Raw genomic sequence first — 144,179 nt, 5'->3', positions numbered from 1 at the left:
TCCCATGATGGTAACTGGTAAGTGATCTCCCTGTCCTTATTTCAACCCATGAGCTTTTCAATCCTATTTTCTCCCCCTATGCTGTTAAGGAGGGGGAGCCAGTGATGCCCACCTGGGTGGGCATCAGGCCACTGTCCAAGGTCAAACCACAGCAATGTTGTATATCTTGAATTTAGCAAGGCCTTTAACATGGTCTCCCCATAGTGCTCTTATAGCCAAATAGATAAGCTATGGACTGGATAAGTGGATGGTAAGGTGGGCAGAAAATTGGCAGGACCTTCCGCCTAAAACAGTGGTGATCACTGGTACAATGTCCAACTGGCAGCCAGTTAGTACTGGCTTTCTTCAGGGATCAATACAGTTAGACTATCTAATCAAAATCTAATCACTTGTATTGTATTGTATTGTATTGTATTGTATCCTATTCTATCCTAATCACTATATACATAATTCTCCTTGAAGGACTGGAATTTCTGTTTAGCAGCAGATGTCAAAGTAAAACTCAGACTAGACATCACAGCACTGTAAACACCATCAGCTTTAGGATGCATGTCGAGCAACAAGAGCTCAAAACTTGATGTCCTTCCATTGCTTTCAGTTTTTTACCGGCTTCAGGGCTTCTTTAGACCTCTTTTGATCTATTTACCAGAGTTATCCAATGCATTTTGGACTGTCTCTGCTTTTGTTTTGTTTTGCTTTTTACTTTTATCTTTATAGCATTGAGGATATTATTTCCAGGTTTATTCTTGACATATACCCAAACGATTAGAGCCATCACTCTATAACACCATTATGTCTTATCCTAGCGTTTTCCTTATTACTTTTTTCTCTGCAGTCTTGAAATTCTCTATATACCTTCAGCCAACTCATTTTTAAGTCAATATGCTTTATCATCAAGTTTTGCTGTTCTCCAGCACTGCTATCCATATACCAATATAACATACTAGTTAGCCTATATATGCTGTTCTCATGGTTATTCTTGCAGATACAACGAAGCAGTGTTCAGAAAAGGGGAAAAGAAATTTCTTGATGCAGTAGATTCAGGGGTGCAGTAGGTTCAAGGTACTATGGGGGCTTAGTTCCCAAGAAAAACAACCTGGGATCAAGAACCTACAGAAGAGGATGCTTTCATATTTTACACAGCAAAAATTTACCAGAAAAGAAAAATTGCAAATTAGACTACATCCCTCTCTCTCTCCATTTCCCCACTAGTGAGTTCTCCACCCCTTTGATGGCAAAGGCGTTCTCTACCTATATGCTCCCTGTCTCAAAAAATGACTCTTGAACTCTGTATAGTTGTTCAACAAGGGACTGGAGTTTGTCATTACCATATTCCCTTCTCTGCCCTTCCAACACAGACAGGACAGATCATACCTGGAGACAGGGACTGGATACTTGAACCCCAGGCTAAGATCTTCCAAGTACTGGGGGGGGGGGGGCGTTTATATTATATAAAACATGTATTATTTTATTATATAAATATTGTTATTTTTATACAATTACACCGTTTATTTGTTATACACAATTTGTTATGAATGCCTCACATGTATTTTGTTCTATGTATATGATATATGCGTTACATGAAATTCATAGCAATTAATACACAGACACTACAGAAAATGCTTTTTATAGGTATCCATAAATGTGTTTATGAAGTTGGCTATTACATAAACCCACCAGCAACAGCTTCTTGAGGAACCCAGTTCTGTCACTGTATGTTAGGTAAGATCTGAAACACTGTACGGAGCTCCTCAGGAGACATTGGCCTCATGCTGCCTCATTCCTGCTTCCTGATTACATTTAGACAAGAGGCAGGGGCTCAGAGCAGGCAGTTCTGAGCCCAAGGAAATTTGAAGAGACAGGAGAGTTCAAATGTCACCAGCCTTGAACGGTGCCTGAAAAAGAGTCATGGGAATGTGATTTTGGAGCTAGACACATCAGTCTCACTTAGACCTGGGCTAGTTGTCTGTATCTGTGCCCAGATCAAGCCCTCAGGCTGGGAAGCTGACTGATAGTTTTATTCCTAAATCTTTCACTGATATACTGTTCCCAGGATCAGTCCCATGATTTCTTTCTGGGCTGCACTTTTCCAGCCACTCAAATATTACTTAACAGGCATGTTTTGAGTCAAATCTCAGATAGCAGCTGCTTATGTGTCTTGGTGACATCATTGGTTCAAGTATCTATCTCCAGAAAGAAAGTACTATTGGTTTGTACCAAACCTCTTTGTAATCACTGGAATCTATCCCACTTGCTAATGCAGAACAGGGAGGGCTGAGTAACAGGAAAATACTCTTAATAGATTATTGCTCCATGGGGCAATTTGTCAGAGGGAGTTGGGAAGGTTGTGATCCACATTCACTCCTGCAAGATCACAGCAAGGGAGGGGATAAGAGACAGCGATTTCTAGAATGAGGAGCAGTGAAAGGGTGCAAAGAGCAGGATAAGCAAGTCTCAGAAGCTCTTTGGAAAAATATAAACAATCTGGTAAGGGGGAGGAAGTGTGGGAGCTGAGCAGAAGCAAATTAAAAGGATAATTAGAAGAGAAAAAAAAAGAGTTGCTGATACACTTTAGCTGGTGAAGTCAGGGATTTCAGATGTATTCACAGCAAACAGATGGTGAAAAAAGGGGAAAAAAACCAAAACCAACAGCACACCCTATAATCAATTCCTTAGCATGAATATTAGGGGAATTTAGTTAGGGATAGGGAATAAGGAGTTGGCAGCCTTAATACAAAATTATTTTGTTTTGTATCTTTGCAACAGTGGAAGAGGGATTAGAGCAACCAGAGACAAAAGCCACAGCCCTGGTTTGTTGTGGGGTGTGAGGTGGAACAGTCAAATAATCCTCACCATCCACCTAGACTGATATTTTAACTGTAGTTTTCACATTTCCCTGTGTAAGTGGTTGGGACTCCCTTTTTTCTCAGACACAAATGTCTCTGGACACCTGGAAGTTTAATTAATTAACATATGGGTTAAGTAGATAAGTCATTTTGCCATATCAATCAATGCATCCTAAAGAAAAAAGAGTGGAAATAAAGAACAAATGAAAAAGAATGCAAATAAATACCCCATTCCCCAATCTCTGATAACATCAAATAACAGAAGCTGCAATAAACAAAACAGGAAAGAAGGGAAACCATCTCCACAACGTGATGAAGAAAGCACATGTCTTCCCAATGCAACAGGATGAAAGGCAGAGATTTGCAAAGCAGCTCTGACCACAGTGCACCCTTATGGCATGGGGCAGAGACCAACGCAGTGAATTGCTTTTGCTCAGCACCACAAATGCTGTTGTCTTACTCTGGATGCAAAAATGGCCCATACAAACGAGGCTGGAGATCTCTACACAGTAAGCTCCAGAGCCTTAGACCTGCGTCTCAACCCTTTGGGGCCCGGTGGGGTGTCCCTGTGACATACTCTATGGCAGAGATGCTTCAGTTTGGGTTGCTTCTCTTTTTTAGTGGCTAATCAGAGATACTTTATACAGTATCAGCTTTCTTGAGGGATGTACTTCAAGAGATTACATGTTTCACCTGCCTAGTCTAAAGCTGGGCTCAACCTATAGCCAAGATGAAAAGAGTCCTCCCGCAGAATTGGAGGTACCCTAAAATTATGAAAAATTTCATAAAAAAATCCAATTCCCACTGAAATTACTAGCAGAACTCCCATTGCTTCAATTAAGAGAAGAATCACGGCATTTATAGCCCCCAAACCTGCTAATACATAAGGACATCTGACTCATGAGGCCAGTAACCAGAGGCAAGCTATTCACACACTTTATTATTCATGGACTCATGAGTCTGGACAGCATAGATGAGACCAAACTGATTTTAAATAGAGAAGCATTTTTACGGAAGGCCAAACCTTTCAGATAATTTTGCTGATTTCAACAATATTTTAAATTTGCACTGTCTTGCTAATTGGGGAGATTTACAACAGAGGAATTACTTAAAAACAAAAAAAAAAAGAGTAAAGGTTTGGGCTTTTTGATGTTTGCTTTCAAAATTAAATGGAAATTAAATGGGAATGAAAGGAAAAAACCACACAACCTTTGTGATTCCTCTAGTGTAGTCTCTCCTATGAAGATGATTTTATTTTGTAGTGTTGCAATATGCACATTATTGGTTCACGTCTGTTTGGAAACACATTGCGTTTTCTGTGGTTTGGTTTGGTTTCTTTTGTTGCTGCTGAGGTACTGCAATCTGTATAAAAAAAGAAAAAAGGATTTTCATAAATGTGTATGTCAGAGAGGTGTGAGATCAGGAGGGAGAGTTACCCACCCTAACCATGGATCTCCCATATTTCCCCTCACTCCATGTTGTGCTGCTCATGAGCGGTGAGTCTCTGGACGTGGTCATGGCTACAAGGACCACCAGCTCCAGGAGAGGGCTGCAGCCTTCCCGGCCCTGGCCAGGTGGGCATGTAGAGACCGGGCAGTCTCTTCTTCCACGGTCTTTGCAGACAAAGTCCATGCTGTGCCACAGCTTTCCCAGAAACCCTCAGAGGCAGCTCCCCAGCCTCCCCGCTCACTCCAGGCCAGCAGTACCAGTCATACAATGAGCTGCACTGAACATCAGCAGCTAGGGGAATTTCCTGAAACAGCTCTGATGCAGATCACATTTCCTCAAAGCCTCTTCGTCTCCCAGCTGATGGATGCCCCAAGTCCCTTTTTGCGCTGCCCGAAGTAGGGAATAAACCAGCCTGGAGGACCTGACGCAGAAAGAAATGTAAGAATATGGTGGATAACACTGTATTCACTGGAGGTACAACCTTCCTTTCAGAAGAATTTCTGAAGAATAAAAGCCTCCATTCCCCCCCTGGCACTAGACCTGGCTTTGCAACAGCTATTTCCATATTCCACTTGTTTCATCCTGGAGGCTGTGATTCCTTGATAGATCAGAACTTGCATCACTTCATCTCTCACTTAACTAATTTGATGAGGAAAATGGAACTGCTATGGTGGCAATTTAAGTGTATTAAAGAAAAAAGTAAATGCAAAATTTTGATTCACCAAATTTAAAGTCCATTTCCATTACATTTAATAAGTTCAGCCTCTCTTAGTTCATCTGTACTTATCTTTAAGTCTGCATGGCTGGGTGGCATTAGAAATAAGAAGATTATTCATAGTAGGGTGCTCTGCCTATGAACTTTTTCTTAGCTCTCAGTAGAGATAAAGAATCTTTGCTCAACTGTATATCATTTTATAATCACATGAGTGGTCGGCTTTTCTTTTCTTATAAAATCAAATCTCACACCATTGGCCACAAACCTTTCAAAAAATACCAAAAGGGGTATAATTAATTCACACAGAGTAATCATTAAAGTATGAGGATAGTCTGACACATGCTTTTTTATTTCTCTCCAAGCATACATGAATTATAAGATCCAAATCACAGCTCTTGTAAGGGACTAGTTCATGCATTTGTGTAGTGAAAGGGGAAGGAACTTGCTACATGAATTCTCACCCTTTCACTGTAAATCCATGCACAAACCGTTTGGGTCCGAAGGCCTGAGCCGTGACGTAGTAAACCGTATCAAGGAAAAGTAGACGAGGAAGTGAGCCCAAGGAAAAAGCTCCATAACGATTGACATTAACATGGTGGGGAGGGAACATGCTAAAAGGCTGCCCCTGGGGTGGCAGCAGCAGGTGCTTAAATTCTGAAGGATTTAAGGAGTGATTGGAGGAAAGGGGAAAGCGAGAGAAAAACTTCCACACAACCTCGCAGCAGCAGCAGCTGGCGTTTCCCTGTCTGTGGAGTCAAGGAGAGGGAGTGAAGCCCTTGGAGCCGGCGTGGGAGCAGGTGGGGGAAGGCGCTGCTGTTATTTGCAGCAGACGTTCCTTAGCAACAACCTTGAGCAGATGGGAGCCCGGGTACCACTGCGCAGAGGCTCAGTCAGCAGCCCCTCGTCCCCCTCAGCCTCTGCCCTGGGCAGGGGGAGGCAAGACAAGACAGCAAAGTCTACCAGAGAGCTTTTCTCCAGATAAAAAGGGAGAAGGAGATCATCTTTGCCTGCACGAAGTTGAAGCCCAAAGGGACATGAATAAATTTCATTAAACAAGTCTGATAAATACCAACAACACTGTTGTAATCAGATATATAGTAGTGATAAGTAATTACAGAAGTGTTACACATACACATACATACAGACAGACATATTCTTTTATTATGGCTGAGTAACCTGGATTTCTAGGGATGCTGAGAAATCCTGGAAACTTAAAGAATGTATATGTGACCACGAGTACCTTCAGGCTATCCTGAACCACACTTGGGGGGGAAAAAAAAAAAAAAAAGAAAAGAAAAGAAAAGAAAAAGGAAGATACCAGGTCTCAATCTGCAGCTGAAGTAAAATATAAGGTGATGGATGATACACAGTTAAAAAGGTTATTTGAAAATGGACAGTTCACAGATGCAGAGGATTTCAGAGAAAGTCTGCACTGACAGATGGATGTATTAACAAATTAAAGAAAACAAGAACCTTCTGTGGGATAACTAATTAATCTTGTACATGGAGAATGTGGAGAATCATCAAAGTTGAACATAGCTAACAGCACAGGTGGAGCTGCCTGTAGACAGTGTCCATAAGACTGTAACAAATACCACTAAGTTGCACAGGCACCCCTTTTTTCTTCAAAATCAGGTATGCAGAATTGAGCACTCTGATATCCTGTATTATGTTATTGTATATGTAAATATTGTCTTATTATCGTTCAAGGAAAAGAAATCCTACTGCCTCCATTTGATCTGGCAACATGCCCTTGAGACTTGGTTGTAATCTGCATGTAAAAGCAAGATGGAATAAAAGTACAAAGGCCATAAAACTTTGTGGTCAATAAAGAGCCATAATTGTCTCTAGGGGGAAGGACAAAAGACCTCTTCCGAGAGTTTGTACATAATAAGAAGTGGTGGGATTTCTTGCACCTTGTCAGGGGCAGGATGTTGTTTGAAACACATCTTTGGCCAAATTAGGATTATATCAACCGGATTTGTGCCCTCAGTGCCTTTTTTCTATTAATATCACCATTGACGAAAATCTGATAGATTAATTGATTTATCTTGGTTGATTACCTTGATTAGTCAGGACCTAGGTGAACACCTTAAAGGTTTAGGAATAGCTCCGTAGCCAGCAAAAGCAGATAAACACTTGATTATGTATTCTGGTGAGTCAAGCTCACCCATATGGGATTTCATCTCCTGTGTCTCCATTTCCCTTCTGCTAATTTAACCTCTTAGCAACATTTTAGCAATTCCTGTGGGTGATACGAGCAGTGAATAGAAATTGGAAAACTACAGATGAGTCTGAACTTACTTCCATTAAAGCGAATGGATGCTTTGTTCCATTAACATCAAGGACACTGGTCTGAGCAATAATGGTATTTAATGTTATTTCTTTGGCAATGTCTGGAAAAAGGATAAGAACTCCTTTTTTTGTTTCTGTAGAGGTATAGACCAAAAAGAGTGTAACCAGAGTAAAGCTGAAGTTTTCTTTCTTACCAGAATTTGCTGATTAGCCAGAAATGTGCAATTTTGAGGAGATGGTTAGTTTTACAGGCTTGTCATGTGTATCTTACCAGTTTGCATGTTTCAAATCTTTCAGTCCACTTGCTTGTCCACCAGCTTACTGAAGTTTCTGATGATTCCGTTTCTAGGCAGCTCACCTGCCAGATAGGGCAAGATCAGAGCATAGAGCTGCTTCATGGGTCCTCAAAAGCCAAAACTCCCTGACTGCTAGCTAGCAGACCACCGTGCTCTCAGGGTCTCCAGGGTTTCCACAGCTCCTGTTTATCAGCTCCAGAGTCAGGGCTCAATACCCTTTCGCAGATAATTTTCAATTGTTACTCTTCCTCTGAGAAGCAGTAAAACAAAATTTCAAAATATCAGATTTTATGTGAAAGATTTCCCTACCCAGATTCCTTAATCCAAAACCTGGGAGCAGGCTGAACCAGCTTTGGTACACAGGCAAAGCGGTATCATTTTGTTAAGGATGTAGCCAGACGATTGTCATCGCATGGTCTCAGATGTGGCCATTTCTTAATTTCCAATTACTGTACTATCAGGTCCATTTCTATGCAATATGAAGTGGACTGGACTAAACCGTGTGTGTGTGTGTGTGTGCACGTGCGCACATTTAGTTAGTTATTTAGTTATTCTGCACTATAACAGTCAAGGAGGTTTCACAGAATGAATTACATAGCTAAAAGGGCAGCAACCTTTAGTCGAAAGGCACTACCATCTTACACTGCTCAGATGTGAGCCCACGTACAGATCTGGCAACACCTATAAACTGATTGTGCTGAATTCATGTTGACACCTGCATTGACTTCTCTACTATACTGCAAAACAGCAGTGTTAGCATTTCAACAGGTACTATTCCTAGCTGCCTTAATGTGAAATAAGTTTGATTTAAACTGATGCAGGAGTGTCCAGGCAGGAATTTGCAGTACTTCTATTATGTTGATTGATATCACTTCTTCACTTAAACAACAGTTACATATAGTGCAAGCAGGCAGGTAAGGGTAAGATAAGGCAAAAAAGTAATATCATTATTGTTGCTGTTATTTTAACACAAACAAATTGTGGCTGCAATCTTTGTCCAATCAGTAGCAGCAATTACAACTTACCATCTTCTCAGCCATTATCAGGCAACAGTTCTCAAAATATAGTATGGGCAGGAACTGAGGTTAGCAGGCAATGCCCATGTACAACACCCTTGCCTCACAGCTGCTGCCAGCATATCCATTATCCTTTTGTTTAATTAGGTAATTTAAAATAGCTTCTCCCACCCCTCTTCACACCCACAAAGCAAAAGCCACTACTGACATTTCCAAGACAAGAATGTGTAGTTTTGTATTCTTTATCATTTTATCCTCCATCAGGGCTGATTCTTTTAACTGGTAGGAAAACCAACTTCATGTTTCATAGAATATGCCCTTTTTTATGCAAAGCATTAGCTAGAATGACATTTCAGCACTGATCCTGAGAAAAGGACATTGCAAAGTGTCTTTATGGTGAGATAAATCCAGTGTAGCATGAATAAAAAAATTTCCAGTGCATTTCCATTCTGATTACGTATCTACTTGGAAATCCAGATAGCTTGTTTAAATCATCAATCTACTGGGTTCAATGCCATGGAAATTGCAAAGAAGTTCTGCTTTGCAGGACCTCCTGTGCTGTATCTTGTTGAACAAATTTGAATGTGCCTATGTACAGAGCAGAGAAATTTGATTGTGACACTTCTCTGTATGGATTGTGTCACTTCTCTGTATGGATTGTGTCACTTTTCATACTAAACTGACTTTTTCAGGCTTCAGTTCAGCAGGTTATGTCACTTGGCTCCAGAATAATTATTTTGAAAAAGATTGTTTTTTTCTTTACTTCCATAGTAAATCTATTCTGTTTGGGTTTGGTTTTTTAAAGGGTTCATAGGATCCTTTTTATAAAGGATTGACATCTTGTATAATTTACTATAGTCTTATTGCGCAAGTATTATTATTACTTCCATTTTCCACTCATAAAAGTAATAACATGGGAAACAACTCCTTACTTAATTTTGTGAAGATTCATCCTTTTCTAGAAATTCCACTATGCTGGCTAATCCCTAAAGATAAAGAGGAAATCTCCCTGCCAATGATGCAGGCACCAAATAACAAATGATATGTTTCTGGTGCAATCATTGTATTTGTCACGAAGCATACAGATGGTGACCTGTGGGACAGGGAAGAATCTCGGGGCAGATTTCTCTAACCAACCCTTTGGCTTGCAGGTTACTTTGCTTTCAATGTACTTCACATATTACACAATGTCATAGTCATTACAGGATACACAGATACAATGCTGAGGCTGAAATGAACAATTGCAAAACACACTTTTATATTTAGCTCTGACTTAGAAGGAGGAAGAAATATGATCTCAAAACTGCTATTTAAAAAAAGGCTTTCAAAGAAAAGTAAAACCCAAGATGGAAGAAGTCATTCTTGGACACCTTTTCTTTCTTTTTTTTTTTTTTCCAATTCTGACATTACATAGTTATTTCATTCCTTTTCGGTTTTGACACTGAAAAATCCATTATAGGAAACTCCCTGTATTTCACTTGCCCCTAAGGATACTTAAAAATAGCAGTCTTTTTGTGTGTCTTCATGGCATTTCTTTTAATGTACCTTTTACCTTATTTTTAATTTTAAAAGTTGTCTAGTGTTAAATGGTTCAGATGTTCTGGCACACTCTTATTTCAAGCCTCCTGGCACTTCTACAGAACCACCACCTGCAAGAGTGAGATGCAGCTTTCATGCCAGCTTGCCTTACAATTTCCCAGTGATAGTGACCCCTCTCCTTGTTTACCTTTCTGAGATAAGTATAATGCCACCTGCGTGGTACAGGGACAGATTAGCAGCTGTCTCCTAAGTCCTTGTGTAACATCATCATCTCTTGTGCAAGGTAGAGACAAGGACCACCATAAAGCCAGGACACAGAGGGTGGGGGATAAACCACCTTAATCTCCCCAGTCAGCTTGTGGCATGGCCTGGAAGAAGGTTGCACATAAACAAGGCCTTCTCAGATCTGGCTCGTCTGGGTACCACCATAGCTGTTGGTCTATTCTGAGCCCTGTTCTGGACAATTTACACATGTAAGAGGAGTCAACCCTCCATATTGTACACCCAAGTATTAGTACACCCTCACTCCCTTTCCTTAGAGCAAAACTCTGTGCCTGTGTCCAAGATTCCCACCATCTACCACCCAGAGCTATGTCCTCATGAACATATACCTGCAGTCATCACTTCTGTCCCAATACTTTCACCATCTGCACTTTCATCACCAATTCAACGATTCCTGCCTCATCATTCTTTATGAGTTGTTTCTCCCCAAACCTCTCATGTTAATGGCCAAGCAGGCATTTAGACCGAAGCGCGTGTGTTCGTACCCCTCAGCTCAGATATATCTCTTTGAAGAAACCAGGCACCAGGAGCAGCTGCCTTGTTCCTTTTGCCTTTGCGTGTGCACTATCAATAGCATGCTCACCGTCCTTGATAAACTCTGGAATAAACTATTCCAGACTCCTGAGCTGCCTGTCTATCTGTCTTTTCACTAGCAATAAGGTCACTCTTAAAAATAAAGCAATAAAAATTCTTCTAAGTAGAAGGAAATGACCTTTATTTGTTGCATGTCTAAGTAAACTGCATAAAAATAACATGAAGACTGTGTCATGAGATAACCAAAGATGGTAAATTTAGGCTGACACTTTGTCCTTAACTTGAACTGTGCAACAAGAAAGTATACAGTAAAAACAAAGATTTGGTCTTAAATCAGATTCTCTTGGGATATTTCATTGTACTATATGCTTAATATATTTTCAGGTACTTCCTGAGCTGCCTTTTATGTGAGACAGAATCACTGGGAGAGCAGAAATGCTGAAAGACCATCACTGGGGATCAGAGTCCCTTAGGACCAGACGCTATAAAGCTAAATTACAACAACAGAGTCCCTGCCCAGACAACTCAGAAGTTAAATGCCAGAAGGGATACAACAGATGAGCCATTCAGACATACAGCAGGAGGAAAAAGAAGAACAAGCACTGGCGGAATGGATCGGATAATAAAAAGAATGAAGGTCAAAAGAAAAAGACTTATGAATCTTGACACAGCGGTTTTTCGCACATGTGGGAATTATGGTGGGGAAAGCATCAGTAAGCTTGAGGAAGAATTCAAGAGAAACACCCATGTGGGGCTATCTTCTATTAGTCATCTAGAGCAGTCTTTTGGGTGACTGTGGGTTTTTATAGTGTGTTCAGTTTGAAGCTGAGTGTTCTGAGATTAAAACCATACAACAAAACATCTTAAAATATAAAATGCAACCCCATACCAAGTTAGACTTGAGACACTTGGGGAAAAAATTCTCACACTCTGAGAAGTCAGACTGCTTTCCAACCAGGTAGCTAACATAGGTGTTTTGGTTCATAGTTGAACCCAGGTGAATCCTCATTTCATTTCTCTTTATATTTAATGGCTACAAATAGTCTATGAAGTTCAAGGAAAAAAAAAAAATTAAATTAATCCTTCTAAACCTGATCCCCTTCACTTAACACGAATTTAAAGCACTAAACTGGGATTAACTGGACACCACAGTTTTTATTTATAATCTATGTGAAAATATACTCAAGATATGAATCATGATGTGTTGTTAGCTACAGGGTTGTCCCTTGTAATCAATCCTCCAATAAGGCTCAGTGCCCTCCAGAAACACTGTCTTCCTAACCCTAATAATTGTATACCTAACTGCTGGCACACTGCTATTTCTTGGATCATTTTGTTACTGGAACTGATGCTTTTATTCCTGGCCCTGGGAAACAAATGGAAGATTCATGGATGATTTCTCAAAAGGCAAAGTCTCACACTGATCACCAGTGAACCAGTCATTTGTCATCTGATAGTTCCCATCCACCTTGGCAGAAGAAGCTGGGGTAGAAATGACCCATGCAGGCTGATCCAGCTATCTGCCCACCTCGGAGACAAATTATTGCGGGTTAACCCTGGTGTGCAGCTCAGCACCACAGAGCCGCTCGCTCACACCCCCAGTGGGATGGGGAAGAGAATCAGAAGGGCAAAAGTCAGAAAAGCCCTGGCAAACTTCCAACCCCCCCACCCCCTCCTTTTATTGCTGAGCATGATACCATATGGTATGGAATATTCTTGGATCAGCTGGGGTCAGCTGTGTCCCTTCCCAAATTCTTGTGAACTCCCAGCCTACTTGCTGCCAGTGCAGTGTGAGAAGCAGAAAAGCCCTTGACACTGTGTAAGCACTGCTCAGCAATAACTAAAATATCAGTGTGTTATCAACACTGTTTTCGGCACAAATCCAAAACACAGCACCATACAAGCTACTATAAAAAAAATTAACTTGATCCCAGACAAAACCAGTACACAGATCAAGACCCATATCAGTGTAGAATTTTAAATATGCTCTTTAGCCAAGTTTTTGAAATTCAAATGTTGATAGTAGTACTAGGAACTGAACTCAAGAGCTGAATGTCAGGAGGTAGTATACTTACCAGAGATAGTCTTTCTCACGTAGCAGAAAAAAGCACAGCAGAAAATGTAAACCAGAAAAAAAAGTGCTAAATTTTAATGTAAGAGGTAGTGAAACATTAGCATATTTTACCAAGTGAAAACTTTTAGTCAAAATGGGAATTTTTTTGTTGGTGTTATACTGTAGATTTGTAGTTTTGCACCTCAAGATACAACACATGGATCATGAAAGTAGTTCTTTCTGGCCTCAAAGCATATATATATATATATATGTGTAAATATATATATAAAAGAAGTCATTGATCCCAGGTGAAAATATGAATAAAGTTCAAAACATTTTTTCTACTTGCTTTTTTTGTAGTATCTACTTTTCTCAGTTATTGTCTTTTCTTCATTGCTATCTTTGTTATTCCTTGGAAACCCTCACCAGAGTGATAGGCCAGTATCCTGTTGTTTCACATACTGCACAGAGAGAGAACAAAAAGGCATCCTCTACCCCAAAACTGCTCACAGTACAGCTGAAACTGAACATCTGGGTAGAGGTGGGGAAACCAAGAAAACAAAGGCAAAAATTCAGGCTGCAGAGGGTGTGGCTGCCTAACGTTATGTTCTTTGTAGGGATCGTGTTGAGTATGGATTTTAAGGGTATTTTGGAGGGATGAGGCTAGGAATTTTGCCATTTGTTATGGGAAATGCATGGCAGTAAAGGAGAGGGCAACAAGTAGAAGCTGGCAGATCATGGGTGGAGTGGAGACAGAAGTTGACATTGTGATACTGATTGAAAGAAGCTAGGTGGATAGTTCAGTTAAGTTCAGTTAGTTCAGTTAAGGCAAATAGGTGCTTTGTTTTGGTTTTCTTGTAATAAGAAAAGAAAATCATGAGGGAAGTACAAAAAGATGTCATGAGAGGGACAACGTGGTCAAAGTAGCAGCCTGGGAGAGCATTATTGACAGCAGTGTCTTACACAGATATGAAGAAGGCAAGCTTGTATATGACGGGGTGACAGAGAAATATCTTGCTTATCAGAACCTGGGCAGGAATGTCAGAATGGCTGCAAAAACCTGTAGTTTAGGAAAGATGAGGACCTAAGTTTGAACCTAGCTAAGGACTTGCAAGCCCAACAGAACAGTAGGATGATCTGTAGTAAACCATTTCAGACAGTGATTGTAGACAGTGCCTTTAAAAAGAGCAGGAGACAGACATGGGACAGAAGTTCAAAAGGCAATTGTGGTTTTTTTTCAGGTTTGTCTTTTTTTCCCCTTTTTTTTAAAGATATGTGAGATAAAGAAGCAGATAGGTCAAGGGGTAAATGCTTGCAATATGGGAGAGTCACTGGGGCAAGAAGAGAGAGTAGAGAAGGGAAGTGGATGAAGTTCTTCTGCCTCTCAGATTGGGGGAAGGAACCTAAACTACCAAATTTCTTCATGTTTTGTGTAAATACATAAAGGAAGACCCAAATTAGTGTTCTCCCCAAGGAATAGTGAACCCCAAACTCAACTATACTTTAAGCACCAGAGAATACACACGGGAGGGGAATGTTATGAATTCTTCATCCATAGAAACATGCTTAATGAGAACAATTATCTTGACATGAGAGTCCACAACAGTAGGGGCTCCACCATGCGTGTTTCACTGTTTACAGAAGGACTTACTAAAACAATAGAGTCAATTACTTAAAATATTCCTCAGTTCCATTTTTGTATTGGTGCCTTTCTGATGTGCATTTTATTCTTGTTAAAGCAAAAAAGAGAGATAACAGAAACAAACAAACAAAAAAGTCGTTCAAGTGATGTTTTTAATCACAGTTCTCTGGGAGGGATGACCAGTGATCATGAGTTATTTTGGGTTTGCGTTGTGATTCATGACTGCATCACAGTGTCACTGATATGTTACTTAATTGTGCTCACTTCCTTCAGCAGAATGAGTCTTGACTGAAGAGCCAAACACGTCTGGTGAGAATTCACAAAACACATCACAACTTCCTCTCAGCGTCAGTAAGAAAAAATAATACAGAATGGTCTTTTAGATTGACTGAATTTCTTTCCAATCCTATTTGGAACACAGTAGAAACTTTACTATACTGAGAAGATGGCTTATTGAAATAATTTTGGTGAGTAACGTTGTACATTTTGACAGTGTGAAAAGCTACCATCAGCTTAAATTTATGAGTTTAAAACCAAACCATGCTGTAGATAAATTCCCTTATGAGTACTAAAACATAAAGGCTTATTCATTTTTTATTTTTATTTATTTTTCCATTTTAACAAGAAAGTTTTAACAACGTTTTTTCCATCCATTTAGGCCCAGGTCCAATTTCAAGGTAAGAGCTTGGGAAATATTGTGTCACTGTGTAAAAAATATCAAAACAAAGTGGTAGTTCAGCATGACAAGACAACATATCACTGCCCAGCTGGGATGCCAAGAGGAAAATCAAAGCAAGCACTGGTGTTTGTAGGCTCCTGTAGAACATGACAAATGTACATTGTGATCTCAAGAGGAAGGAAGATGAGCTCAGGAAGTGTGTAATGAACGGTGCTCTGTCTTTGAGAGTCAGCAGCACCAGGAGCAACTGCGGTTCCAGTAAAGCTCTGCTACCTAAAACACTTTTATATTGAGCTGTTGCTAATCAATAGCAGGAAGAGCTCCTGTTCCTGTATATTCTACAGGAAAGACTCCATGCAGACCTCCTACAGCAGGTTCATGGCTGATGGAGTCCCTTCTGAGAACCAGCAAGGAAGGGCAGAACTCACGGGTTGGGATCTATCTTGCCTCACCTGCCAAGGAGAAGCAGTGTCTTCTGCAGGCTCGTGATAAAAGATCCCCCATTTCCGGTGGAGGCAGGCAAGAGATATTTGGCAAGTGGCTAGTCCCATCCTAAGGTGAGTCCTAAGGGAGTTGATTAGAGTCCTTCTGCACTGGTGGGGCATGATTTTTATTAAAAAGGGAAAGAAGAAGGAAAGGAGAGGAGAGAGGGATAGGGATAGAGTGACATGGTTCACTTGTACCCTTCCTCCCAGGCTACGCTGATGCCATGAGGTCCCTGCCTGACACAGCCTCCTAGTGCAAACAAGAGACAGAGGAACTGTCATGCATTCACCACACTGCCCTGTAAAAAGTGTTTCTGATCCACTCAGAGGAAAATATGTACCATGTTACTCAGCTGATCACCAAAAGAGAGAGGTGCCTGAGGAGACCAGTGCTGAGACTGACCCTGGAAAGGGGCAGCGGAAGTGGGGAAGGAGGTTGTACCTGGCAGATAGCTGAGTTTCTCATCCCCGTTCTGTGCAGTAGGATGACATTTGCTCTTGTTATTGATGAGGGCCTACACACAGGTATAAATAAATAAATAAATCAAAATCCATTACACAAACATGGAAGCTGAGAGTGTTTAATTCAGACTTGACTGTTACTTTCTTCTCTGCATCAGGACTGGACCACTGTGAGATATAAAGAGGCATTGACTCTATTAGGTTTTAGCTATTTATCATATTACCACTTTAGGTTTTAGCTATTTACCACATTTACCAAATTACCATACCGATATCACATCCTTGTCTCTAAATTGGAGAGACATGGATTTGATGGATGGTCCACTCAGTGGATAAGGAATTGGCTGGATGGTCGCACTCAAAGAGTTGCAGTCAACACCTCGATGTCCAGGTGGAGACCAGTGACAAGTGGCATTCCTCAGGGGTCAGTACTGGGACCTGCACTGTACAACATCTTTGTCAGTAACAAGGACAGTGGGATTGAGTGCACCCTCAGAAAGTTTGCCAATAACACCAAGCTGTGTGGTGTGGTCAACGCACTGGAGGGAAGGGATGGCATCCAGAGGGACCTTGACAGGCTTGAGAGGTGGGCCTGTGAGAACCTCATTAAGTTCAACAAGGCCAAATGCAAGGTCCTGCACATAGGGCAGGGTAATCTCAAGCTCAAATACAGGCTGAGAGGAGAATGGATTGAGAGCAGCTCTGCAGAGAAGGACTTGGGGGTGTTGGTTGATGAGAAGCTCAACATGACCTGGCAGTGTGCATTTGCAGCCCAGAAAGCCAACCGTATCATGGGCTGCATCAAGAGAAGCGTGACCAGCAGGTCAAGGGAGGTGATTCTCCCCCTCTGCTCTGCTCTTATGAGACCCTACCTGGAGTACTGCATTCAGCTCTGGGGCCCCCAACATAAGAAGGACATGGACCTGTTGGAGTGAGTCCAGAGGAGGGCCACAAAGATATCAGAGGGCTGGAGCACCTCTCCTGTGAAGACGGGCTGAGAGAGTTGGGGTTGTTCAGCCTGAAGAAGAGAAGGCTCCGGGGGGGACCTTCTAGCAGCTTTCCAGTACCTAAAGGGGGCCTACAACAAAGCTGAAGAGGGACTTTTTACAAGGGCATGTAGTGATAGGACAAGGGGTAATGGTTTTAAACTGAAAGAGGGTAAATTTAGACTAGATGTAAGGAAGAAGTTCTTTATTGGGAGGGTGGTGAGGCACTGGACCAGGTTGCCCTGAGAGGTTGTGGATGCCCCATCCCTGGAATTGTGCAAGGCCAGGTTGGATGGGGCTTTGAGCAGCCTGGTCTAGTGGAAGGTGTCCCTGCCCATGGCAGGGGGGTTGGAACTATGTGATCTTTAAGGTCTTTTCCAACCTAAACCATTATGTGATGATTCTATGATATTAATCATAATCCAGCTCACCTTTCAAAAAGTAAATAACATCTTTAAGATTATCAGACTCAGTTTCGAGCAACATTTTTCTTATTAAACAAGCACACAGGAATGGGAAAAATCAATAGGAGAGTTAGACTAACCTCCAAGTAGAGCATGTTTGTTATCACCCATAAGCCACTGTAAAAGATGACAAAGCTGCCACATCATGGAGAAAAGTAATTTTACAGGGCTCAGGTGGGTTGAAGTTTCCATCTTGTCCCCTCCTGTAATTCAGTGCATCATGTGTTTCCACCAGCTAAATGAATCTGCTAGCCTGCCAGACACAGATGGTCACCACAGTGACATAGTTCAGTGTTCTAATTTCCATTTTATAGGCCATGTTACCTTACTTTTTCTCTTTAACAATAAATAAAGGAATTCTATTTCTTCATAGACAGTGCAAGTTGGTGTGATTGAGTGGGTGTAACAGCCCACAGTTGCGGGTGGCTGGCTGACCACATCCATCTGTGGAAAGGAGGTGATTCTTATTTCAGCTGGCGGGAGGAAACTTGAGTGACCTCCACCACATTCATCACCTGGGTGATATGGTCTGCCTCCCTTACTGTCCCAGTCACCTCAAGTAACTGCAAACACCAATGTAAATTCAGTGAAATCGGTATAGTTTAGGCTAAAGTTATCATGTATAAAAAATGTTTTAATTTCCAGGCGGTCTGATTTTTCTGTGCAGTTTCATAAATATGTAACTTTAAAAATTAATTACTGAAGCTAATTTTTGGGGGGAAGGGATGTTTTTGTTGTTTGATTAGTTGTTTGTTGTTAGGGGAGGAGATTGTTTTTTACCAAAATGGAGGTTCATCTTAAATTCTTTCTTGGTGTGTAAGAGCTATTATTCATTTGTATTACAATAAGGCATTAGAGCTTGCAGCTGTAGTGGGAAGATCAGCTGGAACAAGATGAGGTAAGTAGCCATTCCAGAAAAAAGTTTCTAATGCAAAGGAAAGATGATAAAAGGAAAAACAGAAGCAGAGAAGGATTAATCAAACAGCCTGTGGTTTTAGAGCACCTTTGTGTCAGACACAGAATCCTCATATTTGCCTTCCGTTCAGTAAACTGCTTGTACTGGAAGTTACTGTACATTGGTGAAAGCAAACATATATGTGTTAGATGTTAAGGACACTGAGAAAAATAATAAAAGCATTAAAAAGAAAATATGTGGGTTTGCAGTAGTACCCATTGAGATGCCAATCTCAGACATGTAAGAAAGATACTGCTTTTTCTTCTCCTCTGCTCTGTAGCTACTACATGGGTGGAATAAAACTCCATTCTGCCAGTGACTTTCAAATGGGCACTAAGCTTCGCAGTTCACTTCTGTTACCTAGATTAATGGGCTATTATTTTCTGTGTTTGTCTTACTACCTTTGTTAATTCTGACTTGAAATGTAGCCAGTGATGATCAATAGGGCCTCTAATATGCACATATTTACATTATTAGAAGTAATAAGTCATGCACAGAACTCATAGCTGAGAGTTTACTTTGTTAGCTGTGTTCTCCAGACAGTTTCATAACCTTCAGCTGTCCTCTGCATATATTTTGATAACTAGTATTGAGTGACTCTCTAAAGTGAATCCTGGAACCTGTATCATGAAATTAATCAATAATACTTGTTATCCTTGATATTACATTCTAGGGACATTTAATTGTACATTGTTGGAACACAGGGTTGTTTTAACAATGTTTTAATATTAATAGCTGGTTAAAATGAACAACAAAAAATTTGTTCTGTTTTTAATGATATAAAAATTGGTGCTCATTTGATGTAATAGAACTTTCTATCCAGAACTACACATTGCATGAAAATGGAATTATTTGCAGAATCTTCCTAATTTTGAACTGAAATTCTATGTATTGCTGCAAATTTCCTGCCAGTGCACTGAAATCAGGATAGCTTGCAATCAGATTAAGATCATTTTAAGCCAACATCTGCATTTGGTGTCAAGGCCACAATATCTGCATGGAAGTATCACTGATGCACACTACAGGCAGGCAATCACTATTCAAGGGTGAACATGTGGTCACCTAGAAAAGCAATATGTGGAGCTGTAAGCATGGGAAGAGGACTGCCTCTCTAGCTCTTCTGAGAGAAGGAAAGGTCTCTGCGTGAAAATATCTGCCATATGAATAGACAGAAAAACCTACAGAATACAGTCTACTTGAATACCCAGAAAATCAATCTAGGTACAGCCATATATGAAAGTTTCACAAAGACATAATTTCTGTCTCTTTCTCCTCCACAGCTTTTTGTTAAAGAAGAGAATGAGTCATGGTTGCCTCTTTGTAACCCAACCTGCAGATACAGACAACAGGCACTTTTCTGAGGTGTCAGAATAACTTAGTAAAAGTTTCCACCTTAGGCTAACCTACTGGCTCTGAGTCTTTTGTGGAGCATCTCTTGGGAGCTCTGCACTGGGTGGAGGGATAGTATCCAGTTCTTCAGTTTAGTATTCAACCATGATAGGCAAGAGATCCTCACTTCCCTCCCCCTATTCTCTTTCTTATTGATCATATACCTCCTTATTGCCTCAACAAGCAATTTGTCTAGGCAGTGGAGCACTTTCACTACACAGTCCTGATTCATCTGTGGAGCAGGTCCAACATATACATGCAATGTGTGCATGTATTTGCATAATCAGTGGTTGGAAGGTAATGTATATTTATGAACAGCACCAATTCAGCTGTCACAGATCATGATAGTTCTAGTGATTCTCAAGCTGTGTGTTATACATGTTAAAAAACATGTAAGTTTTTTTAAGAACTAACAGTAATCAGGTTTCTTTTTAGGTAAAGAGGGAAAGGGAGACACTACTTTTGGGTTACAATATGGTTAGATAGTTATGCTACATGTGTCTGGGATCATTCTTTGGCACAGATTTGCTTATATCTGTACTGTTAAACTCTCCCAGCCTGTGAAACAGGGTGGGCACATCCAAACTGCTAACTGGGAATGGTCCCTGTCTGTGCTGATTCCCGAACTGTGTCCAGGATGCACTTGGGAGAGTGCCAGCTGGCTGGGGCCAAAATCATAACAGGAACCATTTAACAGGACAGGCGATCAAGTTCCTGTCCCCAGGAACAGTCCCTGGTGCCATTCAATTAGCTAGGATAGATGTAGTCCAAAATTCTAAACTAATTACCATGAAAAGAGACGGTGGCAGCATTTCATTGCCATATGCTGGCATCTTTGGGGTCTGGAGAGAAAATAAAATCGTCTTAAGGAAAGCTTTGCCAAAGGAAAGCTCTAAAAGACAATTGCAAAGAGAATAAATTTCAGGCATCACTCGTGGCACTGCGAGCAGAATGAAGATGAGCAAGGGAAGATGAGCCCATAGGAATGGGGCATGATAAAACAGCACTTCTCTTACTTCCTTCCAGACTATTTCAATAGAAGGGAAATATAGTGAAAAGCTGAAGAAGCAAAATACTCAACTACTTACAAAGATGTGCTGTTTGATTTCAAAAATACCCTTAGAATGCTGTGTTTGCATTACTGGACTACAGAGTTAACCACAGCCTGTTCCACAGGGACAACTCAAACCAGCTTTCATTTAAACCAGATTTCAAGATCTGGTATCCTGAGACTGTGTTCTGGACACAGGTATTGTGAGGAACACTTACAAGAAACAGAAACACTTTGTTAAAAAGTCTTACCAGGAAAGGCAAGTGTGCTACATACATGTTGAGGTCTTGTAAAATTCAAACTTTTCCAGTGAAATGGCAATTGTAAATGAAAAATCCCTCAATCCCTCTTCAGGTGGAACTGAAGAGGTTGAACAATTATAAATATATGTGTTTTAGAAAGAAATATCAACTAGTCCTCCCCCTGGCATGGATGTACCAATGGGGTAAATGACCTAAAGTAATCTACTTGTCAGTACTATTTGGGGTAGCACATACAGTGGGTCATGGGAGAAGGAAAAGACTGTACCGTGACACTTCATTTTACTACTGACCTTGGATCCATATCTACCAGACCTCTAGGGCCAGCAAATGTCTAGACCATGGGAAGCCACTGCATCAGCAAGGAGGTAAACAACTAATGCAAAGGCCATTTCTTGCACTATGGCTCTGCACAGTATCAACTACTGGATGTCCTTTGAATAAAGACTGATCTCCAAAGGTGGAGAAGGAGGGTAAATTCCCTCCATGTTTACTGGGGTATGACAAATGTCTCATCCTACTCTTGTTAAATAGAAAATATTTATCTACTGAACACCTCCAACACAGCGTGACAGTGAAAAGAGGACTAGTTATAAACACTGTCTTGCTGAATGGAAAATGTACATGTAGGACATCATGGACACAAAAGTAACTTGGTTGTATCCAACAAGTTCTCCTTTATCTGGACAAATACAAAATTTGCTTGAAATGACTGCATCTCAGATGTGCCTCGCTGCCTACTTGTACCTTGTTATAAGAAGTTGTCACAACATGATGCATATACCCTGTTAGCTTTTACCAACTTCCATTCACTAAATTGCGGGAGATGGATAAAGGTCAATTGATGGCTGAGAAAATTTAGTTTAATCACAAGCCACCTAAGTGAGGAAAGACATTACCATCTGGCATTATATAGTACATTAAACTGACTCTTCTCTGGCCTGTAAAGGTCATTGTACATTGTATGGCAAAGGTTGCACTGTGGAAATGCTAATTGATTTTTAATATTGGCTGCTGGTTTTCCTGTAGAGGGTGTCAAGTGCCTCTTGGGAATACTTACTGACACTCATTCCCAATTCAATCATAACCGCCACCCCATACCAGCAAAACCAGATGGATTTTTGTCGTCCAGTCCAGCAAAGCTGGAAAATGACGAGGGATCCAGGTAATAATCATGACTCTGCCACCGAATGACTAGACCACCACGGCCCAAGTTGGGTAATACGTTTGCATCTCTCATTTAGAAAGCAGGATAATCCCATCCTCTTTCCCGTGGAATTCAGAGATGGAAAGGGCAAGCTATTGTCATTCACAGAACTGGTCTGAGCACTTGATGCCAGGTCCACAGGGTTTTAAGTTGTTAGCTCATACTGTATTTCAACTGACTTAGATGTGAATTAAATATCTCAATACAGAAAATACATCAACAAACTAGAACAAGTTCAGTGGAGGCCACTGAGATGATCAGGGCTGGAATGCCCTTGTGGTGAGGCTGAGGGATGAGCATTGTTTGGCATAGTGAAGAGGTGGCTTTTGGGGGATCTTACAGCAGCCCTCACTATCCATGGGAAGGTCATCAAGAAGACAGAGCAAGGTTTTTCACAGTGGTGCACTGTGGGAGGGTGAGAGACAACAAGCTCAGAGAGTCTCAGACTGGATATATGGAGAAACTTTTTTCCCCATGAGGGCAGCCAGGCAGTGGAGCAGATTGCCTGGGTACATTGTGCCGTCTTCATCCTTGGAGGATTTCAAGATCCAAATAGATAAAGCTCTGAGCAACATTATAGGAATCCATAGCTGACCTAGTTTTGAGAAGGAGGTTGGAATAGAGTTCTCCTGAGGTCCCATTTGACCTGAATACCTGATGACCCTATGAAATGGGTACATCGGTGCTGGATACTCCCTTTGTGTGAGCCATCTGGGAGAATGGACAGATGGGAAGATCTGTCATTCTACACATCCAGAATCTCAGATGGTTTTCCAGAAGCTTCCTCAAATGCCTTTGAAGGGGAATACTAGATGGTGATACTTTCCCTTCTGAAAAGAAGCCAGTTGATAATTTTTTTTGCCATTTGCATACATGTCCAATAGCTTGCTTCTGATTGTCATCTTCAATGGCATGAAATGCATTTGGATCATATACAGTTACAAAATGTATACAAAGTCCAAATCTTCCTAGTATCTGTTAGTTAAGAGTCAGATGTATTTCTAGGAAATCCCAAAAGAAAGAAAAGTCTAAGATTTGGAAGGGTGAGGTTGAGAGGGCTTTAGTGAGACAGACTGTCTGGCTCACAATGGTGGGCTGCAATGACAGAGGAAATCCCTGGCATGCCATTGGCAAATTTCTCTGTTCATAACTCCCTGAGCCCTAAAATGAATTCTGGAAGGCTAATCATCATTTGTATAAGATCACTAGTATGTAGGAAAAGCCACAATCTCTGACAGCAGGTAGACAGAAGTTAGTGATGAAGGCACTTTAAAAAAAAAAAAAAAACCACACCAAAACCCAAGCCTTTACTATTTCAGAACTGTGTATTTCTAGAAAAAACTCTGGGACTTCTTTAAATGGCACTTCCAGTAGTTTAGACAACATTACCGTTTATGTTCAACTTGTCACAGCTTTGCACAAATGCTCAAAATGAGAAAAAAAAAACAAAAAGGAGACGAAAAAGCACTACCAGCGCTTAAAAGGAACAGAGGAAAACAAAAGACAACTAATTCGCAGTGCACTCCAAGCTCCTTTTTGTCAGATTTAAAGAATTTCATCCAATTTCTCCATTAATCAGCTAATAAAGCGGACCCACATTCTGACATGAAGCATAAGATAATGTCAACATTATTTGCAAACTGCTACATTACAGTGACAGCCTAATGTTTATTACTGTCAAATTACTGTCATTTTATTAAAAGGACCAAAAGAGCTGGCTTTGCTAAGCACAGCTCTCAGTCCCACTAGACTAGTGAGGCTGCTCCCTCTTCCCCTGTGCTGTTCTCTGTGATGGAGCACAGTATATCCATTTGTCTGCACAGACAGCTCCATGAACATGCTAGCTAATGAACAATGCACGGAATTTTAAATACCAGGACATCTTTTTATCTGAATCACCTTTTAGTTTTCGATAGGTTTGGGGTTTGGGTTTTTTTGTTTGTTTATTTGTTTGGGTTTTTTTCTCCCCTTGAAGCCTTCATATGTATTATCATTACAGTTTATTCTCCTAATAGCTATTCTCCCTGTAGCGCTTGTGCTGTTAGGGGCAGATTCTGCTAGCCTTACTCCGTTTGAAGAAAGCTTTCTTTGCTGTGTCAGTTCTGGCACTTGTGGAGTGACATGCTACACAATTTTAGGAGAGATATCACTGTGCCAACATTTAGATTTGCATCTACTAGTCAAAAAATGCAGTATTCTCATCACCTATGCTTTTCTAGTGCAAAATGAAAAAACTTGGTAACAGATCTGGGCTAATTAATTTCATAGGCTTGCATGCAAACACCCTAAACTTAATTTTGACATTGTTAACAAGGGCATAACAAGAGCTGAAAGCTGGAGACTGCAAAATTCAACCTTAAAATCAGTGATGATTTCCTAGAAACAGTACTGCTAAGAGCTGTCACAATGCTTACACAAGGAAAGGGAGGGCAGGCACTGTCTCCTGTGGCTTTTTAAACAAGGTTTGAGATCCCTTTATCCAGCTTTGGAAAGAATTGCAGCATTTGCATTTTTTGAGGGGGAAAGGACATATGAACCTCCTCTGCTGAATGGCTATGGGCACTAGTAGCAGGAATGGGATTTCTTGTGCTGCCCTCAATGCATTCGTAAGACAGTAGTTTAGCTAAGGCTTCATAATTCCTTGTAGTAGAACTTAATGTGTCAGATTAACACCTATAAAGGTCAGGACTCTATTTTCTGAAATACATACATAACAAAAATGAAGGAAAAAAACATCAGGTGTAGAACTTCTACTGTGTTCCACTGGTTTGTGTCCACAGAACCACTCTGCTTGGTGTGACCCTTGCCTCCAGTGTTTGCTTTTACAGTTAGCAATGAGAAAACTGCAATTAGAGTTGGATCAAATGAGAATTAGAATGATCATTTAAACTTTTCAGCAAAAAGAAAATAAACTCAGGACATGCCTCTCTATACATAGGTGAATACACTGCAGAAATACACATTAAATAGCAAGCCCCATAGCAACATACTTAATATGGCAGGTGGGAAATAGAAGTAAGCTGAGGGTTAAAAGCAATTGGCTTTGGTTGTCACTGGAAGATCTGTTAAGTATTCCTAGCTAAAATACTCTCACCTCCAGTCCAGCTCAGTGTCCAAACCAGGCACCATTCATCTCGTTGAGTTTTAGTAGCCAGTCTCCAGATACAAAACTGAGGTTTGTGGAATCAACCATTGCAAACCAAAACCAAAAGAAACTTTGATCAATACCTGCATGTGAGAAACTCAGGCCTCCTTTCACCACTTCTTACAGCCTGTTCAACTCTGAATCAAAGGATCTCATATAAAATTCAATGACTTTTAATTAACCTATTTAAATTTATGTATTTGCTTTATTCGGCTTCATTTGACATCCACCATTTAGGGAAGCACACCATCGCATCCTCCAAGCCAGTGATGATCATCTCTCGTCCTGTTCATGAGACACCACCCCTCTCTCATGCCAGATACCTATTCCACATTGTGCAGATACTTCCAATCCCTGCTTGCAGCAGTCCTTACTTTAAAAAAGTAAAGCTGCTGAGATGAAGGAGGCTATGGAGATTACAGAGCAGGAAAGAGAATCTTGTATACACAGAGCGCCTTTGCGTGAAGAGGTTTTTCTTTAGGTGAGTTGCATGTACACAGAGACCAATCTTGAGGGTGTGGGAAATCAGCATCCTTGGAGTTTGGAGGAGAATTTTCTAAGTTGGCTTCGCTAATATGAAAAACCAGAAACAGCTCATGACTGGATTTTTCTCTGTGACAGGAAGGAGCAACCTTGCATACCACACATGGCTAATCTGGGATGAGCTATCTGCATCAAGGTCACTTCTTCATTGTCCTCATTCTGTGTTATGTGAAATTGCCGAGATGGTGCATCTTCCTTCTTGCAAAATAGAAATTTAGTGTACGGTTGTGTTTTGTGGTGGTTTCTTTTAACATCTCATTTGCATCATAGATTCTTTGCTTATTTAATTTTACCAAAACACTTAGGTCAAATCTTCTTCTGGTATAAACTGTGGAAGTCAGCTGAAAAACTACAGTAGGAATAAACACAAACTCAAATTAAATAGAACTTATCAAAAGAACAGGAAAAAGTGGCACATCTGAGAAAATCTTAGGGCTATTTTTTTTCAATTTCAAATACAAATGACCTCCAGTATCCTAAAATTTAATTGCAAACATTTAGTCTGATATAGTAAGCCTGAAATTCTGTCTCTTCTAGAAGAGATCACTAAATTATTTTTCAGGGTGGGGGGAGCTGAAAAGGACTACTCCTCTGCAGGGATATAATAATTTAAAGGATAATTCCCTACCAATATCCAAACCATGACTCTTAAATCTGCAGGTGTCTGAAAAAGATTTTAGAGTCAAATAAGGCAGAAGATTAGGAGCTCTTTACTCCCAGGGAATTGCACATGCTTGAAGAACAGCAATTGCTTTGTCTTCTGCTGAAATACAGCTATCTCTGTGGTAAAGAGAAGCAGCTGTGTAACACTACGTAGCGATGCCACACAGGAACTTGACAGGAAAGGAAAAATCACACGTGAAAGCACAGTGGCATCAGGAACTTTGCTAGACAAACTGCAGTCATTACCCTTTCAGATTATTGGGACAGAGATGGGAATTAGGCTTCCTGTACCACAGGGCCTTTAAAACCCCCTATGTGGCAAAGCTTGAAGTTTGATATCTTATTTGAAGCCTGGCAAACACCACCTTATAGGGCCTTTTGCTCCGATACTGCTGCTGCGAGTGCTGTTCTAGTGTCATAACGGCAGATACATTTTCATTCAGGAGCAACATTTGGTTACAGACTGAGTTTGCTAGTACTAATAACTTGGGCTGCTTCCAAAAAGAGTAAAAAAAATGAAAGGGGAAAAAAAAAAGAAAACAAACAAACAAACAAAAAAAAAAAGAAAAATGGGGAAGGCAGCAATCCAAATATGAATCAAAAGCTGTGCAACCCACAGAGTCAATGGGGACCTGAACTGAGATAATGAATACCTGGCTCTGGGTGAATGTTAGAAGGCTTAGCAATATGGTTCACTTGCTTCTCAAAGGGGGAAGTGCAGGGTGAGAAATTAATGTAGTTGCTGGAAATGTAAGAGACAAATAGCCAGCTTCACCAGAGGCTTAGGAGGTGGTGATGGGTTTGCTCATAAAGGAATTTTGCTACACCTGATTAAAGCATTAGTAAATGTAAAAGGCATCCAAAGAAAGAATACCTAAGCAGTTCTTGTGAAGCTCACAAGTCACTGCTATAAGCAGGAGGCTGGTGATCTGTCACTACCTTCCATAGGTTTTAACTCATCAAAGAGATGCCTGTGTTGCACAGCTAGCCTTTGCGTGACCTGCTTGGGTGCTAGGAGTGTGCCACCCTGCTGCTAACTAATGGACCTCTTCAGGAGAGTAAGAGGTGGCCTTCATATGCAAAACTGAGGCTTAAGTGAAGGATATAGACAGAGTTAAACAGATGCTTTTGAGTCCCACTGGAGGCCTGATCTATACCAACAACAAAACCACCATTACAACAACATGGAAGTCAGACCTGCTCCTCTCCCCCAGTGTACAGGGACCCAAGGTCTGGCAGCCCAAAGTACTGAGACATTCGAACTAGCCATCTCTAGCTTCGCCTACTAAGTAGTGCTCGGATGTCTTGATCAGACATTGGTACATGAGATCGGAGCGGGGGACTTATCCAAACAAACCTCATCTAGAGGTCAATACCCCTTATTTATTTTTTTTTCAGTTTGTTTAATCTCCAGGAAATTATTGCAGCATAGAGTTATGCATCACCATAGCAGTACCATAACAATAAAGTATTGATCCTGGAGCACAGCATGCCAGTAAGTAAAAAGAGCTCATGATCAGAAATAATTTCAGAGAGTTATTGCAGAGAACTGAAAGTAATACATGTCCCCTCAGGCAGGTCACTCACAGGGCCAGGAGGAGACGGTTCCACCAAAGGCTGTGGGACTTCTGCTCCAGACTTTCTGCCATGTTGGAAGTGGACAGGTCTTATCTACTGTAGGTTACAAAATGAAAATCACTGGAAAAGTGATAATGAAAGATTAAGACTACTATAAATATGTTTAAGGTGATGTACAGGCTGTCCATGCCCAGGCGCCGGCAGCGGGGCTGCAGGGCGGCCTGTGTGAGGAGAGGCCGGGGCTGCCCCGTGCCGGACACAGCCGGTTCCAGCCGGTCCCAGCCGGCTCCAACGGCCCCACCGCAGGACACAGCTGAGCCCCTCAGCCAAGATGGGGGAAAACAGGTTCCAGAAAGGGCCCAAGGCGGCACAGGCAGAGGAGGAGGAAGAGGGAGCCAAGGAGGGAGCAGCAGCAGAGGGACCCCCAGGCTAAAGCAGCAGCAGGAGGAAGGGGAAAAAAACACTGCATAGCATCTGGGAGAAAAGAGTGAGAAAATGAGAGAAAAACAGCCCTGCAGACCCGCAGGTCAGTGCAGAAAGAGGGGCAGGAGGTGCTCCAGGCGCCGGAGCAGAGATTCCCCTGCAGCCCGTGGGGAAGACCCTGGTGAGGCAGGCTGTCCCCCTGCAGCCCAGGGAGGTCCACGGGGGAGCAGATCTCCACCTGCAGCCCACGGAGAGAGGACCCCACGCCAGAGCAGGTGGACATTCATGGGGTTACTGCTTCCTTCAGAGGAAGACTGTCTCCCGTGAGTACCCCACACCAGAGCAGGTGAAGCGAGCGAGGAGGGAGTGGGAAAGACAACCTGTGATGAACTGACCCCAACCCCCATTCCCTGACCCCCTGTGCCACTCGGGAGGAGGAGGTAGAGAAGTCAGGAGTGAAGCTGAGCCTGGGAAGAAGGGAGGGGTGGGGGGAAGGTGTTTTTATATTTGTTCTTGTTTCTCATTATCCTACTCCAATTTTGATTGGCAATAAATTAAATTAATTTCCCCGAGTCAAGTCTGTTTTGCCTGTGATGGTAATTGCTGATCTCCCTGTCCTCATCTCAACCCACGAGCCTTTGGTTGTGTTTTCTCCCCCTGTCCAGTTGAAGAGGGAGAATGATAAAGCGGCTTGGTGGGCACCCAGCGGGCAGCCAAGGTCAAGAGCTTAAGGAGATCTGCTTTTTTTTTTTTTTTTTTTTTTTAATTGATAAATACAGCAGCCCTGATTTGCAAATATGACCCTAATGGCAAAATTTTGATGTCTATTTACTTCAATACTGGCAACTTGTACTTGGGCAAGTTGCTGTCTAAAAGCTATAAATCTTTTAAAGCTTGCTCTGTCCTAATCAAACTATACTATATTATGGCTAGGTACTTAAAATTCTGACTATTTTTCTTTTGAAAGATACAGATGGATCAGGAGGCCTGTCCTAAAATATAGCTGAGGCTTTAAAATTTTAAAACCCGTTATGCAGAGCTAATAGGAACAATACGTTCACAGAACTAATGAAGTGTTGTGTTCTGCCCACTAGATGTGAAATGCTGCAGGTGCTCAAAAGTAAGTAAATAATAAATTGTGGTTTGCTAGTTTTTTGTGTTTGGTCTTTTTCTTTTTTAATACTAAGAAACTCATTGAAAAATAAATGCCTGCATATAACTGAAAATGTTGCCTGCTCCCTGGATGTACCTGTAGTAGAACAAAAGATCTGCAGGGATGATTAATAAGTAGCACTGTTTCTCAAGCACTATCTGATTAACAGCATTCCCGTTTACACAATCCTCCACTTGAATTAGCAGAACAGGGTATCATCAGTGAATGACAATAATGGGTCTGGTGGTGGGGTAGCATAAGGAAGTCAACTCTTCCCTGCTAACATATGCTGATCATCAGGAACTTATTTATAATCAGCTCACTTACAGTCTGTTTGCACAAGAAAGAAGACAGAGGAGGGAGCACAGAATTCATCTTTAGTGTGTTTATTCATTACTAAATTAATTCTATTACTATATTAACAACCACAATTATTTCAAAAGCAGTTCATGTGGGTCAGTAAGGTGGTGTCAGCTAACCTCAGGTAACCAAATGAGGCTTCTAGCATAGGAAAAGAGTGCTCTCATGTTCCTCAGACTAGCCATATCATACCTGGCACACCTGTCTCTCCCTTTCTTCCATGGCTTTCTATCACAGCTATCTATAAAGGAACCTAAAATAACTACAGTCCAGACTTAAGATCACATTATGTGGGTCCAAAATACCTGAACCAGCTAAGCCTTGATATACAGTGGAGTGACTTACACTCCCTGATGCTGTAAGTAGCTTTGAAAAGCCCACAGATGCTTACAGCATCCTTCAAGATTGCACTGAACAAAACTGTTGTACTGGTCCCAAGGCCTGTTGGCTGAAGGGGAAAAAAACCAGATGTGCAAACATATTTATTTTACCATGACTGACTTGAGAAGAAAAAGTAACAACAGGAAAGCATGTAGTATATTTTTAACCTCATTTTCATGCATTTTTACAGAAGGGAAAGGAGGAAAGACCTCTATAATTTTAGGTTCCTTTCAACTACTTTCAGCTGGGTAAAAGCTGAGTAACTACTCCAGTGTACTAGGTAATGTAGAATACAGGAAGACTTAGGGGAAGATTCATCCCAGTTCCATCCCCCCTCCTCCTGCCCATGACATATATAAAATCAAATATAAAGGAAAAGAATGATGTACTTGATGCCTGGATGTCATGTCCATCATCAAGAATGAAGATCTGGGGAAATACAGGCTGCCTGGCCTAATCTTGGTCTCCGAGAAGGTTATGGAGCAAATCCACTCAGAACTACATTTCTGTGCATGTGAAGGACAAGAAGGTAACTAGGAGCAGTCAACATGAATTTACCAAGGGCAAATCATGCCTGGCTAACCTGGTTGCCTTCTGTGGTGACTCACATGGTAGACCTGGAGAAAGCAGTCAATGTCCTGTACTTTGACTAGTGTGGAAAACTTGCAGTCAATCTGGAGATACAAAGAGTGGTTGGATGAACTCCAGGGTGACTGGAAAACTAGGCTGTACTGAAAAGAATAGCTGGGCAGCTGGACTCCAAGGGTAGTGGTCAATAGTTTGAAGATTTGATGACAGCCAGTTCCTTGCAGCATGCCTCAGGGATCTATACTGGAACCAATACTGAATAGGATGGAGTGCACCATATGTACACCTGTAGAGACCTGAGACGAGGAGGGGCATGGGGACACAGTTAATTCATTGCAGGACAGAGCTTCTATTCAGGTAGACCTCTGTCACAGTGGCATTACTATATTACAAAATCATAGAATGGTTGAGGTTGGAAGGGACCTCTTGAGGTCATCTTATCCCCCCCTCTGCTCAAGCAGGGCCACCTAGAGCAGGTTGCCCTGGACTATATTAATACAGAGAACTACAGTTTGAGAGTTCTATGTCTGTGTCCTGCTATTTAAAAGCTTCTGCTTTTTTTGTTGTTTCCCTTCCTGATTGATTTTCTCATGTCTTTTGAGTGGCCTAGCAACACTAAGCACGTCCTGAGAAAAAGTCATGCTTTGAAAATATACATCTTCTAAAAAAAAGTTTTGAAATAATTTATTTTAAAATGAAATAGTAACTCTGTTCCCAATACATGTTTTCCTGCAAACCAATGTATTTCTGGGAAAATTTGAGTTTCTGAAGAATATTGCACCAGTGACAAATTTCAGGCTTGTTTTGGCTCTTCTTCTGTATAGTGCAAAATGATCTACCTGCAACACCTCTTCCTTAACACAACAGTGTTTGAAAGTTAGTGAATTCCTTAAATGTTAAGAACCAGAGAAATATGAAGTCTTAAATTTCCATTAGCAGAAGCATTGCATGTTTTCCCTTTCCTAGTTAAAAGATTTCCTGCAGCTATTCTAAAGGAGAGGTAATCTTATTTATACACCTCCAGGTAACTGGATAAAAACACTGTAGGTTTTTATTTTTCTTCTGTGTAGCATCTAATGGTTATTAATGGGGGCTGGATACTACTATTTTAGACGCTAGGCTGAAATAGGAAATATTTTACTTCCTATTGTCCTAAGTATTTATGCATAGAAATTCAACTGCTTTTCCTAGTCTCTAGTCTTTCCTTCAGCCAATCCCATTTAAAACTTTCCTTTAAGCAGCAACTAACATTTGTAGCATAAATTCCCTCTTGTACAAGTCTTCTCAGCCCATATTCTAGCTAATCCTTAGATTTAAGATGCTTACAAGCAAACAAAAACATGTAGCCATGTTTAACAGAAGGCTCTGGAAACAAACACCAAATATGAAAATGTCCTGATAAATAGATATGCTAAGAAGGCTATGTCACAGAAATGTTTGGAGCAGAAGCCAGCAAAAGACAGTTTGCCTTTCTTTTCTGCTTACAACAAACAGAGCATAAAACTTTTGCTGAAAAAAGGAAGGACGGAGAGAAGGACAGACAGACAGCAGGCAACAGACATGGTTACATACACATCCTCTCACCTACTCCTACCTGTTTGGGATAGTCCTCTCTCAACTGTGTAGCAAACCACATGATGTACACACATTGCCATGAGAGCTGTCCTCTCTGATTTTCTCCAAGTATCTATTTATTTCCAGACCCCATTAATTGCTGCTGTTTTCAAGGTATCAACAAAGCTGGATTTGGAACAGAAATATGAGTGGGATTCATAACACTTTGCTTCAGACATCTAAGGTTTAAACATCCAAATAAGTTTAATCACCCCCATGAGTCAAAGGGGAAGAGCCAGGTGCTTTCAGAGGGTGAGTCACCTCATCTCAATCAATGTGCTTCTGTCTCAAAAAGATGAGTTATCCTTTGAGCTTGTTCCTCTTGGTTGACTGTAAGGGGAGCCTGGGCAACCGGTCAAGACTTTGTCATCTCAGTTGTACATACGTAAATCAGAACTGAAAAACCCAGCCTGTTTCTTTAACAAAATTTAGAGACTTCTGTTAACTTAATAAGTAGATGTGGTTTTTCAAAAAGCATAATTTGTAAGTTAACCACAGCAATATACAAGATTTCTAAATGTTGCTTGCATGAGGAACAAGAGTTGTGTTGGTATGTTAGTAAATATCGACTTACCATCACTTTCACTGTAAAGGTAGTAAGACATACATAATATATATATAATATACAGAGAAATGGAGAATTCATCCTTGTTAATAAAAGGTATTTTGATCATCTTAATCCTCACAGATTACTCTATCAGCCTGCAAATCAGGAAAAAAAAAAGTGCTTTCTTGTGATTGTTAGAATTATTATACAACAATCATGGATCCACGACTTTCAAGTTCAGACACGGTTACTAGATCATTCAATCTAGTCTGGTATGTAGGAAAACCAACAGAAGCCCATTCATCTGTATGTAGCTTGCTGCTGCGGTTAATCACTCTCATTTGAGCCTAATTTCTCATTTAAAACTGCAGGGCTTTTACACTCAGCATTAGTTCTTACTTTTTTTCACTACTAGATTAGAGTCATTTAGTACTTGTTATTTTCTCTCTGTGAAAGCAATTATAAACCATAATCAAGCTTTTTAAGTCTCTCACAGTAAGATAACATCTTCTGTCCTTTGAATAATTCTTCCGAAGAGCCCTTACCAAATACATTAAATTATGTACATGTGCATAAAATTTTATTCAGGAGTACACAAAGTGACCTTTGAAAGGGGTATTGATTGTAGTGTTTACAAAAGTTATCTGCTTCTAACTTTGAGGGATATCACCAAAAATTAATGAAGTTATTCCTACTATGTAAGGGATGCCAGTGGTAGACTAGGTAGATACAGGTAGAAAAAAAAATGGTAGTTATCACAGACCATGACTGTGACCTATGTCTCTTTTACCCCTCTGACCTAGGATGCATTGCTTCAACTTCCTAACATCAAATATGTCTAAATCAAGAGTGAACTCCAGGGAATAATTGTTGGAATAGACTATGCCAAAAAAAAAAAAGACATTTTAAAGATTAGTAACTATTGCATAGCTTCCCAAGGTAGCTCAGGGAAAATATACTTCGGAATATGGAGGCTTTCGCCTTCCATTCCAGAATCCGAAATCCAAAATGGCTTTTAAGATTTAGATTGCTTTTTAACAACCTGTCTTCTCCATGCCCTCCATCTAGTTACCTGTTGTGTAATATGCTTATATTATTTTTTTCATTTCCTCAAAACTGTAATGAGTGTAATAAAAAAGTAAATGCAACTCATGATCACCACCGTAAAACATACCACAAACTTTACCACAATCCCTTATGCATTTACCTCGCAGTTCTTTCAAGAGGAGTAAGTGCCTAAGGATCAACTCTCCTTTCTTGACTTACACTTCCTTAATTCTGTCAGTCTTAGAAGGACTACTTCTGACATAACAATATAGTCTTCAAGTGAATAATGAAAAACACACACACACTTTTCTTATTAATATGCTGTATGAGAAAATCATCACTGGAATATTTTAAATATCTAATGGAATTTTCTATTCAAACCATTTCAAGTTAGACCCTCAAGTGCTGTAAAAAAAATGAAACTTATACTAAACAGAATAAGGTCAATTATTACACATGGATCATTCTGATCATCATCATTAGTCAGATGATTTCCAATATGCATGTAGGCAGCATTCACCATAGTTTATACTTAGTCACCTCATTTGCTTTCAGGCCCCTAATTAACTATCCTTAAAGGTCTACTGAATTTTTAAGAAAGTATTTATATTGTGATATGACCATTGCAAAATATTTAGTAAAAGCCCGAAGTCCGCAAATGTATGATTAGCAGTGTAATTCTATAGCAGTCTTACTATCTGAAGCAAGAGCATCTTCATCCACGGGTTTTTGAACTGGTAATTGCATTATCAGAAGAAAGAACTTAAGAGACAAATGTATTTTCCCTCTTTTTTAATATATCCTTATTAAGAGTAGAGAATTCTGTGAGATGGAGTGTGCCTATTTTCTGTCAGTAAGAAACACACAAGAAACAGCTACCTCCACATTAAGAAACCCAAACTCTTAATCAAAGAATGAAGAAACAAGGCAAGTTATCAAATGAACAAAAAGTATTTCATCTTCATGAGATGTTTAGGGCATGAGGATCTTTCACAACCAGATCAGGGCAATAGCACATTACTAAACTCTTCTGCCGCAGAAGACAAACTATTGAGTTCATAGGTTGCTGCTTCAGTAAGCATTTGGAGCAGTTTGCTACGTTTTGCATGAGAGTGTCCTGGTTTCAGCTGGAATAGTTAATTGTCTTCCTAGTAGCTGGTGCAGTGCTATGTTTTGAGTTCAGTATGTCAAGAATGTTGATAACACACTGATGTTTTCAGTTGTTGCTAAGTAGTGTTTCGACTAAAGTCAAGGATTTTTCAGCTTCTCAAGCCCAGCCAGCGAGAAAGTTGGAGGGGCACAAGAAGTTGGCACAGGACAGAGCCAGGGCAGCTGACCCAAACTGGCCAAAGGGGTATTCCATACCATGGGATGTCACATCTAGTTTAGGAACTGGGAAGTGGTGGCGGGGAATCGCTGCTTGGGGACTGGCTGGGTGTTGGTCAGCGGGTGGTGAGCAATTGCCCTGCGCATCATTTGTACATTCCAATCCTTTTATTATTGCTGTTGTCATTTTATTAGTGTTATCATTATTAGTTTCTTCTTTTCTGTTCTATTAAACCATTCTTGTCTCAACCCACAAGTTTTACTTCTTTTCCTGATTTTCTCCCCCATCCCACTGGGGGGGGCAGGGAGTGAGTGAGCAGCTGTGTGGTGCTTAGTTGCTGGCTGGGGTTAAACCACAACAGAGAGAAAAAAAAAAAAACCCTGGTCTATGGAGGTCAGTAAAAAAAAAAAAAAAAAGAGAAAAAGAAAAACTAAATAACTTCCCTTTATCTTCACAAAAGGGCCAGCATTTCACTTCAGGTGAAAATTTTCTTTCTTGATTCTAAATTTCAGTAAGAATATAAAGATAAGATCATTTAAGCTATTTTATACCAAATGGTTCTAGGCATAAAGAACTGGTTAAGTGTTTAGATTTGCAAAAGCAGAAACTCAAGTCCAAGAACTGATTTACATTCAATTTCTCTCAAGGTAATAAGAGCAGAACCTTGTTTAGTCAGGAATTCTATCTCCATAGCTTTCTACCTTGAAAGAGCATGAATTATTTTGATTACTGGATATAAAGATTCCTGAGAAATTTTGTCATAAGCCTTTATTAAATCTAAATTACTTTAATTTCATAATTCTCAAGTACATCTTTGACTGAAAAGTGGAAGTTTCCATTAAGCCTGTTCCCTAATTTGCTATTTTTAGGAATGTTGATATTTCATACTTTCTTAATACTTTCTCAGTGAGAAACCCAAAAAAGAACTACACAGCAAAGCAGCTTTATTTCTGCCCTCGGCTACAATTTCTAAGCATTTTTAAAATCCAAGTTTGCCAGAGATGTTCTCTTGACTTGCAATCGTAGAGAAAGCCTGCCTGAAGACAAGGGTCAATGCACTGTAAACTCACTGAAGTATCTGAGGCTGCACAAACATTTATCATCTTAGCAATATGTGCTTTAACACTAATACCTTCAATAATTTCCATTACCAAAGGGGTTTTTCTCCCCATTAACCAAATGCAGCTGTCTGGGACAAAATTGCCGAGCTTGCAAAAATAATTCTTAGCCCCTTCATCCAATTAATCTTTTTCAATAACTTAAAGTCAAAGATATTCTGATTCTTGGTGTGCGTTTACTCAATTGCAATAGTACTGAGGTTCTTGGAGATTGGTAACCTGGAAATTCTACTACAAGATGAGAGAAATTGAAGCAGAACCACTCAAGGGCAGATTTGAGCCAATATATCACCAATCTTTTCTTTTTTTTTTTTTTTTTTTAATTTCAACTTCACATTTTGATCTTTAAATTTTCAGTTCCTTTGCCCAGAAGGATGAAGTTCCAACTTGAAAAGTATGCTCTGCAATATCATTTAAAAAGACATATGACCTCAAGGTTTGTTCTAATACAGTCATAGAATATTATTTCATACATTTATTATGTACTTAAATGTGGTGACATCCCCACATCAGGATAAACACTATTGGAAAGATTGTGATGTGGACAGGACAACTCATTTGAAGCAGCAGGCTCACATCCTTGCTCAAAACCTTTAAGTAAAGCAACGTCATGTAGAACTGCCATCACAGAACAGGGTGTCAGAACTGTCTCGCAGTGTAGGTTAAAGTCATCAATGCCAGCACAGGCAGGATGCACATATATACGTGGTCTTTTGAAGTGAATGACAAAACTATTCCAATGAGACCCAGATTTCACTCAACACACAGTCACAAGAAATACATAAGTCTCTACTTAATGAGAATAAAAACCAGTAGCAATGAAGTCCAGGCTTAAAACACACAGAAGCAGCCAGTCCTTAAGTTTTTAGTGAAATCAAGCAAAGTACTTGCAAGACGAACAACTGGGTAGTCTGCAGTCAACCCACTTTGACTGGACCCTAACAGTTCCTGTGTTAGACCACTCAGGACAAGATCTCAGAAAAATTACTGGATTTGCTAGATAGCCTTGAGAGTCACATATTAAAATAAGTCATAAGTGGAAGGCTTGATACATCAGTCTCAAATGAAGTTGTGTTGATAATCCTGGTGTACGGTCCAAATTACAGCAAGTGAAATTGCATTCTCCTTATCTAAATTCTCCCCACCCTATCTATATATAATTTTTATACTTGGCTAGCATTTAAAATGTTAGGTGCTGTTCCACACCAGAGGTTCCTGCCTGTCAGTCTGAAGGGAATCATTATTATACGTCTCTAGCGCTTATTCAAAGGTTTTTGGATTTTGCTTTTACTTATTTAAATAATTAATATTGCTTGCTGTGGAAAACATTGCAGAAATGCAGCTGTTGTACAGTGAGAGGTGATAGCAGGGAAAATCTTTCCAGATTGTGAGATTAACTGATAAAATCACCTTAAATATTTGAAGGTTAAAAATACAGACTTTTTTTTTTACACTGTCAAAGTTTTTTTCATCTATTAAAAATGATATCTTACTCAAGACGCTTTGATCAGTGCCAGAGTTAATAGGAAATCTTAATTTTTTCCACATCCCCAGAAATTTCAAAGCCATTCTTCAGAATTGAGTATATGGTATTAGAACTTATGAATACATGTTGAAGAGGAGGCATTTGGTGCAAAGCTATTAAGTGATACTGCTTATTTTCAAAATAACATAAGCAACAGAGACCCAAATTATGCTTTTCTTGGGATTAATCTGAGATTCAGTGAAGAAAAATGCATCTGATGGAAACATAACTGAGGAATGGGACACTCGCACTTTGCAAGCAGCATTTAGGAAAAAGAACACAAGAAATTAAATTATCAGAATTTTATTTGTTACAAATTGTCACACTCACAATTAATATAAAACAGAAAGCACTAAGGAAACATGACTGCTAGATACAAGATTTATCAAGGTGTAAAAGCCTCATCCAGGACTCTACTACTAGAAAACCTGTGACTGTATATCAGAGAAAACATTTCTATGCATCAAACACCAAGTGAAAGAGAATAAGCAGCATATTATAATTGACAGGGATTAAAACACCTTCATGTTATAGAAGTTTCTGAAGGAAATGGAAGTTGGAGTATCATTTCTACCCAAGAGTCTTGTTTTGAGTAGACGTGTTTACAATTAGCTATTAAGAAAAGCTTCAGCATAAAACACCAGTCTTCATTTTAACTTATCCATGTTGTTCATACATTAGACAAGCTACTTCCAAAGGCATTTAAATTCTAGTCATGAGACTTCACACACTCTCTTACACTTGCTGCATAAGGCTAAGGCTAAAAAGAGTCACTAAAGGAACAATGAGGTTGCATTATTGCTTTGTAACAGGAACTTAGATGAAAATTCTTTATTGAGCTCCAAATAAAACATTGTTGCGTCACTAAACAATTAAGAGTTTAAATATACAATTATTTTAAAAAGTGTATACTGTTATACACTTTAAGGCTTTAATACAAGAAATACTGAACAGGATTTTCATACTCCGTAGCCTGTCTTCTTGTCTGGGCACACGGATAAGTACAATGCTCTAAGTAGTCCATAATTAACATGGCAGAAGTTCCTGAAAAAGAGCAAAATATAATTTATTTGTATCCATCCGGAGACTAGCGACTATGAATTCTTTGAAGACTGTCAGATTATGTGCAGTGGGATAAGGCAATTATGAAAAAAATAAGGTTATGTAGATTCATGGAAACCATTGCAGAAACTGCTATCATTGAAATTCAGTGCAAATGTGATAAAAAGGTTCAATAAATGCAAATTAATGATATGATTAATTATAATCATTACCATTACTTGTTTGATGAGTAACATACAGCAATTGACCAGTGTCAGAATATAAAACCCTACTAGAATGGATAAACACTTCTAGGTTAGCTTGCCACAATAAAAGGAAGGCTGCCTTCCACAGTGATTTTTTTTTTTTTTTTTAAATTTAGAGACCTTTTTATTTTTCCCTCTGTTTGAAATCTAATGGATTTCATTTCAGAGATTACTCCAAAGGAAAAAAAATATCCAACAGAAATGCAATAGCAGAACACAATGCTAGTACATGTTATTTCAGGAACTGTCAAGAGAAGTTTTATACTGTAAATATGTAGTTTCTAAGAATACCTAATACCAGCTGTTTTAACTGATGTAGTTTATTGTACACACATGTATAGGACATGGGAATTGACACAATTTTTTTTTAAGAGGCATGACAGTACATTTTCTTTGGAGAAATAAGGTGTATTGATGTGGAGCATTGGAAGAAGGAAGACTTAATGGATCTAAAATTCATACCACGACTATGCTCAATATATGCAAACTTTTAGATGCATCGAATTTAGATCTTGCAACTCATTAAAAGAAAAAATAAAATTGGATTCAAATAGTTAAATTTTCCATCAAGGTGGGCCACAGCTACTTAATGGGAGCACCATATGGCCACAGACTGCTCCATTTTGTCAGATGCACATCTGGCACATGACCAAAACAATCACTTCTGACCAGAGGATGGGTGTGCTTTTAGTCAGGAGGGGAATTCTCTTAACTTACTCATGTGACCTGCAACATCCAGTCATGCGACACCCTGTCACACAATGGTACACCCAAACAGCCTCTGCATGATTTGACAGGGACATATATTTTTCTCCCCAAAAGGAAACTGAAACAATTTAAGGATTTATAGGACTTCAGGGCAGAGTAGCAGAGAAGTGGCATAAATGCATGCTGATACATTCATCCTCCATAGAGGAGGCACTAAGGAAAGATGGCATTAAAAAAAAGAGTTGGATAAATATTACAGAAGGTTGAACCCACTTCTGATTCACTTACATCTACTAGCCATCCTTGCTACTAGATATTTTAGTTTCAACCCATCAAGTTTCATCATATATGTTTAATACAAAACTTCATTTTTTCTAATGAAAGCTTGTTATGACCTATATAACTCATCATGTGATTTAAGATATGAACTGAAATAGAGATTTGGCCAATTCCATTATAAATATTTTTAAAAGATATTTATATACTCAGTTTTGCCATAGCAGTTCTAGCAGTTGGTATCGAATCTTTGCCCTTTGAGCCCCAGAGGACAGAAATCTCCAAGCTCTCCTAACCTTGAAAGGGTTTTTTGGTTTAAATCTTTAAAATACTCTTAAAATGGTTCTAATGCCATTTTGTACGTACAAAAAGTTCCTTTAGCCTGTGGCTGCAGTCTTTTAAATTTACTGTGGTATACAGAGGCAGTGCAATGTATGCAATATTTCAAAGTATAGGGCTCTATTTATGTAAGGCACTGAGATCATGAGGTTAGCAGGAAGAATTATCATTACAGGTAGGAAATAAAAAAATCTGTTCTATTTAAAATATACATAATCTGAGCATAAATACAGTTAAATTATTTCTTACTTTATATATTGGATTCACCAGAAGCAATAGAGCTAGCTATTCTTCAGCTAATGTTTCTCAATGGACATGTTCTTCTTCACTTCTGCCAAAAAAATCAGTCTGCTTCTTGTGCAGAAATGCTTGCCTTAGAAAATCATTCTATAAAATGCTTTCTTCAGCTTTGGAAAAACATTTTAGACATGTTTGCTGACCAGATTAGTGTTTTAAACTCCCATTTGAACACTACTGGCATAAAATCACATTCACTTTCTTTCACCTTCCTCTGTCCGATGAAATACTTAATTGGTTGAAATGTTGTCAAAGCTATTGTATAACTTTCAATAAATAAACAGCCAGAGGACTGTGTCCACACGCTGGCACAGTTTAATGTCCTGTTTAATGATAGTTTAAAACTATGACTTTTCCCACTAGAATTAAACATAGCCAATTATTTTTGCTGGCCTCCAGCTCAGTACCTGTAATCATTATGTAAATTAAAGCCTTGTGTATAAAGAATTAAGGACCTGATCAAAAGCTCTATTATTTATCTAAATTTCACAGATGAGTAAAGATACCTACCAAAGCATCAGAAGCTTAAGGTTTTTGTTCTCTTGGCTGTCCAAGGAGATGGGTTTCCTGACAAGAGAAAAAAAGATATTTTTACTAAATTTCAAAGACTTTCAAATAAAAACTAAAGAAAACAATGTAAATCAAACTATAATTAATAGAAACTTAATGATTAACAAAAAGCTTTAGATAACATTTGTATTGTTTAAGTTACTAGAATTTATGGAAAAATAATATATTACAAACTATTGGTTATGAGGTTTTACAGTTGTTTAATAGGGAATAGTTTGTCCAAATTTAACTAGCTAAGCTAAGGCTTTTTAGATTACTAATACAAATTAAACGTTTTAAAATGAGAATTTAGGTGTCCTCAAAGTCTTTCCTACATTCTAAAATGAAACTTTCTACGTTGTAGCCTCCCTGTTTTTATTGGTTATATTAAGATAAATTAAGTGAGATTAAAATCTTATTTGATTTATTTACCTTTGCAAATGAAGACCGTTTTAAGGGTTACACATCCTCTGTCTCTGACGAAAGCGACCTCAATTAGTCAAGTCAGAAAGTCTTTAAAAGCTTTGTGTTTATTGCTTCCAGCACGGAGCGAGGTGGTCATTAACGTACCAAAATTCTCATAAAAATTCCAAAGTTGCACTAGTGAAAAAATGCTCAACAAGATGAAAACTAGTCACATCTTTTTCAGAAAATTCATTAGCTATTTTAAACCATTTTTAACAAAAATATTTTGATTTAATGTGGCACTCAAGCAGATCCATACCATTTGGATACTTTAAACAGCATTTATATCTACTGTGAGTATATATATACATATTTAGGTTTATACCATTTTTTTTTAAAGAAGTTGCGCAATGTTTAATATGAGCCTTTTATGCTGATCACTGTTAAACATTTCTCCCTGTTTACTACTATTTATGAAGTTTTATTATAAGATAAAGCATAAAATTAATCTCACACACACTGATTTTCTTTCAAAAGTTTATTTAGTATCAAGCAAGGGTAAAACTTTGCTTAACACTACAGAACATTTCAAGACTTGAGTTACAAAATACCACATTATTTGCATTTGTAATTTGCTTCCCTTTTTACGCATGTTTGCAAAGAGAAAATCTAGCAAATGGCTGAAAATAAAAACTAAAAACTAAACTGTTGAAAACCTTTAAAATAAAAGGTTACGCTTATGTTAAAAGAATGGACTAACATATTTAGTAAACCTATTTTTTGTTTAACACTAGTTAATCAAAGGTTATTTTTTTGATCGCCTATTTTTTCAAATACAGTTTGGAAATAACAAAGTTCCTTGTTTTACATATCCTTCTGTCCAGGTTGTTCTTTCGACAAAATATTTTAAGTTCAGTCCATCCATTCAGATTTTTATGCACTTTGATTTAATAAAAAGGGATTGTTCATAGAAAAAAATTACTTTGAACAGTATACAGGACTGGTGGAGATTGGGTATTTCACAACATCAGACAGTACAATCAGTATCTGGCATATGGCTGGTCTCTGTAGACTCCTTTTGTTGTCCTTGCAGAAGGTGCCTTGTGTCGTGAGTTGGTCCATTCTTCTTGCCCTATAAGAATGGAAAATACAGTTAGATCCCTTCCAATTTTCCCAGATGCTGTACTTTTTTTTTCCCCTTATTTAATTCTGAATTAGATAGCAACATTTTATTTACTGAAACCAAGGTGTACAAGGTGAAGTCTAACACTTGAACCAAAAAATGTGCATACAACACATCTATATGAGGTATCCCACAATGTTTTTTCCGCACATACCAGCAGGGAGTGTGACAGGCTAACAGCAAGAATATTTAGGGCTCTTGCATTCAGCTGGACCTGCTTGTTGCAAATACACAGAAATGTCAGCTATAGTAGCAAACCTACAAATAATTACGCTAGGGTGAAATGAATGGAGGATATGAATTATGTATAAGCAAATAAGCTACCCTCAGAAATAAGTTTCTTTCTATCAGTACCAGTTTAGGCTTAATTCAAATACGCAATCCAATAGTGAAAAGCCTCAAGTATCACTACAAACACCTGTGGCTTCTAACAATCTAGGGGCAATATTCAACTTCACTGTAACTATACACTTCTAAAATGCAAGAAATAGGAAGACAGATTATAAAAATATTAAAAAGAACAAGATAAATAAATTGCTTGTTTGAATTTTGACAACAAAATAAGTTTGTGAAAAAACTTGTGCTATATTTAATGCTTTATTGGTAATAAATATTAAAAAAAAGTAGCAAAATATTGTCTTAAATGAGAGTCAGACCTACTGTGCCAGGCACTTACGATGAGGGAAAACACAGGACCAAATGCAGAGTATAACGAAACAGTACTTAGGTACACTTTAATCAAGTAAACACAAAGAGTACTATATCACCCCGAGAGAAAAAAAACAACAAACCAAACCCATAAAAACCAAACACATCTGAAAACAGCATAATGTGCTTCCATATCTACTTTTGGAGAATTGCCCTGCCTTAAGCAGATAGGTGTCCAAGTGAACCCAATGCAATCCAGAAACTAATGGTGGAATCCAAATGTATGGTAATCTAAAATGTAGGCATCACTTTGTCTTTCTAGTCCATTAAAAAAAGAAAAATAATAATAAAAAATAATCAAAGTCAACAGTCAAAGAATCCCTGTACTTTGAATGGTAAGGTAAATTGCCCAGACAGATATATGAAATTACATGACAAGAATTCTGTAAGTTAAGGGTCCAATTTCACAATCTCTTCACAGAAGTCTCATCCTAGCTACTTTATTTTAAAAAAATATAGGCGGTTGCCTGCAAAGCCTAGGTGCTCAGAACATTTGCCTAGGAGGCAAAAGGAACAAGTTCAAATTTGGTGTAAGGCTGAAAGAATTAAACTTGTACCTCAGGCAAGTTCCACAGGAATCTGATAATAGATAACATACATGAGAAGCAACCTCTTGTGCTGCTTCATCACATAGAAAGCAAGACTTACATTAAGCAAGGAAAAGAACCTTAGCCTAACAGTAAATGCAGCTGGATGAGGGGTAAGAATTAAAAATATGCTAGCTTTTAATCACTGCTGGAAGGAATTGTTTAAATGTAAAAAGCAGTCTTGGTCACAGTTTAAGGGGAATACTCAGTCATTTTCAAGCAATTGGTCAAATCAGTAGGGTAAACAGTCACCTTTATCAGTCTTCATTTTGGTGCCATTCAGGGCTCCAAATCCTAAAAATACAGATGTTCTTCCTACATCCTCTGGACTGGCACCTGAACTTCTCAGAGGAGGAAAAGTTCAGGTACTTTATGGGAATCTGTGTTTCCTCCTAGCCAGCACTAGGCAACTATCTGCTCACTCTACAGCCTTATGAATTTTAGTTCGACACCCCTAATGCTCTCTGCATCTGTAAGGATGATTATTAGTATCTAACTCTGCATTTAAGGATGTACTTGAGGGTCAGCTAGTTAAGAAATAAAGTGTCTAACTATTTATTTGTATGTGCAAAATCTTCAGTGGCTGTAACCCATAATCATTCTTTAAGGCATTTATAGTCTTCCTCTCAACTTGAGTAAATACATCACTTAATACTCTGAGTAGCTGTGCTTTGATAAATAGAAAACCAATTTTAAATGCAAAAGCAATGAAAAATCCATATTTTCAACCTTAAATACTGCAATCCACATTTTTCCCAATCAGTCAATACTATCTACATTAAGCAGTTTCATACATTCCTCCCCCCCCCCCCCAATTTTGTATTCACAGAATAGTCTTAGAAATATCAGGCTTATAATGGCAAACAGTTTATTTTAATGCTGAAATAAAGATTTAAGCTATATATCTATCAACACCAACTGAAAAAGTGCTGGGGGACACAGGAATTTCAAGTGACCTCTTCTTTTGATGAACTGACTTTCCCCTTAAGCAAAATAATTATTTTAAGCAGACTACATTGAGCAAACTTCTGCATTAGGTTAATTTATCACAACTTAGTTGAGGTCATTTTAGTTTTCAGAAGGAAGCACTTCCAAATGGAGTTCAAGAAATACACCATGGAAAATTTCAAATAGAGCTCTAAAATCACTGAAGCATCCATTACCCAGAATAACAACTCTTTTACACTAGTTACTAAAAATCCTCAAATGTTTGAGAATTGAGTGATCTAGATCATATTTCTCTGATCTCTAGCCAGAGATTTAACATTTATCCCTTAAGCAAAGATGCCTTTTAAAATGCTTTATGCTTCTAATCCGTAACAGATTTCTTTAATTATACTTGTCATTACCACACTTCTAGCTTAGGAAAAAAGTGATATTTACCATCGGCATATGTCTTTTTGCTTCATTACGCATTGTTTTGTCTCCATATGAGTAACCCACTGCCCTTATGTCTATTAGCTACCTAAAGTACTTTCATAACCTTTACATAATGACTCCCTGGTTGATTTCACAAGACTGATGCATGAAAATGAATACAAAAAGATGATACAAGTCTAAAATGCACTCCATTAGGCCCTGATCCAGCTGAGAACTTCAGCATACTCTTACCTTCTACCAAGTTTCAACACCAGTTGTGCCACACTAGAAGCATTTGCTTTCAGCTGCAAACAGATCCTGAAAAAAGGTCCTCCACCCCCATTTTTTTTCCTTAAATGTCACTGAATGTGACATGAAAAAGGGTACTTGCAGTATGGTTTAATTTTAGGTTTTTATTTCTCTGATTTTAATTTCACATGACTACGTTAGCTAAGAGACCACAGAAGCCTCCTTCAGTATTTTTCTCAATAACCACATGAGGAGGTCTCTGACAGTGCCATAATCCCTGAACAGCTGTTATACACTGCAGAACTGAAGCTTGCCTTATGGATATTCTTCTTTGATTATATTTTTTCAAGAGTCTACTACTGTAGTCATTCAGCTCACAAATCTACTCACCATAAGAGTCGTATGTTTCTTCACTCAGTCCGTGGCCATAGTCATAGTAATCTGCTCCACTGTATGGGAGGAGGGCAGTAGGAAGAACAAGAAATAAAGCAGTTACATTTTAAGAAGCAATGCTTATCATTACGCATTCTACCTTTGAAAGGAAGAAATCTTGAAGGATATAGACATGCCCTAAGGTAAGAAAGGTAAGCATCCATGTGACAATGACAACTTAGGTCCTGCTTGTTTGTTAACTAGAAGACAAAAGAAACCATTTTTATTTTCATTTAGAATTTTTTTTTTAATCACTGAGTACCTGGTCTACAGTGTAAATGTGGATGTGGGCATTTTATATTTAAAATTATACTTATAGTAGGGGAGGTTGAAGATCTTACAAGTGCCAATGAAGGAAGAGTAGGAGGTGTAGATACTGAACCAATTCATTTGTTGTATAAACTTCTTTTTATTACCTACTGTTGCATAGTATTTTGCCTTTGCATCTTTGAATTCACTGATAAAAATGCAATAAAGGACAAGCAACTTGCTGATCAGAGGGTTATATAGTTGCTATACATGTACAAGTTCCAGTGTCTTCAAAACAAGACAATGTGCACGTATGTAAATGATATCATTTTAATAGGCAAACAAGAAATGACAATAGGAACCAAGTTAAAAGCAGAAATCTGCAGTTCTTAGGATTCAGAAGTATGAATACCATAACCATGCCCTAAACCAGTCTTCCATTTCATAATGGCATTTCTATTTGTATTAAGACCACTGAATGGAAACTGAAGAACAAGCATTCTTATATACCACTTTTTTCCATTGTGCCTTCATTTCTCATAGAATCATAGAAAGTTTTGGGTTGGAAGGGACCTTAAAGATCACCTAGTTCCAACCCCCCTGCCACAGGCAGGGACACCTTCCACTAGACCAGGTTGCTCCAAGCCCCATCCAACCTGGCCTTGAACACTTCCATGGGATGGGGCATCCACAACCTCTCTGGGCAACCTGGTCCAGTGCCTCACCACCCTCACAGTAAATAACTTCTTCCTTATATCTAGTCTAAATCTACCCTTTTTCAGTTTAAAGCCATTACCCCTTGTCCTATTGCTACATGCCCTTGTAAAAAGTCCCTCTGCAGCTTGCTTGTAGGCCCCCTCTAGGTACTGGAAAATAAGTATAACTATGTATAGTCTTTTACATAGTTGAGAGAACAAAAGTGTATTAGACATGTTTGTAGGACATCAAAAGCAAGCCTCCTGTTTTGTTTCTTTTTAACCATAGCCAGACCCAGTGCTGACAATGTTTGGAAAATACTCTACAAACTGATGCTACCAAGTCATTACCTTCTGAGGGAGAAGGAAATCAGTAACATAGGATCACTAGCAAGTAATTACTAATATTGACATAATGTTTCTCGCATTAGATGGATTGCTAACAAAATAAAAACCAGAGAGAAAGAGCAATTTATAGCCTTAACATGAATTAGCAAGTAAAGCATTTATATAAAACAAATAACACATCACAATCACTTCTTAACTGACACAAGACAAAGATCATTTGTTGTGTTTCTGCTTTAGGTTTTGTTTTTTTTTTTTTTAAACTAAAAAGTTTTAAATACCACAAAATAATCCAGGCCAGAAATAATACAATTCTGGTGTGTGCAAATGCATACCTATAAAGTGTGGATGAGTATTTGTTATTACTAGCATAAGGCTTCCTTAACAAAAACTTAACCAGAATGCACTATGAACATCCACAAAAAAAGTAACTGTATACAACCTAAATGTTACCTATGGTTTGTCAGTCCATTTGATGAGGACCCCACAATAACAAGGGCAAAGTTTGAAGCATAAGAAATAACAATTTTGCCCTACAGCAGCCAGTGATAAAACAGTCTTTATTCTGACAACCAACTTAAAACTGACATTCACTATCCTTCCACACAGTACTTGATTATTTATTTTAAACCTGTCATCAAGTTTAGAAGCCTATAGCAGCTGAGCCCTATCCCTATAGCTGTCAATCCTGTCAGAATGACTTTTGCAGAGTTTCATTTCATAGATCTAAAATATCTATTATACAAAAAATTACTCATTTTACAGCATATAAACTGCAAGATGAATAAATATCAGAAAGGAAAAAATCTTTTACTTATACTGAAAGTATATCATGGCCCATGTTTATTAACAGACAAAACCTTCAAAATTAATTATCTGTCCAAAAAGTACAAGTTACAATGGGAAGTAAAGTTGCCTCGTGCAATTCAATACTCTCTACTCTGACTGCTTTCATTTGTGCTCTATGAACAGTGCCAACGTTATCTCAACTGTATGTTAAACAAATGCAAAATTTCAGATAAGACAACTTAAAGACTATGACCCAAAGAAAAGAAAACAGTAAAAAGATTTTTTTCTTTTGTTTCACCTGTAACAGTCTGAATCACCCATGGAGTTCACAACCAAGACCAAGATAACTGAGGGCTTTTTTAATAGAGGAATTACAGAAAAGTCTAGTACTGTATATGAAGTTACAGCTTATGGCACTGTATTTTTTCCAGAGCAATCGCCTGCTGAAAGGAAACCTAGTCAAAGGAACCTGCAATACAGAACTTTTCTAAATTGTACATACAAACTCATTAACTGAGATTGTTGAGGTCAATTCTGTTAGTGAGGAAATAAGTAGCTATATTAAAAAATTCTTCATCTGGACAGAAGGCATGATGTCAATTTTTGTCTTAAAAGCATCCTTGACATTTATACTTTCTTATATAGGTTCTCTGGCATCTTAGCATTTTAACTGAAGACTATTCAAACTCTGTATTTCCCTTAAATGGATTTATTCTGCAAGGGAAACCCTTTTCTTCCGATTCCTTTCCATTTGTCTCATAGAAAGAACAAAACCACAAAGAGGGTTCATTTTCTTCTTCACCTCATGTGCCTCCCTCCTTTCAGGACAAGGAAAAAACATGCCACAGATCCTTTCCTTTTTAACCCAGCAAGGCTAAACCTGGAGTCTGCTTTGAGTTCCTGTTTTCAGATGTGAAATGTCTTCTTGAGGCCATTTTCTCTAAATTTTCTTTTCGTAATTTTTCCTTACTTCTCCAGGTTTCTACTTTGTAGATGGTTTAATTGCATTACATGGTATAGTCAGCTGAGTTTTCAAGCATTTTCCTAACCATCAGGTAAACAGTACAAGTGTAATCAACACTGTGCAAATCAGCTGTGATTCAGATCTTTTGTACATATAGAGCCCTTGCTTTTACCTCCTCATATTTAACTTCTTTTGTATTCCCATTCCAGAACAATGTCTTTGGGCTGACAAGAGAAGACAGAGATGGCAAAGAAAAAAATGCTTTGATTTTCCATGTCAACATAAAAACTTGGAATCACCTAATGGTATGGAAGCATTAGCAAACAACAATAAAATTTAGTATGTCACTTCTGATTGCTGAGGGCTGGGCATTAATCCTACAATGCTTAGAGCAAGTGTGAAGTGAGGCTTAAGTAGTTTAAAATAAGGCCAGGAAGTGTCTGTTTTCTCTGTTCAAGAAACAGCCTGAGACAGAGAACAGCAACCTCAGATTTTAGCACCTCATCGCTGATGAAGAAAAGCCTCAGAGAAGCTTTTTTTTATCTAGTAAAACAGAGGACTGGGAAGCTTCCTGCCATTTTTCTAGAACCACTGTGCTGTGAGAAAGATACTTTAATTTAGAGGTATTCAACATAAGCCTTCAACGGTCTTGTGGAATATGACCTGAATTTCTCAGGCATTTCTGTTAAGCTGATTGTTTCTGAAAATATCTTGATGAACCATAATAGAAGAACGAATCCTTATGAAAAAAACAAACAGCAGTAACTGCTCTTGACATGATGGTTAAGTCTTAAGGAACTCTTACCTTTTGTACTATACTATTAGCTTATTCTGTCTAGAGATGTTGGAATGTTCTCTTGGGACATATACCAACAGAATGGCAGAGTTTCAACCTAACACTCAAAGATATTGGAATAAGTCATTAGGCTATTTTTGGGACAATGCAAGAACAGGTACGTCAAGCACAGTGCAAGTGTCCTCACGTATTTCCCCAAAATACACGAAGGTAGTCAAAATATTTTGTGATTAAGGAATGCGATTGCCATGGCTCTTTAGATTTGATACAGGCGTCTTGGTATCAGCATTATGCCATTTCTGTGTTTGAAACAAAAGTAGTTTGGCAGGAAGAGTTGCTAAGGGGAGAGTAAAAGGTCTCTGATTCAAAGCTTCTAGGATACTGGAAAAGCCCAGACTTAAGCGCTGACAAGCCTGGTTACTGGGTTTAAGCACCAAGTGAACTGAAACTTTCTTCATCTTCAGTGATGAAAAACAGCCTTTGCAACCAGTTCAGCTTCTTGTAATGCTTACTAGGGAAAAATGGAAGAAAAAAATTCTGCTTTTTCTTTTGCACATTGGTATCACAAGTAACTTTGGGACTGATCCCTTTAGACAGAAGCCAGGGCAGTTTCAGAAAGCGACAAAAACCTTCCAAACACTAAGGTTTCCTTTTGTGCTAAAAGTAGCTCCACAAGCATCATCACCTTTGTCCTTCTACACAAAGGTTGCAGAGAACAGCAGCAAAGTAGAAAGAACAAATGAGGATCTCTCTAGCAAGAGATCTTATATGATAGACCCTGACTGATACAATCCCATCTGAACACAACTCTTCCACAAGGCCAAGCCTCTTTCTATTACTCCTATTGGATCTTGGTGCTCAGCTGCTTCTGATATCAAAAAGCATCAATCAACAGTAAAAAGGAAGTGTGTTCCTAATGTCAAGAGAACAATCACTATAATGAAGCTTCTCATAACTCCATAATTGTCTTGAACATTGAGTTAAATATCTGTTCTTAATGCTTCTGTGGATCATTAGAACATCATATTCTGTAACCCAGTTTACAACAACATAGCTTAAAACCAGGATATCAGGAATAGATCCACATCTTTTCTTGCATCTTACAGATAGATTTTTATTTAATGTCCAGTTCTGCCACTTCTTAGCAGAAGTTTTAGTACATACTCTCATCCTTGCATCTCAGTTTATGTCTGTAAAACAGATAATAACCTCAGAAAGCAACTGTGATCTATATGTGAAAGCTTTATAAAATACAGAAAAACGACGCAATCTTCCTTAAATTATACCCCATTGTACTCTCATATGGATAATACAAATAACAAATCTATTACCTACAATCCTAAAAGATGACCAGAGTGCCCCCTCAAGGATTCCCTTAGCTATCACTTTAGAAATTACTTTTTATGGCAGAAATTGCAATAAATTTTACTTCTGAATAGTGAAATGCCCTCAGAGGCATTTGCATTCTGGTGCTGCCCACCAGGCACAGAACTATGTGCATCTATGTATTTCTAGCAGAACTCTATACAGTTCCCTAAAGCTAACAGTTTTACCATCTGAAATGTTCAGTTACTGCTTTCGGTGAACTCTTTCAGTCTTGCCCCCTGCCCCCCACCCCCTCCACTCTCACGTCCCATCTCTCAAAATAGGAAAGGTAAATGGCAAGTAGCAGAGGTGACTGAAGCACACAGTACAAATACGGCTGCTTCTTCGGAACAGCAGCAGCAGCAGGGAGCTATAGCTTTACCTTGAAACTATGAATAGAATACAGCAACAATCCGTCCCTAAACATGAGAAATGCAAAATAAAATGTCAAAAATTCACTACTTCAAACAAGTAAGCACCAGCGGAAAAACTAAAAATTCAGGCTGCGTAAACACCAGCATTTTGGTTTGGCTTGTTTATTAGAACCAAGCCCCAGCCACCCATCACATTTGTTTGGTTTGCAAAGCACTTTGAGGGAAGTGAACTAGACTCCAGTCAGAGGAAAAGAAACTAGAAGTCTTAAACTATCCAGGTGTGTACCAAATGTGTTCCAACTGCTAAACGGAGAACAGAGATGTGAACGAACGTGAACATTGACATTGGCAAAGGATGCATTTTCTTCCCTTTCCCTCCAAACAGGCAAGACTACTCAGGACAGTGGAAGCAGCAGAGAATAATGAAGATCTGACGGGGGTATCAGTCAAAATCTTTAGACTATCCATTGCAATACTGGAAAGAGTTGTGGGTATTACTCCATCTAATTCTTGGTTATCCCTCTTGAGTCTTGCATAAGATGTTGTTAGAGATCCGAGATATTACTTGTTACAGATTGGAGTACAAGACAAGGCTGCCTCTAATACATCATCATCCACAAAAACCGCACAGACGGTATGTCACCATTCTGTCATTAGAAATACTACTCAGTAAGATATACATCATACCTTCTTGTCTTCCTAATTCACTGAAGGAACAGTACAACTTTCATCAGTTTCCTATAAATTTGATATCCTTTATCACCAGTTAACATTGAAGAGCATTTGAGAGAAAAAATATCATTCCATCCCAGTTTTACATAATATAATTAAAAAATAATAAAAGTGCCAAAAAATGTATTTGGTTAAAGAGATTATAACTGGTTTTAGGGCTGCATAATCATAAGCACCTGACAGATCTTAAAAGCAATGTATTACCATGAGCATCTTTCCAGTGCTTCTCTAATGCTCCTTACACAGGCAGGGTTTGAGCCTTGCCTCTCCAAATACAAGGCAGAGCTCTTCCTCTTGTGTGAAGATAATTCAATCCACTTAAGTGCTAAGACTTGTTTGCTGGGCTTACATGGGCTCTCCTACTTTTATCAACATGTATGTTCCAAGCACATTGCACCTGACAATTACACCATTATAAACCTCAAATTCTGATGGTTACTAAACTGTATTTTTCATGATCTGTCAAACGAATGATGCCAAAATTTTGCTTGAAAGTACAATTTAGAGCTCCCAGTATTTCTTCTAAAATACAATACAAGCAGGAGAAACAAATACAACCAATTTAATGTTTTCCTGCGACCATCTCCCTTTTCTAAAGTTGCCCAATTAAATATATATTTCCTCACCAACAGAAAGAAGCAAGATTTTTCTTCCCTTGAAAGCAAACCAAATGCTATAGGATAGTCTAAGAGAAAAAAACCCTGCAATTTTCAATTACTGCTAGTAAGCAGACATAGTATGTTGACTGTCAACCAGCAAAATGGTGTCAAATCTTCATCTACAAAAAGGTGTTCTGTGACAAAAATATGTTCTGGACAGATGAAGCCCGATTTCTCATGCATCTCTGATTCATCTAATGCACATTGGCTTCCAAGTGTGAATTTCCAGTGAAGTTCCTTCTCCTCCCCACACCAGGGAAAAGAAATCTTCCCTTTATGTACTCTACCTACTGCAAGGGTGAATTTATGAAGCTGTCCTTTCACTAGTCACAGAGAGACTATGTAGTTTCTCTTCCTTATCTTTGTACCTCTTAATAAACTTTCTACTGGTTTCATTATGTAAGACATTTGAGAAGTTATTTCTAAATGAGTAACAACTTTATTTTGTAAGATTTGGAAGCCTCATTATCCAAGTTCTGTCTCCAAAGACCATATATCTAGTGGCATTGCTGCAGCATCCTGCTGAGGTCTAGCAACTGGGTACTCTCCATCCTCTTTGTTACCTCCATCATCCAAGCTTAAAGGACTTTTTTTTTTAACATACTGTAATTAAATTGAAGCACTCATAATTAAGATGTTTTTAAACTACGGCTAATTCCACAAGCTACCATTAACAACTACAATATAGCATTTGATATTTAAAAAATATTCACTGTTAATGAGTTTTTCTTCCTGTTATGGACTTCTTAAAAGAACCTGTTTGACCATCCTTTTCTCTTGTTTTCACCTGTGTAATTGGTCAAGGAAAAAATCCTAAATACTATCAAATACTCATCCTCTTTAATTATATTGTGGTAACTCAACCACCCAGTTTAAGATGCTGTACAATCACCAAAGTAAAATTAAACCAGTCATGCAAAATGAATAATCTAATTTTATGAAATAGTTCCCCTTTTTTTTTTGATTCCTCAAATATTTAAAATTTCATGTTACTACCTTGTACCACTATAACACCTCTATATAAGTTTTCTCTAGCAGGTCTCTATTTTTAAATACCATTTTACTTGTTTTCTAAACATTGAGGCATATTCATAGTTAAGTTTAATAGAAGAGCCATAAAAAACAAAATTATTTTTTGTATCTAAAAAGTATTTTACCAAGTATAATTTGTACGAATTAAAAGTAATCCTAACATTCCTTAAGTAGTAAAGTAATCTACTAATGTCAACGTGACAAGGATTCTAAAAACCTTTTCCAATTTTGAGTGCAGCATGTGATATACTTAAGATTTATTTTCCTTTAAAGGTAAGTTTTTTCCATCATTACACTTCAATTGCCTTAGTCTTATTCCTGTTTACTGAGGTTTCAGACCAGATTTCTGTAAAGAGATTTAAAAAAATTCAAACATGTATGTTAGACTCACAGTAAAAGCGTTCTGTGCTATTGAGGCACTTCTGAATACTTTATCTTGTCACATTTTAACAGGTAACAAAAAAGGAAAACATCTATCTAAACCTAAAGAACTAGATCTGAAAAACTGCAGAAAATAATCTCTTTCAATAATATGACCGTAAAAATTACGCAGGAAACCACATGGCAGGGATTTTCACTTAAAAGAGACATTACCTTGTTTCTGCTAATGCTTTTGAGGCTTTATTTGTGCAGAATTATAACCTCCGATAAGCTCAGACATACCAGGTGTTCATAAGCAACAATTGCAAAATACTAGCTATTTGCACTATCCCCAGAAATCAAACTGCTGTGGATTGATTTGATTTATAAGTCAGAGCATGAAATACAAACAGCTACTAGCATTAAAATCCAAAGAATTACATCTTGAAAAGCTACAGTAACAGACACTGTTTTGCATATAATGCATATTTATACCGCCTGGAAGTGCATGATTGCTGACAAACTTAACAATGTAAATTTAAAACACTGAGTATCACAAACAAAATGTTAGCAATTAACTTTCAAATACCTATAGCAACACCTCCATAAGCTAATTTCAAATCCATACCCTCAGCTCTTTATGAAAATCCTTCTCTTATAAACAGCAACATCATCATCTGTATGACTACTAAGCACTCTTTCAGAAAACACCTGAAAATTTGAGTTCCTAATGGAAAATGGGGAGGACTACATCTCTGGGTCTCGGCAAGAACTTCATACTAGGAATCAGCTTCTCTCAAAACTAAGGTGCCTCTGGAGTGCTGCAAAATCAGAGGTTGATATTTGAGGGATTCAAATCTCTAAATTTCGTTGTATTATTCAGGCATCAGTTAAACAATTGGCCATTGCTCAATTTCAAGGTGGGCGGTTTCTTTAGTCCTCTTTTCGACCTGTCATCAAATTACTTTTTTCTTAACTTCCTCAAACCTTTCAAGCCACAGGGTCATTGTACACAGTCTACCCTACTTTAAAGAAATTTTCTCTTGAATCAGTCACTGTTGAAACAAATGGTAAAGAATAAGTCCTCACCACATGGCATTCCTAACACTGGGCTTTTTAAAGACGCTTCAGAACTACCACGTGGGGAGTTATCTTTTTATGCTTTTAGATAAATAATTTAAAATGAAGTTGCAGCCTGTACTTCTCACTTCCCAACACATTAACCAATAAACAGAGTGCACTAGAGGCACTGAATAAACATAGGTATACTAAAGAGAATTTGCCAATTCCCTCAATTCAGATTAGCTTGACTGGATGGCTCTGAGGTTTACAGGCAACTTACAGGTATTTGAATGTATCACATTTTGATATGATTTGAAATGGTAGCAATTATTGTTAGATATGCAAGAACAGCATCTGAGAAACACTATGTTTAAGCCAAAAGCACGACAGTTGCTGCTGAGAGAAAGGTAGAGCATTAATAGGCAAGTGTGGAAACCAGAAAACATTGCAGAAGACTGGAGACAAAGCCAGCAATTACCCTGAGTCCTAATTTTGCCCCTTTTATATTGGCGTTCAAGATTAAATTCTGCAATGGAGTGAAGGTGAGATCACCCTGACTGAAGATCTAAACCAGTTCTAAATTTATAAAATAATTATAATCAAACACAAAATGACTACATTACTACATGAATGACTGATTCTTGCCCCTAAACAGATACACTCACAGAGTTATACAAACTGTTCCTTTCATAGTTGAGACTGCTGATCTCTGTTGTAGGTAAAAAACAGTGAAGCTAGACAAAAGCATTTTTTTCTTCTAAGAAAAGAATTATCCAGTTTTAAATGCTAGCAGACAAGCCTGAAGAAGTTATTTGAAACTTCTGAGTGCCATGGAGCAGACAGATGGGGTTCTCCACATGTTTTTTTTTTGTACTACAGTAACTGTGTTAGCCATTCTCTCTTGATAGTAAAGTTAAAAGCACACAGTAAACCTTTAATGCTGCTGGAGAGGTAACAAACTCAGCCCCCTTTCTCGGCAACCTTGTCACATAATCTGAATTTTAGTAACAAACCTCATTCTCGGGCACGTTAACTCTCTGCAGCATCTGTCACTGCTATGAATGGTTGATCATAAGTACCTCTGTAGTCATCTCAATGCTATTAAGCAGATGGCAGCGCTAAATCCGAATGATGTAGTACATCTCCCTGGTGGACTTTGTTTCCATACACTACCATTATTCTACAATTCCTCAGTGATAAATCTCACGTATTCTAGAGAACATTAACAGTGAACTGACAGTGCCAATTGATTTATTAGCATCCATTTCCCTTTGCCCTATTATTGTCTTCGCAAACACTTGTGCAGATCATGTATGGAGCCACTAAGGGACAAAAGCACTTTTTCTCCATTTGAAACATATTTCTGAGATTTAAAATAAATAGAATTTTTAATCATGCTGAAAATGTTTAAACTGATCTATAGATTTAAATGAAGACCGAACTAAATGCTCCTGCTTCCTCCACAACATTCTTCTCTGAATTTTCATAATAAAATTGGTCTAGCATTAACAGACTATTAAAACACCCACTACTTTCTGCAATAAATCCAAGTAAAGGATCACAATTTTAGACAGATTTGGGAAAGTCCTTTAAGAGTCAGCTAGGTTGTGTAAGTAAGCATGCATATTTGCCATTGAATGGAGCTGACAAATCTACACGCATCTGGCACAAGAAAATACCAGCACCAGTTACAGGAGCATGGCATTTCACACTTGTACCTCACGTTCTAACATAAGATCCCCAAGAGGTTTTTAGCATACAACTGCATGTCTTAAATTACTACATATGCATATAGAAGAAATTTTATGAAGGAATTGCTGACTGCATAATGTGAAATCTGCCAGTATGACAGAGGAACATTCAGACTAGTCTTGCTGATCTCCTTAGCTAGGCATTGAATATCAACTATAAATGACATGGCTTTTGACTGTGTTCATTATTTTGTTAAATTAATTTAGATTGCTTTGGGTTTTTTATAACAATACTGAACAGCCCAGTTGATAACCATGCCAGTTTATACTGGTAAAAATACCATCTAACAATCCTCTGCAAAAAACTATACATACAAAACTTAGTCACATCTCTTCTGAAAAATCAGTTATCTAGCCAAGCTCAGTACAGCTCCAAGGGATTTTTTTTTTAAGTCTTTTTGACCATAAAAAAAATAATTCTGTTAAAAGACATCCTGAAGCACTATTTGGGGCTTTGTTGCACAAACAAAAAACTGTGGATAAGAAAATATGTTAAAGGAAAACTATTTTTTATAGGATTACAGGGCATTAAGATAGATGAGAACTTGGAGAAAACTCTGATGTTTCTCTCCCTATTAGTGCTGTGACAGGTTTTAACTAAAGCTTCAGATTGCCAAGCACAAGCAAGGATACAGACTCACACAGTGTCAAATAAAATGCCATTAAACTTTTAAACACACATGATTTGGTAGCAGCAAGCAGTTAGGTTACAGAACAGAGGAATTGTTTGCAGAGGTACGCAAAGTCTCAAGTATCTTAATGCACACAGAAATATACAGTATGCTATTCTTCATATCTGAACATACTACCCATCCTAGTCCATCTCAGATTTGGCTATTTCTCGGAAATACACTAGGAATGTCAAAATTAAAAACCGTAAAGGAAAGCTATGCTGTGTTGTGCTGAATGGTTAAATTTGGAGAATTTCCACCTTTAACAGAGGAGTCGCTAAAATAAGCAAAAACTTTACAAACCAAAATGAATATTTCAACTGTCTCCACTGTATCACACGTATACGTTGTACACACAACGTACACTTGTGAACATTAACAAAGTTTGACGAGGTGCAGGAAGAGGGTTCATATACTGAAAGACTACTGCAATTAATTTAATGAGCAAACCTATCTTTTCAGTTTACTAGCTATTTCTCAAACATCCTCTTTAATATATAGTATCATTAATATCAAAACTTCTACAGAAATTATTAACAGAAGATATACTAGAAATACTTTTTAAGACCACTACTTTCAACTTACAAAAGGCAAGGGGAAAAGTTATTTGCACATGCTAGTCACTAAATGATGCATTTTAAACATGTTGAATGCCCTCTATGTGTAAATGTATTTTCTTCCCATACTTTATAAGGGAAAAACATCAAGAATGATATAAGGCTAAGTTATGAAAACAATACACTTTTCCCTAATTTTCTTCACAGTAAGGACACTGTAATGCACCTAAATATGATAAGCATCTCTTAGTGGTTACAAAATGACATTTTGCAATATGGACTACTATTTGATATTCAGATTAAAGAAAGGAATGTTGTTCTAGGTAGCTCAGATGGCTGTTTATAGTTATTACTTTTTGTCTGCCAATACAATCCTAAAAATCTTTTTGCCAAGCCAGATAATATGCCAGAGAATGAGTGTCAATATCCTGTGAGAAATGTACAAGTGAATCATTTCTTGTTATCTTTTACCATGCAGTACTTAATAAAATTAGGGAGGAAAAAAATGAAGTAATCATTCCAAAGATAATGAATTCAACAAAATCTAACAGTATATGTATCGTGAAACTACAGGTAAAATACAAAGCAGAGCAATCATTCTATGAAGTATCTCCTTCCAGACTGGGCTAAGCATATGCACATATTATATCTAAGAATATTATATATACACTTATGTATTAGTCCTTTACAAGAGCAGTTTCATTTCTTAGGAGATTTGCTTTTTGCTAATTTTAGTTCAAAGGAAAAAAATCTTAATGAAAGTGTTCTTAACAAAAAAATATCAAATCCAAGTAATGCTTAGTTTTGGCTCAGGCAAATGACTTTGTAATGAAGTCCAAATGTTTGTGTGCAATAAACCCATTTACCAACACTAGAAGCAGTAAAACAGAACAGAATTACCAACATAAAAGTTGAGGACTGTTTTGGTAATTTTCTTTTTGGAAAAAAAATCCATTACTGGCAGCTGCTCTCTAAACGTAACAGCCTACAGAGCCCTATATTTTGAAGGTCCTACACTGCTGGTTTCTTAAGTTGTACTATTTTTATCAATTTTCAGTAGCTTACAAGACTCTGTAGGAGCCAAGTATCAGACACAAAGGTATTTTCATTCCGTTAGTTCTCAACAATGACACTTGAGCTTTCCACTAAGCTTTTTCACACTGACTAAGTTGTTGGGCACAGGAGAATACTCATTTATACAACAAAATTTAACTTGGGTGTGTCAATACTACAGCAAAGCAGGTGTCAGGTGTAAACAGCTTCGTTCCCAACTTTGCTATGAACAGTTATGTACTACTTCAGGTAAGGCTACGTTACAAAAATGTTGGTATCTAATATTCTAAATATCTAGCTGAAGGTAAGACAGTCTAATCAGTATTTATCAACATCACAATATCCACCAATATCTCCCTTTCCTACTGTCATCATCTTCCCAATGGGCAAGGTTTGAAGCTCTAATAACCCCAAATAACCAAAGTAGTAATGCAGAACTACAGCACCTTATTTTATTTTACAATTTTCTCAACATTCTTATTTGGAACATTTGAGGTTTATTGCCATAAAAGTTTCAAGAAATTCTCAATGACATTACAAAATCTACCACTGATCAAACTATGAATGCTTGGTCCAAGAGAAAAAGAGCAAGAATTACAACTCAGTAAATGGTGCACAGAAATTCCCTTTCCAGACATGCACATTAGAAGTACCTAATAGTGAGGACAATAAGCCAAGCTGCTAAATAATGTCATGTGATATTTGCATTAAATTCAAACTTTCACCTAATACAAGTAGGTTATACTTCATAGCATTTTTCTCATCATTGGGACACATTAGTAATCCTTGTAATTCATGGAGTTTCCAAATAGCAACTCCTTTGAAGAAAGCAAAGTTTAAAAAAAAAAATAAACCACAAGTGCTTAAAAATAATGCTGAGAATGAACAGGGGAAGGACACAAATGGCAAGAGATTCAAATGCCACAAAGACAATTCCATGAGGGAGTAAAACAAACTAAAAGGTGTACTTTTTTTACAGCCAAAGGTAAAATACTGGAACATAACCATGTTCAAGTAGTAAGAAAATGCAATCAGCTCTGTGTTTCAGATGATTTAATACCTTTTATAAAGTTTGGGGTTTTTTTTCCTCATCTCCCCTCCCTGCCCCCCCTCCCTCCCGAAATGAATCTGAATTAGATCTTCCTGAAATTCCTGAACCTCTGAAAACTTTCTGATTTATGATTTGGCATCATTAAAACTCTTTGTTTCAAGTTCTCATTTCTATTTCTTTTCAACCACTAAGTAACTTGACTTTTATACTTATGTGATACTAGAGACAAATAACACTGGGGTTATTTCTAATAAGCCTCTTATAACATTTTTGCTGTTTAAAATGAAATAGAAAAAATCTTTAAGTAAAACTAACTTTCCAACTGCAGAATATTTCAAATGTAGTTACAGCAGATTTGGAGACTTACCTTTGTGCTTGAGTGCTATAGCTGTTATCATAGGAATCATAGCTTTGTTCATCATAAGCAGTTCCATAACCATCATCATACTCCTGAAACGATATAAAAGAAAGGCAATATTAACCATAAGCACACTCCAGAAACAAATTAGTGACCTAGTAATAAATATGAAAGACAATGCTCTCCTGAAATGCATATATGACATAAGTATACCATGAAATGGCAATATCTTAATGATATTAATAAAGACTGCTTCCATTTAGGAGGCCACACACATCTAAGACTTTCATTACTTCAAACATATTTTGATCTACTGGCAATATGCTTCAAAAAGATTTTTTTTTTATTTAAAACTGGCTTGCGCAGAGACAGTACAAATGCTTCATGTCTCCATGTACTTGAATTTGAGCTGAGCTACTGATCTTCAAGAAAGTTCTGGAAAGCATCTCAGGAATTAAAACACCTGAATAAGTATTGTGCAACTGACTTAGGTAGCTGACTTATTTCTGGACAATAAGTTCAATATTCTACGTAGACTACAGATGGGAAAGAAATTCCCTAGAGATAAAACTAGTAAGAATGATGGTTTTACTTCTTTGAATGCCCTCTGTATACTCCTCAACTTGTGGGAGTTTAGCATCCATTAAGAAACTAAAAGTAAGGCTTTCTTACTCCTCCCACATTACCCACACTATTTAAGTACACACTGTAGGAACACTCTTCCCAAAATAGCACTGCATTTAAATACAAAGTTGAACAAACCACTAACTCCAGCTACAAGCCACGCAGAAGTTCAAGATAAAAACGAGTGATGATGCTGTGCTGTCCCAGAGGAGGATGCACTATAGAAATCCAAAGACTGTCACTAATTTATTGTTTCATCCAATAATAAGCCTGAGTTAAAGACATGAAAAGTAGAAATGGCACTTCCTTTGTACTGACTCCTAGGAAATCCCAATGTCCAAATCCTATCCAAATATGCCAGAGACCTCAATGGATATTTAGGGCTATCTTGTACAGTTTTGCCAGATAAGAATGACCTAATGAGAAAACACTTTGAAGATATAGGGACCAGACAAAATGAAAGTCAGGCATCATCTTACATACAGTGTTTTCTCAATAAACGTGTATCAAGCCCTGGCAATGTAAGGATAAAGTCTCATGAAAGGACAAACTCTCTTCCAGGAAAAAGAACCTTTAAGACTCTTTTAGCAATGACAGAAAACAAAACCGACTACCAGTATCAATTAGGTAGGGATGACAGATGATGGATTGTCCAACTCTAGTAGAAAACATCTCCAATGACTGGAATCTGACAGCTTTCTAGACATTGTAAAGAAAGCTTTCTATAGCAGAAGCCAATGACATCCTCAATACAATTGATAGGAAACTGAATTTGCTAAGAGAGTTTTTAACATTTTTTCCAGTCATTTGAAATTGCTTATATGGAAAACCAGGCAATCTGCCCATCAGTACTGCTTTACCACCGCTAGATCAGTGAACATGATTGTTTCCCAGCAGTGCTTAGTAGAAGGGTGTCTATGAATATTTGCCAGCACACGAGTGACAGCCTATTCATAGGTCTGGAAGAAGAAACGAGGATTTTTCCAATTGTCTGTTGCAAAGAGATCCATGGAAAAATAGTTCCACTTGAAAAGGAAATGCATTGTTTTCTCTTTCAATAATTCACTGTCCTGAAACTAAAAATTAAAATAGAGTCTTAGCATTTTCTTTGCCCATCTGATATGGATATGGATTTTTCTTGATAAACCACACACTAAACCCACAAAACCATTGCCTCCTGGCAGTTATTACGAACAAGCACTTTATTACTTATTGATGCAATACACAGACATCTGTTAACAATACAGACATTGATCAACAGCAGAAGCTGTCTGAGCCAACTTATTTGCTCTGTTTCAGAACATTTACATGACATTTGGTCTCCTCTCATAGAATCTCCCAACTGTGAACCAGCCATCCCTAAGAGGGGCTGCCAAACTTCAAGCCATGCACACCCAGCAGTGACAACAAATGAAAGAAAAGGACTGAAATTAACCTTTTCACATGTTTAGAAAGCTTTGCCACTAAGGAATCACTGGAGACTTCTTAAGCAATCAGTCCTATTATTCACATATGTTAACTATTTCACTAAAAAGCTGATCATGAACGAAAAGGGGAAAACAGACTACTCTGAAGTTATGGTGTATCTATGACTTCTTGAAGACAAAAGAACAAAGTAAATTTGAAATAGGAAGATGCTTAACAAGATGTCCAGCAGAACAAAAGGAAAATTTTAGGGAGGTCCGTGCTGTATCAGACTTAAGTGTTTCTAGTATTAGCAATTCTCTTCCAGAGAGAATTTTCCCAGAACTCATTACTGTTCACCATTTTGTGTGTTAATAAATTTACTACTGCAGAAATTAAGCCCTGCATTATTATATTGAAGGTGGCTCTTATATGCTTTGAATAGAAAGATATCTGGTTTGCAGTCTATATGTGGGAATCCTGTCACTTAGCATTAAAGAGATCAACCCGTGCTGTTGCAGTTACTATAATCTGCTTAAACAGATCAATTCTTCCTTTTTATTGATGCATTTACATTTATAAACCCAAAAATTTACATTAAAACAAAGATAAACTTTGTGTGCAACATGTTGAAAAAATAGGATAGGTTTAAAGAATTGCTTTCAATGGCTTGTTCTGTTAAGAGATAAGAGCTTCAAATTCCAAAACATTTGTTTACTGTGCACTATTCCCTTGAAGTAGCAATTAGGCAGGGACAGATGAAGTATGTTTCAGAGCTTTCCCTGAATTAGGTCTGACACAGTATTTTCACTTAGTCATACAGTATTTGAAAACTTTCCCTTTCAGGACATTAACAAATAAGGTTGGCCAGGGCAGGATGTTTTACATTTTAAATGCACACTACTTGAGTATTTTCTTTCTGAAACACATAACTTCATTTAGTATCTAGGTGAAAAATCCTTGGCCATCTAGCATGTTTCAGTACTATAAAACATCATGTTAACTTAAATGAAAATAACGATCATTTTTACACATATATAATGAAAATGGACAGAACTTAAATATGCACCGATATCCTGTACTAAGTACATCACAGATTCGCTGACAAGCATTGCTATACAGTTTTCTTTCCGTATAATACTGGAAGAATGACACCTTCATAGGGATATTTTAATTGCATTTTTCCTGTTGATTTTTCAGTATGTTTTGGGTATTTATAAACACATTCATTTTTGTATTTAAAGCCATTATTCTTCTTCATGTGGACGACAGCATTTGCATTCCTACTACCTACCAAATGCAATACAATGGACTTCCCCTTTACTCCAATTACATAAGTCTATAAATAGCTCTTCTTAAAGGTACTCGCTAATCAGAAAGTGTTTACTAGTGAAGCCATATTTCCCTCCCACTCCAAAAAACAAAAGTCCAAACAAGATCTTATTTTCATCCCATGAATGGAAGCATTTTGTCTCTGTTAATCATTATTCTACTTTTCAGGATAACTTAGAAAACTAACTCCCATCACATTTAGTCTGATAGAAAGAAGGAAAGTGTGCTGCACGGTTTGTGCTTATAACAAAAGTGTAGAAAAAGATGAGCTGAAAATGCTAAAGTCCTCTTAAACTACAGGTATTTTCCACACATTTAAAATATCAACCAGGAAGGTATCAAAAGCAATTGTCCTGACTTCTCTTAATTTCAGTCTTAATCTTCTCCCAAAGTAACAAGAGAGCTAGAACTACAAGACAGATCTTCTGAAAAGAACATGAAATTATTCTGTAAAATCTCAAACCTTATTAATAACTCCTGTATTAAGCCAGCCTATAAGCCAGAATCACATTACATTTCCTCTTAAAGAGAGCTTCTGCCTGCAGTTTTCTCAAAGATAGTGCCCGCAGTTGAAATAAATCCAAAGAGCAGCACTAGTAACAGTAATTGTTCAGTGCAAGGTGCAGAAATTTTTCATGAACAGAACCAAAGGCAATGTGTAAATACGCACCCTTCGAATATATTAAATTGTAAGTTACTTACTATCACAGGTCAAAAGATGATAAAAGCAATGAAAGCAATCTCTGCCAAAACCCTTACACTACTCAAAACATTATAAATCACGCTAAGCCTCGCTCGTCAGTATTTCTTTCTAATAATTAAGTACTCTAAACATACCAGCGTTCATAGGGAACATGAAATGGTAGCTTTAAATTATAATCTGCTGGCAGTGACAATGACAGACTAGCATTGGGGCTCTCTTTAGGAGAAATTAACAATGTTTCCAAGAGAACAAGGCAGAGAAACAGGAAGAAAAAGAGGGTAAAAAGTTCATTTTAACAAAAAGGCCATTTGCAGTGCTGGAAAAAAAAAAATCATCAAATCAATAAGAAATCAATTTTCCAGCTCTTCCCAACTAGGGAAATCCATCCAAGGGAAAAAATTAAGGCTGTTATCACTACAACTAAAAAGGTGGTTGTTTCTTTTCCTCATCATTCTCTGAAATTAATACTTACACCAGTACTTTATCACAGAATATTGGAGGAATGTCTTCCTTCCAGATAAAAACTATCACATTCGAAAAAATTGTTTGCGCAGAGATTAACTTGAAGGAGAAAGAACATGAGGCAACTTCAGTGCAGTGCAATGAAGAATTTTTTCAGCAAATTAGAATTGTTAAGGGAAGGAACAGCCATTTTGGTACGTGGAAATAACATCTCCCCATCATTAAATCAACAGGCAATATGGGGCAATCAAAACAAATATGGGTAGCTACTACCATCTAAAGTCTGAGTGATAACATTAAGGACATTAGCAGCAAACATGCACAGACTGTAAGCTCTTATATTGTAGATTTTCATCTGTTTTCATCTAGAAGAAGCCTAGTGCATATTGAGCCAGAACAAATAAGGTATTCACAGAATGAGAAATGTACTAACGGATTGTCTTTCACGCATCTTAGAACAAAAAAAACCCCAAAAACAAAACAAAAAAAGGAAGAGTTGCTAATGAATATAGGCAGTAACACTTAAACCAAATTACTATAAGGCCAAAAAATTCTATTTTTCTATACACAACAGGAGGGAGCAGTGTCAGAATCAGGACAACAACTCATGCTCATTCAATAATATCAAGTCAGAAAAAGGACAGCTTAGACCAGCAGTTTAAACTCTAAAATCATTTGAGAAGAAAATATTTTATATGCACATTATAGATGAACTCTCAACTTCAAGATAGGCAGGTAGAAAAGCTTTTCAGCCTTTCCCCAAAAATATTCCACTGTTTCCACAGCCAAAGTTGCCTGAGTTCCTGAGAAAATGGAAAGATTTTCCATTCTTTCTCCACCTCCTCCTTCAAACCCCAGAGAAGGTAAATATAAAAGATTAAAAATGAAACAAAACAATTGAGAGACTTCACTTTTAGACATTTATTTCTTCTTGCTTGTCCTATTGAGCATGAAAAAGAACATTGTAATTGGCAAAAAAAAGCCAAGAAATAATAGTTTGCTGTTATGAACTTGCTTTCCAAACGTCTTACCTGAATTCACCCTGACTTTAAGAATAGTCTTAGCACTTCTGAAAAGCCACAAGTCAGTAAATACATTGTTTAAAAAAAGGTCTAAGACCTAAGTAGAAACGACAACATTATCCACAGAGGGGCACAGAGACAGAATAGACAAAAAAACCAGTCCTCTAGTTCTAGAGAATGAAGCTAACCTCAAACCCTTTTCCAGGAACCCAAACAAAAAGCTTCACACTCAAAACAACTACACAAACAAAAACATTTCAAATTAATTTAGTTAAAATGTTGCATGTTACTAGGAAACTATCAATATTCAGAAGACCACAGTAAATTAAGACATAGTGTCGCTCTTGCAAAGTGACATTAAAGTCATACTTGTACTCTAATCAGGGAGAATTTAAATTCTTTTCAAAGTCTTATGTCATCCGGATTAGCCCTTACTTTGTCACCTCAACTGCAAGAAGCATTTATTTAAAAAAAAAAGCTTGTGTTTTTTCATATTTGTATACAAAGTTTTCCCTCTTTTTTTTCCTACAAATCTTTCCTTTTTCAACCACGAACATTAAGCGAGCAAATGAACGTTAGTGAGGAAAAAGTCTACTTTAGAAACAGTTTACCGCACAAGATCAACATTGTATTAATAGCTCCAAGAAACCGCTTCTACAGTATCCTTTTTTAATCCTAATTTTCAGTTTTTCAAAATCTAAATTATGTATGATCTCAATGAAGAGATGGAGAATCCAAGCTTAATACTGGAGATCAAAACAATTTGCATCAGCTTTCTAGGAAGGTGCACTAAATAAGCTATAGGTTATTCAGCTGAATGGGCTCTCACCTGTAAATAGTAAGACTTTGTGTTAATTCCTTTCACTAATGGATACATACACGCATATTTCCTAATAATCACTGGATCATGAAATGGATTTCTGTTCTTAGCCATCCAGCCAAACGTCACTTGAGAACAAACTTCCCTTAAATCTTCCCACAAATTTGTAAGGATTTCTTGCAAAATCAAAAGGACAGAAACCACTTCTAACACTATGTATGCTATTCCCGGTGGTCAGCACACCATCTCCAGAGAGAACCAAGGGAATATGAATGCCTGCGACAGGAATTTGAACCAAGGGTCTTCCACTACTGGAGAAATACTGAGCTTTAAGTTAAGAAGAGACATATAGCATCACATCTTTTGCTCATTGTTTGGGTGGGAACTTGTTAGCCAGCATGTCATGTAATGTCTTTTGAGTCTTCCCCACTTCTGATGGGAAACTGATGAGCATAGTCTCACACTATTTTAGTATCTATAACATATATGTATCTTATAGTATATGTAGTGTGAGTATAGTCTCATAGTACAGAGTTCATATGAGAATTACAAGCTTAAGTCTAAATTAAGTCTGAAGCACTACTTTGTCCACCAGTAAAAGTAATGTATTTTTGGAAATATCCAGAAACGTATGTTTCAGGAAGTATAATCTTTTAAGACTTAGCAATCCCTAAGCTTTAGGATCTTCCAGAATCAGGCAATAACTAAACATACATTTTAAAGAGTAGATTTTGAAGTCTGTTATCAGCATCTCTTTTGTATCCAAGTGTTCTGTGCACCCTTCTAAGTAGCCTGTATCTTTAAGTTACAAAAAAAAAATCTTTGCATGTAACTGGAAGGAGTTCATAATGTTCTTTTTCAAGTTACAATTTACTTAACATTAGAAAAGCTCCCTGGGTCTCTTACTGGTAGACATTCCACCTTAATTCAATTTCTTATTACAGAAAGCAATCTCATTGAAGCATTCTAATTGAAGCATTAACTGCTAGAAATTATACATGTGGTCATCGCATTAGAAAAATCTGCCACTGAAGTAACCCCTGTCTGAACACAAGAAAACATCAATAAAATTGCCATAAACAGAACTAACGCTCTGCCACAACTTTTCCCCACACACACTAGGGAGGCACATTTAGATCTGATTGCCTTCTGACGTAGTGCTGAAGCAAGTCTTGGCCATGACTTGCTAGACTGAGAAGTTCCATTTTTCAGTGCAGACATTCCACACTGCGACAGCAATGGGTTTTAAATACATGTTTAAAGTCCAATTCTCAATGCCTAAAAATCTGATTATAAACTTGTAAATTTCACTTTGCATTTAACACATTTAAGCAGCCAAAACAGGACTTGACGTGGCATGATCACAAACATATTCATACAAAAATACAGAATTTAAATACTCACAGAATATTTACAAAATATTTACCTTTGTAAAATGAAAATAGTAGCTAATACAAATCTAATCTTAAAAAACCTTCAGCCACATTGCTGTGTTACTAATTTGGAAAAAGCCTCAACATTTTGAAGCTGGTAAGAAGAGGGCAACAGGATGAGGCAGAGAGCAGCAACTGTTATTAGACAGTAACTGAGACTGGACAGTTACGGTCTAACCTATGTCTGACTGAGCATTGGCTAAGGAATTGACACTATTAAAAAGTAGTGAATTGCTAGCATACTGTTACTAATTTCCTGCCTACTGAAAGTTATGGAAAAGCTAAAAATCTCCAGCTAGCAGTTAAATACAATTTCTATTTCTTATCTTAATGGAATAAATTGTCAACTTAAAGATACATGAAAATATTTTTATCTATTACATAGTTTTGTTCAATGAATAGAGAAAAATTCTCATGTAATTAATAGAATGATGTCCCTGAATCTTTCTGTACGTGGTTCAATAAATCTAGCAACCATCTAGCATAATTTCCCTTATCCAAGCATTATAAAAATAATCCCGGCCATGCTTCACACATCATACTGGGCTTTCTCCTGACCCGAGTGGTTGAGGACATAAAAACGGGAGGCACGTTAGCCTTCAGAGCAAGTTTATCACACCAAACAGAGCAGTGAGGTTAAAATGGTGATTATAAAGCTGGCTGGCCATAGAGGCCTGAATTTTTGCTATCGTCTAAGCTGATGCTACAAGCTATTAAAAAGACAATGTTCACAGAAAGTGATAAGGAACTGTCATTTCAGTGGCTTCAAAAACTTCATCATGGTACTAACAATACGGTGAGGTCCCAGGAAGAATAGGTCCTGGGGCTGAGAGATACATAAGTGAGACTAGCAACACTGGAGTGGAAAAACTAGTTATACTGAACTGGAAAAAAGTGCAGAAATTGCTGCTAGTCCAATATGTTGCATGACTTCAGCAGAGAAGGCCACATCAAGCATCCAGAATTAGCGCTGCAAACATCCCAGAAAGCTGACAGACAACGGAGGTAGTCTAACTCCGTGATGAGCTTTCGGTGAAGGGTAAGTTCTGGACAACTTCCCTACGGGCTCCAAGCACAGGACAGCAATGATCACCCAGTTCTCTTCATGTTGAGCTCACATTAAAATGCATCTAAATTCAGATGAATGACCTGTGGCATGATTGTCACTGTGTGAGATACTGCCTTCAGAATTAACCTTTCCAGTTTTTCAGAATAAAATAGGTATTGCCCTTCCCATTTTTATATTATCCTTTAGAAAACAATTTCTTAAACAATCAGGAGGAGGAAGGAGAGAGATAAGGATAGGCAGGAGGCAGAACTGAGTAAGATCCTCATAGATGTTAAAGATTTATTGGTCTCAAGGACTACAAAAAAAAAGTTAACAAAGGGAGTGAAAAAAAGGAAGGCTGTTTGTGACTCAATGACAGCCTTATCTTCTGTCACAAGGTATACTTAATAGTACTCCACAGAGGAAACGGGCAAGGACGTTATGTACGAAAAGCCCTGCATCATCTTTGAGATATTTAGAGTTACAAAAGTGGTTGAAGGCTTCCATCCAGGATATAGTTTGCTTTTCTCAACTTGCGTATTTTCACGTTATTTTAATGAGTACAAAGCAGAGGCTGATAAGCCTAAGGGAATTAAAAGCTTCATGAATCCTTGAAGACTTTCCAGTCCTCAATGGAAAAGTTCTCAGAGCTGCTCTGTAACCTCTCTGGATATCCCAGTCTCCAAGCCTCTGAAATTATATGCTGCTTAAAATAACTTTTTATGATACCCACAATCTCACTGACGTTCTCATTCTACAGACACTTCTCAGCACACAGTGACACCTTATCCTGCTCCGATATTCAGGTTGGCAAACCAGCACTTAATACTAGATATGGTTAAACAGCAATTAGTAAGGAAAGGACAGAAATACTACTAATGAATCCTAGCATGTTACCTTAACCTGTAAAAGATACAGTTAAGGCACTTCCATAATGTACTACAAATGGGCAGGTAAAAAAATACCATGCATTAAGTTTAAAATTTAACATAAAATACACCAATGACTCATGCCCTAGCAAAACTTCAGTCTAATGAATCTCTGTTATAACAAAGGAGACACAGAAAATATGATAGTTTTAAAATGGACCAGCTAGCATTGCTTGTCAATTACAGTTTTAAATATATCTATCCCAGTTAAGATATCTTGTTTGGAAGAGAAGTGATCCAGTTCTAGAGAACGTTCTTTTTTAGAAGTTGTTTAGCACAGCACTATTTTTCTTTATAGTGCTATTTTCTAATTATTCTCTCTCAGAAGTAAAGCATACATCAGGATACTGATTCAAACAGCTGTTATATCCATGCCACTTCTATATACACATGCTATAAACAGCAGATATATATAAATATGTAGTTACTCAAAGAGGTTTTTCTACCACATCACCATGCATTCTATAGTGTATGCCCTGGAAACAGGCTGTTTAATGAGTCCTTTGACAGAATTGTGAAATATTTGCAGTACCCATCTTGACTAGTCAAGTCAGGCATAGCCAGGGGATATTTAGATACATTGTTCAAGTACTAGTTCTCATAACATTAAGAAACTACATTAATTTCTTCTGAATTGTTCAGGTATGGGTAAAAATGTTTGTACTAATGACATTGAACTTCTAATGACATTAAACTTCTTTCTGCATAAAGCTTTAAGTGTTATACAGAAAATTAGATTTCTGATCAAAAAGACAATGGTTGAGAATTGATTTAGAGGGTTTGGGAGAGGGGGAGTGGAAGAAGAGATGGAGGAGGTAGGTAGAAGAAAGGTTGAGAGAAAAGCAAAAAATGTCTAAATAGCAAAACCATTCTCCGGAGCTCAGGAATCCCTTCCTTGCTAATCTGAACAACAAAGTCCAGTCAGACCTGGCTGTAAAGAGGGCACACTAAAAGCTTTAAGATATATACAACATTGAAAGCATTGTCCTTGAAAATGTTATTTTTCTACAAAACTAAATCCATTTTTACAATAACAGTTTTGATTTTTACGATGACAGTTTTGATTTAATAAGCTTTTTTCTTTCTCTCACTGCTCTGTAAGTTCAGTTTAAATTAAATTTACCCTAACAATTCATAAATATCTATAATTTTCAGTCATGTACAATATAAAGCATTTTGATGTGTTTTTTTAATTTTTAATACAATAAAAGATAGATAAATATGCATGGCTTATTATGATACACTGTACATTGTTAAAATTTTAGGATCAATTCTGAAGCTTTCATAAAAATATTTTAATTGCCTAATTGTTGAACAGTTATATGACCACAAAGATAGGCTTAGGAAAAAGAGTAGACTATTATTCTCGGTTTTAGTTGAGAATTAAAAGTCCACTGACAACATGATTTTTCAGGTTTTTGTAAAGCAGAAGCCTAATATAGTATGTTTAAGAGGTACATAACTATTTTGCCAAACGCACTGTAAATGCCTTTATGGCATTACATATAACCTGAAGTTTTACTAATATGAAACAGTTCAAGTCTGAAAAGGTGACGAGAAATGACCACAGTTTCCACAGATTCTGGATGCAAGACTTAATTCGGTACTAATTAAAGAGATTCTACTGAGTTCTAAAGTGAAGGGATAATCCCTCCAAAATTATACACATAACGCACAGTATGTCAACCGCTTGACTTACATATTCACCGTAAGTCTCCTGTGCTGGAGGTGGTGGAAGGGGCCGGTAGCCTGCAGGTGGAGGTACTCCTCTTGCTCTGGGTGCTAGAAGTCCACGGCTACGACTGACTGGTCCTCTACTGGGAGGCACTCCTCTGGGCGCTGGTGCCCCTCTCGGTACTCCTGCCGGTGGTGGAGGCACTCCTCCACGGCCCCTGTGGATATATGGATCACTCATCAGTAAATACTACACCCTTGGCCTCCCTTTTAACAGCTCCCTCCCCCACATCATGATAATTTAGCCTTGCTACAGCCAGAAGTCTAAAAGAGGTTTATAGTTTGTCGTTTTTCTGTATGCTTAAATCCAATTACACACATTATGCAAAAAATGCTGAAAGATACAAACTAGACATGTGATTCAGTGATGAACTTCTCACTAGCTTGAGTCATTCTCATAGATAGAGACACCCAAACCAATTTGCTGGAATCAGTCAACTTCACTAGAATTTGACTTATAGTATGTGAAATCACAATCAGAGTAACAGGTTAATTTGAAGCTGTCAGGCTATATCATACTCAAACCCTGCACAGAGGGATCAGTTGCAACTCCCTTCTGATCCTGTGTAAGCTTCTAAATGCAATCCAAAGATCACACTACATCTAAGAGATTGAGTGGGTCAGAAAAATTACATTTTCTTCTGGTTCTAAAGAAGAGATTTCCAGCTGTTGCAGGAAACATTCAAACAAGTAATAAATGTGCAGGGTGATTATAGGATATAACCTGATGTTCTGTATGTATTTAAGAACAAGAAATAGCAGTATGTTTGTTTTTAAATTTCTGAAAGAATGATAAGCATTAACTTGCATTCCATTACTTCAGACACTTAACATATGGATTGAAAATGAGACCTAAACCAGAAGAATTTTTGAAAATATTTGATCCATTTAGAAGTGGCATTCCCCCCCGCCTCCCTATAGTAAAGGGAGAGACTTAGAGGTACAACCTATTAGAAATTTGCATCATTTATGATCTTTTAAACAGGATGTTTAAAACAATACTAATAGACATCTCCTTTTTTAAAGGAGATCATTTCACCCCACGGAGTATAATTAAGTTTAAATGACTGCTCTGTAGGCATATAGACTTGTTCCAAGGAAGTCACACCCTTACATAGAAGAAAACAAACAAGCACAAGCTCCACACTACCTTTCTACCTATCAAGCCATCAACTAATTAAAGAGTAGTAACTGAGTGAAAATACTCTGTCCTGATTTCAGTAGTCATTTCCAACTTTTACAATATTATAAAGTACAATCCAGATTTGGCCTTAAGATTTCCTATCCCATTTCAAATAAATCATATAATTTCTCATTGGTAAGCTTATCGGAAGAAACAATCATTATAGCACAAATAATTAGTATTTGAAAAACTGCATCACTAAATGAAGAATGCAAAACGTAAATACTTGATATAATCAGGAGAGATTTTATTAATTCTAATTACAGATCAAAACACAGTCACAAAGTATTTTAAACAAGCCTAGAGAGTAAGTGATTTAAAACTGTGCTTATTACTTGGTTTTGGCTAATCTGTAGAATGCCTCCTCAGGACAGGGTACCAGCTGCTTATTTGACTTCATTGTAGTGGGGGCAGGGGTGAGCAGTGATGTTCCCAGACACAGCCTGCTGAAGTAATATAAAGAAATAGCAAATGTGATACTTTCCAAGTGAAGCCAAAGAAAGGGAAATGAACCTATTGGCATAGACAACAGTCAATACCAAGTGTAAAAAAAAAGTCAGTAAAAAGACTCAAGAATCACTAGCCATAATCTTCATGGCATCCTTCAGACAGGGTGCAAGTGAAAGCAGCAGGAAATGGGACATGCTGAAAAACATGGAAAAACATTTGAGGGAGGAAAAAAAAAGTACAGGTTTTAGAGCCAGCATAGATTTATTCTTGAAGATAATTAGAACACCAGATCCACGTGATGAGAAGGTCTTTTCTGCATTTCAAAACCAGTTAACAGGATTGGAGTGGTGATAGGTAGGAAAACATATTTCTCCTATATTAGGAGTCCATTTATATGTTTTTTTTAAGCGTTACTGTAGGAAGAATAAACAATCTGAGATGTGTAGTTCTGTATTACGCTACTCAGATAGTTACTGCACCAGGCTGGAGGAGACTATAAAAGTGCACAGATAGGAAACCCAGTAACAGGAGAGTTCAATTGCCACAATGCAGATTTGAGTCATATCTGGGTATGATGCTAAGAGCAAATTTTTAGAAACTGTAAATTGTTATTTCATTAAGAAGTTATCAGGGAACTAACAAAGTTTGATTGACATGAGCAATGAACAGAAACTGAAAACACTGAGGAACCACTTTGAATAAGAACCTTTGCATACCTTTCTTTGCAAAAGCAACAGATCAGTTCTGGTATTCCTTAATTTGAAGAAGGGCAGGTATATAAATTATGTTTAAAAATATTTAGAAGACCGAAATGTATATACACAATATGGGAAGACATTTAGAGAAATCCCACAGGAAGTCAGAGCAAATACATCACAATTGTCAAAAAGAAAAAACTTGAGAAAGGGTAAAAGGAGCTCAGTAAGGCTAGAACAGCAGGATAAAAACAGGTATTAAAAGAGGTATCACTTGAAAAGCTGAACTCATCTCTAACGTCAAAGGACAAATATTAATAAAACAAATATAAAATACTCAGAGGCAGGTCAGAAAATTTAAGGAATTTGTAAAAAGCCAAAAAAAAGGTCTTTCAAGCATCCTAGAATTGGGAAACCTGCCAGAGTCTGAGGCCAAATCACCAATGAAGAAAAGAAAGAAGTTTTGTATATACGTGCGTTTACATTCATAGAGTTTTTTGCTACAGAGTCAAGAAAGACTGGACAAGGTTCTCATGCTAGAGTCTTTCCTTATGGGGAATGCATTGGATGGTGCTGCCAACTGACTTAGAGACAAATTACAGAACAAGAGGAGCAATTAAAAGTAACCACACTATCCTTCTACAAACTACAACAGGAGTTCAGATGTCTATCTCTAATCTGTAGCCGAATCCCAACCTAAACGTTAAGGAAAATAGCAAAAAAAAAATTCAAAGCAGCAAACTAAGAGAACACTTCAGACTTACACACACACAAATTTATATATCCTAACATTATACAAATAATAGGTTCTGAGCTATCACTACCCATAGAACAATTATAATTAAGATTGGCCCAGTGATCAGAACAGTAAAAAACAAATCAAGTTTTAGAAAAATGTAAGAGAACACAGAAAACTTTGTTACCCTACTGTGTGTATTTACAGTCCTGTTTCCTAATTTGGAAAGAACAAAAGAACTGGAAACGCATCAGAAACTATGTCAAAGATGACCAACAGTATAGAACAGCTTACATATAAGGAACAATTAAGTAGATTAAGGCACTTCATACTACAAATAACAACTGAGGCTTATATAATAGAACCCAATAGAATGGAATCTGTTGATCAAGCATGACTTCCCCTTTGTGAATCCATGTTTACTACTCCTGATACCTTGCCATGTATGTGCCTGGAAATGGTTTCCAGGATTAGTTGCTCCATCACTTTCCCAGGGATTGAGGTGAGGCTGACCACTTTACCAGATCCTCCTTGCCATTTTTGAAGGTAGGAGTGACATTTACTTTCCTCCAGTCCTCAGGCACCTTTCCTAATCTCCACAATTGTTCAAAGATTGAAAGTGGCTTCACAATGACATCCACCAGCTCCCTCAGCACTCGTGGGTACATCCCATCAGAGCCCATGAACTTGTGTCTGGTTTGCTTGGCTATTCTCTAACCAGATCCCTCTTCTACCAAGGGTATGCCTTCCCCCTCATGTTTGAGTCCTTGGATTTCTGAAGGTCCCTCTTAGTAGTAAAGACTGAGCCCAAAGAATCATTAGGTACCTTAGTCTTTCCTATGCCCGTCAACCAGGGCCCCTGCTCCATTCAGCTGCAGTGCCCACATTCCCCCTAGTCTTCCTATTCCTTCTTAAGTACTCATAGAATCACTTCTTGTTGACTTTGACAGCCCTCACCACATTGCTGATGACACCTGTAAGTCATGTCTTCTCATGTCTACATAGCAGATGTGTCTATCCATTAGGGACAAAACTGACAGCCCTAGGGCAGTTTAGTCCCCACATACATCTCTTAATTCTCATCTTCCACCTATGCCTTAGCTAATATCGTTCCACAGCTCTCAATTCTGATCCATCTTGCCTAGTCTTGTTTTCCATTTCACTCCTTTATAATTTACATATTACTCCAAGTGTTGAAGGTTGAAGTGGTTTTAGTTTACTTTTTAAGTAAAAGCTTCACTCACATACTTGAATGTAACCCACTACTACCAGTAAGTTCAGTGAATGTGCCAACAGACTTTTCCAATTATACCCTGGACATTCAGTGGTGCACAAATACACACAGCATATTAGAAAGCACTCCCAGTGGGTATCACTTTTCAGCTAGATTTCCTACAGAGTTTCTCCACATATTCCATGTTGTATTTACCATTTCTGATCCAATGACATTTTTCCTTTCGGAATCTTGTGCTTTCACTTTCCCAGGCTTTCCCTCTCCTAATCAGCTACTTTTGAGGGGTATCCATCTGCTTCTCAGGTCTCTGAGGAAAATGCACAGAGGGTGTTTTCTCTACCCTTTTTCTTCTACAACTGTCTTACCTATAAATTCAAAAACTTTGGCGCATTTGCTGACATTTAGATTCGCTCTTCTACTTAATTCATCCAAATCAAGACATCTCAGCTCTGTTCTATCACATTCAGAGATATCTTACCATCAAATCAAATTCATCATGACCCCTCCAAGTCTTTCACTGCTTGCTTCTTTGACCAAGGACATCATTCTGCAGGACAAATTTCAGCTGCCATCACCAACTCTCCTTGTCTTTGCACACAGCTTACAGACTACTTTTTTTTCCTTATAAAAAACACCTCACATAGCCTTTCTTTTCAAATTACATGAAAAATTATTTGGCATGGAGATTTCAGATGACATCAAAACTTTAAGAGAATGAAGGGCTCCATTCCCCAAATCAGATGTTCTTTCGTGTTAATTAAGGGTTTAGAAAAGTAAGTTTTGAAACTTTATGGAGTATCAGTGATTAAATACCAAGTCCCCATTTATTTTAATTAAAATTATGGCACATTTGAACAAATAACTATGAAACAGTCTTGATCCATAACTTTGGTTCAAGTACATAATCATGGTTTCACTACAAGCAGCACAACTACTGGAAATACCTTTTCCTTTTGATAAAGAAAACTGTGCTATATTAAGCCTCAATCAGAATGCTTCTGAATCTGAAATTTGATGTCTCCCAATACATTTTCTTGCCTGTTAGCCTTCTTAATCCTTCCACTGTTTCTTTGTTGCAGAAGAAAAAGATCTTTGTTTCTACTTCTTTAAGCTACAAAGCATTATCCCCAAACCTTCAAAGTTGTACGTTATCAAAACTCATTTTCAGCCCATGTCAGCCTTGACTACCTGCTCATATTCTGAAATACAAGAAGGACCTTTTTGCCTTTATTTTCCCTCTTCACTACCATGCCATCATCTCATTCCCTTTCAGAAGTCTTTTGAATGTCCTCTTTACACCAGTGCCCATAAGAACATCTTTCACAGTGCTGAGACTGCCAATATATCCAGGGTTATGGTGTACGTAAGTGGGCACTAAACTCCCCACATAACTGTCTTCAAACTTGTTGTATACTTTGATTGTGTAAGTACTTTGAAAGAGACTTAAATGTGCCTTATTTTCAGGACACCTGAGATAAAAAGGTCCTTGCCTGTGATCCCTCAGATTTATGATACTGCAAACACACAAGTACTGAAGCATCACAGGAGACATCAGTGTTTAGAGTTTCTTACAAATGCAGCAAAAAGAAAACCACTCTTCTGAATCTTATGTCAGTATACTTTCCAGAATCCCATAGATTTCTTTGGATGAGGGAAACCCTACTCCTTGAGTACCTATTAACTGTATTTTATACTAAAAAGACTGTAGTAGTTAAATAGACTATTTAAACATACTCAGTAAATCCTAGCTTCTAGCCAGATTCTATTACCACCTCCAGATATGCTTTAACAACAAAGCAATCATCTATGTACTTGAGACTATTGAGTCATACTCTCAAAACATTTTATTGCCCTAAAACAGATTACTACAGCTATGTGAGAAAATTTGAAATACTTCCATGTTTCATCTTTATTATCAGTTTGGTTTTGATTTTCCTGAATTTATTAATCTAGCAGTGGTGAATCCAGTGAAGGGATTTAACCCTTCCCCATTAAATGCATAGGTAATTTAGGTGGTTAAATTAAGAATAATATTACTTTCATAGCTATGTAATTAGCCTCTAGGCTCTGCAGTAAAAAGGTCTTTTTCAATCTGGGTACCATCAACTAGACCAAATAAGTCAAATCCCAGTAACTTATTTAATTTCTTTTGTTTTTAGTAGACACAGAACAGTATACCAGAATAGTGGGGTGAAATAACCTAATTTAACTCATGTCACAGCATCCCTTTAAGATAATGCCATGAAAACTATTTTTGTTGGAACCTGGATCTTTCCCCCATAATGTTATTTCATTATTTATACTTGCAATTTAGTATGACAGGAAAAAAGAGAATAGTAAGTGAAGCACCACATTTTTATAAAGCTATCAAACAGACTAGAGAATGGGAGAACCAGCCTTTCACAAAAGCATTAGAATGTGCTAGTGTGATTTGTAAATACAGTATAGTAATTATAGAAGATAATTTTAATGTATAAAAACCTGAAAAGTGTACCTTACTGTGTACAGTTAAAATATTACTCAAGAACTGCATATTGTAACTGATTAATCTCTTGCTGTTTGAATAAAGAGTTTAATGTTTGGAAAAACATTCTAAAGAAAGTCTAGTACCACATAGAGCCACATATTATGTTAGACTTAGAACACCTGTGAATGTTTAGAAGTAATTCACAGGTACTAATCTAATCAGTGATTGCCACTAAAATAGTATTTTACCAAGTCATACAACTTAAATACATCCATACAAAACTACTTAAAATACTTCCTCTTTGGCCTTCTCCTGGTTTCAGCTGGGCTAGAGTTAATTTTCTTCCTAGTAGCTGGTATAGCACCATGTTTTTCAGCTAGGTATGAGAAGAATGTTGATGACACACTGATGTTTTCAGTTGTTGCTAAGTAGTGCTTAGACTAAGTCAAGGATTTTTCAGCTTCTCATGCCCAGCCAGCAAGAAAGGTGGAGGGGCACAAGAAGTTGGCACAGGACACAGCCAGGGCAGCTGACCCAAACTGGCCAAAGGGATATTCCATACCATGGGACGTCACATCTAGTATAGGAACTGGGGGGAGTGGAGGCAGGGGGGAAAAAAAATCGCCGCTCGGGGACTAACTGGGCATTGATCAGCGGGTGGTGAGCAATTCCACTGTGCATCATTTGTATATTTTAATCCTTTTATCATTACTGCTGTCACTTTATTAGTGTTATTATCATTATTAGTTTCTCCTTTTTGTATTCTATTAAACCATTCTTATCTCAACCCACAAGTTTTAATTCTTTTCCCAATTTTCTCCCCCATCCCACTGGGTGGGGGGGAAGCAAGTGAGCGGCTGCGTGGTGCTTTGTTGCTGGCTGGGGTTAAACCATGACAAGCCTTTATTAGCAATAATTTTAGCATATCTACTTTATAGTAGTCCCATAGTGTTTTTCCAGCACTTTGCTGTGCTTTGTTTCCAGCAAACTAAGTTACTGCCCTTGACCATGGCAGGCATAGCATCTAGCCAATACTCCCTTCCAGCTTCCCTCAGTAATAGCTCTACTTTATCTTTTCATTTATCACTTTCTTCTCTAGTATTATACTGATTTTTATTTCAAGTTTCTCCTTTCACTGGATGACTGAGTTAAAATTACTCTGATTATAAAAATCACAGCTAGAGTCAGTTCACAGCTTTCCTTCACTTTGTTTTTGTGAAAGAACAACAATTAAATGAGTTGCTGCAGTATGAATTTTCTTTTCAGTATCTCCTGTCCAGAAGGGAAAGTAAATGCAAGAACAGCTTTAAAACAAAAATAATTGTGAAATTTAGGACCAGTTCCCGAACACTGTATTACTCAACGAGGAAACACTTGGAATTCTTTAATTTTAGCATTTGTGGTTCCATACATCTGCAAGGATTTACACTGTTCAATAAATGGACCTAACGAATTTTGTTACCAGATGCTGATATACTTTCTTCCTTTGAGCAACTACAGTCAGTATTCCTCACACAGTAAATGTTTTTGTTCAGGTTTTATATTAGACATATGAAAAATGACACATCTGTTATTTTAAAATGTCAGTACCAAAATATTGAACACTAATATCCAGATACCACTCACAGAGCTAGGATTCCTGTCTTTTCTTCTTTTTTTTTTTTTAAATGAGTCACCATTGAAGTTAACACTTATGCAAGTTTTATTTCACATTTTTTATTTGAAAACAGTAATAGGTATGTTCATGTTTCAATTCTGTGAAAAATAGGAGATTTATCACAAGACTAAAGAAACAAATCACACTAAACATAATACTTGCCTTTGTCCTGGATGCCTAACTGGGCCAAATTTTTGTGCTACAGTATCTTTTGAAGTACACTACCTGTATGTTCTCAACAAAGTTATTCTTCAAAAAAGAAACCAGTTGATTCCAGAGATATGATAGGAGAACAATTGGAAGTTGTAAACACATTGCAGCAGTGATTCACATCATCTCATATTATTTCTGACATATAAAATAGCAAATTCTAACCTACAGCCTCTGTAACAGCTTTATTTTCCTGCAGATAGAGTCTTTCAAGCATTAGGATCCAAGCCATGCATACAATGAAATATGAGTAAAAAGAATGAATGGGAAAAGTGAAAAAACCAACACAACCATATGCAAGCATAAACCAGAATTTTGCTATTTCTTTAATTAAACTATTCCCACATGTTGGCTTTATAAGAAATTACTTTCTCCTCCCCTCATCTTAGTGAAACCAAAGATCTGCTTTCAAATATAATTCCTCTCAATCTGGGGAGTGAACCCAACCAGACCTCCCTTATTGTGGCTTTTCAACACTTGCTTATTAGAAAGCTGGAGAGAGACTTTTTACCAGGGCCTGTAGTCACAGGACAAGGGGCAACAGTTTTAAACTGAAAGAGGGTAGATTTAGATTGGACATAAGAAGAAATTCTTTATGATGAGGGTGGTGAGATACTGGAACAAGTAGCCCAGTGAAGCTGTGGATGCCCCCTCCCTGGAAATGTTCAAGGCCAGGCTGGATGTGGCTTTGAGCAACCTGATCGAGGGAACATATCCCTGCCCAGGGCAGGGGGGTTGGAACTATGTGATCTTTAAAAATCCCTTCTAACCCAAACCATTCTATGAGTCTAAAAGTGATTTCTAACTGCAAGTGACATGAATTGATTCCCCCTACCCCACCCCTAGGTAGCAAGGAAGATTTATCCATATTCTTAGACTTACTATTATCATCCTCTAGAATTTCACTTTTCCAGTATAACTTAGAGTCAAAATTGAGTGATCCTTAAATCTTGTTTTTACTTATTCTCTAAAATAGGAATGTGACGTTTTAGAGAGGAAATGCTACTTCATTTGCAAAATGTCCTTAGAGGTGTACATTAACATGTATGTTAACACATGTTTATTTGCAGTCTTTAGATAATTGGAAGTCTCAATTCACATTTCAGTAGTATTATCATTTATATTGCACTGACTCAGGATGGGAATTCAAATGCATTAAAGAAACACTGATTCCAAAAGAGTTACATCTTCTAGCTACTCACTATAACAGCACATTAAACATCATGGCTCCTCTAAGGTTCTAGCATAATCAATTAAAAAGGAACTGGTACAATCCTTCATTTCATAGTCACCTCAAAAAAACATTTAAGAACAATGTCAGTTTCCAATAGGAACAAAAGGAATGAAAGCCAGACTTTCACCAGGGAAAGATTCTCATGTCCCTTCTCTTGTTGCACAGAAGAGGCAGGTACTGCCTAAGTAGGTTAAATGCTTAGCATAAACAACACAAAATAGAAGTGTTATGATTACATCTGAAGGTCTTTAACAGTATTAGGACAAAGGAAAAAAAAAGTGTGGGCAAGGGGGGAGAAGGAAGCAGCTACATGCCTAAGATCAATGATGAGAAAAGCATATTCCTAAAGATAAAGCTCAAAAAGACATTACAACCCTTCTACAGCAATTTCCATCTACACACCCCCAAAATCTTACTTGGCTCTAGAGTCATAAAAAAGAAAGTCAAGAAAGTCTGGAACAAGTCAGAAATAGCAGAATAAAAAGTTACCATCAAACCATAACCATTAGGAAATTACTTACCATATACAGGAATATCTGGGCACAAGCTAGAATTTTGTATGCAAGCACAACATGTATTGTTTTCTACAAAGTAAAATTTTGGTATGGAGCTAAACATACACATAACAAGTCTTCCTAAAAGAAGGCATTTGGCAAGATGCATTATTTCCAGTTTCAAAATGTCTGATAAGGAGTAAAAAAGGTATAAATTAGTACTTTGGTTTCGTGGTTGGTTTTTTTTTTTTGGTTTTTAAGTGAAACTATTCAGGAATAAAGTCTTAAAAAACTGGGAACTTAAACACACTCGGATATTGCATCCTCAGCAGGATGTTTCATGTATCGAGGCTGATAACTTAAAAATATTCTATAGGTTATAAAGAGAGGTTAGGATCGATGCTTTAGACTTCATTTCACAAGTCTTCTTGGACTTTGCTTCAACCTCTCCTGGATATCTCAGGAATGCTTGCTATTAAAACTGTTTTATTTAATACTAAGACAAAGCCTTCAACAAAGCTTTCCTTCAACAGTATTACTCACTGAAATCAATTTGTGCTAAAAAAGAATCAGAGCATTACAACTGAGTCTGAGATCTTTAACTCTATGGCTATAGTATCTCAGGAGCAATAGCATTGAATTTCACTTAAGGAATATGCTAATAGAGTGCTTTGATTTCTGAGGGAAAAAAGTCTTGAAGACAAGCGTTAAAGTCAGTCAAACAAATCAACAACCCTTCAGTTTTCCCTAGAACGTATATACAAATACAATTTTTAGCTGTCATCTCCAAATCAAATGCTAATAACATTTAAATTTACCCTGAAGACACTTCAGTAGTTGTAGGCCAATAGGATAAATTACAAAGGAGTTTGTGAGCTACCTAATGGCATGTATGTCTCAAAATGCAGATTCGAAACAATAATATACCAAAATCCAGAGGACAGAACTAGTGATGCTGGAAATTCCATACTATGAAAAGATAATTATGCATGCATGTGCTAGATACTAGTAGTGGAAATTAGGTATGAAACTTCAGTGATAAGGTCAGACCAAACAATAACTTCTGTATCACAAACACTGCTTAAGGACATATGAAAAATTAAGAAAACGTGAAATAGAACTGTGAGTGTCTCTGTACTGAGCATCTGTAGCAGAGCTGTTACAGGCATCTATGAGAAAGTTAAAAACAGATATTTAAGAACTGAAGTAAAATAAGCAAAAAACCGATCTCCAAAATCAAATGAGATCTCTGATTTGCAAGCACTTTTGTATGGCTGATTACAGTGCTAAAGAAGTGAACCTTGGTATATAATTACCTCTACTCTGAACAACGTTAAAATCAAGAAAAGAAGTGGAATGGATATATTACACAATATTACTTAAGAATGTAAGAACAAAAATTTATTTAGAGAAAATAATTATATTCTTACAGGATACAACCAACAGTAAATGGAAATTCTCTAAATTAACATTCATCCTGCATTGCATTTGCAATTCTTACAGGATACATGTAACTAAACAGATCTGTATGAATGGAATAATTCCTTAGTGCTTTTTCTTCTAACATGCTTATTCTAAATTAAAACACTTCAGAATATTATTTTGAAATTATTTTAAAAGCTAAAATACAAGTTTCAAGCTTGCATTAATAAGCAACATAGACATAACTGAAGGAAAATAGTTCACAGTAGAAAACTGTTACACTTAGCTGCTGCAGCCACAATCTCTCTGTACTGTAACAGAAACAGTTATGCTCTTTATTTAGTTTGTTTTCACACTTCAGAACTCAAAGGAGTAGAAGCTGTCATCTCTGTACTGCAAGGAAGACAGGGGATGCTAGAGTAAAAATAAAACATTTCCTGTGTCAAAGAAAAATAAAGCAAAAGTAGTAAGAGACTTGCCTATTCCTGAATCAAACAAAAGCCACATTTTTATGAAATAAGCACAACACAGGTGAGACTAAATCCAAATTCTACCTCCAAAACACTTCCATAACATTGTATCAGGACTATAAGAATTTTGTAATGCAGTAAAAGGAATACGTATATTCCATAAGTTAGAGAAATTGATCCAAAATTCGTGTCAGTCAAGGCAAGATTTATCAGTTTTCCAAAGCCGTGAGCTCCATAGGGCCAATACACAGATCCTACATACACCTAAGGAGCAACTGAAAGTTAGAAGTAAAGCAGCACAGAAGTCTTACTGTGCTGCTCGCAATAAAATGGAATGTATTTATGATGTACATGGTTTCTTAATTTAGGTACCATTCAAGTTTCATAAGACAAGTTTCAGCCATTAACCATTAATAATTCTATCTAAGCTAACGAGACTACCTTCAACAAATCAAGATTTGTTTCCCTTGTCTTTTGTTCTTATTTTGGGGGTCCTTCACGTATTTCACAGTTGTACTCTGGGGGGGGGTGGGTGGGTGGGGGCTAGTGTTTGAAGGAAGAAGCTTAAAATATACACATTCAAATTAAATTCCACTACAGCTGAGATACCTACCTGGACAAAGCAGGAACTGGTACTCCTCTTGCTCGAATAGAGGGTTTTCCACGAACTACTGGAACTTCTGCATTTTCTGAACCACCATTTAAATATGTTAATTCTTGAAGTTGTGCCTGTCTGATTTCATCATTGTAGTCCTAAAACAGGGGGCAGAGTGAGAAAAAACCAAACTGTTCAACCACCACACCAAGTTAGTACCAGCAAACACTGCTCCTGAAAATTTCCTCTTGAGAAGTTGAACATCCCATTGAAAAAGTTTAATATGCAGTATATTATAGGCATATTATTCAGTCAAAAAATTCTAAAAGAATTCTACATATTAACTACAATTTTTGCTCAGGCATGTTTTTCTTTCTCCCTGCATATTACCTCCATGTCCTTTACCAGTTCAAATGCCAATGTTAAAATGCTGTAGAGGGAAATAAAAAAATCAAGGTCCCATTTTGGAGCTGAGATCTGGTTTGTAGTTCCAGCTGGAGTATGATAGTGTGTTAAAAGCAGCAAAAATTGCATTGCCTGGTGTTGCAAAGCAATACAGAATACACTGTAGAGAACAGTCCCCGACAACTAACCAATAGATTAGACATCTACCCTTAAAATCAGGAGTTAAAGAAAGCATAAACAGTGAAACTCATTCAATACAAGCATGCAATATTATCTAATAATAAAAGCTCCAAAAATGTCAATTCTAGAACATGTGAGGATAAACAATTTGAAGACAAATGGCTTGTTTCTTATTCTGCACAAATCCTCTCTCAAGGTCTATCAAAAAGAAAGCTGAAGTTATTTACATGGAATTAATAGGGTACTTCTCAAATACACAAAAGTCTTCTCAGGGACCTTGAGTCAGCCTCCAAAACTAGCACATCACACAGGAATAAAATAGATACAGCAATGAACTCTTAAGCTCTACATGTTTTTCTGCCATTTTCCCTCCACTTAAAGTGAGCCAAAGAATGCATCTGTAAAGGTGAATCAGAAAAACACTTTACTCCATGTTTATACATACACACTAAGTACCAAAATATTAAAAGGTCCTCTAGTAAGAATGAAGTGATACTTCTGATATAACAGCCCTTATCTTCCTGCAAATTCTCCCATTTCAAAGAAGGCAGGTTTGCCCAAATACTACCTATTTTTACATTTCAATTACAAAACAAAGGATCTGCATCTTTTATTGGAAATCTGATTTTATTACATTTATGCACTAGGCAGGTACCAAAAGACTCTCAGGCAGCCTTGCATCAGACAACTCACTGAAACATAACTCTGTATTGAAAGGAGATTAAAACATCTATGAACTCAAAGATCTCAATTATCCTTGAAACATTCTGCTTCCACAAACAGAAATAAGAAAGTTTTCCTTCACATGCCATTACTGAAGATAGTTACTACTGTTAAAGTGGCTACTGTTCAAGTGGCACTACAGAAGCATTTTGTTCAAACTGTTGTAAACAGGCTCTGAAATTCAACTCAACTGTCCATCTGAGATCACCCTCTATTTAGCAGCAGAAACCAACCAGCAAACAAGACGACGACAAAAGTCTGGAAGACTGAATCAACTGTTTCAAACTGCGTAATTGAAGCTTTTGAGAAATGGATTCCATTATAAAGCAACTTGGAACCAATACGTAGACAAACCATCGAAGAGAGTAGAATAGAAACAGGCAATTGGACACTATTCTGGCCAACTACTGTACAGAAACCCACTTTATATTTATACTTCGTGGCTGGACCGGAACTGGCTACAAATGCAAAATTCTATGCAATGTATGGAACAAAGAACTTCAATCTTGAAACAAAATGCTAATGAATTGTTAAAACTGTAGCACAAAAGCAATCCTCCGGTCTCAAAGTTCTGACATAACATATAGAGACGCTCTTTATAACTTCCCCACAAGATATCCTCCTCGGAATTGGACTCCTGGAAAAATACCTTTGATCTTTTTATATTAATTTCATTTAATTTCTTAACAAAGATGTGCTTAGGTTGCCACTGTGCATGTTGGGTTCCTTCTTTTCTCTGATGCTTTCTCGTTTTCCTATAGCATACTACTAGACATACCAGCAGCCTTAGTCACAGACAAGGACTCCACTGTGCAAAGGCACAGAGAAAATATGGTCCTTATCACATATGCCGGAGGCAGCAGGAAGATACAGAGTGAAAGGGCAGTACAAGGAAGACATGATAATCTGCAGTGTTAATCCATTAGACTCTGAAATGGATTCTTCAATTAAAAGTAACAGACGGTCAATTTATGAATGCCCACTGCTGGAAAACAGCACACTTCAAGTCAAATTGAGGAGATAACAATCTCTTCCTCCCCTAGAACACAAGATGGATATGGAAACCCTTTAGACTGCACTCCTCCCCTGTGCAGTTTAGGCAGAGGCAACACTCGAATTTCAGTCAAATGCTGCTGATGAATTTCAAGTGAACAGATGTACTCTCATTTTATGAGCATTGTCCATCCTCACTACAATCTTCTCTGAACATAGAGGATGTTTTCTTCCGTAGGAACGACTACGTCATCAAGATACATGCAAGAGATTTTATCCCTACATAAAATTACTTGTATGATGCAACTAAGCAACTTTCTTGTAATTTGTCTGCAATCCTCTCCAGCCCTGATCAACACGCTGGCAGCAGCAGCTCTCCTTGGGATCACCTATAAGTTAAGACCTTGTTCCAATTTATCATTCAAACTATTAGTAAAAACATTTTTTTTATTTAATGTTAGGACAAATCCCTGCAAAACCCTATGCAGTTCTGCAAAACTGCCAAGCAGATCTTTATCCTGGCAGTGAGCAATGAATAGTTATCAGCCACCTTTATACACACACCTTACAGTTATTCACCAGCTTGTTTAAATAAAAGTGTGTGAGTTTGCAGAGCCCAACAGCTCTTCCAAATGCCATTAAACTCTATTTCATTACGACACCTTACAAGCTAAGCACGCAGGACGCAAGGCAGACTACAGGAAAAAATTGTAAATTCTGCTCACATTGTAAATGGGCTGCTACAGATTGTTCCCTAATAGATATTTTTTATACTTTGCTTTAAAGACAAGGAAAAAAGAAACTTGGGTAGCCAACAGCAAAGCATAATTAATGTTGTAGCTGTCAAAAGAAGAATGACTACCACTACTAAAAAAATTAAGCAAAATGGACTAAGAAAAGTCCTATTGGCCAAAACTGCAGTAATCATGGTATAATACAGGATCTGCAGGGAGGTGAGGGTGGAAGTACCTGGCTTTTTGTCTTAACTGACAGAAGTAATGCTATTAATATCAAGCACAACACCCACCAATCTAACAGTTGAACAGACTGCTGACCAGAGGATCTGGTCAGAACAAAGGGACTGGCTCATTTAAAGCAGAACAAAAAAACATACTTGAACTCAGAAGCCACAATTCTACCTGCAGAAGACGGCAGTCAAGGCAACATGATAAGCACAGCCCAAAAAACTCAAGTCAGAAGGTTTTATGTCTTGGTTTGAGTTATACCAATAGGTTAAAGTACACCACTGCAGCTGCTTGAGGATGAACTTCAATGCAAAGGTGCTTGTTCATAGATCTAAAAAGATCTGAGAAGAGAGGCTGAGGTATTTTTGCTATAGTCTGCTACTACAAAGATACTTTATATCCTACATTCAAGCACCAATTGTGGACTGTACATTCAGGCCTAATCTGAAAACTGAGCAATAACCATATTCATAAATTAAGATTAGTATCTAAGGTTGTTGGAAGGTATAGTTAGCTTACATTGTAAGGAGAACACAAATTAAGATCATAATCACATATATTGATAGCAGGACTTCTTACTTGAAATAAAACTGATAATTTGCTAAGAAAGCCACAACAGACAGAAAATAAAAATTAAGTTGCATTTGGCAGCAGTTAAACAACTGGTAGTTCGAGAGGACAGAGTGCTCCTTGTTGCTTCCTGGAGTGGCTGGGGGGGGCGGGGGGGGCAGGCAGAAGAGTTTAGGGCATTTAGAACCATTCTGATAAGATTACATTTGAGCAGCCAAAGGGAAATTAAGACAGTGGTGGCTTGATCCCATAGTTCAGAAGAGATTATGTAGCATCAGTTCAGCTCAGTACAACAAAGATGAAATGATCAAAAATTGACATGGAAAAGTATACAACCAATGAATGGAATCGCTTATTATCAGTCTGTAATTCTACTAGCTTAACAGCAGTAGAGTTATGGCTAAGTTTTGAGAAGCTTGCTTCATTTATTAAGAAATTAAGTGAACCAAGCTCAATAAAGAAAAATAAGATCTCTGATGAAGAGGCCAGGGGGATCAGATATATCCTTACTTCCAGTGCATGCAAAAAGCACTTACCAAATTGAGCATATTTTCATCTAAAAAGAAAACAGCTGTTTGTTCACCAGAATAGCCAAGAACTTAATACTCCCTTATCTCTTCATACAATCAAATCATGAATCATGTAAATACAGTAACCTTTGACATTATGACAGACCAGCATTCCTACAAGTACTGGCTATCTCCTACCTAATCAGTTATGATGTTTGAACAGTAGTATGTTTATTTACCTCTTCATATACATCAAGACAAAAGCCATTTGGAACCTGCAAAGTTATGATGTGGTGCTTGCTTCTTTATAATAGAACATAATGCTCAGGACATTGGGGGGGGTTAACTGTCTTAAGGTGCATCCACATTAGTAAATTATTTCACATCAGGATGCATTCCTAAATGAACCTCCTGATGATTGTTACTTATCACGCTTTGGTTCATGTCATGGAGTAGTATTGGGGCATATGAACTAACTTTAATTCAGCCAAAAACAAGCCAGAAGAAACACTCAAGGAGCACACAATCAACTCCAGTCACTTGGGGACTTAAGTTTCATGGATCTAGACTAGGTTTAGCACAAACTAAAATCCCCCAAATGCATACAGTAGCACTATCAGGTCATCAGCACCAACTGCTTCACCCTAGAGCACAACTGGCAGTTCTACCCCCAACAAGCATCCCCAGCTGGTCCTGAATACAGCTACACTGACTATACTCTCAAACATTTATGTGCTGCTGTCACTCAGATACACACCTTGAAGTTTCCTTAGCTAGGTCTCCCACATTTCCAAGATCTGACACTAGTCAAGAATAACACTTGGATAAAATCTTCAGCAGTAAAAATAAACAGAACTCAATGCACCCTGAGGATGTTTTGCTTTCTATATTCATTCAGTAACCATTAAAAATAAAGAACATTCACTGAAGAGCTAATAGTTAGGAACTTCACACACAGTAACACCACCTCAAATGCCCCAGCTTCTTAAGAGAGCTTGTCTTAAGAGAGCTTGGATTGTTCCAAGCAGCTTAAGATTGCAAAACAATCAAGGCTGGTTCTCACATGAGAAGCAAAAAAAGGAATCTTCTGCAGAAAGACACTGGAAACCCTGCAACACCATTGTCGATACATACTCCAAACCTGGACTACAAACTTATACTGGAAATCACATCTTATTTTATATATCCATAACATCACAAGTTGAAGTATACATTAGAACACAAGTATAACCCATGTATCACTGGCTTTGTGAAAAAAATACAAACACAAGACAAAATGTATCGATTCTCAGCACTGAACACTAAGCCAGGATTATGGGTGGAAACAATACTACAACTTCAAATTTATTTATTCTTAAGTAAAACAGAACCTTATGCTGATACTTCAGGTGTACCAAGAACACGGAAAAGCTCTACCTTCAGCAAAGAAAGCTATTTTTCCATATTTTACAAGTTTTTACAATTATTTGTAAACTTCAATACTTTGCACATGACCAGTTAGGCAAGAATAAGTTGCTCTTTTACTGTAGGTCATACCATGAGATGAGAGCCTATGTGGAAAGTTATGCGTTTGCCCAATACTGCGCACAAAGTGAAAAGTATTTGTAAACATCACCACTTTTCACAGGTGAAGGAAAATTAAGCAACATAACCTAACCAATATTGTACAGTAAGTTAGTTTTAGAGACAAAATCTCTCACTCAAGAGTATCAGAATTCTTATTAAAAAAATGAAAATACTAACAGGGATGAGGAACTTCTTGATTTCTTCCAATGCATGTCCCATTCTGGCATATGCTTCTGCCGGTGGAGCAAATACTTCAATTAAAACATGCAGATCATCATTTAAATGGAAGTACTTTGCCTCTCCACTTTTTCTCAACTCTTCCTCCTAGGAGACAAGAAAAAAGTTGTTTTTTTCCACTTATTTTAAACATATTTTAATGCAAGCACTAAAGTTGCTTCAGAGGCATTTCCACATACCGTTTACTCATGTTCAGAAGTCAACTAAAAAAGTATAAAATTACATACTTTTCTGATACACTTCAATCATGTTGCTAAAACACCAGAATAGTATCACTTGGGTTATCAACAGTAATGACCAGTTACACACAAAATAGGACCCATCAGCTTCTGCTCACATACAGAAGCTGTAGCACAAGGGAGAATGTTCCCAGGAGTTTTACCAAGTGCACCAGTTTCATGTAGAAGACACTGAGAAACATAAGTGAACTTGAAGCCTCTTTTCTCAGAAGTCTTTAGAAACAGATTTGATCTCATATTCCACAAGAGCAAGATTCTTTAACCAATATTATTTCAATCTTAGGATTATTGCACTGGTCAGATATTTATTTTCTGTTCTCATTGAGATTTCTACCCCATGAATACATCCTTCACAGAACTGTGCTACTTGTATATGAAACTAATAGCATATGAGACAAGGGAGGAGGACTTCAGAGAAGAAAAAAAAAAAGAGTTCACTAGGTATTTCAGAAGAGAGTTTATTTCTTTTATTCTGCTTCACCCAATCCACTTCAATATGACTGAGAAACTATGATTTCAATGTAGTGGAGCAGAGCTCAGTTCTCAAATATTTACATTCACATGCAAAATGTTCACAGACCTAAAGGACATCATTTGTTAGTTTCAGATAGGCTCCCCCTCTCCCACGTGTACCTGATAGGTGCATCTCAAGAGACTAAACCAGCATTAAAAATAATTTTATTGTATTACCAGGTAACATTATATCAAATTCTTAGCAGTTCTGCTGTCTAAAAAACAAAGCTCTAAATTCTCCCCTGCTGCTTATTATATTTAGCAAGCACCAGGTAAGTACTTCATCCTTTAGATTACTAAAATTATAGTTTCAGTGATACTTGAAGTCTCCCCCCACGCACACGCCTTAATTATGGGTTGAAGTTTATAAGTGACATTCCATTTCTGCTTCTCATAAATAACATTCTTGTCATCATACTTTGTGTTTGACTATGGGGATGTTTAAAAAAATCAGAATCTAGTTAGCTGTTAGATCATCCACAGCAAGAATATTAAGAGGCCAGAGTCAGTAGGATTAGACTTCGTCAGCAAAACCATTATCTTGTCAATACAAAACCCAGATCTTAGGAAGTAAACTAATATAAACATTACAGCTCTTAAACATTTAGTTTTAGTAGGAACTTTCCTCACTTTCAGCACAGTTATTCAAGACATATGAACTGTCATCTAGCACTGGAAACTAGATGTTTTCATCAGTGGAGCTCCCCATATACTTTGAGTATATCCATGCTATCAAGCATTCCCTGTCCCTTTTTTTCAAAGGGGCAAAAAAAAAAATAATCACTGTGCAGTTAGATGTGCCAAGAATCAAGAATTAAGAAAATTCATTTCTGTGGTTATCAATCAACTTGCCTGGTAAAAGCAATAACCAATAGAAAAGTCACAATTTCATGTGCAGTACCTGATGAAAAAGGATTTCAATGAGCAATTTTAAGAAAACATATAAGAAATTTCAGTGCAGGTTGTTCTAAAATCATTCCCATAAGCAAGCTTTTAAAGTAACTTTATATTTTTTCTTACTTCACTTGCAAAGTTCACTTTGATTAATTTTATTTTTTCCCCCAATTCTGTAACATGACTTGGCAACACCGCTCTCCACAGCTCTTAACAGCACACAAATGAGAATGAGCTCACTCACTGGCCTACATCTCCCAACCTTGGGCACATATTAAGCATCTCAGGTTTTTTTATTCCCCACAATAACCAACTCAAAAGCCACAGCTTGTTCCCATTCCAGTATCCCTCACTGACAGTATTCTTAGCTCCCACAAAATCCTCTGCCTTCCATTACTTGCCAGTACATACATTGGCTCAGCTTGCCCAGTACACATGGATGCTGCTTGGCTGGCCAAAACACAGAACATTTTTCTCTACTGCAAGGGAGATTTGAGAGCTGCTGAAAGGATGAAAGCAAACCAGATGTGAAATAAGGAAGCTAAAAGCCAGGTCACCACTTTTTTTTCTTTTCTTAAATCTGTCCTTTAAATCTCCATCTTCTCACACAAAATTTATCACACCAAACAGCTCATGGTTTGGACAATCTGATTTAATTTCATGTTTTCAGTACACACACATCCCTGCAGTACTGCACTCTGGGAGTCTTATGAGAAATCTTACCCTATTTGCTTTGTACCTTGTGCTCTTATATTTCATGCCTTCGTGGTCCAGAACAAAGAGCACTAGCACAACTTATGATGCACAGCAGCACAAGGCATCTGGCAATATGCCTGCTAAAGACAGTTAATGTACTTTGCCCTGTATTCTATTGTATCTATAAAGCCTTTCAGCTTCTCATTGTACTTGTCAAGCTATCAAGAACCAATAACAACCCTAGAAGACTACTGGTTTAAATCAGAAGTTGAGTAGCAGTATTTATCAAAATATGCTCATAAGACTGTCTGTCTTCATCTTCACTATGTCACCTTTGATTTAGGTTTTAAATTTCGTTAGGTACTACCTGATATCTATTTTTAATGTTACCTTAAATTTGGCTTGTCAGATATTATAAACCTTTCAGAATACTCAAGTTGTTGAAAGGCCTGTACCAGTCTTGAACTATTGATAACACGTGAATTACTGATTGAGGTGGAAGGCTTTAAGTTATTTCTTCAGATTTACAATATAGATGCAATCTTATCATGGAATAAAGAAATTCTGAAATGAGTCCTTTTACTTTTTTACTCTCCTATAGACACACGAAAGCCTGAGTAGTCTAGCAGAAGTGAACTAGTGAAAAGTCAGTGATGAAGTGACAGCACAGAGAATTACTGAATTTAGATATTGTATATCACAAGTAGATACAGGAAATGGTCCTCCAGATGTTGACTAAAGAGATGGAAACAGAAGCTTAGACAGATTCTAGGACTGAGTTTAAGGAGTAAGGAAGAAAGATACTGTTAAACCCAAATCAGATTGGACATTCTAAAAAGGCAATTACAAGTCAGAGCTAGAGAAATACTGTTGCCCAAAATGAATTTAAAGTCAGAGTGGTTTATCTAAATCTTTCCCTAGAGAACTTGCAAAAGGTAAAAGTGATCTTTTGCTACATTTTCTCAACCTTTCACATGAATTAGCTTTCTTCCAGAAGCCTTTGAAGTTATCTTAAAGTTCAAAAAAATTTAAGAAAAAGTACATACTAAGAAATTCAGCTTAGAGAAGTCTATGAAGCTTAGTGTCACTTTTCCTCAGGGAAGAGGTAATAATCATTACTCATTTAAAACCAATAATGTAGCAGGTATACTAACATGTAAGTGTTAGAAATATCTGACAATCTGATCCAGAGCTTCCAACAATTGGTTCATCCCATAATCTGTGATCACCATCACTAAATAGCCACACAGCATATGCTGTCTCACTCCTAGTGACAGCAAAGATGCTGCAATTAACTTGGAGACAATAGATCAGATCCTCAGCTGTTTTGTGGTGCAGATTTGGCTTCAGTGTAAGAGTACTAATTTACATCAGCTGAAGTTTTTTTAATCTGTTGTCCTGGTTTCAGCTGGAATAGAATGAATTGTCTTCCTAATAGCTGGTATAGTGCTATGTTTTGGGTTCAGTATGAAAAGAATGTTGATAACACACTGATGTTTTCAGTTGTTGCTAAGTAGTGTTTAGACTAAAGTCAAAGATTTTTCAGCTTCTCATGCCCAGCCAGAGAGAAAGCTGGAGGGGCACAAGAAGTTGGCACAGGACACAGCCAGGGCAGCTGACCCAAACTGGCCAAAGGGGTATTCCAGACCATGTGATGTCACATCTAGTTTAGGAACTGGGGGGAGTGGGGGCAGGCAATTACCACTCAGGGACTGGCTGGGTGTCGATCAGCAGGTGGTGAGCAATTGCACTGCACATCATTTGTACATTCCAATCCTTTTATTATTACTGTTGTCATTTTATTAGTGTTATCATTATTAGTTTCCTCTCTTTCTATTATCTGTTCTTATATCAACCCACACATTTTACTACTTTTCCCAATTTTCTCCCCCATCCCACTGGGGGTGGGGGGGGGGGTGCGAGGAGTGAGTGAGCAGCTGCATGGTGCTTAGTTGCTGGCTGGGGTTAAACCACAACATGTGATAATGTAATTCCAAAGATTTTGCTAACTGCAACAAAAAATTCTAACCACAATAGTGCTTTAAAACTGAAAATAGGGAGGTTTTTTCCCCCCAATTTTTTTTTTAAATTACAGTTCATGCCATTGTCTTATATCACCTATGCACTTCTGAAAACAAGGTTTGTTCCAACTTCTGTTCAGCAAGAGAATATAATACTGTTCAGGTTTCACTTTCAACTGACCCTTGGATAAATCAAGAAGTCAATGAGAACTGGAAGAAAATCTACATAATGGCACAGTGGAGCAGGGAAAGAGCATGAGGAGTCCTCCCCCTGAAGAGGAAGGAGAAGCAGAAACAATGTGTGATGAACTGACTGCAACCCCCATTCCCCATCCCCTTGTGCTGCTGGGGGGAGAAGGTAGAGAAAATTGGGAATGAAATTGTGCCCAGGAAGAAGGGAGGGGTGGGGGGGAAGGTGTTTTAAGATTTGGTTTTATTTCTCATTATCCTACTATGATTTGATTGGTAATAAATTAAATTATTTTTTCCCGAAGTCAATTCTGTTTTGCCCATGATGGTAATTGGCAAGTGATCTCTCCCTGTCCTTAACCTCAACCCATGAGCCTTTCATTTTTTCTCTCCCCTGTCCAGCTGAGGCAGGCAAGTGATCAAGCAGCTTCACTGGGCACCTGGCATCCAGCCAGGGTCAACACACCACAAAAAGCCCCTTCCAACCCAAACTATTCTATGATTCTAACAGTAATGTACTTCATTATTTGTCAATACCACACTAAAGTCTCAGCTAGATTTTCCAAGTAATGCAAAAACTGGTCACAATGGAGAATTTGTCAGCCTTTCTGAAGAGCAACTCGTTGTCACCAAGTAATTCAATCTTGGGCTTCTCTTCAGCAAAGACCACTTGTCCCTCATACAGATAAAACTGTATAATTAAGGTTCTCTTATTTGCTAGTTCTCTGGACAAATTTAATACAGTAGATCCAAAATGCTAACCAAGAACATATGAAGATCAAGGCAAAAAAGTAAATTACTTGTTAGTGAAAGAGGTATGGTTGAAAAAATTAGTACATAGATAATCTACATGAAACTAGAAAAAAAGTGTTTCAACTTCTCTTGTTTGGTTAAGGTCTCCACAGAGTATCCAGCTTGCTGAGCTGTGTCCCCTAAGAGCTAGGGATGAGTGCAACCTGGTTTAGGTAATTAGCTGATAGGATCCCTTTGTAGCACCAGTACTTTCTTGCACATGTCCTGTAGACTCAACTGAGTCCTGAAAACAGTGTCATTAATTCAGTCTGCTTTAGTTCTGAATTACTTTTTCTGAAGGACTATTCCAAATAGGTACATACAAGCTATTCTAGCTGTATTATTCCAAATTATCCAACTGGCTTCTCTCTATTGTCCCTTTCAAAAACAAAACCAGACCCACAATGACAGGAATCTTACTGTTTCTGAACTCAAAGATTAATTGCATTGAAGTTATCTGCAAACAACAGCTCAAACTAACAATTTTCTTAGCCACTTAATTTAAAAAATTACTTAATCAGTTTTGGCTAGCATCTCAATCAAGAAAAATAAAAGTTGGAACAACTACTTCATTACCAAAGGAAACGAGAAGTTCAAATCATTCAGAAAAGAAACCTTTAAGACTCTTCCCCAGGCTTCTGAGACTCAAGTTCGGATCTGAACTTTTCAGCATGAGCTTCTGCTTTTAAGTGAACTTTTTTTATACTGCAGAGCCATTAGAAAAATTCAGGGGCCTTCTTACTCTATGAGACATCATATTTTAATATAGAAACATGTAATGCAGCAACAGAAGAATGTCAGTTTGACACATTCCACAAGAACTGAGAAAGTTCACCAAGCGTCATTTAAAACAGAATTGGAGACTTGCTTTGTCATCCTGGCTGAGAGCAAGTTTAGTTTATATTCTTCTTTGCTTTCTGGTTGAACTAGTTGTGTTTCTTCTTAAAGTTACTAGCAATGTAGTTTTTAATAACTAACTGTGAAACACTTAAATCTTAAACTTGCATTATCTTTATTGTGTATTACATAACAGATCCCATTAAAAAGATCCCTCTCATTTTCAAGCCTTTATTATAGGAGAATGTATTTGTAAAAACAGAATTTACATTTATGTAAGTTATATTTAATAAAAATATTTTCAAGAAGGAATTAAAAGGAAGAGCTAGCTCTTAAGTTGCACAGAATAAAGTAATTTATGGGCTCTGATCAAGCTTTTGATAAATACTGTAAATCACATAACATTTATATTTTGCTGATGGAGAAATGTGCTAAAAAATATATGGTTTAGGAAATTCAGTAACCAGCCCTCTAACTCACTCTTCCATATGCATGCCATTATCAGTCTTTATAGCACATAGCATTTTTACATTTCAGATTACATAACCACAGAAAAATTTCACTGGAGGCCTATAAAACATGGTATGCTACAAGCAAGAAATATGTTCAGTGTTTTAATTTGCACCATTAGGAATGCTCCAATTAAAAAAATGCAGCTTACCAGACAAGTGACATCTCCTCACTCATATACGCTTATCTGCCACAAGTCTAGCCAGAGATTTATTTCAGTAAAGAGTGAAACTGATTAGTACAAACACCTATCAAGCTAAAAGTTTCTCTTCTGCTGTCTACTTTGGCTACTGTAATGGATGCATCCACTATAACCAAACACTTCCCATAGAAACAATTGCAGTTTGTCAACTGCTTAGGCTGCATAAGTCTTCCTAGCTGTGAAATTTTTTTCTGGTTGTATTTTGCCTCCTTTCATCAGCTGTTTTTCTCTTTGTTTCTTCTATGCTTTTTGTTTGCTCCAATTTTTGTCACAGTGTTTGTCCACCTCCCCCAAAATTATAGGTTAAGTTATGAAATTCAGGTATCAAACACTCCACTAACATACTCAGGTCTTACCTTTGTCTTGTCCCTCATAGAACCTTTTCCCAAAATAGACATTTTTGTCAGTGTTTCTTCCTGTAAACGCTTTAGAGAATTGCCACGTGGACCCAAAAGTTTTCCCACAAAGTTGAACTGTAAGAAAACAAAAAACCCATTAAGCTCTTTGGATTTTTAAGCATAAACAAACAAGCAAAATGGAATATATTGCTGAAACAACTTTTTCTTCTAGGTGCAAACAAGCATTAGATCATAAATTACACACTAAGTACAACTATGTAGGACAGTTAACAGCATGTCAGTGGCTCCACCAGGTGTCAACAGAAACACAGAAGTATCTGAACTTAAAGAAATCAAATAGTATAAAGAGAAGTTAGCGTTTATCCCATTCAACACTGAGAACAGATGTGCTGAAACTGCAATTCAGTTTGTCAACAATTGTTACCAGGTACATAACCATAAAAACAAAGCTGGCAGCAATCGCACAGATACAATACCAATGACAGCTCTGAAGAAAAATAATATCTCATTTGCCTTATTCTTGCCTTGAAGATTTATGAAGTAACCCATACAATATACCCTACACTAAAACACAGAAACAAACAAGGGATTAAATCCAGAGAACATAAGCATATAAATCCAGTGCCAAACCAGAATCAACACATAAGATCTTCTCAACTGCCACTCAAACCCCATGATCACTGAAGTCTACCAAAGGCAGTTGGGGTTCATAACCATGGCATTACAATATTAAGGTAACTAGGGAGAAGAAAGTGGTGAGCCACAAAAATACAGACAGACAAGAAAAACACAGCCATTTCCATTCATAGAAAACACCAAAACATACAGCCCAAAAGGTGCTTCAGGGGTAAAGTAGGCTAAGGAAAACAGGTATCAAAAAATCCATTCATAACAAAGGAAAACAAAAAGGGAGAATCTCCCTATTCTCATTTCAAAGACACAAAACTGGACTTAGAGCCAGGAGGTGTGAAACTTCTCATGAGCACTGCTCCATAGGGCATGTATTCCCAGTCATATATACCAGCAGAAAAGCTGTATACATCCAGCAGCCCACTTTCTTATATCACTGCAGTGTATTTTGTAATGTATATATAAAATTATATATACAAAATTTGAAGGATAGTTACAAGGAAGACTTGAGGATTCACTTTAATTATGCAGAGAACTATTGTAGTTGGGGGGAGGACAGGGGAAATCACAAAAAAGAGCTAATACACATAAGCTACACTTGGAAGTTGGTATGGAATGGTGTAAACACTTCCTGAAAGTAATAATTTATTCCTGTATTGGATTTATATGGAAAAGTTTTGGTAGCAGGAGGCTGCAGGGGTGACTTCTATGAGAAGATGCCAGAAGCTGCCCCCATGTTGGATAGAGCTAGCTCCAAGACAGACCCACCATTGCCCAAAGCTTAGCCCATCAGCAGCATAGCACCTACATGACAACATATTTAAGGGTAAAAACACTATGAAGTTGACAAGTGAGAAAACATGAGAGAAACAGCCCTGCAGACACCAAGGTCAGCAGAGAAGGGGGAGGAGGTGCTCCAGGTACTGGAGCAGAGATTCCCCTACAGCCTCTGGAGAAGACCCTGGTGAGGCAGGCTGTCCCTGCAGCCCATGGAGGTCCATGGTGGAGCAGATCTCCACCTGCAGCCCGGGGAGGACCCCACGCCAGAGCAGGTGGATGTGTCCTCAAGGAAGCTGCAGCTCATGGAGAACCCATGCTGGAGCAGGCTCCTGGCAGGAGCTCTGGCCTGTGAAAAAGAGCCCATGCAAGAGCAGATTTTCTGGCAGGACCTGTGACCCCACAGGGGACACGCACTGGAGCAGTTCTTGAACTGCAGCCCATGGGAAGGACCCACATTGGAGCAGTTTGTGAACTACTGTATCCTGAGGGAGGAACCCCAGGCTGAAGCAGAAGGAGAACATGAAGAGAAAGGAGAAGCAAAGACAAAGTGTTATGAACTGACCACAACCCCCATTCCCTAATCCCCTGAGCCACTTGAGGGAAGAACATAGAAGTCAGAAGTGAAGTCGAACCCAGAAAGAAGGCAGGGGTGGGGGTAGGAAAGGTAGTTTTAGTTTTGCTTTATTTCTCACTAGCCTTCTGTTACAACTGGCAATAAATTTGTCTTCTTCAAGTCAAAAATGTTTTGCCCATGACTAACTGGTGGGTGATCTCCCTCTCCTTCTCTCAACCCACAAGCTTTTCATCTTACTTTCTCCTCTCATCCTGTTGAGGGGCAGGGAGTGATAGAGCAGCTTGGTGGGCACCTGGCAGCCAGTAAATGTCAATCCACCACAATTCCTGTCAAAGTAACACTGCAATAGAGATCATTTATCAACAAACTACTGTTCAGGAATATTTACTATCCCCAATGAAACTTTGTAAAACCAGGATATTCACACTGTTGGAATCTAAAGTGACACAATCACGTTAATAATGTAGTTTTAGGCACAAGTAAAATACAGTGATGCTAGAAAGCCAACCAGCTTAAACTACTTTTTTGTAGCCTCAAATTTATGAAACAGTTTGTAAGTTCTTTGACTGTTCCCCTACTACTGTGTCACGAAAGGGCCAAGATGGGCTGCTTTGATCTCCCTCCCTATTCCTCTGGAGGAATTTGAAAACACTTGAGAATGGGGTAGTAGCAGCTCAAAATCCTTTGTTTCTACATTGGAAGGGCTGATGGAAAAAAGGCCCAGCTGTAGTCACCCTATAATGCAGACCGTCTACAGCTCCAGTTCACCTACTTCAGCTTTGGACAAAAAGAAATGCAAGCAATAAAGTTATATTTTCATATTTAGTAGGCTTTTATTCCCCTTAGTACTTGCAAGTTCAATTCCCAATGTAGACCCTGAGTTAGAACTAAGATACAATTGAGCAAATTGCTTATGAATGACTATAGTCCACAGAAGCTATTAAATTTAAGGCCTTGTATAAACTAGTCTTTTCTGAAATTATCAGGCCAAATCTCAAGAAATCCTCAGGCAAGTTTTATTAGGTATATTGCATTTTTTCGTATAGGTCCTAAGATACAGTCAAGGAAAACATTCATCAGAAATAGGCTGTCCAGAGAAACAGTAGAAATCTCCCTTGCTGAGAATATTTAGGACTCAGGGCCACTGACAGGGCCTCATGTAATCCAATTTACAGTCATGATTTCAACAGAAGGTTGGACCAGATATACTCTAGAGGTCCCTTCCAACTTGGACTTCTGATTTTATTGTTTCTGGAGGTGCAACTGCAAGGAAAGCAAGCAAATTGAAACAATTCATAACAAGTCTGAACTTCCAGAAGTCAATAACTCCTTGTCAACAGTTTCCTTAAATAAAGGATCATTACTTATGAACAGGGTGTTTGCAGTTAAGCTCAAGTGAAAGCTTTCATATAGTGGAATACCACATCAATTTTTCAAGCATTACTTAAGATTACTTATGTTTACTTTAAAATAGCCTTGTAAGTTATTAGGAACAAAAATAAACACTGCATACATTTAAAATGAGATATTTTCCATTTACAGTAAAGAATGCTGAAATTTCAGAATGTTGAGTACCTGCAGTCTGATACAGTCTAAATTTCTAGCAGTAATCTTAGTTAAAATATTCAGATAAAATTTTACTCAATTTTTGACTGCAATTTAGGAGTAGGCAAGCATGTACTTAACTAAGCAATGCATAGCTCTGAATATCACTTCCTAACTGGATCAAACAACTACCTGACAATTAAAATACAAACTACAAATCATAACAAATGGAAGTGCATACCTGCTACAAAAGTGAAATCCACTTTGTACATAATCAAAGTAAATAAAAGGCTTCAGTGCTCAGAGAAGACTTGGGTGTTCCAAAGCACATTTGTTTACTCCAGCTGTATTGTTTATTTCAATTAAAGCCAAATACTTTAATAAGTTGCATGTATCTAAAACTTGATCTGCAAAACTTTAATACCACCAAAACTCATCCTCTTCTCAAAACCAAAAATCTCTAGTGTTGAAGCTAGACATTATGGTAGCTATACAAGTAGCTGCACAGACGACATGCTCTAAGCAACACATTTAATGAACATGAAAATGTATTAACTGTATCTGAGATACACTGAACTATTCTTTTCTGTGCACCAAGGCTCCAAATATTAGATCTGACAAGTCTGAAGCATAAGAAACCTGTGCTGCAAGTCTGAAATATTCTGCTGATTTGAAAGCACAGTACCTCTAGATGTAGCTTAAAAACACAACATACATTGAATGTTACTAAAAAATGGCCTACAGTGCAGTCCCAAAGCCTTTTTGCTCCCACATAAGAAAGCTAAAAGCTTTTGAACATTTCAGTTGATTATTCCATAAATAAAACCCATTTATGATATTGAACAAATCCTTTCAGTAGAAAATAGATTATTTACTTTGAACAGGTACTGGATTTCATTTGAACTATTGGTTTATTTTTTACATCAAATTGGAAACATCTGATCAGCAAAGGTTTATTTTGGAATATTTCATAGAGATATAGAAACACTTGGAAAGGTATCAGTCACTAAGTTATTATCATTAGTTATATACCTCTATCCCCAGCAATCAAAGAGTAGGAGTTAGACCTAAAGGTACAAAGCCTCCACACAGTAAGACAAGTTTTCATTACAAAATTAACAAACCCAGTCTATCTGCTGGCGAAACAGAAGCAAATAAGCCTGGCAGATCCAAGTTCTCTTACACAAGATAGCTCATGTACAAGTTTCATAGGTGCTACCCATGTATCACATTTAGAGTTTATTTGTCCAAGAGCACAAGAACAAAAAAAATTCAGGTCTAGTATTGAGCTCAAGCTTATGAACTATCTCTGAATTAGAGGCACTGGATAGTAACATAAAATCATCTGAGGAGCTCTATACAAGTCAGATCAGTCACATTCACTAGCTCTGGCTCAGAATCAGATATGCCAGACTCCCCTCTTCACTCACTCTTCTCCCTAGAACAGCACAATTATATCCAAACTGTTGCAAACACCCAAAATTGCCTTCAAGTTCACTAGCTTCCCCTTGACGTTATATTAGAGCAGTCACACTGCTTTCCAGTGCAAGCTGTTCTGGAATCTATTGCCATATTCACAGCTCTACAGGATAACTGAACTCTGAAGAGCCAGCCATAAATGTTATTCTACACTGTATGAGTCACCCATGTTAAATCAAGGATTGTCCCTACATTAAGACAGTTTCTGATGTCTTAGGTAAGAATCAGGATATTATGGATGATGGTACATAAAACAGAAGAGTTCAGAACTCAAAGTTGCTTCTAGACCAGCTCTGAAGATTATGCCAAATATGGTACCTCAAACAAAATTACAGCAAAACACTTAAGGCATTTTTGCAAAAACAGTATCAAGATTCAGATTAACAGACCTAGCAGACGACAATTGGAGAAGACAGGAAAAATTGTTACCTCAGCTACAGTTCAAGCCAAGTAACACTTCAGCATTGAGTGATAAATGGCACCCTCTGTAGTCTTACATCAAAGTATCACCAGGTATACATTAGTTTGAGCAAAAGGGTGCAAGATTTCAGGCATGTTCTTACTTCCTAAAACCTGTGATCACTGAAAGCACATCCTCCTATATCTACACAACCGGTTTAGTTTGTGGGTAAAGATACACCATGAAGTGCAACAGCTTCTCAAATTCCTCAGATATGGGATTCTATCCCTTGGCCATGGTGTCTACTAGCCCACAAATATTGATTAACTATACTGAAAGCATGTATTTGTTTCCCTTTTACAGAGTACCTTGAGGTGCTGTATAACTAAAAAACTCCAATTTAAAATACATTTTTAATAGGAAAAAATCTATCCCAACAGAAAAAAATCAGTATTCAGGTTTTTGCTTGAAAATTGTTTCTTCTCTAAATATTCATAAATCCTCATTTTAAGCATTTTTGCAGATACAGTACAATGGAGATTATGGACATCACTGCTTAACACCCATTTCTTAAGAATTGCCAAACCAAAGTATAACTTTATCAGTTATCTAGAGATTTATTTCCTTACTAGATCCCTGCATGAAAATATTCCCTGAAAACAGTTCTGGAGAAAACACAGATACAAAGAGCATACAAGTGAGACATTCTCTTCATAAGCATTTGATCTACTATATGAATTTCAGCAAAAAACAAATTAATGCCAATGCTACAGCATTTTTAAGTGTATATATTACAGAAAGAGGGATATAATAGAAAAAGTAATCCTTGTTTATCCCCACCAAGCCAAGTCTGCTAAGAATGGTTCATCCAGCTTAAAATGCTTAGTGAAAGTATAAACACTTGACCAAATGCTTCCCTGTAAAGCTCTAAGTAAGCCATTGTCATTAAAGCCATAGACAGCTTTCTTGGCATATTAGTTTTCTGCAATGGTTCCTCTGTGATAGGGTGACTAGAAAAAAAAAAATAGTTAATTTTAGATTCAGAGCACTTTCCCTTTCAGTGATCTGAAACTAGGAAGATGTCAAGATTTTTCTTACTCATTTAAGAAAATAAGGTTTCTACAGAAAGGTAAATACTTCAGTCATCTGTGTTGTAGCACATCAAACTACTCTCCTTCACACAACACAGTAATAGGTCTTTAAACATTTATTCAAAACAGAAAGCTTGGTCAGTTACTATAAAGTTGCTCAAAAGTTATCGCTGGTATTATATTCGATGCTTGTTCTTCCATGTCACTTATGGTTGTACAACCACATTTTCTTATTTCTACTCTAAGAAATCCTTAGAGCTAAGCTATTATGAAAAATTGTTTTCTAACTAGTCATGTGATTAAAATATTAATCTCTCCATGACTTTATGTAACAACTGCAGATATATTGTACTGACAATTACATTTTAAAATAGGTATTTTCACTTTAAATGTTGAGCTAAAAGGCTTAAATGGATACCAGTTCCATAAGTCAGTAACTTTTGAGAATTTATATTTAAAGTATCATTTCAGAGAACACACCACAGACCATTTCTTACTGACTTCTGAGATTTACCCAGTATTTAAGTGTAGGTCTATGAGCAATTTTTAAAATGGTAGCCTGTCACAAAACAGAAATAATTGTTCCCATAGTTTTGATCCACCTCATGGAAAAACCAACATCATTCCATTTATCATCCATGGAAGCTTTTTCTTCTCTGAATTCAGAACACTTGAGTTCACTAAACTGTCAAAGCAAAATCAGGTTTGAGACTATACTACTTCACCATGCATATTCATTAAATGCGTGGGAGGGCGATAACATGCTCCTGCCTCATTTATACTATCTAAGCTATGAAACACCTTTCACACATGCTGGCATTTCATAGTAGTGTTAGGATAGATACAGAGAGTCCCTTCAAGACAACCACATTATGACCTTCCATGGCCAGCTCACTTTCTGTCTTTAAGGCTGTACAAGTTTGAAGATTTAAGCATGAAATGCAACAGAAGTACAGGTTTAAGGGTCACATTTCACACTTGACCTAGAAACAGTTGAGGAATTCAGCTGCTCAAATAGCAAGGTGCATTAAATCACCCTGAACTCCATTGCCTAAGCTGACAAGATCTCATTCCACTAACTGCAGTTTAGACATACAGCATCTATGTGGACTCCTACCCACAGGTAACTTGATTTAGAACAGACATGTTCCCAAACTCAGCAAGCTAGAGATAAGCAAGCAGCTAACAAGCTCGGTGACCTGCACAGGAGCTTGCCACTTAATAACTAGCTATAGAACGCTTAATGCAAAACTGCCATTGTCGTGCCCCACGTTGGGCGCCAAAAAGGACTGTGGTGGGTTGACCCTGGTTGGATGCCAGGTGCCCACCAAAGCCGCTCTATCACTCCCCCTCCTCAGCTGGGGGGGGAAGAAAATATAACAGAAGGCTCGTGGGTCAAGATAAGGACAGTTTAATACAGTGATAGCAAAGGTCGCACGTGCGAAAGCAAAGAAAAAAACAAATGATGTTATTCTCTACTTCCCATCAGCAGGCGATGTCTAGCCGCTTCTCGGGAAGCAGGGCTTCAGTACGCATAGTGGTTGCTCTGGAAGACAAAATGCCCCCCCCTCTGTCTCCCTTTACTTAGCTTTTATATCTGAGCTGACATCATATGGTATGGAATATCTGTTTGGTTAGTTTAGGTCAGCTGTCCTGATTGTGTCCCCTCCCAAGATCTTGCCCTGCCCCAGCCTGCCATTGAGGGGAGGGCAAAAATGTTGGGGAGACAGCCTTGATGCTGTGCCAGCACTGCTCAGCAGTAGCCAAAACACTGGTGTGTTATCAACACCTTTCTAGCTACTGATGCAGGGCACAGTGCTATGAGGGCTGCTGTGGGGAGTATTAACTCCATCTCAGCCAGACCCAATACAATCTCACAGCAATTCAGACTTCTCAAAGCAATCTGTAGAGCTGGACCAACCTGAAAAATTCATAACAAGACTGTATACAATTGGATTTTGAAAAGACTGGACTGGATCTACAATCCATAGAGGAGTTTCCACAAGGTTTCTTCTTACCCAACAAGACTATCTGTCACCATATCAAGACATATTAAATCAGGGTTTTTTTTAATGTGTACAGGAGTCTGTAGAGAACACAAATGAAGAAATTAATTCAAATGCACAACCAGCCTCAAGCAGAAACTGAACATAACTCCTGGGACTAACTATCTTAGATTATTTCATAAAGCAGACAAAATTCAGGCTGTCTTGGTTATTCTGTCACCTTCTGTCAAGGTCCAGACACAAAATAAATTACGCGAACTAGCTCTAGCATGAGATATTAGGCCTGTTAACACTGCCATGGTTTGAGCAAGACAAAAGGTCCCAGCAAAAGGATATAAATTTATAGCACCACAGAAGCAACCAAGAGCTGTTAGGTAGGAGGCAAGTTAAGCACATAACCACAAAGACTCAACTGTTTGCACACTAAGCAGAAGACCAGAAACTCGTAAGGTTTTTTCAGGGAGAGCAAAGATGCTCAAAGAAGTGAAATACCTATTTTTGAATCTGAGGTCTACCAGATTCTTTTCCAAGAGAAACCCAGCTGCTCTGAACTTCAGTTGAATAGCTTTCTGCTGCAGTTAACCTGTCACCTTCCAGGGCTGTCAGAGGTAATGAGGCTGAATTTGCACAGGACCCAGCTATAAACCCGTGAGAATGTATCTGACAGGACAGGTAATGTGAGCAGGCATTACAATGCCAGGCTGATCAGATCAGAGCTAGGAGTGCCTGACCCGTGTTAAGGTTATTATGATTTATTCAAGGAGTCAGAGTTAGAGAGAAGTTTTAAAGAGGGAAAGGGCAATGAAATACTTAAAGGAAACTTAGTTAACCCCCTGTCAGGTCTAGTAAGCTGTCTGAATGGGGGTAGTGCACTGTGGGGCTGTTTTGGTCCAGAGACCTTATTTATCACAAAAAAAATTTCATTAATCCTATCTATACTCAAAGAGCAGAGGCATCTTTACTTGCCAGAGTCATCACTGGCAAATATAAACAATGGAATAGTTTCTGCTAGCAGAATCACTTATATTTGTACTCAGTTTCATTTTCAGATATTAAACACTGTTAAAGATTTAATAGCTTTAGTAACTTGCCTTTTTGATCCTGTTTAAAAGCAGGATCATTTATTTGGGGAAGCACTATTCTATTCATAAAGTTGAAACAAACCTAGCTTTTCCTCACCACTTTCTGGATACGCAAGTTTGCCAGATTCAACCCAAACTGGTACCCCAATGCTAGTTTGACAGATTTATCAATTATTGTAGTGACTTGGTCAGCTTCAAACAGCAGATTCTCAGTTCACTAGCATCAAAAAGACTACATCTCCTGAAAGACTGGAGGTATGTTTTTGTTCAGGATGTTGCACAATAGCTAACAGCATTAGTGTGGACTGCAGGCATACAGAAACAGATGCCAGCTTGCTAGGAGAACTGCTCTAAATTCAATATTCACATGCAGAAGACTTTCCACAGATTTAATTCATATTTAAGTCTTAAGTTTCATTCTTCTGAAGCATTTGTCACCAACCCTGATCAGTAGAAAGGAGAAAATTGCTCATATATCAGAACCAGATCTTTTAACCATTTTCCTGAGGAACTATGACTTCGCACCTTCTACAGATGACATATTTGCACTAACTCCTCCTGTAAGCAAAATGATCTAGGAAACTGCACACATGCACAGAAGCAAACAGCATAGAGGCATAAAGCATTTACATGAAGCATCATTTCAGGTTTTATAAGCATCACATAATACTTTCTGCTTACGTTTGGCAGAATCTGAATATACAACACATGCACTCTAAATCCAGCTCAGTGAAACCAAGATGACTGGAATAATTCCATATCTACCTCAAAAGACTTGACAAATCTTCCCTAATTTCTGAGTCGTCCTATGAACACACCTAACAAGAAGAGGATTAGCCTTTAGAGCAAACATTAGGATGCAAAAAGACTTTGTTACACTGCGTACAGGCATTCAAAACTCATGTCACTCACTGCAGACTAGAGTATGCCAGGATAAGGCTCTCAGTTTGCCATCTTGAAGCTATGTCACTTCATACAATGTATTAAAATTTATTAGACCTCAGAAATAAAACCGCAAGCCCAGTTCTAGTAAACAAGTGATACTAAACTGCTGTGACTGCTTGTGGTTTAGGGTGAGTATTTTTCAGAGATCAAGAATACCCGTCATAAGTCTGAATTCATACTCACCTCCCAGGCTACTCCTATACAGTGAGAAATTTTAGTTCCTTTTGACTATACAGAATCTTTAATGAGTAAGCTTTAACATAAATATCCACCTATATGTAATAAAACGGAAATTTCTTAGAAAAATTAAGCCCCCCTATATTGGGGTAAAAATATTCTTAAATAGAAAACACCTAGGATTTTATTCACTCTGGCAGAAGGGAGATTTGTGTGAGTAGAGATACTAGTATTCTGCTTTCTGTGGAGAAAGCCCTAATGGAAGACAGGAACTCTCATGGCATGTCTATTATGTACAGCAGTTGTACTCTGTGCCCCCTGGATCCTGGTGGTCTAAACAGACATACAAGATTACATCAAAGCTCTATCTGGATATAAATTCAGGTTTCTTTCTATAGCACATATCAGGCTTTATTCCACCTCAGTCAAAGACTGTCTCCATGGAACAGAACTACTGAGCAAACAGCAGAGCATACCTGCCCATTGAAAAGATGGCAAGAGCTTTCCTACTAACTATCCTAAAAAAGAATTTCAGTGTTCAGTCCTTTAAAGAAAGTTGACACTACGTAAAGAAGAAAAAGCATCTTTCAAAAGCCACTGTTTTCCCTTTTTAATACCCACTTTGCCTTTCTTCCCCTTGAGCTGAAGTATCTACATCTCCATATCTATAAGAAAAACATCCTGATTACAAACACTGACAATGTAAGCTTTCCCTTTTACCTTCCCATCTTCATGTTCCAGTATGTTTGTATATAGCTCTTCCCAGTCATAAAGATGACTTAAGTCAGAGCTCCAAAGAGGTGCCCACATGTAAACGGTATGCAGCCTTGAATTCGCCAAAGCAGTATTTCATGAAACTTTGAGCAGCAGTAAAGCAATCCCTGCAAGTTATCCAGCCTAGTCTTGTTAGAAAGACACTGACAGTGTGAGAAAAAATATTTAGAAAAAGTCTTCCTAAAGAAATGGAGGAAGGAGTGAAAGATTTCCTTTCCTCCATGAGCAGAAACAGAAGCAGTCTTGAAGGTTCTAGTAGGAAGAAAAAGCCATTTCAAACAAATTAAAAAATGCTAATCTGATTTTTGTAAGATTAACCTTAAACTTTAAAAAGGGACCAAAAGAATAAAGTTCCACAGCCTATTGAATGTTGAATAAATGCTTCCAGGTAGCAATATTTTAGTGCAGGACACTTGGCCGTAAAGAAGTGTTAAGAATTCATGGTGGTCAAAGATATTAACAAAACATTCCCTGCCCCTCCAGAATAGACTGCATAATTTAGTAGTGCAGATATAACTAATTTAAGACTAACAATGGCTGAAGCATAAGAAGATGACAAGAAAAAATTTACACAGTGAGTTCCTTAATGCTGCATTTTAAGCTGCACTTCTACATATAATAAGTTTCAAAGCCTGGCATCAGAATCAACTTAAATCTATTTCATTCCTGTTGATATTCTGAAGAGGAAGATCCTGCTATCCTGAAAATATGATACATTTATTATTTGTCCTCAACATACTATTTTTTGTGACTGGCACCACTCTCCTACATGTTTATCCCAACAAGAACCATTCTTACCTTAGAACTTCTATAGAACTGGCTGCAGAACAGCAATGGTGAATATTGTTAGTAGTTTTAAATGTAACAGTTAAAAAACTAAGATACTAGTGGAATATTTTTATAAGCACTTAGATTTATCAAGTATGAAAATTGGGCTTACCTTAGGGAATTGTTTTACTGGAATCAAAACTTTTTGTCCCAACTTCATATTTTTATTGATGACTACATCAATATACTTTTCTTCTTCCTTTCCTTCTCCTTTTTGGAATTTTTCAATTTCTGTTAAAGGAAAAAAGTTAGTTATTTTCCCAGTTTAATACAACAATCTAAAAGCTGAGAATCTTCAAAGTCAGCATAAATTTCAAACTTTAAAACTAATACTGTATGGCAAAATACTTATGGCATTGTCTAATACATATAATTCATTATATATGTCAATGGGGTAAACCACGTTTGACTTTTCCAGGCTTTAATATTCATGTTCATATCAGCACCTTGAATTCGCACTGCAAGCATTTTAAATGCTTTTAACTTAAGATTTAGGATACATTTACATTTTATATGGCTCAAGCAGTAAAAACTATTCTTAGTTACTTTTATTCATTTTTAAATTCAAAAGCTTTCAACACAGTTCAATATTTGACTGTTTTATTCCTCTGTACTATAAACAAAGCATACGGTTTTAATGGTGGTTGTCTACAATGCACTCATGAGCAAATGTCAAATCAATCTTTCAAAATTTCAGGAATGTAACTGAGGAACACAGATCAGACCCAAAAATCTGAGATTAGTGTTATACCAATGACGACATAATTAGGAATGAGATTTAGAAGTTCAAACCCAGGCTGCATGACTCCACTTGTTCCAGAGATGCATACAAAACTGATTCTTGATTATAATTCTCTCCGAATATTGACTCTCCAGTATGCTAATGAAAAATTGCAGACTTCATTTCATTGGCAGGGAAACATGAGGAGCATACAAGGAGACTAAAAATCAAGCACTGCTTGAAGTCTTTGCTGGATTGGGTCAAGCATGCTGCAGGTTGCAGTGTTAAGCATGTTAGCACAGAAGATACCAAAATCCAATCAATTTCAGAGGTGCAACAAAAGTTCTTCTATGGACTTCTAGCATTTGTCCTCCACAATCATCTTCAAATATCTTATTAGATTTTCACAAGAAATACCCTTCTACTCTACTTAACCAGTGGAAGTTAATGACATTTATCAAGACCTTGAAGTTTCTTTAGTGGGAATGTGATCTTATGCCAACAGGAGACAGTAACAAGAACTTTTGAGTGCGAAGAAACCAATCAAAAATATAGATGGAGAATGCAACCTTTAGGTACACTTTAAAAGGCAATTTAGTTTGAAATTACTTGAGATGAAAAACAGAAGTAGTAAACGAACACATTTCTTACTACTAAAAAATCCATGCATCGTTAGCAGCTTTGTTTAATGAATACCAGTCCATTTCCATTTACCACAATAACTGAAAATGCTAACATCTTTCCCAATAACTGAAACTCCAGTGTTCCATGCAAGTTTTCACCTCACTAGCACAGAACAGAAAATAAATACAATTGCATTTATTCAAGTTAGTGTTCAGTGACTGAAGAACTAAGAAAGCCAAACTAGCCTCAGACTACCCGAAGGCTTCTTGAAAGAAAAGCCTTCCTCAGCTCTAGTTTCAAACCTTCTTGGCAAGTTCCTAGGAAGTTTTGGATTCATATGGATTCTAGTAATGTGAACATTCTGGAGGAGCCCTATCAAAGCAACCTTCTCCACACCCATCAGCCCACAGGCTAACAACAACTACTGAGGAACATGTTTTAACAGCTGAATCCATGTAAAAATGGAACTCACATGTTCTTTGTAGATGCCACTTTATGGACTAGAGAATTATAGGCAATTAAACAGTTGTAAAGTTACATTGAAATTCGTTTTCAGATGAAATTAAGACTGAAATCTTATAGGGTACGAGGTTCCCACTCAAAGTAAATGAATGGTACTTTTTAGAAATCAAAGTTTCTGAATATCACATTCAAACTACGAGTGTAGTACTATCACAGCACTCACACAAATAAACCACTTTTAACACCCCTGCTTCCTGATATTACAAGGGCAGTTATGATAAAGTTCTTTGCTTTCTCTTGGAAAATAAGACTAGATACTTAGAGGTCTGTATGTTTTACAAGTGGAAAACAGAAACATGACACTGATTTTTAATGCTGCTGTTGGTATACACTATTAAAAGTATAAAAACTCAAAGCTCAAAACTGATCAGAATTATGCTGTTCTTTAGCAACATTTTATACCAAGAAATACCAAATATTAAAATTGTAATAAAAATATATCCATTTTGTTATGACAAACAAATGCAGTTACAACAAAATTAACATGACTTCACTTAGTATTGACTTTAAATCTGAGGACTAGAAGTTGTTCAGAAAAATCAGAAGAGTACAGTTCAACTCCATTCAAGATTAAAAATTAAATTAATGCACTGTGCTGTAGTATTTTGGAACAGATCAGTGCACCAAAGACTCCTGGTAGTTAGATTGATACAAGATCTTTAGAAGTTTTCAGTAGCTATAATTACTGTTAGAGTGAAAGACTTTTTCCTGACGTAATAAAAACTTACAAAATAAAAATACCTTTAAAAAAGCCCACCATATTTTTATGAACTGGTAAAGCTAAAAATCAGTTTTCTCCTGTTGAGTCATACTTTTGTACACAACTGCACAGTATGGCATACACTGCAATCACCCTGCCCACCTGAAAATTTAATACAACAAAAATTGTATATCCAGAAGTAGTAAGGAATTTTAAATTAGAACCACAAGTTTATGAATGACCAGTGGTTTAAGGACCTTCTTACAAACCGCCAAGAAATATTACACCTAAAGTGTTTTGCTTCAGGAACATTCAGATGTCCCAGACTTGTCAAGGTTAAAAAGTATTTGAAGAGTTAAGAGCAGAGTTCTAACAGTCTCAGTAACGTTCCTCAGATGAGCCAGCTGCATAATTCCTTAAGAGATCACTACACTGTTATATGTATTACCTAAATATTTTAGCTTACATAAGTTATTTGAATTCAGTATTTGAAGGACTTGACTGCAACAACTTCATTAATGCTAGATTCATTCATAATCCTAGAGTATTTTGATTTAGTTAATATGAAAAAAATTAAAAGGTCATAGAAAGAATATTCCTTTCTTGCTCTAGTAATCACTCAACTTGAAGTAGCTGAAATATTAAAAGAAATCCGTTCGTTACTCAAGATCAGTCTTCCTACCCCAAATAGTTACATAATTTTATTAGCCATTTTAACACCATTTCTTTATTCTTTAACTTTTGCTGTTTAATCAACTTTTCATTTGATGAAGGAGCTACTGAAACCCATAAGAGGCTGCCAGTCAACTCTCAGAAAAATGGATCACAATTTTCCCATTTGATTTAAAGTCAAATGACTTGTTTTTCTTCTAATAAACAGCCACAGCCCATTGCCAATAGCACTACAAAATGAAATAAGTTTTTCCTATTTTGGTCCAAAGGTAATCAAACTGACTTAAGCCTTTATGCATATTCACTGCTACCATAAGGCTTTCATTTTGAATGAACAAAGTCAAGGCCAATGAATTACTGAAAGTTTACCTTACATTGAGACCATGTTTTCTCAGATTTTTCTGGCTTTTCTTGTTATTTTTTTGCACTCAAATCTAAGATGAATATGAAATATAGTTAAGCATTAGAATTTTATCCATATCTGCACAGCTCATTCAATATCTATCATTCACATACATCAAGCTTTAGATAATTAGGGAAAAATTGTGCCAGATCACACAGGAAATCCAATCAGATTTTCAAGGTCAAACGGATAGTAAGATTTGCCTTTTCCTAATCCTTAGATTACATTCTGTACTTCTTAGCTATACGAAGCAATGACATTTCCTAGATCACAAATAGTAAATAAACATGTGATTAAAGCCTCCCATAATGCTAGAGATTAAAATCCCATGTTCTCAGACTGAGGATGCAGCTAATGCAACAGTCCAGGAATTTAACTGGATGTAGTAATAGCTGCATGGATTTTTTTCTTTATGTTTAATCATAGCAGAGAGATCTAAGCAATGATTACTCCTCAGTTAATTCACCAAATAATGTTGCTAGATACATCAGATAATGACAAAGTAGAATTGTTTCACATTAATCTTTAGGTAGAATTAATCTTCCTGTGACAGAACTACAAGCTAGGATTCCAGCTCCCTCTGCTAAGCCAATATAAATGCTTGCATTTAATGCAGAACAAAGTGATGCTCTGTATTTGTCTGTAGTAAATCAATATAATCAATATAAGATCAAATGTCAAACTCAAAGTAAACAGAAATGTTTATTGCATTTGTCCATAATACAATGTTTCCAAAACACAAGATCAGGAGAAACCAGAACCAGGTAGATTTGTCTGCATATCCTTAAGAACCATTCTACTATTCTTCCTTGGATTCATAAGTCATATCAGGTACCTTGTAAAATCCAAGTCATTTCATACTATTTTTTTTTTTTTTACTTCAGATGGAAGAACAAGTGAAGAATCCAAGGATCAAATTCTAGGACATCCAAATGACCGTGGCTTCAGAAAACAGGGAGTCGACTGAACTGCACTGCAATTTCACTAGAAAAAGTTTCCACATTAATTTTGAAAATGAAAATAATGTAAGAATACTATTATCCTTTACAAATACTCCTAAATAATGCCTGAGAGAAATACTCTGAAGTGGTTTTGGAAATTACTAACATTATGCAACAGCAGCAATATATTTTGCTTTATTTGGACAATTTCAATTATATTTGTTTATAGCTAACAGAAAGAAACATCAAAATTTAGACCAAGTCAACCAAATAAGTTTGTTACACAACTACTGAGGCATGTCCCAATAACAATAGTATTTCTCAGTAAATTCTCAATATTTCATAGTTGACTTGGAAAAAACCACACCATCTTCAAGTCAGAAAACTCTTAAGTCAAGTTGAAGGCTGTGGCAGTATCTTCATATACTTTCCCTGTCCTTTTACTTCTAAAAAAAATCAAAGCTATTAACCATTGCTGGAGATACAACACTGAGCTAGATGGATATCTGGTCTGACAGTATGATTCTTTGTTTCCACATTAGAAAAAAAATCAAAGCGATGGTACTACAAAAAAAACAGACTTTGACTTATTATTTTGCATTTTAAAGATCTCCTTTAAGAAACACACCCAAGCTTTGATAAGAGACAAGCTTCCAGAGGAGGAGGGGGACTCCAAGTCAGTTGTAGCAGAATTTCAGAACAAAAATAGTTTTTCCTTAATGGAGAAAAAAACATGAACAATATCAGTTCAGTTTCCTCAAACTTTCTACAATCCTTCCAGTTCAAAGTATCAGTACTTCTGAAACAGTCTTTGGAACTAAAACACTGCTTTTACACCATCAATAAAATTCTCCAACATTCTATACTGTTTCTTATTTTAAATTTTTCATTGTGGCAAAATCCATACTTTATGTCAGGAGGCACATTTTAAGCACATCTATTCTGAAAATACTGGCAGTTTGAACTTTTGCAATGAAGCAAAGTCGTAGAAAGTCTGCTATGCTGGATGTTGATTTAATGCTCACAGTCCTTCCATAACTTCCATAGTTCTAATTTTGAAGACATTGATGAGAGCTTAATCTCATTATTGTAATAATAAAATGGTCTCAGCTGTGCTTCAGATTATAGATCACTTATACTGGACCCCTTTAGTCCCCACCCCTCTCCAACAAATATTTCTTGTCTTTTCAGCTGAAAATATTACTGCATGAACTTGAACTAGGATCACCACATGAAGGCTTTAATACATTTCAAAAGGCTTTCTGAAATAAATCCCACAGATTTCCTGAAAGCAGCATCTAAGACCTACTACTCACTATCCCTATCCTCTTGATAAGCATTAAGCCGGAAGACCCTCCCAATTTTCACACTTAACAGAAGAGCTAAACTTAGCCTCCTGCTTTTGAGTATCTTAAAACATCTAGCATACTCTAGTTAGCTTTAAAGCAGTTATCTCTGTATATATATTCACAAAAGATGCAGAATTCCTCAGTTTGAACTGTATGTAGCATCCTAATCCCCCAGAAAAACCACCACAATTAAGAGAGCAGCAACTAAACATTTCTGATGTAATTAAATGCTTGGACAAATATCCCTTTTTCCACCCACAAGATATATCCAAAGCAAATAATTAGCGTATATTCATGAAAAAGGCAAATTAGAGAACTACAGAAATCAAACAAAGATAGGATCAAAAATTTAAAATACGGGAGTTAAATATATGTGGAATGGCTATATCTAGAGCCATCCTGCATGGGTCTAAAAGAGTCCAGTAAAAAATGCAGTAAAATTTTCAATTTTTAATGCAGCTGCTTACTGAACCCATCCCCATTCCTCTATGAACTTCAGAAAACTCCACCTATCCTCTTCAGCCATTATTTTGTTACTTCAAAAAAAGCCTTTTTAAATCACAAATTTAGCCTCCACAGTAGGTCCTAATTCTGAACTAGCATAAAATGTAATACATTAAGAGCACGAACTGTGCATAAGAAACATAGGAATTTGTTTCAAATGCACATTATTATATTAGTTGAGTTCAGAATAACTGTCTTTCATATGCCACCTTAATTTTGTAGAAGCAACAAGGAATCTAATTTGAATTTACAATAAAATGACTGGTTCATGCTAGAATGATGTCTACAACATTCAGCGTACTCAGATTAGTAATAATATCCCTACTGAAGGACTCAAACCAATCTTTATTTAAATTGCATTCACAAGCATTGTAAGTTCTATTTTACAGTCTACGTGCTACTGTCAGCACTGATCTGAAAATACATTTCAGTCACCAGTATGACAAATATTTTGAATAGGCCTTTTTATTTAATTCAAAACTAATCGAACACCTATTACCTTCAGATCAAAAATGCCCCACTAAAATCTGTTTAAACTGATTAATATTAGCAATAAAGTAGAAAGTACTACAGTAGAAACTGAAAGTAGTAACATATACAATATTAACAGATGTTGAGTCAGTCTTGCTCAGAAAAAAACAAGATGTAAACATAGGCTTCAGTCCCATATACCCACTCTACTCCACTGAAAATTACTATATCATATTATAGTGAAGACAGTTTCTGAACTTATAACAAAGTGCTAAAATTTCCTGTATGATTTACCCACTCTTGACAGCTTTCTTTAAACATGGATGTTTTTACATTAGCAAGGCTAGGAATCCACTAACTGCAAAAGCATCAACTTATTTGTTCCAAAACTTAAAAATAAAAAAATTCCAAAGGCAACTTAAACATGTGGAAAAACAGTACCCAATGTCCTACACTGAAGTACTTCAAACTGGGATGCTACATCCTATCAGGACAAAAACACTTGACTGCCATCTTCCCCCCTGCTTCAGGAACACCTAACCTTGCTGTCTAAATATTGGCAAGAACATTGGCTTTTGTCCTGCTTTGAGCAGGAGACTGGACCTTCAGAGGTTTCTTAAAGCCTCAGGCACCTTATGAGCTTTCCTATAAGTAGAACGCATCTGAAAAGGGATCCTTACTGTCTTGGTTTTACCTACCATATCTACTGCGCAATAGCCTGTAGATGATACGATTCACTTTCAGCAAGTACTTTTTTGTGCTTCCATATGACCAGCACAAGTGGCCCACAAGTCCCAAAGGCAAAGCTCTGGACACCCTCTAAACTATTTAGAGGGTGTGTGTTTGTTTTGGGTTTGCATGGCAGGGTTTTGGAAGTAGGGGAAGGGCTGCAGGGGTGGCTCCTGTGAGAAGCTGCTAGAAGCTTGCCCAGCTCCAAGTCAGACCCACCACTGGCCAAGGCTGAGCCCATCAGTGATGGTGGTAGCACCTGTGGGAGAACAGATTTCAGAAGGGGAACCTGCAGTGAGGGAGGGGATCAGGATGTGAGAGGAACATCTCTGCAGATCCCGAGGACAGTGCAGAAGGAGGAGGAGCGGGGGAGGAAGGGATGCCCCCACAGCCTGTGGTGAGGTGGCAGGCCGTCCCCCCCCCAGCCCGTGGAGGGGAGCAGATGCCCACCTGCAGCCCACACCAGAGCAAGGGGATGCCCCCCAAGATGGCTACGACTCCATGGGAAAGCCCGCACTGGAGCAGTCTGTGACTGAAGGACTGCAGCCCATGCAAAGGACCCAGGCCAGAGCAATTTGTGAAGAACTGCAGCCTGTGGGAAGGACTCACACTGGAGACATTCCCAGAGAACTGTCTCCTGGGGGAGGGACCCCATACTGGAACAGGAGAAGAGCATGAGGAGTCCTCCCCCTGAGGAGGAAGGAGCAGCAGAAACAATGTGTGGTGAGCTGACCCCAACCCCCATTCCCTGTCCCTCCATGCCACCGGCAGGAGGAGATCAAGAGAACTGGGAGTGGAGTTGAACCTGGGAAGGAGGGAGGGGTCTGGGGGAGGTGTTCTAGGGTTTGGGGTTTACTTACCATCCTTGTTTTGATTGGATTGGTAGTAAATTAAATTGGTTTTGTTTCTTCCCGAAGTTGAGCCTGTCTTTTTGCCTGTGACCATAAGTGGTGAGTGATCCCTCCCTGTCCTTGTCTCGACCCACGAACTTTTCTTTATATTCTCTCCTCATCCCACCATGGCCAGGGAGGAGGAGTGAGCAAGCAGCTGTGTGGTGCTTTGTTACCAGCTGGGCTTAAACCATGACAGTATGGTAGGAACAAAATGGAGAAGTTAGTATTAAATGATCTTTATGTTTAGAAGACATTTCTTAGAGTTTTAGACATGAGCCTAAAGTAGTTCCCTCAAAAAAGCAGCATGTGTAAACATGACAACTGGCAGTATGGATATAAAGCTACTTTGGATGCAGATTTCAAATGTAAAGCCATTACTTTTTATTTCAGAAGGGAATCCAACATACAGATCTGGTTCTACTTGAGGCATAGGGCTTAGACAAAAATGAAGTTAGTATTTTGTATCAAGAGCCCTTACAAAAAGCTGTTCCATGTTTTTCATTTATATGTATGAACATGATCAGGTAGCCCTTACAAGATTTAACTTGTCATCTTGGTGAGTCATCAAGAAGGGTCTATATCCTTTATTATGTACATAGCACTACTCAAGCATTCTGTGATTCCTTTGACAACTTTCAGAAGAAGGAAAAAGCACAATTCATACCTCATTTGAAAAATGGATACAATCTGCAGCTCTTAATATGCATATATCACATTTTAAACTATTGCCAAGTTGAAACACTAGCCCATAGCATATTCAGTTACTGAACCCTAAAGCAGACTCGAGCACTATTAAAGACCACACTTCAAGCTTTAGGGCACTGGCAGAGACAGTGTAGTCTCAGAATCTGCCAGATTCAAACAAGCCACATGTAATACTGGAATATACCTACACTACCAAAACACATCTTAGTAGGGTATCTTCCATCCCCATATTTTATATAATTGATAGTTACACAAATAAGTATACAACTGTTTACCTAGCATTATGCAGTATTTATGTAGCTAACAGCAAGACAAAGTAGTCTTATCTTTCCTTACTTCTCTAACAATCATTTTGAGCAACTCCAGAGCTTTACTAGTACCCTCCATCCCAACTGATGGAAGGCCAGGGTACAGCCTCACACTCTGGCAATCCTTAATTCAGTAAGGTGTCACACCCTATTGAAAAATCCTACTAAAACACAATTCACACCTATAAGTCACAATTCACTTGCAATCATCACTAAACCAGAAATTTTAGGAAACATCCACAAGTGCTGAGGGAGCTGGCTGATATTATTGACAAGCTACTGTTTTTGAAAGGTCGTGGTCATCAGGGAACATTCTTGATGACTGAAAAAAAGCAAGTATCAGTCCTATCATCAAGAGCAAGGAGGAGGATCTGGAGAACAACAGGATGGTAAGACTCACCTTGATCCCTTGGAAGGTGATGCAGTAAACAGCCCTGGAAAACCATTTCCAAACATATGAAGGACAAGCTGAGTAGTCTGCATGGATTTTTATGACAGGGAAGTCACACCATACCAAAGAGAGTGCCTTCACCAATATGAGCACCTCCACAGATGAGACAAAAGCAACTGATGTTGTCCACCTCATCTGTAGCAGGGCTTTTGACACCATCCTCATGTAAACTGATGAGGTACAGGCTACAGAAATGGACAGTGAGGTGGACTAAAATCTGACTTGCCTGGCTCAAAGGGTTGTCATCAAAACCCGTTCAGCTGGGGGCCAGACACTAGTGCTGTGCTCCAAGGGTCAATACTGTTTAACATCTTCATCAATAACCTGGATGATGGGACAGAGTGCAGCTTCAGCAAGTTTATAGATAATAGAAAACTGGGAGAAGTGATTCAAACACCAGAGGGTTTCAATGACATCAGAACTACCTTTAAAAGCTGAAGAAATGAGCAGACAAGTCTCACGAAGTTCAAAGGGAAGTGCAAAATCCTGTACCTGTGGAGGAATAACCCTATGCACAAGAACAGACTGGCAACCAAACAACTAAAAACCAGCTTTGCAGAAAAGGACCTGGGAGCTCTAACAAACTGGACAGAACCCAGGAATGTATACTTGCAAAGGCCACCATCCTCCTGGGCTGCACTAGAACAGCATTGCTAATGCTTTGAAAGTGGTGATCCTTCCTCTCTACTCAGCAGTGATGCAAGTTTTAGCTTGTTTGATTTCTACTGTTTTGCAGAAGATTTTTGTAAGGATTTTTTGAAAGAAAAGATTTGTTCCATCTTTGGTATTTAAAAAAAAATACTAGTTCTAGCAAATTCTGCCCCCATCCCAAGACTTATTTCTCATGAAATACTGTAGCCCAGAAAGGTATGATTTGTTACCTGAAAGAGTGCCAGAAATTCATGTTGCATCATAGGATTATATATGCTCAAATAGCCCAGAGAAACAGATTCAGACAGAGCCAGTGTACAACAGTCCATTGTTTCCCCTCTCTATAGCCCCACCATTACTCTGCTCTGCATGGCTGAAAGCATACGCATCTCTTCCCACTGCTGCCCAGAACACCATGCTGTCTTTTTTCTGTCTGATAAAAACTTGTCATTGTTCATATTTCGCACAGTGTTAGGGAAAGGAACAGAGATGAGGCTATCACAAGTATCTGTAATGTGTCTAAATTCTTATATTTAATCCAGTGAAACTCAGCACCAGACACTGGTAGGACTTAGAAAACTCATACTAACTAGATCCAACATAACCATTACCAACAAGTGTAATCTCACTCTTACTACAGAAATTGAGAAAAACATCTATACATTCCGTGACACTGAACTGGTCAAGTGTCATGGTTTAACCCCAGCCAGCAGCGAAGCACCATGCAGCCACTCACTCCCCCCTCCACAGTGGGATGGGGGAGAAAAATCAGGAAAAGCAATAAAACTTGTGGGTTGAGATAAGAACAGTTTAATAGAAGAGAAAATAAATTAATAACAATAACACTAGTAAAATTACAATAGTAATAATAAAAGGATTGTAATATACAAATGGTGCACAATGCAATTGCTCACCACCCACTGATCAAGACCCAGTTAGTCCCCAAGCAGTGATCCCCCCCTGCCCCCACTCCCCCCAGTTTATATACTAGACATGACATCCCATGGTATGGAATACCCCTTTGGCCACTTTGGGTCACCTGTCCTGGCTGTGTCCCCTTCCAACTTCTTGTGCCCCTCCAACCTTCTTGTTGGCTGGGCATGAGAAGCTGAAAAATCTTTGACTTTAGTCTAAACATTACTAAGCAACAACTGAAAACAGTGTTATCAACTTTCTTCTCATACCAAACTCAAAACATAGCACTATACCAGCTCCTACAAAGACAATTAACTATCCCAGCTGAAACCAGGACATCAAGTAAATTAGGAAAGTGAGTGCTATCACTGCTTTGGAGCCTGTAAAAGAATTAATAGTATATGCTGGAGTAACTTTCATGCATATCTGTGTTGATTCAATCTACTGTTCATAATTTTCTCAGCTTGTTGATTCTAATACAACTTTCCTAGTCCTTTGATGTAGATTGCTCAGTTTCCTGAGACTTCATGACTGCAACTTTGTTTACTAAAGCACAAACTATTGATGTGCAAGTAGGCTGTGTGAAAAGGTAAACTTGTACAGAGAGAACATGAAACCACAGGTTAATGAAGGGATATAACATTGTGGATGGGTTGTATTTTAATCCATACAACAAAAATATATCTCAAGAATTTGAAAAATGCTTTCAGAATACTTATGAAAAAGGTGTCCTGGTTTTGGCTGGGATAGAGTTAATTTTCTTTCTAGTAGCTGGTATAGTGTTATGGTTTGGATTTAGTACCACAATAATGTTGATAACACACTGATGTTTTCAGTTGTCACTAAGTGTTTACACCAACTCAAGGATTTTTCAGCTTCTCATGCCCAGCCAGCAAAAAGGCTGGAAGGGCACAACAAGTTGGGGGGAACACAGCCATGGCAGCTGACCCAAAGTGGCCAAAGGGGTATTCCATACCATGTGATGTCATGCCCAGTATATAAACTGGGGGGAGCTGGTCACAGGGCAGCAGGGGAGGGGGGGATTGCTGCTCAGGAACTAACTGGGCATCAGTCAGCAAGTGGTGAGCAATTGGATTGTGCATCACTTGTTTTGAATATTCCAATCCTTTTATTATTGTCATTTTATTATTATTTTTTCTTCCTTTCTGTCCTATTAAACTGTCTTTATCTCAAACCACAAGTTTTACCTTTCCCTCCCCCACCAATTCTCTCCATCCCACTGCATGGGGGTAGTAAGTCAACAGCTGTGTGGTGCTTAGTTGTTGGCTGGGGTTAGACCACAACAAAAGGTAATAACCCAAAGGTCCTAAAGCATTTGTGAATTCTGGTCCACACATGTATGAAAAATCTGCAGAAGTTAGTGCCTATAGAAGAAAGGGGACTAATTCCAGCACACCCTTCTGGATTACTTTAACACACCTCTAATCCTTCAGAAGGCCATTACTCCCACTGCCAGCAGATAAAAGAAGGAAAACACTACTTTTGATACAATTATTGTAGGCAGTACTTTTAGTTTATTATTTGTCATCCATTACAGTCCTTGGCTGCAGTAATGTAGCTTGGCAGGAGAAAAAGCATACAGAGGCAGCTTGTACAACTACTGCCCTATAGGAAAGTGCAGCTTAAAAAAATTCATGTGGAAATTATGTATGAGCTTCAATGTAAATTGAATTTTAAAAACTCTTAGCATCCAAGTTAATTTTTAACTAGCAGAGGGATAACATTAATTACTCTCCTTCCTACATGCTCAAGAGCAGGTGAATGCAAGTATCTTTTCTGTGCATGAAGATACATATTACACAGAATTAAGCAGATTGCTACCACACTCAATTGTTTCCAAATATTATTCTATTAAACTTATTCTCATAAAATCAGTCAAATCATTTCATGGAATTTTAGACCAAGATCACACTTCCCTAGAAGTGTGATAAACCTTGCAAGTCCAGTTTATGGACTCATTCCAGCTGCAACTCGTAAGGGAAGGAACCAACATCTCTGCCAACAGACCAGTTTCTCCAGGAAAGAAGTGAGATCTAAGTCTGCCATAAGCTTGTTATCTGTAGGACCATGTGCTTATCCATGTAGCACTTCACTGAGGAAAGCAATCTTCCAACTTTTATGACATCTGTCAGAGAAAGTTTCTCTTAAACTAGTCTTTTTAACATTCACCTAATAGAACATTACTCGACTTTCCAGATTTAAGAAAAAAATGAAACAGAACTCCATGATTTATACCTGCATAAATATCTGAAGTAACTATCAACTCATGCCAGTATGCTTTTGCTGAAACATATCTTGTAAAGAAAGTTAAAATAAACTACAGTTTTAGTAGCATTTATGCTATGTGTCTTCATGTTAGCTTAAGTAGAACTAAACAGTTCTTTCTATGTCATACTTCAGATTAGTAAATTTGTTTATAGAAAAGCATCTTCAGTAAAAAGTATTTTTAAAAGCCCAAGGTCAAGTTTCTTTCCAATAGACACGGTTATGTTATAGCTGTAAGAAGCAGATTACCTGCATGATGGTCTGTGCAACTACTCAGCAGTCAAGGTATTGCAAATTCATTTGTCTTACAAATTTGTTTTGAAGACAGTTTAAAATCAAGTGCTTATATGGAAGTGGAAAACGTGATGCCTCAGTTTTACCACAGTTTCAGAAGCCACATTATCTCACATAGTTATGCGATGAATTAATTTTACAAGTATTACTGTTTTAGTTTTAATCCAGCTAATTTCAAAATCCCAGCTTTCACTGAACACTAGAACTTTTCCCAGTGGTAATTGTGCATTATGAATTTTCTTATGGGAGTACTTCCTATATTTAATAGTTTAAATAACAGATTTCAGTACATTTCAACAGATTTTACACAGAATAATCAACTAGGAAGTGTCACATGCACAAGGCAGCTGACATCTTTAAGTGCAGTGGAACAATTCAGTCAGGGAAGTACACCTACATTCAAGGTGAGACGACAAAACCAAAACTGAATTGGTCATACAGATATCAGTAGTGCTGGGAAAATACAGAAGCTGCTATTAACCACAGACCCCTGCCCTCCCTGTCCACCACTTGCCTTCATAATTCCATATATTCAAGTTTCTGCTCCATCACTTCTGTCTGCCAAGAAACAATAAGAAAAGTGCCAACACCAAGAACCTGATGTGCCATTACCTCTTGGTTCAGTGATGTTTGAATTGCTTCTACATGTGAAAGGAAATTTTGATGCTCCACTTTCCAAAAGTATAGAAACATCTTCTAGATGTGGCAGAGGACAAAGGGGATACATTTAAAAAATGCAGCTGCCCAAGAAATTCAGGGTCTCAGTGCCCAAAGGATGAAGGACAGCTGAGACAGCAATAACCACTTAATATGATAGATTGTTCCATCACTCCTTGCTACTAAAGCAAAGCATAAAAGTGCATTTGGGAAGAACAAAAGACCGCAAGTCATAACAGGTACTTATGGTCCCATGAATAAGTCTTCCTAATCAATGGTTCATATGTATATTAAGTTTCAAATCTCACTTCCCCTTCTTGATTCATTGATTTTAGAGCAAGTGCAGGAATGACTTACCTAGCTACAAGCAGAATAACCACCCAAAATGCTGGAATGTGCTACTTTGCATAAACCCAAGAAATAAAGGTGCTTAACCGAACTGAAAGATCTGACTGTCCACTAATAATAAATCTGGAAAGAACATTTAACAAGGTAGAAGTTAAACTCTTCCTCAAGCCATCAGGAGAAATATAGGCACAAATACCTCTACCAAATTTGACATGAGGTTTTAAAAACTCAGTGTTTCACAGAGCAAGAAAATACCAGAAATGCTAGACTGAAACTTTGTTAAATATAGAATCATAAAATAGTTTGGGTTGGAAGAGACTTTTAAAGGTCATCTAGTCCAACACCCCTTGCAATGAGCAGGGACATCTTCGACTACATCAGGCTGCTCAGAGCCCCATCCAACCTGTCCTGGCAGTGGGCACTATGGAGAGAGTCCATCTCTCCATCATCTCCCCCCCGTTAGGTATTTATACACAATGTTACAAGTCTTCTCTTCTCCAGACTAAAGTCTCATCTCTCCTAACCTTTCCTCATATGAGAGGTGCTCCAGCCCTTTAATCATCTTCATAGCCCTTTACCAGATTCACTCCAGTAGCTCTGTATCTCTCACACTGGGGAGCCCAGACCTGGACACTGTACTCCAGGTGTGGTCTCAAGTCCTGACTAGAGAGGAAGGATCACCACATTTGACCTGCTGGCAATCCTTTTCCTAAAGGAGTCTAGGATGCTGTTGGCCTTCTTTGCTACAAGGGCACATTGCTGGCTCATGTTCAAAGGACCAAAGGTCTTTTGCGCAGAGCTGCTTCTCAACTGGTCTATCACCAGTGTATACTGGTGCATGGGATTATTCTTCCCCAGGTGCAGTACTCTGCACTTCCCTCATTGAACCTCATGCAGTTCCTGTCAGCCCATTTCTCCAGCCAGTTGAGGTCCCTCTGAACGGCAGCAGCACAACCCTCTGGTGTATCAGCCAGCATACCTGATATATTTGTATTTGCAAATTTGCTGAGGGTGCACTCTCTCCCATTGTCCAGGTCATTAATGAAGATGTTAAGTAGTATCAACCCCTGGCATGCACCACTAGTGACTTGCCTCCAGTTGGGGTTTTTTATCACTTAGTGGTTCAGCCAGTATTCTTTCCACCTTGCTGCCCACTTATTTTACCCATACTTTTGTCAGCAAGTCTACATGTATGTTATGGGAGACAATGTCAAAAACTTTACTAGAGGTAAACATCCACTGCTCTTCCCTCACCCACCAAGCTAGTCACTTCATTGTAGAATCCTATCAGGTTGGTTAAGCTTGATTTCTTTGGTTGCGCCTTTGGAAATCCATCCCAACTACTCCTGATCACCTTCTCAGAATCATAGAATGGTATAAATGGAATAAATGTAGAAACACATAAATGGAACTACATTCCCAGGATTACTCTTTTTTGTAGTACCCCTTTCTGAAGGCACACACAGCTAATTTAACAGGTTACTATTCCTATTTACTATAGCTGTATCTTAATATGAACATAACACTAAATTATCAGAAAGAGCTGGGAATGAGGAAAAGCAGTTTTTTCCACTAAATTAATACAGCTTTTATTTTACCCTTGCATAATAACTATCTATTGGCAGTACCTCTTGACAAGAAGCAAGGGATTAACTATGTAGCTGGCCAGGAGCATCTATTCTCTTTAATCTATTTTTCTGAAGGGGCCATCTGCTCTTATTTCTTCATTTCTTGGCCTAGCTTGAAACTGCATTCACTATTCTATTAGGATTTCTATTAGTTACATGTAAAAATTTCTTCCATGTCAGGATAGCTGTCTTGAGGATGAAATACTATAAGATGAAGAGGGAAAAGGGGTTATTACCAAAAGCTGATTGACTATAATTGATACAGCTCAAATAGCTAATTAGTCATCAATAAAATGAAGGGAAAATAATGCTCTAACATTTATTTTATTACAACACAGCTTGACATCCATTACTGACAAGTATGCACAGCCATGTTTTAAGGTGCTGAATCTGAATAAAGGGAATATTTGCTTTCTGTATTCTCCGCACTCAGCTCTTTTCAGATGACTCTGCAGAAAAGCTTCAAATCTCAGCTCCGATAACAGCACCAAAACCTTCCAAATGAGGTGCCCAAAAATACCTCATACAAATGCTGACAAGACATACCTACCTGATTAGCATCATTTTCACAGACTTACAAATAATGAGTAGTTACTTCTGAAAAATTTACTCACTACAAGTACAGGTTTGAGCTCTAGCCAGCTATTACTTCAATACAATAATATTAAGCTAAGCAAAGGATTCTGAAAGGACTGTACAGAATGAAACCTATTGTTTTACATCCTACTTCAGAAGTACTTTTCTTTCCCACTTGGATGACTCAAGTATTTTCTATCCATTTCACTGTTTTCCCCAGCAGAAAGACCAAGCAGGAGGCTATCCAGCAAGCTGAGTACTTTAGTTAGTGCCTAGAATGGCTAACTTCTCAGCATCATAGAATGGTTTGGGTTGGAAGGGACCTTAAAGATCACCTAGTTCCAACCCCCCTGCCATGGGCAGGGACACCTTCCACTAGACCAGGTTGCTCCAAGCCCCATCCGACCTGGCCTTGAACACTGCCAGGGATGGGGCATCCACAGCTTCTCTGGGCAACCTGTTCCAGTGCCTCACCACCCCCACAGTAAAGAACTTCTTCCTTACATCTAGTCCAAATCTACCCTCTTTCAGTGTAAAGCCATTACCCCTTGTCCTATCACTACACGCCCTTATAAAGAAGGCATCATCTTCATGCAAGCCATCATACCAGACAGCCTTCTATCCTAGACAACCAGTCATTGAAAGTTGGTCATTGCTTTGAGCTCATTGACAAATATAAGGGATCAGTGCCTTGAGGACCTACATGCCACTCAGGCAGAAAACACATTATGTTAGCATAATGCTCAGCCTACCACTGAAGTCTAAAGAAACTATGATATACTGGTTAAGAAAGCAAATCACATCTGTTTTCCTCTATTGGGGCATTAATTTAAAAAGGATAATTTGTCTAGAGTTCTTCATAGAGCTGATCTCACAGCCAGCTACTTGCCACAATGTGAAAAACACATCAGCATTTTTAATTAACCTTATATTGAACTATGTGAACTATTACTTAGTGTTCCAAACAAGGTCTATTATTTCAGGAGATTTGTAAATTCAGTAAGTGCATCTACGAACAAATGATTTATAAATAACATTATGGTAGTTTCCCTGCACTTTCCATTTAATCAGCTGATAATAATGGGATGTTCTAAGAGCTTAAAGTTTAAAAGCCTGGCAAAGTATTTCTTTTAAAACTTCATTCAACACTTATCAAATTGGACTGACAGCAGTCTTACTAGTTAAAGTATACATCAAGAGAACAGCACAGGCCAAAGCTATTTCAGGTCCCAGCCATCTCTCAATTGTATTCGGAAACCCTGTGGCCAAAGATAAGGTAGTTCTATTACAGCCACAGCATTCCGTCTACATTTGAGCCTCAGCTTGTGATCAAGGTATGAGCAGTAAAGACAAAAACCTGAGAAGGCCAAGCAGAAAGATGCAACCAATACTAATTTCAAACAGGCCAGTTACCAATTAAAGCCTTTATACCTTGAGCATCAACTTTTTACACTCACGTAGCGAAGCTACATGAAAAGCAATAATGACAAAACGATTCTCTAAGCACCAGAGGCTCAGTTAACCAAATACCGGCTTTCAGGCGGGACCGCGTTTTAAGATGCGGACAGAACACATGCGGCTGCACGAGTTCTTGTGAGAAGCGAACACCGATGGCACCCAGGACTCCGGCGCAGCTCCCCCAAAAGCAGCTCCCGGCTTTCCCTGGGGGGCTGACACCCCTTCCCGACCGTCCCCTTTCCCGGGGAGCCCCGGTCGGGCTGCATCGGCTGCGCGCCAGCCCCCCCTGCTGACGCAGCGGCAGCACTGCAGTGACGGGACGCTGCCGTCCCCCTGCAAGTGCACGCTGCGTTGTATTCTAAATAATTCCAAAAAATACGCGCTGCCAAGGCGTTCAGAAGAAGCTCCACGCAAAATTAAGAACTGCATGATGATTTCTCTAGTACTTAGTGACCCGCTGCTAATAGGGTTTTCTCACACAGGGATAGCATCCAAAAACCTTCCTGGGTAAGTTCTTTTCAAAATTCCAGCATCGCTGTTTTTAAGATGCTCTCTAGGTATCCTGCAAGAAAACCCATTGTGGAACACTTCTGCTCTTTCCAACGTGTGCTCATAATCATACTCATAATTGCCCAAGGTCCCCAAATTCACAGAAAAAATAAGGCCAGAAGAAATCTTAAAAGGTCATTAATTACCTCACAAGCATTTTATATGACAACACTTATGTCATTCCCAACATTTGTTTCACATGGTATTAACAGGCTTCTGTGAAGTGTCTGCAGAAAAAATGTCTGAAGAACAGATACAGTAAGCTTTAAAAACATGATAAATCTTCTGTTGTATGCTTTTATACAGTAGGCCAATAAAAACCTAATCATTTTTCCAGACCATGGATGCATGGTGTAATAAAAAGGTCAAGAGTATTTGATAAGTGAAAAGAATCTTTAAGACCAATTTGTGTTACACAAGACAAATTGGACCACAGTAGTCCCTTCCACTCTTAAGATCAAGTACTAAGGTGCCACATATCACCTTGCAGACTAGTCAGCCTAGGATATCATTAGAGTATCTCCAGAAAAGCAGCAAGCGTTAACTAGAGCTAAAGATACCACTGCAACCTATCTGCTGTGAAGCAGAAAGTGAAGCAGAGTAGTTCTTCCACACACATCAGGATTTAAATGAAGAAACTGTGTCAAATTAGTAAGAAACTTTCACTTTAAGAAACTCTTCCACCTACCACAAAAGTTTTAGGAAACCCCTGTAAGGAAGGCAGAAAACTCAGCTGTTACACTGCCTTCTTCCTTGAAAACAGGACAACTTGATCCTAAAAAAAGCAGGCTGGAAGTAGTCATGAAACCATCAGATAATTAATAAAGTGAAAAACCACTCTAAGTTTCTGAACTTCCACGACTGTACGAAGTGACCAAGAACATCGTACTCAAACTGTGTGAAAACAAGTCTAGAAGAGAAAAATTTGTTTTCCTTCAAACTTGGGAAAGGGCATAGGGTATAGTTAAGCTTAACAAAAAGCCATGAAAGAGCCAGACATGATGGACCTTAGTCCTTTTCACTTTTGCAAAAGTGAAATTTATCATTTAACATTAGTTTGGAGGTGGGTAGAAAAGGGTGATTTTTTTTACTTCACTGGTTTACCCCATATAAAGCTGTATCACCCAAGTCTGCATACAATACAGCACATCATTTCTGCCTTGTAGCAGGAGAAACACAACAAAAAGATCAGATCCTCAGTATCTGAGGGTTAAGGAGCTCAGGGAACAGAAACTGGGCTGCTGACCAGAGACATCAGGACTGGTGCTTCATTGCCACCTCTAGTTGACCACCTCTAGTTCATTAGGATATAGATCAAAAGGAACTAGTAAGGAAAACTTTTGTCCATTATTAGTTAATGGAAAAGGAGACACATGAAAGGAAGAATGATTCCATTAAAAGCAGTACTTCCATTTCTACATCTTTGAAAGACATTATCTCAAAGCAGAAGGAAAAACTGGCTGAAAATATATACAACATTTTGCTTTCAAACACATCTGCCTTCCAGAGTACTGTTACTGGAGGATCAGAGGCAGTAAGAAACTACAGATGCATTTATTCTCCAAACGTTCAGTAAGTGCAGCAGCATTCAGTATCAGAGCCACAGCAGCAGTTTTGACTTCTTCCCGGATTCTTTGTCTTGTCCACAAAAAGGCATCCTCCTCTACTAGCTATTCCTTTTGTACAACCCAAACGGAGTAATAAAGTTGAAAATCAGTAAATCCTCAAAGGATTTACAACTTCAGATTTTCACTGTCACTACATTATGCCAAGATCAGCACAGGAACAGTTATAACAAATTTTCTTTTGGATTAAGTGCAAGAACAATAGGTTTACTGAAATGATTTCTAATCTTTTCGGTTTCCAATTATTTTGTCAAGAAATTCTTCCTAGAAAATAAAGGCCTATAAAAGAACACCTATATAGGCCAGAAAAAGTGAAAGATTTAACAACTACAAGAATTAAACTGACATTTGTTTGCTGCCTTGCAACTTTGTTGCTGTCGAGCTGCTAGCTGAAGCCAAAAGCCTGATAAACACATCAAAATAAGAAATGGAAGGCAGCCAGCAAAACAGCAACTGGAAATAGAGAATATGAAGGAAGGAAATCCATTTAACTTTCCAGTTTCTTATTAATTTTACCGTGACAATACAGTAAAATTATGAAAAATGACAATACGAAACAACAAGTGATAAATATGATAAAATTGAGTTCAAGCAAAAGAATATTTTAAGATAGGATAAACACACAAAGAATAACACAGGCACTGCTCAGCTGTTGAGACACTCAAAATTACATCTTTCTCAGCTTAACAAAAATGTTTCTTCATTCCACCTCTACAGTTGCTACTCTAATTTGCTCCTTGTCATAATTAGCCAGACTATATCTACTGTATATCCCAAGTCACTGACAGTTCAGTAAAGAGCCTAACAATTTAGTCAAGATCAAATGTCCAGAAACGCATCTCATTTTGAGTCAAAGATGTCAAGAGATGCAAAATCTACCAGTTATTATATTTAAGAGTTAATCATCCGTTGCTAAAGCACTGTGCTTTATTTTTTCACTTGCACTTTTTTGGCCAGACATTTCATCACCAGTTTAAAGGGCCTCTTAGCACCTTTATTTACTTCTGTGACAGTAGTAAGGAACTCAAACCACACATTAGTGATCACTTTCACAAACCAATCAGACTAGCAAGAGCCCTACAGACCTTCCCAAGCTTGCAAAGCGTTGTGTTTTTTCCATGATCTTCTCAAAGATTAAGACACAGGGACTTCTGTACCTAGAATGTCAGAAGAAAATTAAATTCCCTAGTCTGTGTGCCCTTAGCTTAAGGCCATAAAGATACTAATTTTCTAGCTAGTGTTGCACTTGGAAGTCACACTCAGCTAGCAGTATACAGATCTAAAGTAATTCCCAGAACTACTGCCACCCTACCATGCAGCTCCAATTGCATAGGTGAGACTTGCCTTCCCAGGTCCCAGGCATAGATAACCCCACTTTATCAAGATACTCCACGTGCCCAGTATAAACATCCTGCCCTTTATAATTTTCTACTTAAAAACAGTATTAATAATGTAAACATTAAGCTTGCAAAACTCCTGCCAAAACCAGGACAAGAGCTCAGCTAAGAACAGTCAGTTAATTCACCATAAAATATTAGGTGTGTCAGTTACCAGTTAATCCATTTAAACATGCTTTTTACTGAAACTGTTAAATACTAATTAATTAAAAAGTCATGCAGTACCACAGAATATTTTACAGTGGCTACTCAACTCTGAACTTTGATATCCAATTCTTTCAAACCAAAGTGCATCCTAAATTCGTTTGTTTCTTAATTATACTTGAAGTCAGAGGTAGGGGGGGAAACTCGGAGAGCAGAAAGGTCACATAACTTGCGTGTACTTAAAATCTATGTCAGTCAAACAAGCCACAGGCCAGAAGAGCAGCCATTCAGTGCTGTGACCTTCTTTCTGATTTCTCCAGTAAATAAGTACTCAGAAGGTTACAGTTTTAATTTGCATGGCTGGTGTCAAAAAGGATTGAAAGTGACAAACCATGTCAGTCTAAATTTGAAACCTTTAAATTCGATCTCTCTCATTGACTGCCAAAGTAAGTGTGCAAGTGAATTAGAAGTCAGCTTTAAACTAAATGTGATCAGTGAGTGGCTGCAGGCTAGAGTCATGCTTCAGAGCAGATGAGCCTAGGGTGAAGTATGTATGATTATCTTCAGCTGCATTTCACAGCAGCCCTGTTAACACGATTGGAATACCTGAAAAATCACTTGCCCAACCTTTTAAGAGACAAAGATTGGAATCTAATTGTTAATAAGTCCTGTGACTTTCCCAATACAGTTTCACTCCAGTAAAAACAAAGAACCAACCATTACAAAAACGTTAACTTCTGAAGTGTTACTGAACAAGGAAGGCTGAGGCATGAGGGACAATCTCTGAAATCTCTTCTTCACTCCAAATCATATTACTTTTCATGCCGTTTTAAGAAAATAGAAATAAGAACCAAAGTCAGCCTTCACTGGTTTTATGGTGCTACCATCACACCATATTCATTCCTATTACTGTCACTAAATTTCTCATCACACTGAGCCTGCCAAATAACCAATTCCCCCTGCACATTTTCATAGACTTGTTTTGAAGTCTGATTACTAGAAGACAACAGAAGAGTTTCTTCTTTCTAGTTAACCTCTAAGACAGACAACTTAAAGTGACTTGCTGACTGAAAAAATCTTTGTCTGCAGGGCATATTACAAAATTTACTGTTTTATTCAAATTAATAGGATGCTCTGAGTAATCTTAAAACCCAATCAGATTTCTTCAGCTATATTTGCTTTACAAAACACCTAAAACCTTCATAAAGTGTTTTTCCAGCCTCCAAGAGCAGGACACTTGAAACAAGTGTTACTCACATGATTGAGACTACAATGAGAAATAAAGGAGAGTTTGAGGTTACACAGCCACAGACTATATGTAACACCATTAGGGGCTGAGAACGAGCAGCACCGCATGTCTTTCATGCTATGAAATGCTTGTCTACAGATGAAAGTGGATGATTCAGCAGCAAACTGATTATTTATACCACAACATATGTATGTCACTTCACTACATATAGTGAAGAACATTTTAGAATTGCAAAAAATTAGAATTCTATTTGTGAAAAATTAATGAAAATCCTTGATAAGTGCATGCCCAGAAGCCCTTGCATACCAAGACAGATATATTAAAAATCAGTAACATCTATGGAACATTAACTTATCAAGTTCCTACTTCAACCATTTTTACAAAGCTATCCCTTACCTGCTAAAAAATCAGATTGTTAATATCCTCCACAGTACAGAAAGTCAGTACGCTTTTCTCACACTCCATTCTCCCTGATATTTATGGAGGTACTGCTCTGTCTGATTATTGAACTCCTACTCAAAATTTGACACAAGAAACAGCAAGCCTCTACTGATCACTACTAGACACATGGATCAGTAAAGTCATTCAATATACAGCTAGCACATACAGCCATCTACTGATGGGAAGGCTTGTTATTCTTGTACATCATCTTGTTGACAATTTAAAGGAAGCCTCAGCAGTTTAAGATATTACCTCAAATCTCAAAGTAGCTAAAATGAATTCCACAGGTACAGTCTACAGAGAAGTAAGAGTTGTCTTTCAGCAACAGCACCAAGACTCAAAAGCATTTCAGCTGCCTTAACTTTGATTACAGAGTCCTCTCCACCTACACATTTAACATTACACAAACAAGTGCCAGGCATCTGTTTTAATGTCTCCCCTGTTACAAAACATGTCTGGTATCAACATGTTTTATTTATATGTAGGTTCTTCCATCTGCAATTTCACATACTTTACCCAACATTCATAAAACACTTGTCATAAATCAATACTATACATAAATGTGAAAAAGACAATGAAGATAAAGTAACTCTTCTCTTACAGATCTTTCAATATTTTTACAGCATCACTCATGAACTAAGTTATGACAATCAACATTACACTTGCACATTTACATACAATCCCAAATGCAAAGTCAGCCTTCAAAATAAAGGTCTCAATAAAAGGTTAAAAAGTAAAGCTACTTGGTGCCTTTCAATGATAAACACAAAGAACTAGCCTGATTTCAGAACAAGCATCACTTTCACATACAGAAATATTTTTTCAGATTTTGCATAAAGATGAGCAGCTGAGTCATAAATAGTAAAAATACAAATACACATGTACGAAATTCTTGCTTCTTCACAGAACCTCATCTTTCCCAAGGTTCTTCAATTACACAACTTATAAGATAATAATTGGATATAATGTTCCAGTTCCCATTGTCTGGTACCAGCTGCAAATGAATCTTATCAGCATGGTCATTCCAATCTATAACATGTTTAAAGTTTTACAGGTAAAAACATCCCTTTTTAGGATGGCTTAATGTTCAAGTACACAAGTAAATCATCTTAATTAGAGCAAAAGATAGTCTCCTGCAGAAGATTCCTACTGTTCTAAAATTCAGCAGCAGCTGAATGTTGCAATGACCATTTAAAGCAAAATTTAAGCAATAGGTCTTACATTTGTGTTCCAAAGAGACAAGTCAAATACTTGAGCAGAGTTTTCAGCAAGAAAAATCAGCACTTCCATGTACTATGCAGGAACAATGAAGGACACTGATCTTTGATTTTAATGCTTTCAAAATGTTTAAAACAAGGTTTTATTAGGGCAAGAGAAGATGCTGTCATGTCTTAATTCCAAAAGACAGATTAATAATACTGCCCACAGAAGTATTCTTGCAGCATCTTAGTTATCGCCACATTGTTTTTTCAACTGAAAGGCTACACCAGAACATAAAGCATGTCAAGCTCCACTTTTTTCCTGTATCATTTAAAATTATGTAATTTGTGTGTACCCAAATTATAATTTGTAATTACAAGCATTATATGCAAATGTGCCCACTTCCATTTGAGAACTATAATTAACAGATTTTGGAAGTCTAGACACAGGACTTTTCCCTAGAAACCAAATTTCAACATTGTTAGAAATTTGTTAGCGATTTGGCTCTTTTGTCTAAGCAGTACACACACTTTAATTCCTTCAGCATCTCAGAAGGATTTATTAATTCAACCATACAATTCTTACAAATCAATCCTGAGTTTCTGCAGAAAGTTGGCTGATCTGCAGTATTTCAGTTTAAGTAAATACAGATAGTAAGTGTAATAGCATTAAGACATTAAAATGCTATTACATAATTAAACTGGTTATTTTAAGCACTTAAAACCTTTGCTAAGACATTCTCACACATACCTGGAAAAAGCCAAACTTGGAAACATGTTTCATTCTAAATTGAAAAGCTGAACAAACCCATTTTAAAAAAATTAGACAAGCCATTGCGTTTGCCTGCTCACTGACCTATCACAAAAAAAACTCAGTGAACCTAACATATTAAGTACAAGCCAGAACTACTACATATATATTTCCACTAATTGCCTTCATTTAACTCTATAGAACTATTACAGTTGAGACAAAAAACAGTCACTGATAAAGTTAGTGTCATGACAGGATGGGTTTTTAAAACATCTCCTAAAGTCATATATTTCCCACTTGTATTATACAGTCACTTCATCTTATTTTATTCTTTGGTGACTCTACAACTGCCTAAAATATGTACTTTACACAGATATTACACAAATTTGCATTTTAAACTACAGTTAATCAGTCAATAGTCACCCTCTGCTTAATCTTTTTTTACCTGTCTCTAACACATGAAATACTTCAGATTTAATGCAAGACTTCACTTTCAAAGTAAGCAAAAAAAAATCTAGAGACATACTAGAAAAGAAGTTGGATCCATGTTCATCTACATTCATTTTTTCACTGACAGTACAATTTATTTTTGGAGCTGAAAGTATGCATGCAGATACCAGGTACTACACAATAAAAGCAAGCAAAAGTTTCTGTCCTCTAATTTCTTATATCAATGAGAACCGCAAAAAAATATCATTCTCCCAAAAATTCAGAGTTTTGGCAACAGCCATATAATTTTATCTACTTCCATAAACGCTGTTTGTAAAATAGTAAATCACATACTTCTGTAACTTCCTAAAATAATTTACATACACAAAAAAGATTCTCCCTTCACTATCTGGATAGGAACTTCACTGAATTCCAGCCTTAAGTTCTCAGCCATCAAACTAAATTCTAACAAGTTTTTTTATTTACAGCAAACAATACAAATATCTATTTCTTAACATAATTGTCCTTCTCCCACCATTAACAGTGGCATTTTTACAAATTCAAAGTTAAGAACGATATGCAAAAAACAGCCATCCAAGGACATGTGGCTACAAATCACATGGCATATGCATTCCACTGCTGAAACTGACAGCTACTCCTAACTTCAGAATATTTCAGACAATAGTTGATTCTCCTTCTGATTTAGAGATGGGCATTCACAGTCCATTACACATCAAAAACTACAACAATGCATTAAAAGAAGCCACATTGATTTAGACCTATTCCTGTTACAGGAAGTACACTAGCACAGCTTTGTAATCACTTCAATTGAAGCCAAAATCATTTCAGCTGTCATTAAGTTATATTAGAAGATCAGTTTATAACTTGCTTCACTTGATCATTCCAAGCACTGTATCAAGCGTTTGTCTCTACAGACCTGTACTTGAAAGTCACTTGCCAGTTATACAGTACTTCCAAGTTTACATTAAACCTTACTATAAATCACAAAGAATTACTTTTCTATTCAGTACAGGGTCATTGAAACAAAGAGCTAGCACTTCAAAGCACATCTGACATGTCAGGTGCAGAAGGGGTAGGAATCACTTATTATTTGGGGTTATATAATGGCAAAAGAAAACATGCTTTGGGGTTTTTAAAAGATGCACCAAAACATATTCATTCCTTAATATTTTAGTTAGAGCCAAAAGTTCCTAGGAAAGAGCTAGGTTGTAGGCTCCTTTTTAAAAAGGCTCACACATACATAAACAATAAGCTGTTTATTGTTCAGAAACGCGTTAGCAAGGTAAAACAAGAAAACCTTTGGGGGATTTAGTCGACTTGAAGCCCAAGCAGAGCACAGACGACCCAGGCTGTTCTACACAACAATTCGACTTGGACTAACGGATAATTCAAGCAGGGAAGCGATCACGCCTTCGCTATTGTAAAAAACACCGATGAAAGAAGAGAATTTGGGGAAACCAGTCCGGCGTCCGCTATTGTTTGGGGGAGATGCTCATCTTGCTAGAGGAGCAGCCCCGGACGCCTCGCCGACCGCCACGGGCAGCGCCGTACCCGGCGGGCAGAGCAGGGCAGAGCCGTGCCCGGGCAGCGGCCGCCGGAGCTGGGCAGACCCCCCCCCGACTCTTCCACCCCAGCCTAGCGAGGGGAAGGAGGCAGGAGCCGGTCAACACCCGCAGCCCGAACGCTAGAAAAAACCCACCGAGCGCTGCGGGACGAAGAGTAAACCCCGCACTCGGTATCCCCGGCGGCCGTCACTTAACTGCGGTTCGGCCCCCACCGCTCGTTCTCCCCGGCGGGACGAAGCGGCCCCGCTCCGACCCCGCCGGCCCTCACCTTGGTTGACCAGCCGCAGGGCGTGGGTGAAAGACGGGTCCAGCGAGTCCTTCTCCGCCATCAGCTCGGGCAGGTACTTCTCGTCCATGGCGGCGGCCTGGAGCGGCGGCGGAGCCGGGGCGCCGGGTGGCCCCGCGGGGAAGGGGGCGGCGGCGGCGGGGGTCCGAGTCCCAGGCGGCGGTAAATCCTCGGAGGCAGCGCTTCCCCCTGGCCGCCTCCCGCCCGGGGCTGCGGGGACGCATCCAGAGGGAAGCGCCGCAAAAGCCCCCCCCCGGCAGGGAGCGGGGAGGGAAGGGGCGCGGGCCGGGGGGTTGGGGGGGACGACGCCCCCCCCACACCGGACAAGGGGCGCAGAAAAAAAAAAAATCCCTCTGCTAGGGAGAGGGAAGGAGGGAGAGACGCGCTGACCCCGGGCGGGACGGGGCCCCCGCCGGCCTCCCGCACACACGCGCGTAGAAGAAAAAGCCGAACGTGGGGCGGCCGGCGCGGAGCACAGACCCGCACCGCCAGCGGCGCTGCGCCGACTGAGCGGGCGAGCACCTCCGCGCCAGGTTTAAATACCTCCGCCGAGGCCACGCCCCCTAACCGCCCAGGAGCCTCGCCCCTGCCCACCGAGCCACGCCCCGGGACGCTGCCCCGCCCCCGGCTCCTCCCAACGGGCGGTGACAGCGGAGCCCCCCTTCTCTGTCGCCCCGCCTACTGAAGTGACGGCTCCTATTGGGTGGTGGCGCTTGTCAGTCAGGGACGGGCTGCAGCTTCGGATTGGCGGCCAGCTCCCGCCCTCCCCCCGCCCCGCCGCCGGTGTGGGTGTGTGGGGCGGGGGGTGGCGCTCGCGCCGGGGCAGGCATTCCCGCCGCGGCGCCTGAGGGGGAGCGGGCCGCTGTGAGGCGGTGGGGAGCGCGGCCTCCCCTCAGAACCGGAACGGACCCTCTCCTGAGAGGAGAGCTGACGCTGTTGCCCTCCGGCAGCTCGACAGGCGAGCTCCCCGTCGGCGCCGGCGGATCTGCGGCCGTTCGGCCTGCGGGAGTGGCCTGAACGGCGAGCGGTGGCGAGGCGAGGGGCGAACGGAGCCGCCCGCCGTGTTCCGCCTGCTGCCGGCCCCGCTCCTCTGCTCGGGAGCCGCTCCCCGAGGCAACGGGCTGTGTGAGAGAGGCTCTGGGGAGCCAGGACAGCGTCCCGGCCCTCCCTGTCAGATCTCAAGGGGCAGGGGAACGAAGAAAGGCAAGATTTGTTTTTAAAGGAGGAGTAAATCCGCGATTTTAACTTTTTTTCCCCCTCCCCCCAAACAGCGGTGCTCTGTTTATCCAGCGTTTTGTACTTACGCCTCTAGTAATATAGAGCACTTCATAAATACTAGCTAGAAAATCTTATTTCCGATGAATTACACCGATGGGCCATTGTAAGTGGGCTTGTGAAATCAGTAGCAGCCTGTTTTACAGGAAAGAGAAGTGAAGTTTAAAAGACCTTGCTAAAGCCTATTTTCCTATTTTTTCAGTGGATACACTTGGTATATTAGATCATTATTCACTTTGATCTTTAGCTTTGAGGCTTTACATAGCTTCCTTATTAGACCTTAGGTGTTTCATCAATGAATCTTCAGTGACAAAAGCCCAAAGGAAACAAGGCTAGCTGTTCTCTGTAACGGAGCACAAGGGCAAAACAGAGGAAAATTACTAAATCACTGAAGCCAAAACCATAATGCTAAAGTAACATTTTAAACCAACATTTAGTGGGAAAAATGGTTAAGAAACTTTAAGTGATAAGCTACAGTTAAAAGACCACTGAAAATATTCTTACCTCCATGAATCGAATATTCACACTTTTACTTTTTTATTTCATGAAAAAAAAAAAAGTTTGTAATGCATCTTAGTCATATCCTTGCAAGATGGGGAGAAAAAAGCTCTGGAAAAAAAAAAGCTAGCATGAGAAATCACTCAAAGCTTGGAAGCAGAGGTTAAGGCTCCCTTCTCAGAATTACATATGCTCTTTCACCCTTAGCACAGAAGGACCATATATTAAGGTATCTTATTTCTTCTTGTATTTTACAGACTGGAATGTCTCATAAAACAGTGTCTGATATGTTACAATATGAAATATATTTGATTTACATTCTCTCTACCACGGTTCCAAATAAATCTTTACCCAGGATGAACAGAAACAAATTTACAAAGTTACATTTTAAAAATTCTCCTGCATGACATCAAGCCTGATAGATACAACTAAAACATACAAGCAACTGGAAGAAGTTGGATTACAATGAATGTTTTATTTCAACCTTCCTTATACATCTCCTATATAAAAGTACTGAAATGCAGCCATCTGTTGTGAAACAGGCAGACACATACAACTTTGACACAGAACAATATGTAGGAGTGTAATCTTTATTGAATGACCTGGAGCAAATTAATCCCTATCTTTGCCAGTAAAGGCAAAACTGTATTTGAAGTCCCTCTGCAGCATACAGGACCTCAGACAGAAAGGTAGCTATATTATTACAAATGGTGTAAAGCAGAATGTACCTTTCTTGGAAAGAGTCGTATTCTCCCTGGTAACTGATTAAATAAACATTTGGTGTTTCAAGAAACCACAGTATTTCCTCCCAAATTGTACCAATTCCCTCTGGCTTACAATAGAGAAAGACTTACTGGAAGTCTGAAGGCTTGTTTCTCACCAGGTCTGTAATAATATAGGAATTATAAAATTATCCACATTTTACCCTATTGTTCAAACTCAAACCTGCACATAACAAGTGCAGTATATTGTTTTCTCCAATGAAATTCACTAGGATGTAATAAAACAAGAGGAGGACAGAAAGGACGGGAAATTATGAGCCTCAGGCCATAGAAAGCAGCCTAGGATGTGGTTAGCTGGGAAAAACCTGCTGAGCATAGTGCTTACTCTCCAGGAAAGGCAGGAAACACCAACTTCTTAAGGATTGATTGCTTTCTTGCTACTGAAATCTATACAAAGCTTGAAAAGCAGCTTGATCAAGGAACTGCCCACTAAGTATTAGCTTTAGCATTCACAACTGTTTAAAAGTCATGAGTCCAAACTCTTAAAATTCATTATTTAAATGTGTTTATTGCTACTCTCCAACAGTAAACTAAACAGGGATTTTTACACATGTCCACCCTGCTGTCTATATGCCTGTGGTAGTCTCAGACAGTTAGTTTGGTAGGTGTACATCAGCCAGGAACTGGTGACAGACTAATGTCCATTACTTCTCTTAAAGCACCAGTTGTCTGACCTGACAGTGTGTCTGCCTATTTATAAGCAAAAATTGTAGATGCCAAAGTTAATATTGATATGTAATAGAAGCATTAGGATGTGTTAGTACCTTTACTCTCAGGGGTGAGATTCACTTTCTCACTTCTTGTACATTTTGATGCAGCCAACGGGACGTCTGGGGACTGTGTGTGAAGAGGCTGAAACTGAGCTGCATCCTCTCTCTGGTGTGTAGGTTCTGTACAACTTATTGCAGTTAAATTTTCCTTATTTGCTGGATCAACACAACAAGCAGTATTTTCACAATTAAGTCTTTGTTCCTAGTAAGTACACTTAAATATTTGTAATTTTGTCTAAATTACTGTGCACTCATAGACTATTTTTTTTTATGACTAGTATTATTCCATTTATTCAATGATCATATCAAGCTGCCACTGACCATGGTAGACTTTCCATGGCTCTAATGTAGTTCTTGCCTCTGATTTACCTCTGGGTTCCTGATTTAAAGCTCAGATCACAAAAGACTGTTATGGAATCATTATTTATTTGAGACTTCAGCTCA

General features: G+C 38.1%; 1 protein-coding gene across 4 annotated transcripts; it reads right to left on the bottom strand.

Annotated features, from left to right (window-relative positions):
• Positions 1 to 38,917: 38,917 nt before the first annotated feature.
• Positions 38,918 to 140,922, bottom strand: KHDRBS3 (KH RNA binding domain containing, signal transduction associated 3). 4 transcript variants are annotated; one of them, XR_012649902.1, is made up of 12 exons: positions 140,393 to 140,922; positions 112,061 to 112,179; positions 99,635 to 99,751; positions 92,326 to 92,472; positions 86,256 to 86,395; positions 74,909 to 75,019; positions 73,356 to 73,548; positions 61,889 to 61,971; positions 46,975 to 47,033; positions 43,481 to 43,630; positions 42,055 to 42,111; positions 38,918 to 39,661 (listed from the first exon to the last, which is right to left on the bottom strand). XR_012649902.1 is itself a non-coding variant. In XM_075024007.1 (10 exons), the coding sequence occupies exons 1-10, from the start codon at positions 140,478 to 140,480 to the stop codon at positions 43,539 to 43,541; spliced, it is 1,149 nt and encodes a 382-aa protein (XP_074880108.1). In that variant the 5' UTR covers positions 140,481 to 140,922; the 3' UTR covers positions 43,022 to 43,538. The 4 variants fall into 4 exon arrangements, 3 of the variants coding, with proteins under 3 accessions (XP_074880108.1, XP_074880109.1, XP_074880110.1); XM_075024007.1 differs by lacking the exons at positions 38,918 to 39,661; positions 42,055 to 42,111 and having other exon boundaries at positions 43,022 to 43,630; XM_075024008.1 differs by lacking the exons at positions 38,918 to 39,661; positions 42,055 to 42,111 and having other exon boundaries at positions 43,022 to 43,630; positions 74,909 to 75,016.
• Positions 140,923 to 144,179: the final 3,257 nt, after the last annotated feature.

Source organism: Buteo buteo, chromosome 3 (assembly GCF_964188355.1).
Source record: "Buteo buteo chromosome 3, bButBut1.hap1.1, whole genome shotgun sequence".
NCBI classification, from domain to species: Eukaryota; Metazoa; Chordata; class Aves; order Accipitriformes; family Accipitridae; genus Buteo; species Buteo buteo.
Note: the sequence above shows the minus strand (reverse complement) of the source record. Positions and strands in the feature narration are given on the sequence as shown.

What these genes read in the sequence shown, in the direction of transcription:
- KHDRBS3 (XM_075024007.1), bottom strand. Translation starts at nt 140,480, where the DNA reads ATGGACGAGAAGTACCTGCCCGAGCTGATGGCGGAGAAGGACTCGCTG. An exon ending in CTATGAGGGACAAGACAAAG is followed by an intron (nt 92,473 to 99,634) that starts GTAAGACCTGAG and finishes CTTGTCTCCTAG; the next exon opens with GAGGAAGAGTTGAGAAAAAG. An exon ending in TCAAGAAGTTCCTCATCCCT is followed by an intron (nt 86,396 to 92,325) that starts GTTAGTATTTTC and finishes CCCCTGTTTTAG; the next exon opens with GACTACAATGATGAAATCAG.